The sequence below is a fragment of the Gambusia affinis genome, linkage group LG14 (assembly GCF_019740435.1).
Source record: "Gambusia affinis linkage group LG14, SWU_Gaff_1.0, whole genome shotgun sequence".
In the NCBI taxonomy this organism is placed as follows: Eukaryota; Metazoa; Chordata; class Actinopteri; order Cyprinodontiformes; family Poeciliidae; genus Gambusia; species Gambusia affinis.
In genome coordinates this window covers 13,500,054-13,622,574 of record NC_057881.1, presented here as the reverse complement: position 1 = coordinate 13,622,574, position 122,521 = coordinate 13,500,054, and the positions used below count along the sequence as shown (strand labels likewise).

Genomic DNA, 122,521 nt, shown 5'->3' with positions numbered 1-122,521 from the left:
CGGTTTTATTCCCAGACAATCAGTTGACAGTGGCATGACAGCAAAAGTAAGATAGCCAATCCAGGTGAAGATCCTAGTACACAAACTGGGAGAGCAACAAAAGCTGCACACACACTTCAAAGATGTGAATACTTGTTCTACAGTATTAGCTTCATTTCATTATGCTTAGATCTGCTTAACACGTTTTCCACCATCGTTGCAAGACAAGTAGCAGTGTGGCAGCATCTGTTTCTCCTTGAAAAGACAAAAACCCTTAGAATAAATCATTTACTGCATAAGCATTTTTTTCTAACACCACTAGGAAGACACTTACATTTGTTCCAATTGTTTAATTGTTACAACAAAATAAAGATGTTCTATTCTTTTGTGTTCTAAAAAGATCTTCATAGCTCACTGTGAAGAGATCTAGAACAACAAAGCATGACAGCTGACCAAATCTCCATAACAACCAATCAATGCTATTTGCATGTTACCTGGTTAATTGGAGCAGGGTGCAAGTAAAAGAGCCTGCAAGTTTAAATGTGGAGTCTGCTAAATGCTATTCATACTTTATAACTTTAACAGTGTGCTTTGTTCAGATAGGATGACGTTTTTTGCAACAAACACTCCAAGTGAGTCTAGTGTAAAATGTAAAAAAAATTTAAACAATACTTAAGTATAAAAATATACCTGTTTTGTGTAAAAGAAATGATCAGTTGTTTTTTTTCTACATTTTTAAGGTTGAATTTTGATTTTATTTACATTGATGTCTTCATAGTTTAGTGATATAAAAGGCTAAATAGATTTATTTGAATTCCAAAATATAGCCAAATGTATTGATTAAATAAACATCTAAGCCAATGAAAAGGAAGTCTATTATTATGACTATTACTAAGAGACAAAATATATGCAATCGTCTTTAGCAGATCACCAACAACTGAGGAGAAAAGAAAAAATGGACAGCGTTTTATTTATTTCTTCTGGACGAAACAGAAACTTCAGTCTTTTCTTTTAACACTTAACCTGATGTATTCAATGCTTTTTATATCTCTATGTACAAAACAAAGCAAAGAAAATTAAAATCCCATATTTCATCTAAATATATATATATATATATATATATATATATATATATATATATATATATATATATATATATATATATATATATATATATATATATATATATATATATATATATATATATATATATAGCCACATTTGTGATAACTAATCATAACCAGCAATCTATCATTATCAAGCATCAAGAAAACAGCAACTGCAGAGAAAGTGAGAATTGGCATTTCTAAAAAATGCTACATCTTACAATTATTTTTAACACGTCTTCAAGTGACACCTTCATCTGCAGGAATGGAGTTGTAACTTAGTAACAGGTGTCAGCGACAAAGTCCTCCAAAGCGCCACATGCTCTCAAGGCTGATCGTGCTGACAGCTCACTTTCTTCTGGCTATGTTATTTTATCTGCCGACATGAAACCCCAGATCTTTGTCATATGAGACTAAACAAACATGACAATAATTCATCCAGCTACCCTGTAAGCTGTTCAGAGTGCAGGGAATGGCTACATTTAAGACGTTACATTGAAATAAAGATTCATCTTTATTGGAAAATGTTCTATGGTCTACTATGCAACTAATATTTAAAATAAGAGAGTCAAAAATTGTTTGTTCTTAGAATTTAATTCACTTTAATTATATAATACAAATTCGCTTGCATTGTGTTGATGACTTCATTGCAATCTCTCACACCAAGAATGAATTTAGATTATCTTTGAAGTTAAAGTTTTTTTGCTTTTTTATATTTAAAAAATGCAATACCTTTCAAAATTATTTATGTTCCTCATCACGATACTCCTTTGTTATGTGAAATAAATTAATGTTTCATTCCAGAAGCAAATCTGACAAAGAAACAGGCCCACAGCATCACAGGCTCTCTACTTACTCAACAGTGCAGTGGGTTGCTTTTCCACATTTTTATAATGTGACTTATGCCAGACTTACCTGAAGTTACTGAAAAAATTAGACACATCTATATTCAAGTTGAGCTCCCAGTGGAGTTTATCAACCTCCACACCTTCATATTTGATTCCTTTGGAACGTCACTATCTATTAAAAAAAGTCATGGATTTTTGTTATGGCTATTAATTTTGGTGTGCCTTCCCGTATGGTTACTCCTAACAAAATTTAATGGACTGACTTAAAAATAACAAAAAATAATAATAATAATTAAGATTCTTGGTTTTACTTCTGCTTCAGCTCAAAGGAAAACATTTAATCAGAACTTGGTGAATGATGCCTCTAAATTGAAGTAGTAAAAAGAATAACCTTCATTTCAAGTTTAGCTTTACTTGCGTTTTTTGTGTACACAAATAACAAATTTAACTTTAGTTTCACTCACACAGCATTTAGACACACATTTGGACGTGTGTACAACTGGTTCTTACAGCTGTTTATCCTGATCAGTGCAGATCTATATTTGCCACCGTAGGGAACTACATGTATCAGAGAGGTGGAGGAGGAAAGGTTCAAACAACAGGTTGTCAGCTCAGGAACTCTTTAATTAAGCGTCATGCAGGCCGGGCATGCCTCATGATTGATTCAAGACCCTGGGATGACTGTCCCACTCCGGGTCCATTGTATTCACCGCCTCTGTTGGACCCCAACGGTGCCACACAACCCTGTGTCACATGAGAGGCCCGGTAGAGTCACGGTGTCCCACCATGCTATTCTTAGATGAAGGAATGTACACAGTGGCCTCATGGCACTCTCCACAGTGCCCAGCTGAAAAACTCTGTCATTTCTCTGTGTCATGGTCCCTTCCCGACACCTCTCTGGATTATATTTTAACTTTTTTTTTCTTTTTTTTCAATTCATATCAAACTGATGATATTCTGTGGATGTTATTGACTCTCTAAGGACAAGAGGTAAGGATCCATGGCATCATGAATTTAGCTGGACTGAATGATTACAGGCTTAGCCAACAGATATTAGTTTAGAAAGTCTTCAGCTTTAGATTCAAAGTGTGTTTTTATTATGTTTTAAACTTTATTCCCTGATTAGCTCAAAAAGCATCAACTGTGTCCTGCACTGGGGGGGGAGATAGCTTTAGAGGTGTAAGTGTCTTTTGGTCCAGCAGCTTCTTGCACCAGATCACTCTGATTCTTTCTCTTAACATGCATGATCTGGAAATCTTGGTAGCTGTAGGCTTGTAGACTTCTGATACAAAGTCTGCATGTCGTGGTGAACATCTTCTCACCATGAAGTCATTCCTCACGATCTTCTCAGTAAATCTCAAAAGTGTATTTAGGTTGGGTAGGACTAGACAGCCAATTATATATAAGACCCCATGAATATATATATATATATATATATATATATATATATATATATATATATATATATATATATATATATATATATATATATATATATATATATATATATATATATATATAGAGTCACGGTGTCCCATATATATGGGACACAGTATATATGGTGTCCCATATATTAAAAAAAGTCAATCATTTGAATTTTTCTCTTCATAACCCACTTCCTCCATTATTTTTTTAATTATTATTATTATTATTATTATTATTATTATTATTATTATTATAATAGTCACAGTTCTGATTACAGACGCTCTCAGTGAGTGCCAGCTGGAGACATCCTCGAAGGAAGCGGGTCCAAGTGGAAAACCATTTGGACCAACCCATCAATATAATCTGCATCACAGGAAGGCCGAGGTGTCCCATATATATATATATATATATATATATATATATATATATATATATATATATATATATATATATATATATATATATATATATATATTCATGGGTTCTTTCTACCACATTCTTTAAACTTGGAAAGAGATCTAGAATGTGGACAAACTATTTTTCAGTGAGAAAATTATTAATATTTTTGAAGACTCAGGACACCATCAGCATGTAATTTCATAGTGTTGTGGTTAAATCTAAGAGTCCATCAAAGATAGTTTGAAATTACTTGGGAATATGTAGTCTTTATGATTAAAAGATCATATCTGGTGTGTTTAAATAAATTCAATTAAGCTCAAATCCTTTCAGTTTAGACATATTGTATTATTTTCTATTCTATTTAGATTATTTATGCAGTGTTAATTTAAAACAACTGTTATGTAAAGACTCTTTCCCAATTTAGAACAGGAACAGAACATATATTAAAATGAAGACAATCATCTAGATTCTAGACAATTCAATTACATACATTCCAGTTCAGTCATGAAATTCAGCTAATTTTAGCTTTCACCAATTTCTAAAAAGTTGACAATGTAAGGAGAGTATTCATGAATAAAAGATATTAAACGCTATGTTTTGAACTAATAACTTCCATTTTCCAACATGAAAGTATTAAAAGTTGAAACGTATTTGCTTTAGGGAAACAAATTAAAGTAGAGAAGGGAAGCAACTGAAATATTTCAGTAAGTCTGTAAATGTTGATTCAAATGAAGTCTAATTTCTGACTCCCCACCAGTGGATCAAGGCAAATATGCTTGCTGTGAAATCTCACTCTCAGCCGCTGTCATCTAATAATACGCAATAATGATTAGGTGTCTAAATGTGTCAGGCAGCCAGGACACTGTCAATGATTTTTTAATTTTTAATTTTTTTTTTACCAAGAACTTGTTACTTATTGCTCAGAGAATTTTATCCTGGATCACCACAGAGACCACCACTGCGGAGGATCAGATTCTGGCACTTGAGACGAGAAATATTGTAGAAAAAACCCCATAACATGTTGAAAATAGCAGCAGAGTTTAGAGAGGGTGAAATGGGTCCTGAGGGAGAGATTCAGAATGACAGAGAGGCAAACACAGATGGTCTGTTGACACAGTCTGTTTAATGTTAGCAGTGATAGGAAGCCTGATGACAGATGTGGCCTAATGGTGGACGGGTGTATAAGGATGGGCTTTAAAATAGAAAATTAGAAAGTCAGTGATTCATAGTAAGGACAGCTGTTCTGAGTGAGTCATGAATGATCGGCTTTCCAATAAACCAAATCACCAAACATACTGTTTGCAGACTGAAGCCCATAAGATACGTATATTTGATCAGGAGGAATAGCTCAGAAATTGTGAAATTAAAACAGAATAGCAAAACAAAAGCACTTTTCAAAAAAAAAAATTTAAAAAAAGCTTTCCTTTTTTTTTTTTTTTTTGCTTTCAGACTAAAAGTTTTGTTTATTATTTTTAAATTTCTAGCATGAATGATGCCCTAGGTTAGCTTCTGCTGCCCCTTGCCCAAACTAATCAAAATTATTACATTTGTTGTATTGGCATGCATTGTACTGTATCTTCAATTGAAAAATTATGAACCTCTATTCCTCCTTCGCCAGCAACATGATGGCCGGGAGACGAGCGAGCATTTTCTCTTTCAAAGACTCCGAACTTCCCTGCCACTTGCTCATCCAGCTCAACATCCTGCGGCAGGAGCGCATCCTGACCGATGTGCTGCTCTGCACTGAGCACCAGGAGATCCCCTGCCACAGGAATGTCCTGGTCTCCAGCAGCCCGTACTTCCGTGCCATGTTCTGCAACAACTTTCTGGAGAGCAGCCAAGCCCGTGTGAACTTGAAGGGAATCTCTTCAAGCGTGCTCACTGGGATTGTGGACTATGTTTACACGGGCTGCGTCACTATCACCATGGAGAATGTGCTCCCCCTCATGCAGGCAGCGTCCATGCTTCACTATGGGGGTCTCTTTGAGGCCTGCTCCACGTTCCTGCAGGAGCAGCTGAGTCCTGAGAACTGCCTGAGCATGATCCGGTTGTCTGAGATCCTCCACTGCGAGAGTCTGAAGGAGAAGGCAAAGGAGATGGCCGTGAGGTGTTTCTCTGATGTTGCTGCCACTGAGGACTTCTGTGAGCTGTCTCTTCCAGAGCTCATGTGCTACTTGGAGGATGACCGCCTTTGTGCTGAGGAGGAGCAGGTGTTTGAGACTCTCCTGGCATGGATCCACCACGACCCGTTTTCACGACGCGGTGCCATTCACGATCTCTTCAAGAAGGTTCGTCTCCGCTACATTCATCCAACATACCTCTTCCAGTTCATCGCCAACGACCCACTGGTGCAGTCATCCACACTCTGCACTGAGATTATTGACTCTGTACGCCGTCTTATGCTCACAGCCAGCACCAAGTGTAGCCGTGAGTTGAAACCCCTCTGGACCACACCAAGACGTTACACCTGCAGAGAAACGCTGGTGGTAGTTGGAGGACGCAAAAACAATGAGCAGACTTCTCGAGAGGCACTTCTGTACGATGAAAGGACCCATCGCTGGCAGTGGTTGGCCAAGCTGCCTCTGCGCCTTTACAAAGCTGCATATGTGTGCATCCACAGCATCCTTTATGTGCTGGGAGGCCTCAGTCTCTGCATGGCTTCCGGGGATAGCTCAGTCAGCTCGACCGTTTACACACTTTCCCTCAAAACAAACCAGTGGAGGACAGCAGAGCCCATGCTGGAACCTCGATACGCCCACCAAAGTGTGTCTTATCTGCACTTCATCTTTGTGCTGGGAGGTATTGGGGTGGACAAGCGAATCTCTCAGTCAGTGGAGAGGTATAACAGCATGTTTAACCAATGGGAGGCCATGGCGTCAATGCCTACCGCTGTGCTTCATCCAGCTGTTGCAGCCAGTGATCAGAGGATCTACGTGTTTGGAGGGGAGGACGCCATGCAGAACCCGGTCCGGCTTATTCAAGTAAGGCACAACTCTCTGAGAAGTGTTTTCTGAAGACGCTGAATTACATTAATTGTTAACATTTTTATTGTGAAACAGGTGTATCACATCTCTCGCAACTTGTGGTCCAGATTGGAGACAAGGACTGTGAAAAATGTTTGTGCGCCAGCTGCTGTCATAGAGGAGAAGATCTATATCATAGGAGGTAAACGCTGATAGATGAAAAGCATCTACTTGGATTTAAAAATTAACTTCAAATTTGAATGTCTTTCATTGGGATTTTATGTGACAGGCCAACACAAAGTGAACATGAATTCACCCTGATCTTAATATCCTTATAAAAATTTATTATTATTATTATTGGACAACAAAACTTGTTTTCTGCATCCAGTGCAGGTTTTAGATTTTTCCTCTATATTAGGAAGAACTAGACACTTACACCCCAGGCTGAAAATTCTGCTTTGAGACCATTGCAATGTAAATATTTTAAAATACACATAATCAATTTTTCTATGGAGGAAACAAAGTATCGGTTACTACAGTGGCAGCAGCAAATACAATCTGCACCTATGGGTTTTCATTTTTCGATAGAATTTGCTGTTTCTCAAAAGTTGCTGGGTTAGAATAATCCAATTTACTCCAAGTTATTTTGCTAACAAGATTCCCAGTGGATCATGGACAGATCAAGCCCAGGTTAGTTTTTAACAGGACAAATCTGAGTTGTGGGTTTCAACAGAAAGAAGGTTAAAGAGACTAACAACAAATTCCCAAAGGTTGAACTTTAGATCTAAGTTATGATGAGTTGCTTAGCAACTAAAAGTCTAATATTATCTCGAGTCAACAGCCTCAAGTTATTGTCATTGTCTTTATCCAGTGACGTTAGCATTATTATTGGCCATTGTCTTGTCCTACTCTTTCTTCTTTCTGTTGAATACGGTTTAAAATATCACATAGTAAAGATTAAAATGTAATTCTATGATGAATAATGAGGTACCTTTGTAGTGTCTTCTTTAACTCAACAGCAATTTTGACCCAGTTTCTGTCCTAAAGAGATTAAATAACCCAGCAGATTTTTGTGTGTGATTATAAATAGTGTAAACTAGAGAAAAAGAAAGTTTCAAGAAAGTTTGGTTATGCACAAAAAGTCTTCTTTTTCAGGATATACCAGGAGAATGATTGCCTATGACACCAAAGCCAACAAATTTTTCAAGTGTGCAAATCTGAAGGAGCGAAGAATGCACCACAGCGCCACAGTGATCAACAACAAGCTCTACGTCACAGGCGGACGCATCCTCAATGGCCACGATGTCATTGAGGACTCTGATTGCTTTGAGTGCTACGACCCAAAAACGGATGTTTGGACCTCAAAAGGTTCTCTACCGTACAAGCTCTTTGACCATGGGTCTCTGCCGCTGGTCTGTGTTTCCAACCGACCCAACCCACCATGAGCAAAACCTCTCCTTCGGTTTGATATATTTTGGCCTCTACACTGAGAGCATTGCTTAATGGAGCCCATGCAAGTTAGCGTCCTGTTTAGCACCGCTGACAGTGATCTGAAACACAAAACCTGTGTGGAGGTGGTATTGCCGACGCACCTGTGATGGAACTGAAGAGTCCATGAGAAATCAACAAGCTCAAAGAAAATGATATTCTTTAGAAGCAATGGACTTGTAAAAAAATTATTTGCACTCACATTTGATGACTTGATGATTTATTGTCCATGACCTTAATACAAAGGAAACTTCCCCTATGTGGCAACTGTATTTTACATCGTTTTCCTGCCAGACCAGCAGAGATATGTTTAAAGATTCTGGTTCTACTGAATTCTGTTAACAATCTAGCAGTGGCACTATTTGCACTTTGTATAGTAAATAATACATTCCTCTTTAACTCACTTCTTATTGGATTGCACTTGTCAAAGAAAAGAGCTGTCAAAGAGCATGAAAAACCTTCTACAGAGATGAAGAAGAACCAGTCTTTTGTAATGTTTGATAAGTCAATGCAAAGAATGACAGATTTTGTCAAATAAAATAAAATGAGCCAACAGTTAACAATTCAAAAATGGGCTTACATTTTCGTTGAAAAATCCAACAAAGCTTTTAACATGCACAGTCTTTTCATCTATGAATGTTGATGTGAGAACATGTGACAAAGTTGCCTTCAAAGAGCCCCTGGGTGATGCAATGACCTGCTTTCTGCAGACAAGAGAGGAAGAGATGTCAGGGAGATATCCAGTGTTTGCAACATCGTTCTAAAACCCTCTTTGGTTTCATGAAGCTTGCAGTTCATTCACAGAAGGCCTTGCGCCTTTTTTTGTCAAAATAAAATGCATCAATTTGATTACCACTTAGTGGCAGTGGCCATTTTCCATATCTGTTTATGTTCGTGTTCTCATGTTGATTTGCTTTACTCACAAGAGTAGCATAGATTATACCCACAGGACTTTAAGAAATCTTAAATTCATGTGGATGAAATGGTTTAACCAATTGATCTTTTCGTTGCAAGCTTCTTTGTAGGTAATTATTATTTCACAGAAAAATATGTCTTGGTTACCAGTAGCGACCATACTAACTCTAATTGAAGCATCTGTGCAGTTCCCATGTTTCACATGCAAAACTATGTGCCAACTAAGGAGGATACAAAGTTCTCAGCAAATGATTAATTCAAATGATCATGCTTCAAAATCAATTTTATGTATCAGTTGAACTAAAATATTCTTTAACTATTTTTTTATTTTTAGATACTCCATTTTGCTGTTACGAAGGAAGACAGGAATAAATAAGAGAGCAACTGAATCTTTATTTGTGAATGCTAGCACTGAAGCTCAGTTCTTTGCCACAGTAAGTTAGAAAAGCATATTAAGAACTCAGATGTTTTACATACTGCACATACAGTGTTTATAGGAAAAAATTGCATCAATGCCTTTGCCCACCTGGAAAACTTCCTATGTTCCTGGCTGGCTTAGCCATAATCTCCCTGATATCTCTGAAGACTGTTCAGGCAGTCACATAAACTTTTCCATGAATATCAAGTGACACGTTTGCACTGCATACCTCATTAAAAACCAGCGCAACATCCGCCAGCCAACACGTAGCAGTATTTTGATCTTCAGATGTTAGGGGAATGTAGTGAATACACAACTTTATGATATAATGTGGCTGATATGTGACCTCTTGACCTGATGGCTGACATTCTTTTCATACCAAGCGTTTGGTATGAGAAGCTCCTCATATCCAGTTACCATCCTGACAGACTCTCTGTTTGTATGATGGATGTATACGCAGCACTGAGGATGAAGCGCAGACGATATTAAGTTTCAGTTTTGCATTTTTATCCATGATCATGAATGTCGGACTCCTAAAAGCAGAAAAAAAAATAAAACATTATTTGCTGTCACAATAACAAACACTGAGTGAAATGATCCCCGATATGTTTGCTCAATCCAAATGCCTCCCAAAAGTCTCCTTTCTGTGTCTGTACAAGCACATCCAAAGCAATTGTTAAACTTGATTAAGGAAACTATTCAGAAAGACACACACAATGACCTAAAACATCATAACAAGAGACATGACGGTCCGTCAGATGTCTTGTGCCTGACTCAGTCACCCAGAGCAGCGCTCAGGATCAGCACCACTGAGCTGCTGCTAAATACACAACCCATTTAGGCCGTTAATGACCGCTTGGCTGCCCACTGCCTTTCAATAGATATCAGCGTGTGAGGGTCACCCCTCTCAGAGGCTGTGGCCAGCCAGGTTATTTTCAGTGTCTGTTACTAGACCCTATTGAGGTAGTTTCATATTATGTGAGAAGGACCAGACAAAATTTATAATTATAAATGTAAATTGGATAATTGGACTTTTTCTGCAGTTAGCATGTAGCCTTGTACACCTTAATACATTTATTTTATATTTAAAATTCCTGAAGATAGTACTGATAGCAATTATTATAATGAAATATTGGATTAGGAAAATAATCAAATTATGCAGGGAAAGGTTCAGAAGTTATTTTCTTATTGTTCAGTTTTTATATGATGCTGTAATACATAATTCCAGAAACTTTACCTCAAAGCATTGTGAATATTCCTGATTATGTTGACAAAAAACTTTTTATTAGTTGTTTTGACTTCCACCTGAAGATCTGCCGTTTTGGTAACAGTTTCAGGTTCTCTTTTCTCTCTTTTTTTTCTTTCTTTCTCCCTCTCTCTCTCCTTTTATCTGCAAACAAATTCTAAAACAATTCTTTTTTTTTTAATTTTTATTAAAGTTATCCACTTCTTTGTGTTGGTCATACACATACAATTCCAGTAAATGCATTGAAACATATGGTTATATTGTGATAAGATGTGTAAGCGGTTGGACAGATGGTGTTTGTATTCAATAGGTTTAGATTAGCATGACTTGCTTTATTGTTTTATCTTGAAACAAGTTATTTTTCACTGCCTGCAATGTCGATCTACTACCACTAGATGTCCCCAAACACGCTTCAAAGATGTGAGCCAGCAGGTCAGGTTTTCAATGTGCCTCTATCGCCCTCTACTGTCTACACAGACATATTGACTGCGCTGGCAAATGGTGACAAATCCAAAAAAAAAAAAAAGGATTTAAACGTCTTAAAAATCTCAAAAATTGTGGAAATCATAAATTCAAAATTTAATTTATTGTCTTTGGAGTCATAAGTAGCAGTTTAAGTTATAATAGTTGCATAAACCAATCTTACCTGGCACTAGTCACAAAGCAGAGCCTGACATTTGATTGGTCACCAACTGGCACTAATCCTTCGAAGGATAATTAACCCAAATTAAATATAGATATAGTTAACCTGTCAATATTGGCATGGTTTCATAAATGTATACTGAAATAATTAAAACTGGAAGTAAACATGACTTTTTAAATGAACAATTATGTTGAAATTATTTATTTACAGAACATTTTAGAATAATTTCAATTTCAGTTATTTAATTACAAAAATACTAAAATAACTTAAGTAACTTATATAGTAGCATTTTTTTTAAATATTCCCATCAGTTTTCATGACTTAATCAGTTCTGGTTTAAGTTATCACAGTTCTGTTATCAAGTTGTGGCTTATTTAAATTTAGGCACTTTTAGCCTGCCATACTCAGAGTTTGAGGCCTTGACCATTTGTGAAATATCCACATAGCTGCACATACTGTACATTTCTGTTAGCCACTTATCTCTGTTCTGGGTCTTCCGTGGTCAGTTGGCACACAGCAGCAGACCATCAAAAGGCCATTTGTGAAACATTTGAGGAAATCTTACATCATATGACAGAGAGACCGATTCAAATTTAACAATCATGATGACTTTATTTTAATTTCTCTGATAAAAACAGACAGTTCTCACTACAGCATGCACGCATTCCTTATAGAGCTCCAAAATAAAACTGGATTTATGGATTGCTTTATTTGTTTTTTTAAATTGCATCGACATTTCTTAAACAGGCTGGTTAAGCTTTGTATCTATTTGGTGATGCAGGTGTGTGGGGGTGTGTGTGTGTGCAGGACTAAGAAAATCACTTAAAATGAAAATATGTTCTTAAAGTAAAATCTTAAAATGTCTACATTCAATTCTGTGTAGCATTCCTTATTACTTTGCTTTGAAACGCTTATTGAAACATTTACTGTATTCATAAGGGACCTTCTTAATGTGGCACAGATTTTTTTAAATTACAAAATTATTAGTTCAGATTAAAAACCAAACATAAGCAATAATTCGGTCCAAATAAAGTGCTTAATGTTTACACAGGATTTTTTAAACTCATTGCATAACATAATAAACTAAAAACTATAATTCTAATGGCCAGAAAATCTGGAAAATAATAAAATGACACCTTAATATGTTTATATTAAATTTGAATTTGGAACGATATGAATATACAAGCTGTACACTTTCTAAAATCCTTCATGTATGTCTGTGGCCCGCTTTGGAGCACAAGGAGTTGAGAAACTAAAGATACCGTCATTTAGTTTATGACACATTATGTACAATAGTTCTGCAGCTACAAAGGCATTCAGAGAAATTACATTTTGGCACCTTGCACAGAAATGAATATACATTTAGTTTAAATAACAAAAAAAAACAAAAAAAACACCCTGAAAAATACAGGCAATCTGAGCCCCTCAGTACTATGACATTACAGCAGTAACTCATTTGATCTGGCTGAGAAGGTCAAACTTTTGGCAAAAGAATTTGCAGCTGGAAGGATGAGAGGCGGAGATCTGCCCCAGCAGACCTTACAAGAAAGAGACTGTACTGTGCATTTCTGTCGGTTAATCTTCCTGAGTGCAAGAAGTAAACGGGAACTGGAAAGCTCGTCGACATTAGACATTGATTGGACCTCTGCAATATTTACATGATATCACTACATCTTTTGGCTTTCTGCATCATATCATCCCTGGTTTGAGTGAAGGACTCAGACAAGGTTCCTATTGGCTTTTGGAAGCAAAACAGGCCCACAGCATCATAGCTCCTCCACTGCACTTAACAGTGGTTATGAGGATCTTTGCCACATATTCACTAGTGTCACAGCTAATGTAATGCCTGCAGCTTTTCCTGAGAGGGATACTACTTCCAGATTTGCACAGCAACTTCTACATTTTTTGGTAGCAGTCCGTGTCAAATGTGGATTTTCTTTTAAATTTCAATAAAGTGCCCAAAACCTGGGAAGATACGCTGGCTCCGTCCTACATTTCACTAATGGGGCGCTCTGCGGGGTGGAAGCTGGTCGACTTAGACGATGGCATGTAGAACGATTGGGTTTTGCGGTTCAGACGGGCTCTTTTGGAAGCCACCGACAGGCTGCGCTTGCTGGAGCAGATGATCTCCGTGATGAACTTTTTACAGTCGACGCAGACCTCCATGGTGACCCAGTCCTCTGTCAGCTCTTTGGGCAGCTCCAGTTCGTCCTTCGACTGCCCGTCTCGGCTGCTGTGCCTGGACAACCTGCAAACAGCGAGAAATGTTACAATTCTGCACACCAGACTTTCTTTTGTCTTTGCCGTCGTTCAGCTACGACCTTCGGCGTAGACTGTGTCTGCCGTATCCCGGCGCATGTTTCTCTGGTTCTGCTTGTGCCGAAGCTACACGAGCTACACTGTTAGCGCCTGCACTGGGACCAAGAGAGTAGATGGGCAGAGTGGAATAGGGCTTGGATGGTAGCCGCATCTGGAGAGGAAAGAAGAAATAAACTAAATATTTAAGACGGATAAAAGGTCTTCATGCAGTTTATCAAGTACATGTTGAGGATTGGTTAAAAAGCATCAAAGGCCTACAGCCTCCTACCTTTTTTGAACACTGGGCGCACACTGGTCTGAAAAAGATGGAACATAACTATTAAGCTGGATATGACTGAACAGATGTTGAATGAAAGCGCAAAAGATGAGGCAGGAAAACCCCACCAGAATTAAATTTTGTTTAAACTTGTCAGTGCGTAGCTAAAAGAACATGTAAAAAGCTTCATGTTGTCTCAAGTTGAGCTAATTTTTCTGATTTTTATCAACTCTGGATTTTTCTCCTTTTTGCCCCTTTAAAAATATTCCTGAATAATATTTTTTGGATTTACTCTCGACACCTAGATACACTTGCAGAACAATAAAATGTTCCGCATTCTGCAGCTTTTTGTGCCGCCTTGGCCAACGTCGCTCGGCTCTATTTAAAAATCTATTGAGATTTAAACAGGATAAAGCTGAACATTTTGATAACAGTTTGTTGTCTGTAATTTTATTTCATTTTTAAAAATTAAAATAAACAATTCACAAGCGCCACTGCTTTATTTGGTATCTATACCCAATGTGAAGAACAAAAACTGCTCTGTTTGATTGCTGACCGAGCTTTTGATTCAATACTGATGTAGCAAATGAAAGACAAAATTTTTGATAGTAAAGGAATGAACATATAAATACTATATTTTTTCTTTACAATACTTATTCAGACTTAGAAAATAATGATATCGCAGAGAAGACTGTGTAAGAATCTCATTTATAAACTAATATACTTTCTTCTAGAAAGTATCAATGCAAAATTTCATGCATTTCCAGACTGAACAACTCCCCAAATTTGAAGAGTAGTCATGCTAAGTAAATGTAATTTGGTGAATTTTTTACTTAAGTTAAAACCTGCCGAACTGTTGATCAAGATGAATAGTACTGGTTTACCTTTTGCAGAACTGGCAGGTGTAGGACCAGGTGAAGAGGGAGAACTTTTTGGTTCGACATGCAAAGCAGAGCTAAAGAAAGGAAACATGGATGAGGACGAATCTTATACATTCAAATAATGAACATTTCAACTCAACAAGCGAACTCTACCTTTCCTTTCTTCAGAGCGTTATAGACGTCTTTGTACTGCTGGAACTTCTCCAGCTCCGCCTTGACCAGAACCTGTCTGATGTGCATCACCTCCTCCACCGTCAGAGTCAAACACTCCACAGGATAACAGAACTCCTCCTGCAGGAAAGAAAGAAAAAAAAAACAGAAAAAAAAAACCACATCAAAAACCATCACTTGCATTTATAGAAGAGGAGACAAACATTAGGAATGTAGCATTTTCATCCAGTGAGATAAATGCCACATGAATGGAGTAAAATATAAAACATCCAGCATCATCGGAAGACCAGAAATGCAGCGATATGGGAGTAATGGAAACACATACTGTTCACATGAATGATGACTCGAGGAAAATGTGACAAAGAGGATAAGTGCAGAATCTACAGGTGATGTTCTACAAACTTCCAGTAGGTTAATTTGGGTTTTCCAGAAATGCTATATTTACTCGTCATCCTAACTGATTTATTTGCACATGGGTTTATAACAAACAACACCTGCAGTTCTGCAAGAAAAACTCCGACAAATTTCTCCACAGAGGAATTTTCTCCCACCTTCTGTCTTGTTTCATAACCCAGCTTAAGCTAATTTCAGTCACTCCACAGACGGTACTCTCACCCAGACAGACCTTACACAACTCTTTAAGTAAAACCAATCATACAGTGAAGAAGATGGTTTTCCTAACACGGTGATGTGGATGGGATAATCTGATGATGTGCAGTTAACGGTGACATACCGTGACCTGAGTGCTGCCGGCTGCTTCCACCTGACCAGCGGGCGGGAGGAAAGGGAACAGGACATTGAGACTGAAACAGCAGCACCTTGTACTCCAACACGCTTAATCACATGCAGCATGTTTGGTAGAATTTAATAAGACAACTCCGTCATTCAAAGGATATTTTCAGAATCCGTTATGTAATAATTTACAGCAAACTTAACGGCTCTACATGTATGAAAAAAAGCGAAATCTGATTTTATAAGAAGCGAAACATGAAAGCTAGTCTGATGGCTAAACTACGGAAGAGGACTAGGGCCACCGAAAAAATATATAAATAAATAAAAAATAAAAAAGAATTCTGACTTTAAACTTAGAATTTTGAGATTAAAGTCAGAATTCTTTTTTTTTTTTCCGGTGGCCCTAATCCTCTTCCGTACTAAACCGACACCTGAGATTATAAATTTTTTCTCTCTCAATTGAAGACACAAAAAGAGCTCAGGTGTTGCCTTTGAGATGTGCAAAAAATAACTTCCAAGGACTTAGATGTCCCTGCTTGGCTTCCCTAAAACCCTGTTTATTATTTGTTCTTCGCATTTCATGTAAGAAAAAAATCGGATGGTGATGAACAAAGAGGACACAGACGAAGTCACCTTCCCAGTGGGACTCCCAGTCTGCTGCAGCATTATATTAAAAGAAACCTGACTGCAAGTACGTTTGTCAGACAGTTTGCCTAACCTGAGTAAATATGCTAATGAGGCACAGGAGGAAGCATCAGAAAATGAAAGTAACTGCAAAGATCTGACTGTTTTACTTTCATTACACTAGATAAAACTGACATGTAGATTCTACAAGGGTGACGTTCCATAGCACCATAAAAACAACCTATGGGATCTCTGCAGAGGTCAGGCAGGTCTTCTGGGGCTCAACAACAATCCAGTGCTTCCTCTATTACAGACAGTGGAGCCTTGACTGTTTTCCATGGTGATAAATTTGGTGGTTCATCATTATGATGGCAGCATGACTTTGTTGTGCGTGCTGAGAAGCCCGATGTGATCCTTTGGGAATCACATAATGCACACACAAAGATTTAAAGGGGCAGTATTGTGCATTTTCTAAGTGCCATTTTATACCACAATCAAGTAATTATGTTACCTTTAGTTGTTATAAAGACGCTGTATACACCAAATATGACTTAAAAGAAATTTAACGTTGCTATACAAGGCCTTGAAATTGGGCATCTGTCTCTTTAAAAACTTATTTTCTGGAACTCCGACATTAGGAAGTTATCACAACAGCATTCCTCTACCAACTCTTTAGCAACATTTTACCAACTTTGGAATGAGAAGTAGCTCTTATCTGCTCAGTCGATCTGCAATTCCACCAGGTGTTTGCTAATTGCTGCCGGCTAGCCTGAAGGAGCTCAGTGGAGGAATTGGGTAGGGGTGCTAGATCCACTCAAGCATTTTGGACAGCTGAATGGTGCCCATGGGGGATTAAAGGATTTCTTAAACATGCAAGAAAAGAATCAAGGCAACACTCCAGATATGCTTTTGAGGATAGAATAACATTATAACATAATATAGAGCTCAAAAAAGTTTATTTTACATAATACTGGTAGTGATTAAGCATAGGATTGTGATGCATTTGCTGCTAAACCTTATCACTCAGCGCTCTAAGTGACCAAGTTTATTGCCACAGGTCAGTTTTAAGGGCCATGATTTGCCATTGTCACGCATGTAACAGAAATGATCTCAAATAGCTGAAATACACAATAAAGACATTTAATTACCAGTTTTAGATGTCAATTTTCTCATATGTCAAACCTTTTATAGACATTAGAGACTCAGGTTTAGCTCTAAAGTCCTGAAAACAAGTAGTGAGAAGGAACATATTCCCCAAATGGCCCTCTTAGCGCAGCAGTCCTGTGGTTTCAATTACCTCCTGTCAGCCTCACTAGAATCATACGACTGAGCACAGAAAAGCTCAGCCGGTGACCTCATTGTAAACAAATAGGCAGTCACAGGACAGGAGGACATTAAGCTGACATTTTCAACTTCTACTGTTGCTGCTTAACGTAACCACAGTAGTAACAGAGGCTTATTTTATTATTAGACTAATAAAAATTGCAAAAAAAAAAAAAAGTATAGGTTGCTTTGATTAAAGGTTTTATTTTTTGACATATCATAAAAAAAGCTTATATTTTTAAGCTCCTAAGGTGAGTAGGCTGAGATTTTTGTACCAAATAAATGAAAAGCCGCTTCTAGTCTCAACATATTTGCTGTGATTTAGTCGACTGGACAGCAGGCAGGTCAGTTGACCACAAGAAAGTGACTGGAAATTTCCGTCCGACAGGTCTGACCAGTAATGGTTGCTTAAAACAACTGTTTGTTTTCATCTTGGACCACACCTTAACTAATCACACAAAAATGTATTTTTTTCTTTGCCTGTCAGTCATAAACCTTCTACTGAGTGCAAAGTCATGCTTTGTGCTACTAATAATATAAAAAAAATCATCAACAGCCAAAAGCCAATTTTGTAGAATGAAGGAAAATCAAAAGTCAGCCTAAAAAACTACAATTATACAATTTATTTATCATACAATTTAATTTTAGAGCATAGCAAAACTGCTGGGGTTTTTTTTTAATTGTTGTTGTTTGCATCAACTTAGATATATCTCTACAAACTAATTCAGTGTTTTCAAAGATCTGCCAAATAGGCATCCAGTAATAACTAGAAAAGCACAGATCAATCATTGGAAACAAACTGAATAAAAAGTCAACTGAGAAATCCGATTTTTTTTTCCTCATTCATTAAATGAGTCCAAGCCCGTCTCAATAAGCAGTTAATCAGTTAATCACAGAATCAATTAAATTGATCTTGACAATTTCCATTCTGATGATTAATATTTTATGAAGGGCAATTTTGTTGACAGACTTCATGATCCATGTCGTTTTAGGTTTCAATTATGTGCTTTTTATTTTTGTTTAATTGTTTTTTTGTTTTATTTATTGTGTCTTATTTTGGATATTTTAAATGTCTTCCAGTGTTCTTTACAAAATGTGCTGGTCTTTGAGAAGGTAAACCTGCATTATGTTGCCATTATCAAAATATTACTTGAAAATTGTCTAAAAACAATTTTAACATTTATCACAATCATTTCTTAGATAATTTCTTATTGTGGCAGGCCTAAACAACTCCCACCTTTATAAGTCTATAAAAATATTAACCAAAAGCATGTATTTGATTACTTTTCTTAGTTTATTAAAGCATCAAATAAAAGATTTGGGTCAACCAAAATGTTCATCTCTACCAAAAAGCCTGAAACTCAATTTTCTCTTGTGTGTGTTACATTACTAAAAGAAAAACAGCTTTAACCTCAATGAAACCTGGATAGGAAAAACGTGACTTGAACATCTCTAGTAGTAACATATAACTCCCTCGGTGAACTCACCAACGACTTGGAGCTCTGCTTGGACGGCGGTGCAAAAGACCGAACAAAAACAGGCGCTTCCCTCTCCACAGAGTGCCGCCTCTGAAGAGTCTGGTGCTTCTCTGGCTGAGGAGTGGCGGAAACGGGCAGAAACTTCGGAGGTGCTGTAGGAATTAAAACATTTAAATAGGAACGGATGAAGAGGTGGAGGGTGTAACTGATTTAATATTTCTACTAAAGACTCCTCTGTGTTAGATCACACCTTTCTTCTCCGCAACAATCTCAGGAGACGTGTCCTCCAGTAAAGACGTGGACCTACTGGAGCTGCTCTTAGTGGGCTCCTCCTGTCAGTCGGATAATAAAACACCGTTAAATAAAACTGTGTATTAAAAGCCCAAATAAAGCTCTCAAGATACTGGAACGTTAATAGAGTTCCTCAATTTCTTCTCCACAGATATGCAGATGATCATTCGGTGTGACCAGAAGACTCACATCAGATTCGGAGCTGTCCAGTTCAGCCAGTGTGGGAGCTTTGAGGAGCCTCTTCCTCTGGCTCAGCTGCTGTGCTCTTTGAGGGGTTCCTGTCGTCCCACTGGCCAGAGAGTGGGTGCTGCCAGCCAACTTCCTCTGCCCATCAGGAGACGCTGAGGGGTCAAAAATGCCTCATTCAGATTTTTGCAAGTCGCCACTAAGGCAAATAAAGCAGCTTATGTTTCCGAGCTGAAACAATTAATTGGATTGATCAAATATTGATATAATTGTCAACTAATTTAGTTATCGATTAATCTTATACAGACTCGAAAAAATAAGCTGTTTTGATGAAGGACAACACCGTGGGAGCAGTAATTAAGTCAAACCTGTATAAAATAAAATATACATTTTGCAATTAAGATAAAAAAAAAATACTTTGTAAATGTGTTCTACCCAAAACTCTTCAAGTGGCAGCTGGTTCAAATTCTGTAAAGAGATCTCCTATTAACCAACCTTTTCCATCCAATTATTTATTTGTTAATTTAAAAAATAACCAACACATTATTAATTTCATTTTAACAGGTTATAACAGTCTATTAACCATAATCTGCATTGTGAAAGATCAGCAGAAAGAACTGAGCTTCCACATGTTGATGTTAATTTTTGTTTATTTTTTTGCTGCAGGTACATCCTTAATGATTAAGCGTTCGCTGTGTTATTAAATTTTATCCAATAAAAATGTTCAGTTTCCTGTTGAAAAAATGAAATTCAATTATTCGTCGGCATCTTTTAATATATTTCTAATGTTAAATGTTAGGCTTAGATGAAAAACCTGCAAAATGTGACAGTATTTTGTATCTGATTAATCGTCTAATAATTGACTACTAAAATAAGGTTTAGTCGCAGCCCTATTTATGTTCCAGATCATCTCCATGATGATTAAATGAACCAGCGGTGCGTAATTTACCTGGACTGCGGAACAAGTCCTGAGGGGTGCTGATGCTCTTCCCTGCACCTGAAGGTAAATTCAGCAAACATCACATTCAGCTGGAGCGAAAACAGATACACATTTCTTGCTAATGCTGAACAAGAGGACAGGTCCAAGTGCGATGATACTAGAGACTGCTGTGGTGCTCCACAATCAGGCATAAACAGGCTGTGCATCAGAGCTAAAAGCACAAAGGGAAAGGTACATGAAGGGATGTGTCAAAAAACCAGAGGAAGACGATGAGTGCAGCCACAGTGCAAAGGTTTACCATCATCGTCCTGTGAGGATTAACGGCACATTAAAACTGTCATCTGCCTTTCACCTACATGTGAGCCAAACCACTGACAGCAGCGTTATGTAATTTCCACATATTTATCAGAGAGGGCAGATTAGAGTGACCAGGCTGCAGAGACAGAGGAGAGCGCTGGTTTGTAAAGTCACATCAGCAAATGTCTGAAAATGCCTGGCTTGACAGAAATTTACAAGCACTAATTAATGCATTGAATGTCATTTCTGGACTTTTTGCTACTTGCCAAGTTCTGGAAGAAAAGCTAAACTATACATTCAGAGGAAGGAAAATTGACTGTAATGTTCAGGAACACTTAATACATTTTCAAAAACACGAGCAGACATACATTTCTTCCTAACGTTGAACAGCAGGATAGGACCAGAGGCCGAGCTGTAGTCGCCTACATTTAGGCCTCGAAACTTAAGTTAAACTACTGGAACAAGAGCGTGTCAGTGAAGACAGTGAAGACAGTTTTCTGTCACCACAGAATGAGAGAGGGCTGACCAAGAAAGACACACAGAGATCTTAAAGCTTGACTGAAATTTGCCTGTGCTGACAAGCAAAATGCATTTCGGAGAAAAGCCCTGTGCTCAGATCAGACAAAAGTTGAGCTATTTGGTCACAATGGCAATAGGTACATCCATAGGAGTCAAGATAAGGCTTTCAAACCTAAAAAACACTGTACCAACTGTCAAGTTATACACCATCCTTAAAAGCAGTAACAATCAAGCAAACTTTACCAATTATACCAAAAGAGGGAAGCTTGTCGATGGGAACAAAATTAGTTGTTTCACAATGACTTCATAGTCAGCCCAAACTGGAAAACAAATCATTAAAAGCTCAAAGTGAAAGACATTCATGTCCCTGATGAGTGTATGTAAATTTCTAACCAGACTTGTATGTAATATATTTCTGCACTACTTCTAGTGTTACCTCCAAAACAAAAGAAAAACATTTAAATGCCAGACATACCCAGGTTAAGTTGCACTGTGTTGACTCAGCGTCCCCTGTGGTGCTTTTATCAAAATAACAAGTGTGTGACACGGGAGTGTGTTTTTTATACAACTGTACGAGACAACTCTCTTATAAAATTATGGAGAAGGAGAAGCTTGTTCTAAAAACAGCCTGGAATGACACACAAATGTTATATTAAGAACACAACGACCGCCATGAAATTTACCTGATGAGTCAAAACTGTAAGACATGCTCAGAGGTCGCATGACTAAAAGAAATACCCATGTTTGGAGGAAAAAAAGGAAATAGAAAATGTTAAAATGAACAGTGATGTCAAACAGTAAATTCGGAAAGTTAGAATTTTAAAAACGAGCTGAGCTCAGATTAACCCCAAGTGTTTCACAAAGATGAATAGTTTTGAAGCAACAGAGCCACGTTACCCTCCTACAGATACCAACAGAGAAACTGACCCGTAATTTGATGGCCCATTTTGAGATGTAAATAACATTATTTTAAGGCAAAACGCAGACTTACCAAGTAGCTTTTTGGGAGGTTTCATTTTATTCTGACCATCTGAGTACAAAACATTTACCTTGTTAGATTTTCTCAACTGCATATTGAATACAACAAAAAGGATTATTTCTAATCAGGCACTGCAGTAAAGGGCCATTTTTTTATTATTTATATTTTTATTTAGAAAGACAAATTTCCATCACATTCATTGATTACAGCTTTTCCCATTTAAGATCGTACATGAGTATACTACCGGAATGTTTAAATGAATTTTTCCATACTGTCTTTCTAGTATTTTTACAGACTATTTCTAATTTTAATTGTAAACAATAACAAAAAATGAACAAAATTGAACAATAATGGGGATTGCACCATCTCAAGCAATAAAAAAAACAACAACACAAGAATATACAAGGGTGGGGCACATACTTCTCAAGAACAGTCAAATGAAGTCAGATCTAGTCGGTTTTACATACTCGGTCCATTTGGTCCAGATCTTATAAAACTTTCCCTTTTCAACTTGGAGGGAAAAAGAAATCTTTTCCATAACATAAATCTGGTGAACAATTTCAATCCATTCATCGATAGTGGGTGGATCTGGTTTTAGCCATTTCCTTGTGATGGCTTTCTTACTGGCTGCCAGTAGTATTGCCAGGAGTTTTTTGTCTGCATTTGTCCATGTGTCCAAATGTAAGTTACCCAAGTACAACGTTTCACATTTGAATGGAATCTTTACATTAAATACATTTTCAATATGTTTGTGGAACTCTTCCCAGTATGGTGTTATTACTTGGCACTCCCAAAAAACATGGAAGTGGTTGGCTCCCTTAGACCCACAGAGCCTCCAGCAGGCGTCATCGTTGTTTTGATATCGTCTCTGAATGGGTGTAACAAAAAATCGTGCGACATTTTTCCAACAAAACTCCCGCCATGTGTTCGATCCAGTTGAGACCCACTGCAGTTGACATATTTCTTCCCAGCCTTCTTGTGAGATTTTAACCTTAATTTCCTTTTCCCATTTCCTCTTTATGTATTCTGTATTCTCATGTTTAGACAGCTGTATGGCATTATATAACTTAGAGATAATTCTACTGTCTGAACTGGGTTTAATTAGTGATAGAAATGTCTCCATGAAACTTGAATCACTCTTTCTCAGCCCCTCTTTAAAATTACTATTAAAATAATGTCTCACCTGCAGGTACCTAAAAAAATCATCTTTCTCCAGTCCATGATCCTTCTGTAGGGTTTCAAAACTCTGAAATATCCCTTTATGGACAAATGAATAATAGGTAGTTAATCCTTTTGAGATCCATAACTTAAATCTGTTATCAGTCCTATTAGGTGCAAAATCTGAATCATAGGCACACCACCTCATAATTTTAGATGTTTTTCCTATTCTGCAGATTTTAGCCAATTCCTGCCAGGACCTGAGAAAACTACCTGTAATGGAGTCTTCTGGAATCTGCTGTTCCTCTTGTAGTTTATAATCACCAAGTAGGGCTGTTATTGGGATTCCTCTTATTGTTGTGCCTTCTATTTCCTTCCATGCTGCGGTGTATGATGATGAGCACAGACAGACTAAAGATCTCAGCTGGGCTGCGTGGTAGTAATCCTGCAAACAGGGAAGGCCCATTCCACCCTTTTCTTTTTTTAGTTGTAAAGTTTTAAACTTAATTCTGGCCTTTTTACCCTGCCATAAATATCTCGCTATTAATCTATCCCATTCTGAGAACTGTTTAGGTGGAATTCTGACGGGTAGACTTTGAAATAAGTACAGTAGCTGTGGAAGGAGAGTCATTCTGATGGATTCTATCCGGGAGCTCAAACCCAAAAAGGGAATAACATTCCATCTATGTAAATCTGATTTTATTTTCAAATTTAGTGGGCCATAATTTATATCAAACAGTTTTGAGAAGTCCCTCGGTAGTGACACACCCAGATATTTGATAGACTCAGCCTCCCACTTCCAGTTGTACACAGTCTTAATTGAAGACGGTGGATCATAGTTAAATGTTAATACTTGAGTTTTATTTATGTTAATTTTGTAACCAGAAATTAAACTAAACTCTTCGAGTAACTTCATCAGTTTTGGGATTGTTTGTGTGGGCTGCGTTATATTTATCAATAAATCGTCAGCAAACAAGGAAAGTTTTTGCTCCCCAGATGTCGTTGAAACCCCTTTTATATCTGGACTCTGCCTGATAAGTTGACTCATGGGCTCAATATATAAGGCAAAGAGAAGCGGCGACACACAACACCCCTGTCTCGTTCCTCTCTCCAAAGTGAATGAATTGGTCAGATCTCCGTTAATTTTGATTCTAGCTGTTGGTTTATTGTATAAAGATTTAAATGTGTCAATTATCGTTGTATGAAACCCAAATTTTGAAAGCACTTTATATAAGAATGACCACCTCACCGAATCGAATGCTTTCTCTGCATCTAGACTTAATATCAGTGCCTCTAATTTTTGTTGAGTAAGTTCCTTCATGATGTGTAATGTTTTTCTAATGTTGTCTTGGGTCCGTCTCTGCCTGACAAAACCAGTCTGGTCTTTATGTATTAAATCTGGTAATATGTTTTCTATTCTTTTAGATAGTATGGAGGTGAAAAGTTTGTAGTCATTGTTTAGAAGACTTACAGGACGGTAGCTCCCACAATCCAATTTGTCTTTTCCTTCCTTGGGTATGACTGAAATCACGGCCTCTTTCCATGAGGGTGGAATAATTTTATTTTCCAAAACCCAGTTGAAGGTTTTCTCTAATGTTGGTATTAGTTGGTCTTGCATAATTTTATACCATTCTGTAGTGAATCCATCTGTCCCTGGAGATTTTCCCTTTTTAGTTCTCTTGATTGCTGATTGGATTTCCTCTTTTGTAATTTTAGATATTAATTTTTTATTTTGTTCATCAGTGACCGTTGGAAGATTGATCTTTTCCAGAAAGGCATCGGTCTGATTGTCGTTGCTTGTCTGTGTTTGAGAGTATAGTGTTTCATAATATCTTTGAAAGGAGTTTTTGATTTCTTCCGGATTAGTTTCTATTTTATTTGTTACACTATTTCTTATTTTATGTATAGTTCTGCAAGCTTGTTGTCTTCTTAACCTATATGATAAAAGTTTCAGGGATTTCCCACCTATCTCATAATATTGCTGTTTTATAAAAATAAGCTTCTTTTGGATTTCCTGGATGTTTATTTCTTCTATTTCTTTCTTAAGTTTTATAATCCTATGGTTGGTGTTTTCATCTTTGGGCGATTTTGCATGTTCTCTCTGTAATCTTTTCAACTCCTCTTCTAAATCCTGGAGTTTCTTTGCTCTGATTCTCTTCTCATATGAGGTTATGGATATAATTTTACCTCTAATCACTGCTTTTAATGCGTCCCAGATTATAGGAGGGGTCACTTCTTCATTATCATTATTTTCTAAATATAGATTAATTTCACGTTTTAGTTTGTCTCTAATATCCAATTTGTTCAAAATGTTAGAGTTCAGTCTCCACAGAGTGAACCTCCTCTTATTACTCAGACGGATTGAGATGTAGATGGGACCATGGTCTGAAAGAGTATTAGGTCCTATTTCACTGCTGTCTACCCTAAAAAGATCCCCCTTGAACATAAAGAAGTAATCTATGCGGGAGTAGACATTGTGAGCATGTGAGTAGTGTGAATAATCTCGACTCTTTGGGTTTCTTTCTCTCCAAACATCCACGACCCCCATCTCATTCATCCAGGTGTTTAATCTTCTGCTAATGTTTTTTGCGTCAGGTTTCCCGTTCAAGAGTCTATTTTCGGATTTAATCGAACATTGAAGTCTCCGCATATTAAAATCCCTTGACTTTTGGTTGTCATTATATCAACTACTTGTTTATAAAAAGACCAATGACTTCCGGGAGGAATATACACGTTAAGGAAAGTTATCACGCTTCCTTCTATTTTGCCTATGACCATAAGAAATCTACCTTCCTTGTCCTTATATTCTGAAATGTGCTCATAATTTACAGCCTTGGATATGAGGGTCGCCACTCCCCTTCGCCTCCCCGAATCATGTGAAGAGAAGTAAACATGTTTAAATCCTTGTTTATTTAATTTGGCGTGTTCTGAGTCGTTGAGGTGCGTCTCTTGCAAAAAAGCAATTTGGACTTTATCTTTCCTTAATTTTGATAAAATTCTTTCCCTCTTAACTGGATTGAGTACTCCATTTATATTAAATGATGCTATTTTTAAAGATCCGTTTTGCATCTATGTGATTCCCCCTCCATCTCACTCAAAACCTGGTGCATTTCCCCTTCCTGCGAGAACCGGCAGGGAACAAACAATTAGCATAATAAACAAAAAACTGAACATAATTTGTCCATGTAACTTCCTAGGTAGGGGTCTAATAACCTGACCCTGTTGAGACCCTCCAAGGGGTTCGAAGGAAAAAGTTCCCCTCCTCGATCCAGAGGGAGAGGTCCTTACCTGCAACAGTCGCATGTCGCGAAAAAAAAAGGAAAAACCGAGAAAGGTTTCCCAACTCCAAACGAAGAGAAAAAAGAAAAAGGAAGGTCCCGATTGAACCGGATTATTCAAAAGTTTGTTTCCACCACTAGTTACAGATTTGGTTGGAGATATTTCACAATTCCTCCCGCCGTCTTCGGCCTGGGGAAGATCCGCTAGGTCCCGGAGGGGGCCGCAGGTGTTCTCCTGAAGGCTCGCAGCTTATCCTTGTAGCTGGAGCCCCGGCCGGCTTTAAAGGTGCCCTTCATCGCTCGTCGATCCATTCTCGTCCAGGACAGTTGCTGCACCTGCTCCATGAGTGTTTCCGGAGGTTTGGTGGTTGGCACATTGAAGCCTCGTCTCAGCAGATCCTCTGATGCCTCCTCTACCGTATCGTAGGTTTTGGTTCCGTCTTCGTATCTAACACGCAGCTTCGCGGGGAAGAGGGTCTGGAAGTGGATGTTATTTTCCTTCAAGACTTTGCGGATTTCTTTATATTCCCTTCGTCTTTTAAGTATGAGAGGTGGATAATCGTGATCCAGGTTGATGTGATTTTCTTGCCATGTAAACCCCTTCCTCCGCCAGGCTTTGTGGAGTATCATCTCTTTGGTTCTGAAGCTTAAAAACTTAATTATGATGGAGCGCGGTGGGGCGTCGGCTGGCGGTAGCGGCCCCAGAGACCGGTGAGCTCTTTCAATGTGGAGATCAGGGATGTCTTCATTTAATTCAAGACATTGACGGAGTAGTACTTCGACAAATGAGATCATCGTCGAATCCTTCTCGGATCCTTCCGGTACCCCATATATCCTTATGTTCTCTCGTCTGGATCGACTCTCCAAATCCATCAATTTGTCTTCCAGCTTAGCGTGTAGCTTTAGCATAGCCGTGATAACCTCCTCCGTATTTAGGATCCTTTCCTCTGCCTTCTCCACACGTCCCTCCACTTCTTCCATCCTGGTGTTCACCTTCGCAAGTTCTTCTTTTATCGTCTCAAATTGTTCTTTATTTTCTTGGCGAAACCCTTTTAATTCTCCCAAAATCAGTTCAGTGTCGGTCATTTTCAGGCACTACTCCTCGTGGCTTGTTAGCTTCAACCCGTTAGCTGCTAGTTGTTGCTGCGTCCTTTCTTCCTCACCCACCTGACTTCAGTCGGCGTTTATTTCTCAAATTAGTGGTACAGTCTCGTCCCCCTTTTTAAGTTATTGTATTGGTATATTTATCTAGGTTTTAAGGGGAGAATTTCTCTAATTCCTCCGGTTCAACCAGGAGCGCTCTCACTATGCGACCATTATGATGGTGGTCCGTTCAGTAAAGGGCCATTTTAATGCCCTTTTGGGGGACATGGACCAACTTACATTCCCTCTTTCTCAAAACACTTAGACTTGTTAAATCCATATACATATATAAGGTATTTAAAGCAGAGTTTTTCATCCAAGATAAATTTATTTTGTTTGCAAATATCAAGAAATAGAAACCAAAACCAGTGTAAGAAGACCCACAGGTCCAGTGTTAAATAATGATCTCAGAAGATCCTCAGGCCAAAAAATTTACTGAAAAAATTCCAGATCTGGAATATAGCCTAAATTTGGTGTGGCAAATTTAAGATAAAAGATCTCTTCTGCACATAAATTAATACGACAAGCTTCTGGTTTGAAAAAGATACATATGGTAACAGTGTAAGCAAGAAAGCCATTTATCCAAACTTAATTTCCTTTTTTGTAGAATTGGGGGGAAAAAAATTTAACTTTCCTAGACTTTTGAGAACTTTGTAGAAACCCTGTGAACTGACAGAAAATTTAATCTGAAATAAACTTAATAATTATAACTGAATAATTATAACAATTAAAACTAATTTATGCAACTCTTTAAAATTAAAGGACCTTCCCTTACCAGGAATGTCAAATAAAATCAGGCTAAAAAACAAATGAAGGTTCAGTGCTTTTACTCTGTGTGAACCTTGTTGAAACACGTTGACATTTCTGGAAAAATTAGACGCTGCTCTAAGTTGATGTTTTTTCTATACCCAGAAAAAAATCAATAACAGCCATGCGCTAAGTTACCACTAAGAATGTCTTCCACTCAGTAGAGAATAAATAGCTAACCAATTCTGCTTGGATGCCAGGCTGTATGCAACATTTCCGTGCGCCTCACCTAGGCGGTGCCTTCGAATCATGTCGGGTGAAACCGGCCGGAGCTTCCTTTCAGCCTTGATGTCCTCCAGCAGTCGCTCGTGGAGACTCCGCGGACGTGGAGGATGGGGCTTGAGCTTACGGGCTGAAACCTGAAACAGCAGCACGAGTGAGGTCTTGGTAGAAAAGTAGAAAACCAGAATAACTTTTTGTTTATTACATAAAATCATCCTGTTACGCTAGAGTAACATGAAATGCAGGATTTCCCATAAGGTTCATTGTCAGCCACACTTTTTTTTTTTTTCTAAAAGGTTCATCTACATGTTTCCACAGAAATTTAAACAGATCCACTGACATCTTTAAAAAGATCCAGTAACCACCTACGTTAGATGCTATGACACGTATTTAAAAAAATGTATGACGCCACAAACTCTTGAAATGGTTGAATAAAAGTAAAACAGGCCCACAGCATCATGGATCCTCCACATTATAGTTAACAGTGATCATGTATTCTTTGACAGGATGAACAGTGTTCGTCAGGTGATTTTGAAATGCATTACTATATCTTATCTTGAAAATAGAAGTTCTTTCTGCTCCACTTACCTTTTAATCCATGTGAGCATATACTACAATAATATAAAATATATTTATTTTAACTAAGTGTAAAGGGTGCTGTGTCTCTTGCATTACAGTACATTTAGAGCTGCTTACAGGGTTAAGAGGAGGCCGTGACCTGATGAATTCAAGGATGATTTCATGTGCGCTCTTCTTTAGTCGTGGGGGAATGTCTCCATTCACCTGGAACAGCAAAATTCGATTTGATTAAAATGATCCAACGTTGTATGTATAGAAAAAATAAAAGCAGTGCCATAGGGGTAAATTCCTTACCATGACTTTTCTCAGCTTGTAGCGTTTGGAACGGATGTCGTCCATCAGCATTTCGTACGGCGTGAGCTGGTATTCAATGGGCAGCGGGTTGTACTGCCGTTCCTGAACCTTCTTTAACTTCACACCGTGTCGTAGATCGCGCATCACCTGCACCCAGAAGCGGGCCTGTGTGGAATATGTTCAATGTTAAGTTAGGTAACACAGCAGCTTTGTATTTACCACCACATGGTTATATTTGAAATCTACCAGTGTTTTCTCTCACCCAGTCAGCATTTTGCAGCTCATCGAGGTCTTTCTCGGGTTCCTCCTGCGTCTCACCTTCCATCCGCCGAAGGTTCTGGTCGACAAGAAACGAGGGGGAAACAACGTGCCTACATTCAGAGTGTGGCCAAGCATCAAGCTGAACTAGTCATGGACAAACTACCTATGTTATCGTAGTGAACGTGTTGTGTAATGAGTGAATCTCACATGATTCTGACGATAACATCTCATCCTGTGCCAACAGGGCGCCAGAGGACATGAAATAATCAAATAGCCTTTTACGACTCCGGTTAACGTGCCTCTAATCTGCTGTGCGAGCTACTCTCGGTTTTGTTTTACACACCTTTACATTCTGTCATTTTAAAGTAAAATATTGGTAGGCTATAACTTGATGTGCTTTTCTTTTTGCAAATTCTCAAGTTCACTTTGACTTACTAGAAAGATAAAACAACCTGACTAAGCTGAGCTGAAGTTTGAACAAATGTACATCCAGACATGTCCATCCTGACACCAGAGACAGGACGTCACATCACATCTGAGCAGAATGAAGTAACACCGGGCGCTGCAGTCGAGCGCTCAGCTGGACAAACACTTTCATTCATTCTGCCTCAGGAATGTGTTTTTCTTTTTTGGTTTGCTTTTTTATTTGGACTCCATTTATCTTTATCAACTGGTAAACTCCAGTTGGTAACTATAGTTCGGTTCTTACTCAAAAACTCTTATCTATTTACAGACATTTTCCTTTTGTTTTCACCGTTTGGCCATAGAATGACTGTTTTTAATTTTGGCAGGCAAAAGGGAACAATTCACACACACAACTAAACATAAGCAAAGGCTACTGAAGGTCTTTGAGGTCAGAAAGGAGCTCAGGCGTCCTTTCTGAGCTCTTAATTTTTACATCCGTAATGCAGAGATGTGACCACGTGGTAAAACAGGTCAAAATGTCAAGATTTTTCTCACCTCCTTGGCACATTTTATCTTCTCCAGAAACGTGTGAAGTTCCCTTGTCTCGGCATAAAGAGCTCGGCACACGGCCAGGTAATGGTTCGGAGCATCGGATGGGCTGGGCAGATGGGAAGAACATATCTACAGAAGTAAAAAGAGACAAAACAGCTTTTTGGAGTGCATGACGTTCGTAAATTGTGCATTTTAGCTCATTCCAAAGAATTAATCTCTTAGAAATACAAAATAATGTATTGTCATTGTTAAAATATAATACAACTGAGCATTTCATATCAAGTGTCTCATTTGTGTGTTTTTCTGTAGTCAGAAAGAATCAGTGACTAATTTTATTTTATTTTATTGTATTTTATTCTTTTGGTTCATTTCTGACCTGCAGATTCTGGCTTTTTGGCTAATGCAAATTTCTTTTCAAAGCACTGTAACATATACAGGTTCATTAACATTCACTAGGTTTAGGTAAATATGACCACAAATGAAAAAATAAAGTGATTCAGGATCCTTAATAGAATAGTTTACCAGAATGTTAGAAAAATTACAAAATCAACCCCATTATGCATCAAAGCAAATGTGCATAAAAGGTCAGAGCTAATCAAGAGGTAGCCGTCTGATTTCAATTGATTATTGGTCTGTCAACCAGCACCAGAGGGACAGCAACCTGAAAAAAGTTAAAGCCAGACAGGAAGACATTTTTATTCCTAACCCCACGCTGACAACATCACTGAAACAACAGTGGAAAAAAAAAGAGAACAAAAATATCCAAGGTGAACCTGATGATCCAGTTAGTGGACCAATGTCTGACTAGCTCTTCCTGCACACCATTTACGGCTGTCCCCTTTCACATATTCCAGTTATTAGCAGAACAAAAGCCAACTGCTAGAGAAAAAACATGTCACCAAATTATGTCCAAGTGAACAAAGACGAGGACCAGATGAATGACATTGTTCTGATGTTTGTCTGATGGGTGTGACCAGGATGACTCGGAAAATTGTTTCTCAGATAAAGGACTCCTGACAAGTGAAAGTACCAGCAGTCAAACACGGCTGCATCAAATATGCTGCTTGTACAAAAAACTATTATCAACTCATAGGTGCTTTTTTCTTACTGTTGATCCTTTTACTTTTTTGTAACCCTGGTCTTTCAATGAGATATTTTTTTAAATTTTATTTTAATCTTCATTTATCTCTAAAAAACAGGGTGCTTACGTAGCTTAACTGCCTTTTATATCCAGCAGCTACTTGTGGACCTCATGGTGTGACGACTCCCAACAGGGGGATTTATTTACACCTGGAGTGGTGATGATGTGTTGCTGCTCTGCTCTCTTCACAACTTTAACATAAAGTGCAAATACAAGACGGAGGACTCCCATGGCCAAAATGAACACAAAGAGTCTTTTATAGAAGCTGCATATTTACCTACTTTGGATTTCTAATAATAAGTAGGTGTGCCTTTTCACTCTTATGAATTGACAAACATCAATGGCACAAGCACAACAAAACATTTTTAGGCCAATTATAGAAGTGTGAGGATTCTCTTACCCACAGAAAATGGCAAACAACTTTCTCACGACTTAACATCAATACCTGCATGAGATCCGTCCACAAGCAAGAAGGTCAGCTGCTACATGTCAACAATAATCAACTAAAAGCTATTTCAATTTATCTTCAATAGCTCAATTGTACTTACTGTAGTGCAGCCAAAGGAGCACTGCCTTTTAAGGTCAAATGAAAACAAAAAGCTTCTGTGCCTTGAAAGAATTTAGAAAAAGTTCCTGGTTCTCCCATTTAGTATTTATATTATTATGGTGAACATTTAAGGGCTAGTTTCGCACAACCTGAAATTTTGCAGAGCTACTCCAAGGCTGATATTTAGGTTGGGTTATTTATCATATCAATAGGTCCAAACTGACTTAACAAGGGGTTAGCCGTGGAGTAGCAAACAGCATAACAGGCATTTAAAATTCACGTGTCGATACAATTTTTAGAAATTCTCAACTCACCAAGAGGATGTCTCTGTAATTCTTGACGCTGCTCACTTCGCTGGCAGAGGAAACAGAGTCCAGCTCTTCATCCGCGTCGGCTTCCTCACACTCGTCCTCTTCCTCGGTGGCCTCGTAGCCCTCGTCAGGACAAGGGTCGGCCTCAGTTTCCTGTATGTTGGTCATCATGTCGATCAGTCGCTCCAATGGCGGGCTGAGCTCTCGCTCTTCATTCTCTTTGAGGCCATAATCCAGAGCTTTGTAGATCATGACACCCAGGGAGTAAATAACCTACAAAAGGATGTTGGAAGAAATTATTTTACTGAAGATAATGTACATTTTTTTCCTGAATGTCAACTTTATTCACAAGACCACATCTCAGAGTAATTCAATAATTTCCCGTTTGTTTGCTGTGAAGTGCTCCACTACTACGATCTTTACAGCTGACAACAGAGTTTTACGTTTCGTCCTGTCTGCAAACCCACATGGAATAATCTCACTGCGTGTTTGAGAACAAGCAGAGCTCCACCACCAACAACAAACAGAGAGCATCTGCAGAGTTAAGGCCACAGATTATGTCCTCAAACCCAAATTTAAAATAAAAGGCACCCATGTCCCTCTAAATTCACTCATACCAGCACTGCTTCCTCTCATTAATGAGAGAGGAATGACCCGTCCATCTGCAGCATGTTTAAATTCTTCCTAATGTCTTAAACCACCGCCAGACAAAACTGTTCTTTTATTCCAGCAGCTCCAGCTGGCTCGCTGTGCCATGTCCTCTCCCGACGTCAACTTTAACCAAGTTATGTGGTAAATATTAATCAGCAATGACCTTGAAATAAGCTTGGGAAAAATCGGCTAATTTATTCTCCAAAATATTTTGGTCCGGGTTGTTTTTTATCTATTATAGGGATTGTTCATGGGCACATTTTTTTTTATTCCCTGGTGTTGAAATCTTATCAAAATTGTATCTATCACAGGGTGAAGATAAAGTTTCACGACTTGTCGACAACTTTATCTATTGATTATTATTATTGATAATAGTTATTGATGGCTCCAGGCTTGCATATTAACCCACCACCCAAAAGAAAAATAAAGTAAATTCAGCATGTATGGGAAAGGGTGTTGGGGTTGTGGGTGGGGTTTTTTTTATATCTGGCTTTTTAAATGTTTAAAATTTCTGAAAATCTGTGAATACTTATTATGTATGGTGTGAACTAGAATTGAAAACCACAAATTTTATTAATATAATATTTCCACAGTAATCTTTAAACAATAGATTATGTTGGAGACAGTGAAGCAATTATTTTATAAGAGACTTTACGCAAAAACAAACATGAATCAGAATCAGTGTTGCTGTCATTTTTAACACTCCCAAGTCTGGATGTCTAGACAAAAAAAAAACAACAAAAAAACGTCATCTTCATCAGTAAAATAGGCGTTTAAAGTGATAAAAATTGAAAGAATTTTAGATATTTACTATGGTGAGGACATTCTTAAATAGCAGTAATACCATTTGAGAAAAAAAACTAACGTATGGTGACACATAATATTTTGAATAATCTGTGAAAGATCCATTTCTGTCTCCAAGGGACCAAGGTGGAGCTCATACCCAACAGTTAAACGAGTTTCTTTCCATAGCCAGTTAATACAGCATTCTTACACGGCCTGTTTGCCAGAGACATACTGTTCAAAGGGGGAGGTACGAAAACAAAACGCAGTGCTGCATGTGGGCGAAGCTGCTTTTGCAGATATGGGAACAGTACAGCACCTGCCAGGAGTCTGGGAGTGTGCTGGTAAAGACAAGGGCGTTGACTGAGCCTGTGCAAAATAAATCATTAACTTCAACAACAGAGAAGGGTGTTTCTCATAACTCGTTCTGCAAACCACAAAACTTAAAAAGGAGTTCTGTCAAGTAGAACCCTTATCTGTGTTTGTTGGACTGATAAGGGTTCATATGTTATAAAACAAGCATGTTCTCTCAGTTATTTAATGAAATAGTTAATTCTTTATAATAATTATTGTATCAAAGTTACTAGCCATAATCCTAAATATCTCAACAAACATTGTAAAAGCAGCATAAACTGATTAAAATGTGTTTTCATTGATTGAATTACTATGTTATCCCTTTTTTTCAAAGATGTATGCTAATTTTGATTATGACTTTTATGTAAAAGAAAAAGATACCAATTGTAGTATCGTGCATTTATCTGTAAGTGTTTCAGTAGCTCAGGAACCTGAATACTGCTGGCTAAAATATTAAACTGAAGTTGGGATTTAGCAAATCAACAACAAAAGAATTCATTTAATGTAATTTAAGCACAAAAACAGAACTGATTTTATCTTTACAAAATATAATAAAGCAAAAAGTCAAAAACAAATTTTCCACATTCATTGTTTCCACAATACATATCCATTCTTAAAACAACCTGGAATAACAATTAAGCAAGTTCTATCTACAATATGACAATCTAACAAACCGTAATTATAACAAAAAATTTGTTTCCAAGGGAAAGAGGTAGAAATATTTCTGTAAAAGGTGACCTAAATATTTTTACTATTCAGATCTACATGTTATGTTTTTGTTACTTTGAACAATGTAGGCTAGCTGGTGTTTTCCTAAAGAAAAATGGCTGTGAACTCAGGAACAACTTTTATTTTTCGCGTTCACTTTTTTCAGTAAAAACTGAAACAAACAGGGGAACTGATCCAGGTGCATCAAGCATTTCTACATGTTTTAGGTGCAACATGTGTCAAATATAAAAGGTAAGAAAACAAATAAGAAAATAAGCAAATATTAGGAGAATTCAAAAACTTTTTTTGAGTCAAAAAAATTTTACTTTTTGCTGCTGCTCTTCCTGGGCAAAGATCATCTTCCCAGTGTTATACTGTTATTATTTATCCGCCGTCGCAGAGTACGGCTGATAATCCTGTTCCAAGCCCAAAACAAATATCCTATTCCTTACTGCCTTGTTATGTAACATCATAATCCATCTGCAGGACATCATGCGCCACAGCAGGCAGACAGGGGAGAGGAGGATGATAGAGTTACAGACAGCAGAGGGGGCTTTCATTTGACCCCAACAACAAGCCAAACAACTGAAGAAGTCTTACTTTCGTAATTCAAGAGACATGACTTGCAAAACTTCATTCACTCTGAACTTTTTCACATTTTGTCCCATCACAACCACAAACTCCAACTCCATTTTTGTGTTATTGTATTATTATATTTTTAGAGTGTATGATGAATAATTGTCCTGTCAGATTCTCTGGGGTTAATACTAGGGCTCGGTAATATTTTGAATATATGATTATCACAATATCAGTGACCGCATGGAGTGGCTAATATATTCTAATTGTTATGAAAGTGCAATTTACATGCTAATCTAATATTTAGCTAGTTATTCTTACAGCAGCAGATGTACAAAATAATAAAGTTCTGGAGGCACAAATGATTTACAGAGGAACGAAGAGAACTGGCATATTTCACAACTGATGTCGTCATAATATTTGTACATATTAACGCCACTACAAAATTCTCATATTTTCCAGCTCAAGAGCTATTTGTAGTTTCTTCACCGAAGTTGTTTCAGTACTTGACAAGGGCTGACGCTAGAGCTAGTTTTTATTTTATTTAGCGGTTTAAAGGTAAAGAGAAGTTCCTTTGAATGCAGTCCAAACTTTTCAGATTTTTATTTCTTACAAATAAAGATTTTAAAAAAAACCTAGAGGAATCATTCTCTTTCCATTTCATTTGTTCGCTACTTTGTATTGGCCTGTCACATAAAATCCTCAAAAATGTCTGCTAAAAAATTTGGAAAAGTTTAAGGGAGGCCAGTACTTTTCTAAGGCACTGTAAATTGCTTACAATAAAATAACACTAACATAATTCCTTCAACTAGTTCCTAATGGAACAACACTATGTCTGACTGAGTTCTTTGTGTGACATTAAATGTAAGAAGGAATGAAAAAGAATTATCTTCCCAGCACCCAATCTGAGTGAAGGATGGAGCAGGAAGGTTATTAAAGCATGTTTTAATCACTCGTCTCAATCTTATATAAAGACATCTGACTTATAGGAATGAGACAGGACGTGAAGGGAGAGGAGCAGAAGGAAGAAGGAAGAAGGAAGTGCAGAGGCGAGGCGAACAAATATGTATATGATGAAAGCCTGGGTTGTAAAAGGTATGTGGAGAATATTCTGTGAAAAACCACAATGTGAAACTACGACGCGTCGAGCTGAGGTTGATCCCTGCTGCTGATGATGAAGATGATGATGAATAACATTCATGTGGTGCTAGTCGACTGCAGGTAGCGCAGGACATCTCCCACTTTTTAAATGCTTCTTAGGTAATGCGGCAGGGTGAGTCATAGGAGCACCGAGACTGAAGGGGAGCACCAGTTTGCTGAACCCACAAAGTTCAGAAAAAGGTCAAGCATCATACAAAATGCAGTCAGAATGTCCAGCAGCTTCCCTCAAAGATGACTCGCCTCGCAGTCTAGCATTGGGGGTCACAGTTTTGGGAAGAAGGTAGTGATATGAAGCGAAAGCATTCTGGACATTCAACAATACGCTGCTTTGATTTAAAAATCCTCTTTGTCTGTGTATGGGATATTTCCTGGTGAAGCAATGATGAATAGTAGTGGAATGTTCTGCTTATGAAAGACTTTATTCTCCTCAAGAAAAAGATGAGCTTAAACGTGATCCATTGACCCATAAGCTCAATAATGATATGTTTTCATGAAAATGAACTATGAATGTGCTACAGCATTATATAAGTATGTTTTCATGTTTATTGATATTTGATTTAATATTTAATAATTATGTTGTTAATATAGTTTGTGTTCATTAAACATTTTTTTAAGATTAACTGTTGATCTTAAAAAATTTATTGATAGTTATCAGTTTGAATTTCTTCTTTACTCCCACAGTGAAGTCAAACTTATCTTTTGGTTTAATTATTAACTTTGCTTATAGTTTGCAATGTTACCACAGATTATGTAGGTAAATTCAGAATATCTTACTAGGGTAAATATACATCTGGATGTACTTCATAAATGATCTCCAGACGTTTGCTCAGGATTTCCTTCTTGTAAACTATTGATTAATTGACTTTAGAGCTGTAACTGCTGAGCCTGTCAGGTATTATAAAGTAACAACACATCTTCAATGTTCCAATTTTATATTGAAAACCATTAAACTATATCAATTAAACACTACAGATATATCTGCCAGCCCTCTCTCACCACCAGATTAGGTCCTAGTCTGGTTGATGCCCTGGCAAACAATCCCGCTGCCACCTTCTGATGAGATACCGCCCTGGATGGTTGCCCATGTCGCCCATACCAGAAACAGTCACTGCTCAACTCAGGATCTGATTTTCAGACATTTGCAGCAGTAGATAAGCTTGGTTGGTAAGATCTGCAATGGAACATTTTATAAGGTGCTCCTCTTCTGCTTTAGGTTATCTGCATAGTCTCATCATGAGATTGGTCAAGCTACTACCCTATAGACTTCTACAGTGCTGTGTAACAGCAGGAGCTCCTTGATCCTAGAGACCATCTGTTACTTATCTGCCCTCTTTAGGATCAGAGAACAACCTCCTTTCCTTAACAATAGAGAAATGGCCAGACCATCTGTGTTGGGCTCCACAGATTTGTTGGTACATAACAATCAGGGATTCACACCTATTGTCCAATCAAGTCTCTTTTCTCTGACCAGAATCTATAAAAGGAAGCCAGAGCCACTGTTGGTCAGAGCAGACTTGACAGAATCCTTTGACTCTCTTTCCATTCTCACCTTGCAAGGTTTTAATAAATTTCTTATTTTCTTCTCATCCAGACTATTGCTGAAGTAATTTTTTCCACGACAGATCAAATTCACTTGTTAGTGTCAGCTGAGTCCAAATCACCCAAAATTAAGAAAATTGATGCCAATCAATCAGTGCATCTCTAAATTTTACTCCTATTTGTCAGGAACCATCCACCTATGGGTACCAACTATGTAAAGAACAGCTCTTCACAGAAATCCATACCAGTGAGAGGTCTGTAAACCAGTAAAACTACGTTTTCCGTATGAGAACAAGCTTTTAAACATCAGCAAATCCTAACGCTAACACAACCTAGAAATTAGAACAGCAACCAGCTTGCATACCAGCCTTTGAACATCCAGTGTTCAAAGGCTGACACCACATTGTTGGTGTCAACTGTGGTGCATCTAAACGCCAGCACACCTTTTCATTTGAATGCCTCTCTTTGACATTTTAATATGCACAAGCACAAAGGCTCTCGTTCCATGAAAGTTATTTAGCACAAAACATGCTTTGTTCACAACTTATTCATGAAATATTTTGAGTTATCTAAAAGCAGACTCATTTTATGGTTCAAAAAAAAAAAAAAAAAAAAAACTTCAGCAGAAGTACAATTTCTAGAAACGGGATAACATCCCCACAAGTTGCTACCGTTTGAGTTCACGAAGCTGCCAGATGAGCAGCCTCCAGTATTCGCTGCAGCAGTAGAGCAAAGCCATCACAACACAGACAGTTACATAACGGCAGCTGAGAGGGCGTCTACTGCGGGAGCGGATGCTCTGTCTCCCTTCCTCTGCGATAGTTCTTGGCGGGACAGAACGCGGTGCGGCTCTTTCATATCTGCCGGTCAGAAACCGTTGACCTTGCAGACATCTATGAAGTCAAGTGGAAACTGCTGAGGCCTGGGAACGCGTCTCCCAGCGTCAAACAGTCCGTTCTGATGTTTCAGGGAGTAGTTTCTGTACGTCACCACGGCACTGCTGACAGAGTAAAAGCGGATCCTCTGATCAGAGCGTCAGAGAAACTGTTAATCGAGCAGTTTGAGACTAAATACAAAGACCCACTTATTTACTGGTATTTCTACTAAAGATATGTAAGCAACCATAAAATCATTTTATTGTTCTAGGACATTTTCTCTTAGCAACTTTTCAAAACAGGACAAGCAGCAGAATATGCCATTTCAAAAAGGCCAGTTTGTTGATTTTTATAAATCAAAATTAGCTACAAGAAAAAAGCCATTTGTGTCAACTAGGCCATATTTATAGTCATATTTATGACATTTGTTAAAAATTTAGAATAAATGGAACTATGAGAACCAAGGCTGGAAGATGACCCAAGTGTACCTCATAGTGAGATGATGAGAGATTGAAAAAAATCTCCAAAGTTCACAGTTAGAGAATCACAATGTGTGGCATCTTGGGATCACACGTTTTATATAATAGCTGCTTATTTTAGGGCTTCTGCACACATCTTTTACCAGAGGTGCAAATGCTTGCAGAAAGTGATGTATGCAATCAATTTACACTCCTGAGGAGGAAACTGAAATCATCTCTCTGCTCTGGCAGCGTCAGGAGAAAGAAAGATGAAAAGATCTCTTCAGTCCAGGATGAAGCCGTAGATAAAGAGTTACAAAAAATCCATTATAGGCTCCCTGTCAGAGTGTGCTTTCTGTGAATGTTTATGTGTAGGCAGAAATATCACTCCCGGGACAGTTAAGGGAGCCAGCTTTTAAGCAAAGCCATCAGTGTCACGAAAATCAATTGATTGATTTGGTTAAAAAGTAGAGTGTAACCGAATGAGGTTACTGGTTCATGTCAGGCAGAGAGACATATATAGAGAAACAGACAAGTTTATCTATCGCGTAAAAAAGGGAAAAATTATTAGCCTTTAGCAAGACATGAAAGTGCACAGCAACAGGTGAGGGAGGGGCAGCCCTGCCCCAGGGAATATCCTCTGGCCTCTGTTTAAATTTACTTTAAGAACAATATGAAGGAAATCCTAACTGTTTTTATTAGTAAGTTTTATAGCTTTGGTATACCTTCATACCAGTAGCTGCCTCATGTCTAGGAGAGAAAAACAAGAAGAAAAAAAAATCTGTTTCTTCTTCTTTTTAGAAAACAGCGCAGTCTGACATCACAGCTGACGAGCATGACAGACAGTCTTTGTGGCGACGGAGGTCACAGCTGGCAGCGGGAGCCGTCCAGAAACCTCACATGCAGTCACTGCTCCACCAGCTGCAGTTCTGGCTCACTTAGTCTCCACTCACCAGTGAAATATGTCGTCTTTAATATGATTTCTAAACATTCTCCTGCTTTAATCTGGAAGATATGAGCCACTTAATGTAAAACTGAGACGTTTAGCATTCGTTTCTGATTCTTTGGATTCACCTCAAATGTGTTGGTGAAAAACTAACAGTGTTTGCCTCAAAGTAAATTTCAGGGACCTCAGCATTTCCGGTAAACTGAAGTGGCAGTAATAGGATGCTAAAGCTAATCACACCTTAATCTTCAACTGAGAACAAACTAGGTTAAGCTTGTTTTGTCTGAGCCTGAGAAGAAGGTGCACAGTACATCATAAACACCCCTTTGCCTCAAAAAAAGCCTCAAGACTTCCTTTAGTGTCTGTAAAAGCTATGCAGTAATTTAGAAATACTATTGAGTAAATCCACTCTATACAGCTAAAGGAAAGCTGAGGAATCAGAAAGAAAACCGCCGGCTGACCCACCCTCACCAGAGTCCAAAAACATAACAAGCAAGACCAAACATAAGGGGCACGGGATGGCAGTTCTGCCCCAGTAAACGAGGAAATGCCATGAGAATGGCTGGAGGTTACTAATTTTCCCTAACTGATCATGAAGTAGTGTCAGTCAGGAAAAGGTACAAGGGAAGATTTCCAGTTTCAGTTATTCAGCAAACACTTTAGGGGAGAAACACACACACACACACACACTTGACAAAAATATAAACATTGAACCAATCTGAAGAACTCAAGTTTGCACAAAGTGCAAAGTTGTGCAAACTTGTGTTATACCAAAATAAAATTGTCAGTGCCAGCGACCTAAAATGAAAAGTTAAAGTAACACTCCACAAACAAATCCAGTTAGCTATAATCAGTATAAAAATAAGGAGGTTTCCAAAAAAGCATTTAAAAAGATGATAGACAAAGTGTTTGAGTGACTAATTTTGTCCAGCACAGTCTCTATACAACCTGCTCTATACATCACTGCACACTGCCAGTCATCTGGCTGAAAGAATGCTATCTATCTTCTTTTTTTTTTACAAATTGGACAAAGACATATTTACTTTGGGCTACCTCTAGTAAGTAAAAACATGAAGAGTCATTGAGTTAAAACCAAAGGAACACCACCCATTATTACACTACAAAGGTAACACTGTTTCAAATCTACAGCTGGCAAGAGACAAGCTGATATGCTAACACCAATAAGATCACATTTCTTACAAATGGTACTGCTATTATACTTTTTCCCTTAAATTTGTATGTTGTTACCCTAATAAGTTTCTTATATTCCAGGAATCTCATACCAGCCCATGTCTCGCTTTGGCTTATTTGTGCGAGTATTTGCAGATGTTTCCAAATACATTTTATTCTGTTTCTTTTGTTTTTCCATCTTCACAATCAATTACAGTGTTTACTCCCACCATCTTTCTACACTTTTTGTGAACTCCACCTGTGCTTAAGCTGTGGCACTAAAAATAAAAATACATTTTTGCAGACAGACAGGTCGTGTACTGAGGTTTCAGCCGCATTATTGACTTTGTGCGACTGTCACGGTTTCCTACGGCTTAAACCTGCCTTTGTGCAAGGTGTTATTTCCAAGTAAGAAAAGACAAAACAAACACGCCCTGTCACTGAGACACGGTGTAAGCAAAACCAAACATGCAAGGATGCAAGGACCAGATCCTTGTCTCGACCAGCTGAGACATTACTTCAAACCAACTAAAGCGAGGCCTGCAAGCGGATGACAGCCATGTTAGGTATTTTTAACCAAAGTGCTTAAAATAAAAAAAAATAAAAAAAAAAAAACACAACACCGAGCAAACCCAAACGAGCTGTAAAATTTTATGCTGATTGGCCATCAGCTGAGGTAGCAACAATTATAGCCTGAGCATAATTGGACAAGAAAAAAAAAAAAAAAAAACATCATCAACTAGAATGCAAACAGGAAGGACAGTGAAAACAGTCCAGGTTGAGAGATGGCTGTGTAATTAATCTGTGTGAACAGCATGAAGCGCTGAAAGACTTCATCCTCCAATGAAACTGAACTTCATTTGCACTCAAGAAAAAAAGAAAATACGCATGACTTTTTTTGAGATACAAGTCGTTTTTTTAAATACAAAAATAGAAACAAGGTAATTATTCTTTCAAAAGATGAAAGAATTTGAAAGATGGTACATCTTCTTTTGAAAGAAGATGTATCATCTTCTTTCAAAAGATGATACATCTTTTGAGGGGGTTTTCTTGTATAGAATAATAGAGGGGAAAAAAAACGGAAAGTTTTTGGAATGTGTAACTGTTGACAGGTACATATTCCAAAAACAATAGCAGTCTGCAGACCAGATAATTTGGGGGTTTTTTTCCAGCACCAATGATCACGAGGAATTCAGCATCGCCTCACTTTGAGTTGGCAGAGGGTTTCATGTTTTTCTTTACACCCGGTGTGGGTAATATAATAACGCAGGGCACATACCAGCTTATTTCTTGCATAACTTCTCAGTAAAGATGCTTTGTATATTTGAAGCAAAAACAGGCGGTAACAAAACAGCAACAGTGGAGCTAATTGACGGAAACCTGCACAATGCTCCAACCTGCATGGATGAAGAGACTGATGTTAACTCACCTCTAATGACGTGCACGCTGACTGGTACTCATCTGTAATGAAAAAGCAGAAAAGGAGGATTATTCACATTCAGTCAATGAAGCGGGTTATTTATTGTGCATGTGGCTGCTTGTAACCCACCGCAAGGCAGATACACCATCTGAATTATTCATGCAGAAGTACTGGACAGTTATGAAATGCATTTTTAGCCACACAAATGTTAGAATGCATTAAATATCTAATAAATGTGTAATTATAGGAGAGTGGAAACTTGACAGAGAAACACAGAAGGACCTGATATACATAACCACTACAGAGCAGAAAAGCAACGAGTGAATAAATTATTAAGTTTTAGCTGCAGATAAAGCAGAAAACAGAAATCCAATCTTGCTAATGGAAAAACATTCTCAAAATGTAAATCCAAATTTAAGAAAAACAATAGGCTAGCCTCTGACTGAAACAAGAGAGCGGGTTGATCATTACGTATGCGCTAATTTAAGGTACATTCAGATGAACCAGCTTTTCACCAGAGATAGAGATCTGACCAAAGTGCAGATGACATGAAGTCACAGCGCACACAATAAATCAGTGAATATAAATGACACATTTTGTAAAGATATAAGATGCCCATTTTATTGGAAACAATCATCCACTATAACTGACCAAGGAGAAATTACATTCCTGGTTCATCTAAAACACAAAAAAAAAGGTTACGATTTTGACTTTCGCTGGTGCATAAATTTGACATAACAGAATCTTGTTATTCTGTTAACTGTGATGCAAAATGGGAAAGACAAGAGAAATTAATTCAAATAAGGCAGATCTGAGCTAAAAGATTGTAGAAAATTGTAGAAAAGAAAACAAAAAGTTTGAAACAACTGAAACCATCTACATGCCAACAGATTAGAAACACACAGAAATTGTTCAACCATCACGTATATAAATGTGTGGAGCTTTCGAAATGTTTCAGAAACTTTAACTGAAAGATTAGGATTGTAGTCCAGCTGTGTGCATGAACAAAGAATGAAAATGTGGAAAAGCACTTTATACTCATTAAGTATGGAACTGTAATGATGTGGGCAGGATCTTACTGGTCCTATGGTTTTAACATTGATATTAACAGATGATGAAGTTCTGTTGGTATCTTCAAACCTTCTCATTAAAATAAACCAATTAATTCTCAATTATTTATGTGGATGTTGTCGTTAAGTCAGAAACAAATAGACACACAAGTAGAGTCTTTCATTTCCAGTTTGTGGACAAATTTTCTCACATTCTCCATGTGTATTGATCCATTTTCAAACGTAGCACCTCTCATCCGTTCAGCAAAAAAATATGACCTAGTTTTTAAAACTGTAGCCCTTTGTCCTGTCGGCTATTTTATTGCCCAGGCAGGTCTGTGTTGGCTGTGATCAGAGCACCATGAACAGGGTTTTCAATTCTCTTAGAAAGTTTTCACATTTCGCCACATTGTGTCCACATATTTCAATGCATTTTTAGGAGATTTTATGCTACGAATTAAAAACACAAGGTAGGGCATATTCATGTCTTTTCCATTAACTATGCAGAGGACACGACAAAGACGTTAAAGACGAAAACTGAACTGGCAATTTTTGTCTTGTGGCGAAAATTAGCATTAATATGATTTCTCTTAAGTGAGAGATGGGGGTGGTAGCATCATCATGCAGAGGAGATGCTTTTATTTTTCAGCAAAAAGGTTTTTCTACAAATAATTTCTACAAGGCCACACTTTTCAAATACCATTTCATATTGATCCACTGCATGAAATAACAATTATATACATTCAAGTTTGTGGTTATACCATGTGGAAATGTGAAAAAGTTGAAGGGATGTTTTTGAATAAGCACTCTGCGGGACATCTTAATACAAGATAATATCGGCAGAAACCATCAGGCTTAGGGTTGGTTTTCTGGGAGCTTTGCCAAATCCAACCACCTTGTCACTGACTCATGCGTAGGTTGCAAAAACATTGAGTTTCGGATGAATTGCAAGCTTCTTCTTCTTGCTAGTAGAGACTTAATAGGTCTCACATCCCTCTCATCACCAGGCCTAATAAGAGTCAGAACAGAGCCCAAGCTGCCCTGAAATACCCAAGCCACAAGCCAGAGGAGTCAAAACGGCTCCCCACAAAATCTCCAAATTTAATGTACTAAGAGCTCTAAAGCTTGTGCTTCCAGTCATCGCTTTCAGTTCTATTTTTGGTAGAGCAAAGATGCTCAAATGCACACGCTGAATCTGTTTATTCAGTGGGAATCAGCACCAAACAGGGCAGTACAAGAAGCCGGACTAAGAGGCTGGAATGAAGGAGGGATGTGAGGAAGCGGGGAGGGGAAAATCAGAAGGCATGTGGCAAATATGTTCCCAAGAGGGATGAGACCGAAGCCGGGAGCCTAAAGCTGTCATAACAAGCCTCCACCTCCTTCCACACCCAGCTTTATCGCTCACATATTTGTGGAATGCAGTTACAATGCCACAAGGCTTTGACGCATTGAGCACACCTGCTAACACACCTGAGCTGCTTCAGTACCAAACCCAGTAGATGAAAGAAAATGACATCAGACCATCCGTGATACTTTTCCCACTTCCAGGTCTAATACCAAAGGGATTTGCTAATTAAAATGCTCTGAGATCAGCCTAACTATCATTACTTTCTCAAACTGTAATGCTTAGATTCTTAAAAAAAATAAAATAAAAAATAAAAAAAAGCAAAAGTGTGTTTTCAACAATGTGACAGTTAATACATTGCAAGTAAATTGATATTCTAACTAATGGGACTGGGTCTGGGAGATGTTCTCTTCCACATGTGTCAAACAAGGGAGTCAGTTTTTCACATATTCACTTTGAAAAAGTAAAATGCGGTTTAAAGCTTTAAAGACAGTTGACGGAAAAAAAGAGATAAGACTAATCTTTTAAACTGTCAAAGTGATACTTAGCTTTTAGTCAGCTTTCAGTAATTAAAGAATGTTTATTTTATTTCTCCTTGTTTCAATCAGTACTATTTTTTCACTTTTAGTTTTGGCAGTGTATTGATTTAAAATAATGGTATGACTACACTGTCCGAAAATTGGAAGTAATCTGAAAATTTTTGTCTATCCGTAATATCTGCTCATCAACATGTCTCATCTGTGTAGTTTTTTTTCCTTCCTCCCCTCAGCTCTTTATAACTTTTGTTTTGTTTTTGTTGCTGCTTGTCCTCATCTCATTTTTGTATTCTATATGGTATCCATTTTTGCCTTTGTGTTACATGAGAAGTGCTCTATAAATAAGTGCCAAATGACGAATTAAATGATTATTTACAACAGATTCAAATGTAAATTAAATTAGGCATTTTTTATTTTTTTTAATTTTTTTGCGTAATCAAATCAATAGTTTTTGATCACCAAGCTTTAAAACTACAATATTTTATTAACTTACTTCATTTGCCCCATGTTTTAAAGTTTCTTCAGGGATGTTTAAATCCCATTCTCCAGCTCAAATCTGTGTCAACATTAATAATAACCCTGGTGGCAGCTATATGACTAATCTGTCCCCGGCTTCCAGCCAGTTTCTCTCATGATGCAGGCTAAATTGCAGGGATATGGCGTTGAAACAAGGCGCTCTAACATTTTTGAATATATCACGTGGTTTAGTGTTTACAGGAGCTAACTGACCACTTTGGGCTTCATCTGCAGCCTGCATGATTAAGCTGCCATATTCTCTAAGATTGTAGTGAAAATATAACATTATGTTGTGAGAACTAAAGCTGAGTGTAAACATTTCAGAAAGCACACATCTTTGCCTTAGATTTACCAGCAGTTATCGGTGGTCTATGGTTTATTATTAACAGCCGTATTAAGCGCATCTAAACACATTCACCACATGGCTGGAAGCAGACAACCACAACAATATGGCCTCTTGTGGGGATGCTCCGTTCATTCGTTATGCTGGGATGGATGTGGAGATTTGTTGAAATTCGGCCCTTGCAGTTTACCTTTTTATCAGAGTAAAATAATCCCGACAACTCGTCTGGTCGGGCCTGCTTTAGTTACCTGTGCTGCCTTCAAAGTGCAGCTTGACAGCCCCGTCTCTTCCGATCCTCACATTCCCAGGTCCATCGATTTTCCTCGGGTAGTCCACCGCCGAGGAGCCCGCTGCCTTGGATGAGCCTCTCCGTCTGTGTTTCTGCGCTAAAGTCCGACAGCACTGGTAGCACACTGCCCATGCCTGTTCCTCGTTTATCGGCTGACTGTACAGAGTCAGAATTTCATCCAGGGACAAGTCCTCGGATCCGTCTCCGCTGTCCATGCTCACGTCTCCGCGGTTCAAATTCCGAAGAATGGTCGGCGAAGAAGAAGACAGCGTCCCTTCCGTACTCCCGGGTCGCTTAGCCATTTTCACACCATCCCTAACTTCCTAATACTAAGAAAGAATTACCAAAGAGTGAATGTTGGTAAATGTTTCTGTGTTACATAGTCAGTTTCTCTGAATCAGCTGGTGACTATCCAGTGTCTCGGTGATGTGCGTTGACTGAAGTGACGGAGGATCGCCAACCGTTCTGTGAAAGACAGCAGCCCTGCTGTCGGCCAGCGCCGCATGGTCCCTGCGCACGCCATGTTCCAGTTAACTGTAACGCTACAAAGCAATAACTAAATATTTACATCCATTCATCATATATATATATATATATATATATATATATATATATATATATATATATATATATATATATATATATATATATATATATGTGTGTGTGTGTGTGTGTGTGTGTGTGTGTGTGTGTGTGTGTGAGTGTGTGTGTGTGTGCGTGTGTGTGTGTGTGCGTGTGTAGGTGTGTGTGTGCGTGTGTAAAAAACATCAGTGTCGACAAAACTTAAGAGACTTTTGATTTATTAAATATTTAAATCATATTGATGGAATTATTTACTGAATTATTCATCGTTGCCTGGGCTAAACTAAAAGTCAAAATGATACAATTAATTTGTTTAATAATTAAATGCGAAATAATGATTTAATAAATTAATAATGATAAATATTTTAGCTTTCACTTAATAATGTTAAAGTTCCTGCGACAGACTGGCGACCTGTCCAGGGTGAACCCCGCCTCTCGCCCGGAACGTTAGCTGGGGATAGACACCAGCAACCCTCCCGACCCCATTAGGGACAAGGGTGATTAGAAAATGGATGTCCATCCATCCATTTTCTAATCACCCTTGTCAATAACAATGGCTTATTATTTACAGTCTGTCGCAGGGATGTTAAAGTTCCTTTGGTAAATTTAAATACTGAAGTAATAAAGGTTTTTTGTAAACATTTGGACATTTTTCATGCATATTATGTGTTTGCGTTAAACAAATTATTTATGAAGTTATTTCTATTTGTTGTTTCAAAACTTTTTATATATGAACAACCTACTTGTTTTGAAATTTTGTTTATTTATTTATTTATCAACTTTCCTTGTTTAAGACGGCTGTGTGATTTATGAGGAGAAAGAAATCGTCACTGTCAGAAATGTTGCCCAGTGATACTGAAACAAAATAATTGCCTTTATTTTATTTTTATATTTTCTCTGATGCTCCATTCAGTTGGTAGCATCAACATGTAAAATTGTTCTTATGTTATTTTTCTAACATACATAGTTTTAGTTTTGTGACCAATGAACTTCAGATATGTTACTGTTTTTGGAACTCTCTGTTTTCTTGTTAGACTGTTTCAAATTTTTGTTTTGAAACATAAGTAGAGTATGACTGAGTTAATAATTAAAACTCTTGGGAAGAACCAGGCGTACCTTGTCAAGTCTGGCTGAAGACATAAACATTAGATTGTCTTTTATTTACATTCAAGCCCAGCTGAGCATCACAGCTTCCACTTGATTCTTGTAAGCCTTCTGAAGTATCAAGTGTTCAACATCGCCATCTGCTGGTCAGTAGTTTGGTTACCGCTCTACATCATCACCTCCGACCTCCTGAGTTTATTTCATGAGTTCTTGTTATCTAAAATACTTTGAAGTCCAATGGCTTACCAGTATAATACAGATGTACACATGCAGATCAGTGTGAGCCCCAACAATGTTATACTTTGCATTGTTGTAAATAATACCATTTTCCACTAAACACAAAATAGAGACTAAAACAGAACCGTACAGCACATTATACAGAACAAATACTGAAAAAAATCAACAGTTCTGTTCAAATTAAGAGGAATTGTAGGCACATGCAGGTGTAGTTTTTTTGTTTTTTTTTTATCTTGCAAAGGCTGAAGAAGAACGTCTTAGCATTCAAGCTTCCAACACCCCAATCTCAGCACTTAAACAGCACTTTAAGGTTGTTTTTCTTAATGAAAATTACTCACTGCACTGACTGGGCTTAAACAGCACACTCCAACAACAAAATATGTGCACAAAGAACAAAAGCAAATTCTTCAGGAAGCCCCGACACAGAGCACATCTGATGTGCAGATTGAGATTATTGTGTGCATATGGGGCAATCTCTCCTTTTCAAATGTTGTTGTTTTTTTCTTCTTAGAATTGTCTTAACACAGTGACATATTCCCTGACTGGTACTATATGAGCATGGAGGAAAAAGCATAGTGTTTGGTTCCCACTCTCTTCCTCACACATGCAACAGCAATGCAGCATCTCAAGGTCTTTGGGTGGAGACGTAAGCAGGCGCCCTGTTAGGTGGATCGCTGCCTTCAGGAGCCAGAGCGGCACAAAGTCACAAGCAAAGATCATCCGGACACGTCTGCAAGTCCTTGCCCTGCTGTGTGATTAAATATTCTTGCAGCCCAGCTAATTTGCCTCCTCACAGTGTTGCAGCTCTTCTTTCATCTCTCGTCGCAGGCAGTCTCCGGTTCAGGAGTGGCAGGGCTGTTGACACCGACAGGCTGGCCATCCTTGGACAAAGTGCTGGCCTCCTTCGATGCTCCTCTTTTGGAGTCGCGAGTACTTTGCTGTGAAAAAATTTTTTAAATATCACTTTGAACCACACTGGGCAGCGAGAAGACAACTATGACCAGAGTTAATCAATCCTGCTGCAGTGGTATGAGCTGAATTGGTATTAACTGATTGAATATCCACCATTCAATTGGTACTCTAGGTAAAGATGCATAGAGAGCTTGAATATTTTGTTGAAGCAGCATAGAAAAAATAATAAATTAGAAACCTAGTTTGAATTTATTACTAGTTCTAATTTATTACTTTTACTTAGATTATAAGCAACAGAATAACACAAAGTAGTGCATACTTGGAAAGTGGAAGGAAAATGGCACATGGTTTTCCACATTTTGCTAAATCTGAACATATATGACATGCACATGTATTTAGTCCCTTTTTGCACTGATGATAAAATCCAGTGCACATAACAGGCCTCATCTACTTGTGTTACAGCTGCCCTATGCAAATCTCAGAGGCCAATGAGAAAACAATAGTGAACAAATAGTACCTGAAAAATCTGCAGGAATCCTGAACTCTACAGTTAATCCAAAAATCCAGTGAGAAGATGTCACCAGTGTGAGACATAATTGGATTTGATGCTGTTTTGTGATGTTAAGCAGACAATTTATGCTTGAATGAAACTGAACTGAAACATGTCTGCAACGGAACGTGAGCCAAAATCCATGCACGGAGAAGAAAGAGACCTGTTATCAGTTCCAAATGATTGATGGCCAAGGGTGACGCACCTTGCTTTTTCACATGAGACCAGCTTGGTTTAGACAGCTTTCCCACACTAATTGAAATTATTATTGGTAAACTACATTTTAATCTACTCAGCATGTCTTTCCCAGAAATTAAAATTTGTTTGCTGATCTGAAACACTGAACTGCGACAGAAAAGCAAATACAGAAGAAACATGTAAGGGAGAAAAGTACTTTTTCACAGCATTGTCCATCAGTCAAGGAGCGCCTTGGTCTCCTCTGGTGGTTGGAGCCATTGGTGGTGATGGCCTGCTTCCCACACTGGGTTCCCGTTGTCACCATCCTCTTCTCCTTCAGACCGGCCTCCACAGCTTTACCTTTAACAGAATAACAATAAAATAAAAAAATGAATAAAACATATGGCCCTGTGTCTGCTGGGAATAGTTGTGATTTGCATTTTGCACTTGAGTGTAATTTTCCAGTCCACATGAAGTGGCTTTCAAGAGGCAATTGGCCTGCAGCGAGAGATCCTAGAATCCAACTTACTGTTCGGGACCGAGACGGGGGGTTCTACGTCCGTGTTTGTAAGCCATGTCGACTCTGTTTCTCTGGTCCAGCTCTCATGGTACCTCGGCTCGATTATCGCGTCCGCCCGACTCCCCCCACAACCCATCGAGAAAACCATCCACGGCAGGTGTAGCTGACGCTGACACGGATAAAAGCGGGGGTGTGGAAACACGGTTCGGTTTGTCTCACAGCAGCAGCAGCGTCCTTCACATCGGTTCAGTCCCCGTTTCTCCTTCCATCATCCTCATCAGCTGCTGCTGCTGCTGGTAGTTGATGTTTCTCTCCACAGGCTGTCAGCAGCTGACCAGCATCAACACACACAGAGGTGTTGTGCGTCATCAGGAGAGGAGGGAGTTCACACTGCGCAGACTCAGAGCGTTGATTGGCTCAGCTCAAGATGTTGCGAGCATCATCAATACGACGAGCATCGTCATTATCATCACGCAAACAAATACTACTCCGAATCCAAATTATTTAGTAGCGTTGAGCAAAAATATTTGGAAAGGTTCGCGACAAGTTCATGAAACTACCACGCTTCCCTCTTTGCTCTTTTATTAGTTTATCGTTAATCATCTTCAGACTGATATGTCATATTTATGGGGTTAATACATGTAAAATGTTTTAAATTAAATTACATTCATATTTTATTGCTAAAGTGTGGTTAAATGTTGTTCATTCCAGCATTTAATTTCACCGTAATTATTCGGTAGGGGGTAAAAAAAAAAAAAAAAAAATCCCATTTAAGAATGTTTCTTAAATCAAATCCCTGCTGTCACACTTATTTACACCTTCAACAATTTCTATGAAATTTATATACTGCAAGCATTTTGTTATTATTTTATATTTTATGGTGCTTGGATTGTACAACCATGAAGTGCAAATGTACAAAATGTTTTTTGGTCACTCCTCAAAATGGGAAAGCTAAGAAAACATGCCATTTGGATAAGGCATGTTTGGTGTTGATCTCAATAACTCAGTAAGTTCTACTAAGAAAACATCCACTCACCTAAACCTGAGTTAATTAAGAGCGCTAATTAAAAAATGTTTTTAAAAAAATTAAAAAACTAAAAATAAACAGGAAATGTGGCAAACCCAGTTGGACAAGGAGTCAAGCACAATCAGGAGGATGTTAAAAGAGGTACACACCAAAGGCTATTTCATAATTATTGCTGAGACTGGTCATCTTGTCTGTGTAAAATCTTGCAGTACAGCACAATTCTTTAATTTTGCTTTTGTTGCAGGTTTTGTAAATACTTTGACCCTCTTGGGCTCCTGTATTTTACCCTCTTGAGTAACAGTGCATCAGAAACTTGTACGGAGTGCATACAGTTTTTAGTATTAAGTGTACTAACAGCTTGAAAAGAACCAAACCATCTTCACAGCAGCCATAGTCACAAATTTATTGTAAAATAAATCTTCAAAACACCCTGATCTCCCAAAGATCGGTTTGATTTTAGATTTAGCTTCATGGACCAATTTACAATGGCTTATTATTTATAAAATTGTATTTACTGACAAGAACTATTCTAGACCAAGCATTTATTTTCCCATTTTGATTAGAGAAACTGAAATTCAGTTAATCCCAATAAAGTTTGTAATGTTATTTGACTATTTAATCCTTTGTGATGGTTTTATTTACATCACAGCAGGTTTGTTAGCCTAACAGAGGACAATAAAAACTGGATATATTACATATTGAATTTATTTTCACATTAATTTTTGAACATGTGGTTTATTTTCCTTCACACTAACAACACAGCATTAGCACACATACCAGTGTTGATATTCTTCAAGGAAATCATGAAGTAAACAATGCCCTTTTGTAAAATTATCAATTTAGGGTATCACAGATCACATCAAGAGAAGGAATGCAGTGTTTCAATTGTACATATAAACGGGTACCTGTTTTTGATAAATAAACACAACACATTTGAAAAAAGCAAAATAAAAAAATAAAAAACACGGCTGCTTATTCTGAGGCATAAATTATAACGGTGTTTAGCCGTACTCTCAGATCTCCCACATGTTTATTTCTCCAATGCACTTTTGTAAGGTAATTAGGGAATGTCACCAGTGCTCCTGAGAGTCACCAGAGAGACTATGGATATACAACAAGGAGCAAAAAGCAAACAACAAAAATCTGTAGAGTTGAGCACTTTTGCATTCTTACAAGAAAGTCATACTTGATGTGTTGACTTAGAAATGTACAAGAAAATATTGGAATGGAAACCAAAAAAGGGAAACAAGAGGGAAAAATCGGATGAAAGGACAAAATAAATTAAAGCTTGTAAAGTAAGCATGTCACATCAAAACATTACAGCATATTAAGGTAACAACCAGGTTTTCAGACTTTGAAATCCAGAAGATTGCAGTCGATCTTGTAGTAAACATATGGGTAGTACTCCTGTTGGCTCAGATTCAAACCTGGGATGTCCATGGAAGCCTGGAGGCCAAAACCAAAGTTCAGCTCACAAGTCAAATTACACTTATATCCAATATTAGCTTATATAAAGTACATTTAGTCAATGTATCAAAACCTAATGTATCAATTAGTTGATGGGTGCATTAAAAAACGATGGGCTCTATCTAAGTAATCACAATCATTTCATCAGATACTCCATAGCCATGGCTGAAACTCACGTCAATGACGGCAGCACTGCTGTCCAGGTGTTTGTACAGGTCATTCAGCACCTCTCTAAGTTTCTTCATGTTCTTCTTGGTGGGCTGAAGCAGCATGGCCTGGAAGTTAACGGGCAACCCGTATCTACAAAAACAAGCATAGATGTAGGTCACCAAGTTAATGCCAAGTCATTTTTTTAACATTCGAGTACTAATATAAAAAATGAAATTACAGCAGATATTCAGGCCTTTTTACATTTAAGCTGCATATGCCATATGACACCATCAGGGAGCAACACTTCCACACACAAAAAAAAGTTTATTGGAGAAGAAAATGAAAAGGATCCAGCTTTGATCGAAGTATGAGACTTTTATATATTAAAAATAAAGTCTCAAAACCCAAGATCATTTGTCAGTCTTCTTTTTTAATCTACTTATTCAGATCTAAAAAAATTACCAAACTAAAAATAATACAATTCCATATTTCTCCAATATTTTTAACCCAGATACCATCAATCTTACTATTTGACATTATGTTCGACGCAACATGTTAACTACCTCTCACCTCAGTACTGACTCAACAAACACACGCAGCGCTTTTATGTGAATCCACGCGATGAAGGCCTCACTGAAATTCACCTTCAGCCAACGCACCAAAGGACCCTAGATTGATAATAAATTAATTAATTACAAAAACATAGCTTAACATTGAGAAAAGTCATTTTACATGTGTCAGAACATTATGTCAGAAACAACTTAGAGTTGCATCCATGCTTTCTGTCGTTGCCCCCATTAACATCCTGTACTTTGTCACGTTGTATGTGAATGAAAGGCAGTCTTACAAACTGTTTCTTCTTGTCTGTGGACAGGCGGGTCATCTCCTCTTTATCTGCTTTCATCTCCTCCTCATTGTACTGGAAGTCGCGCACTGCAAACCTGAATCAGGATACACAGTAGGAAGCTGGTAAGGAAAATAAACAAATGTGCAGGAGTCTGCTTGGCCATTAGCCACTAAAATAACAGAAAAAGAAAATAAAGGCAAAGTTCGCAATTAGAACCCTTTGGGGAGCTTGACAATAAAGGAAAATAAAGGATCTTAATAATAATAATAATAATAATAATAATAATAAAACATATTTCAGTCGTCAATATTAATGTGACTGTTTAGAATGAACAGGTTTATGATGGATGTATGAACATGTTTCACTACAAAAACAAGTAAACTCGTGCAGGATGCTGCCAATCAATATATGAAGAACAGCAGTTAGAATATTCTTTCAGAAAAGCTCTAAAAATATTTATAAAGAAGTAACAGGTGTAGACAACTTTGTTGACACACATTTACAGATGCAACAAACATACCGTTTTGTGCTTTTTTATGGTTTTGTGGCAAAAGTGGCTTTTATTCAACAGCCCAACTCACAGGCAATAAATGTGCAAGGAGAGGAGAGGAAAGACACGGAGCACTATTATTTTTTTTTAACAACAGCTACAACTGGTTAGTGTCTGTAAAAATACGCTGTTATTGGCCTACAAGACAATGACTGAGTTATCACGTATAACATCCCTAGCTGGTCTAGTTTGGACAAATGTCCAAATCTGCTGAAGATTTGGACATTTGAGTCATTGTCTATACTTGATTAAACCCTGGATTTTCTTTCTGCCAGGCAACAATTCTACCAACCTCAAATAAAATAAAGGACTGGATGCTTCAATATCTGTAACAGGACATTTAAAATACTGCAATATAAGCAGGTGCCAACAAATGTGTCCATGTCTGTGTTTATCAGATGAATCAGGAGAAGTTACTTGTTTTCTCTGGCTTTGAGTCTGAAGTCATCTACAGCCTTCCTGAAGAGCGTCACACTGAAAAGACCGCTGTCGTTGTCCTCGAACAGCTGCCTGCGAGAAAGAGCAGAGAATACGTTCCAGTGAGAAAATGCAGAGCACGTTTGGCATTTTACAGCAAGTAATCAAGTAAATAATTTCATTAACGTTAGACTCAACTGCAATGCATGTTATTGTTAGCATGAGACAATAATGTCTTATAATGACTGCTTGTGAACTTTATTCACACACAGTACTGACACAGAATTGTTTGCTCATCAAAACTATAAATCCTGTATGTGGCTCAGCGCTGTGGGAATTTTATGACGAGTGCTAGTAATTTAGAGAGAGAAATGGTCTGTGCTGACAAATGCAAACCAAATATTACGTTAGGTACAAAATGATAAAAATTTGTGAAATGCCCGGCACACTCAGTGACAGCAGCTGCAGCAGTGTCCAGCGAACAAAAATGCTGCTGGTTAACGTGGGTGGGACTCGAGAAGACTCAAATAAATACATTTTTTAAAAAGCATGTTGTGTAAGTTGCGCTTCTGCAACACAGCAAATCTGCTTCACTACCTGCGTGCCGCTGCCAGTCTTTTCCAGGATTCTCTTGCAATAGAGATTTTTCATTTCAATGGGATTTTTCTGATGAAATAGAGGTTAATTTAAAGAACATAAAAAAATAAATGTCCTGTAATTTGTTACCAACCAATATAAAACATGACTTAAACTTATTGAATATTGCTAAAAGTTGAGAAAAAGTGTGGAACCTTTTGTTTGCTACACTAAAATATGAGCAAACATGTTCAGTAGAAAAAATTTATTAGTGACAAATATTAATTTTCTTTTAAAATCATTTATAATGTATTTTTGTTTTTTGAAATTTCTTTTTATATATATTTGAATACATTTATTTAGCTACATACAGTTCATATTGTTCTAGTTGTTTGAAGAAACTAAATTACTTATTGTTAATGTTTGTTTTATGTAAAATCAAGGGGACGTACTTAGTGGAACGAGGTACGACCATTTCTGCCAGCGTCTCATACGTCTTCTGCCAGTCAACGTAGTTTATCCTAGGTGGAAGAAACAAATAAATAAAATAACATAATGTTGTTTTACAATTAAAAAATTACATTAAATAAAAAAAAAACAGAACTTAAAACACAAACAACACCTTAATGCAACATACACGCATTAAAAATAATAGTTTATGGGAATAGAGTTATTAACGATGATATAAAAAAAACAACGCATCTTCACATTTCACAAAGTTGTAGCTGCAGAAATTCAGCCAATTGCTCTCATATTGATCACACAGATAATTTTGCAAATTATCCTACTTGGGGACGACCACCAGCATGGTAACCAGGTACTCTGAGTCCAGCACAAAGTCATCTTTCTTCACTATGTCAGCCAGACTCCTGGTCAGCAAACTCCCTCTGGAAGAACACACAAAGTCACTTCTCACTGCTAGCAGACAGGCGATTGTTACGGCGTGTTCTCCAGCTAAAGATCAGAACCATCTGAGCATTTTTGCTTGTTTTCTTTCAATATGTGCAGCTAAGAAGAAAATAATAATGGAAACCCAACTTCAACATTACTCACGCATTCTTCCTCTCCAGATTCTGCAGGTTTCCCTTCAGATTGTTGTAAGCTGAAGCTCTGGCCTTCAGGTCGTTGTCTATCTGAGTCACTTGCTAGAAGCAAGTACATACCCTAATTTAGTGCACCAAACTTGTTCTTCCAGGTATAATTCACAAAAGCACTTCAGTAAAAAGGTAACTTGAAGAGGAGAAGGTTTACCTTTGAGACAATCTCAGAGATGTTTTTCAGGGATTGTTTGATTGGATATTTAGCCATGTCCCACTGAAATCTGGTGATATAGGTGACCAGGTCGACTGCAACCCATAGAAAAGTTGTCAGCTTTCAAATTTTTGCTTTCACTGTTTTTACTTGCAGATTTTTAAATATATGAAGGAAAAGCTATGCTTTATTACTGTTTATTCACACTAACTTGAATAAGTGATGATAAATAATATTATAAATAAAATAATATTTCAAACTGTGAAATATTGTGTCTGCACAGCTTTCTCCCTGACTGCTCTGATGTGTTTCTTGATCTTCAAGAGGCTCTTTCACTCATCTTTACCTTTGAGGCCTGAACAGAAGACCTGAATTTACACTCAGACCAAATTACACAGAGATAAACTTTATTTTCTAATTAGGTGACTTGGTGCAAATATTTGCCATGAATTTTAAGAGTGAAAGAGGCTGAATTCAGCATTTTTAGATTTTTATCTATTAAAATGCATGTGTCCTCTCACTTTTAGCTTCATAAAGCCTTAGCTTAATCTAACACTTCATTGTGATAGATTAAGCTAAAATGGATGTTTGTGGCCAAAATGTGAAAAGGTCACAAGGCTATGAATACTTTTGCAGGTATGCGGATGATGTTTACCTCCGTTAGCTAGAAGGTTCTCCTGGACTTTGTCTCTGCTGTCCTCCAGAACATCAGCCATGTACTGAGCAACTTTCTTCACCACACTGAACATGCCGATAAAACCATCACGTAAAAGAAGTGGAAATAAATGTAGTCTGAACTGAGATAAAAATACGTTTCCTACTACACAACAATACCATACAAGCTCATAGTGGCGTGGTTTACCTTTCCACAAAAGTGTCTAGCTTTGAAAGCTCATCCGACAGGCCCACTAACACATCAAGAGTCCCAACCTGTTTGATGTAAACAAACACTAAAATTCAATAAAGAAAAACAACAATGTAGATAATTCATAGGGTGAGCGTACTGCGTTACCTTAAGGTCTGGGATGTTGAATTTGTGGTTGGTGGACAGGTTGTTGGTCCGTGTAGTGGCCACCATGAGCTTGTCCCATGTCTGCTGGCAGGTCTTCTCCCCCGGTGCGGAGATCAACCAGAATTCTGTCATGGCTGCTTTCAGGAAGTTTGTACACCTAGCTACCAGTGTAGAGAAGTCACTGATGGTAGTAAAGAGGGAAGAAAAGAATTGTTAGTTTAGACGTACACTGATTAGGTTCACAAGTGTAAGTCGGTTAGTTGGTCTTCTGCACAGAAAATAATACAAAGAATCTTGGAAATTGGACAAATGTATGATGATTTAAGACCAAACTTACAAATTATACATATAAGTTCTCCCATTATAGAAATAGGAAAACAGTGACAGTTGTTTTTGTTTCTCCCTATTTGGCCCTTTAACTGTTCATACAGTCTGTCTCATCTTTAATTTTCTATGTCAAACCACGGTGTGTTCACAGTATTAAATCCAAGCCACAACTTGCTCGGGACTTGTTCATCAATAGATTGAAAACACTTCTGAGAATTTATGGCACAAAACAAGAGTGTGTGAGTCTAATATTGAACTAACCAGCAAAAGCCAACACAGCGGGATTATCCAACATGATAATGGTTTTAATGTTTTCTATGATCATAATTTTCATTAACATAAAAAAAAGAAAAAAACTTTGCGTTGGCCGGGAATCGAACCCGGGTCAACTGCTTGGAAGGCAGCTATGCTAACCACTATACCACCAACGCTTACACATAGTGAAAGAGACATCTGTGCAGAACAGAAATCAGCTGATTAATATTTCGTTTCCTTGTTTCCATTGTTCACTTCTCATATGACATTATGGCTACAAAGTGTCCTCGAAACCACATAGTGCGGAAAAAAGACAGACCTGGTGATTTATGGTCACATGATCAGTCTAAGCAGTGAAGCGTTGCTAAACAGTGATCATCTCCTTAATTAAAGGGGATGAATATCACATGATCCACGGATCGCTCCTCTTCAAGTTGCGGATAACTTTTAGTGCAAGAAAAGAAATCTATGAAAAGCAGCTGAATAAGCCTGCTCCATGTAATGATTGCTACTGCTGCTGCTGACACGGTCTTGTTTATAGCTGCGGCGTCACGCCGTCACGACACTAATAAATAGAGGATTTCTGCACTTACCGATGAGACTGGCGGTCTCAACGCGATGGTTTCGGGATTTAACTCAATGAAACAGACACAGCTTTCCATATATAAAGCGGAAAATTTACGGTTTAACATTCACAGGTCCTTCAAATGGGCATCTCACTCACAGTCAGCTGATCAAGGAAGAAGTTCTGCGTTTGCGCAACCGCTCCCTCACACTGCTGCCCTCCCGTGGTGGCAAAAAATAAAGCTTCTTTTGGGTGATAATGTAGAGTTTTCTTTCTTTCTTTCTTTCTTTCTTTCTTTCTTTCTTTCTTTCTTTCTTTCTTTCTTTCTTTCTTTCTTTCTTGCTTTCTTTCTTTCTTTCTTTCTTTCTTTCTTTCTATCTATCTATCTATCTATCTATCTATCTATCTATCTATCTATCTATCTATCTATCTATCTATCTATCTATCTATCTATCTGTTTGTACAGACAACGTTGCAGAAAAGTTCAGCTTTTCTGAAACATTGCCTCCTTGTGGTGAGATAAAGGTACTGTACTGTGTACCTCATTGCCATTAGGGGGCAGTAGATCTCTAGAAATCAGCAGCTTTGTTTTCCAACGATGAGCAAAGCTATTTTGTAGAAACTCTTGAATAGTTAAATTTTCACGTTTATAATCCAACTGTGTGTTTAAATGCTTACACTGGGGTTCTCGCATTTCTTGTGATATATATTTTTACTTGGCTTAAGTTTTATTAGGCCCGAGCAGCAAAGCGCTGCGAAGGCCTATTGTATCTGTACTGTTTCTTATTATTATTCTTTATTATTCTTCCACCCAAATGAATTGCCTTTTTGGAGGCTTTATCATATTCAAAAACTCACCAAATTTGGCGGACGCATAGAGACTGTTTAAAATTTACGTATTTTAAGGTCGTTGCAAAAATCGCAATAAAAATGGCTCAACAGCGCCACCTAGAAATTTTCAAAAGACCCTTTTCTATTCACTTACTTTGTCGTAGAGACTTGAAATTTGGTACAGTTGTAGAGCTCCCCAAGACGCTCAGAATTTACAATTATTGTCATAGTCCAAGTATCACAGGAAGTCGGCCATTTTGGATCGAAGGTCACATTTTGACCCGATTTTTGCCGTTTACACCCTTCGTATTTGATCGAACTCCTCCTAGGGATTTCGATTGATCGGCTTCAAACTCGGTCAGTCTGATCATAAGGCATGGCCGATTAAAAGTTATCAAAACGGTGAGTTTTTGAGTATGTTGAAGGGGGGTTAGCAGGGGTCAAAGTTCACCTACTTGCCATGAAATTCAAAACAGTTATAACTCCTACACTAAAACTCTCAGAGGAACCAAACTTTCAGTGATTGAGCATCATGGGTTGACCTAAAATACCCTGTGGTCAAATGATGACATCACTAAGGCCACGCCCCCTGAGAACAGGAAGTGTCATATTTTACTGGGAACGGTCCCTATATTACACCTTTGAACTAATCAACATGAAACTGTGTTAACAGACAGGAAACATGTGGCTGTATAAGGGATTCCAGCCCCGACCGGCTTTGATGGAGCAGGTGGGCGTGGCGTGGCGGTGACCTCTAACGCCGCTGTCATTCGCTTTGGCTCTGAAGTCCACAATTTTGGGGCGAGCTGCTCCAAACTCATTAGGATGGATCTTTATCCACCCCAAGACAGGAATCCATAATAAAATTTGGTGGGCGTGGCCTAATTTCTCTATAGCGCCCCCTAGAAAATTTTAAATGATCAGCCCCAAGCTATGGTTTAACCTAGAATTATGAAACTTGGCACACATTTGTATCTTGTCAGGACGTACAAAAAAGTCTCTTGGAGCCATGGTCTCAACCCAACAGGAAGTCGACCATTTTGGAATAAAGTTCCAAAATTGACCCCATTTTTGATGTTTACAGCCTTCGTATTTGATCGAACTCCTCCTACAGTTTTTCAGATACAGACTTCAAAATCGCTCAGCACACACTTGAGGCATCAAAGGTGAAAAGTTATCAAAGGAATTGTCGTACTTCAAAGTATGTGGGCGTGGCTATGTGTCAAACTTTGACTATTCGCCATGAAACATAAAACTCTTATAACTCCTACACTAAAACTCTCAGAGGAACCAACCTTTCAGTGATTGATCATCATAGTTTGACATAAAAGACCCTGTGGTCAAATGATGACATCACTCAGGCCACGCCCCCTGAGAACAGGAAGTGTCATGTTTTACTGGGAACGGTCGCTATCTTACACCTTTGACCTAATCAACTTGAAAGTTTTTCCAGAAACAGAAGACATGCTGGTGTATTTTGGATTCCAGCCCCGACCGGCTTTGATGGAGCAGGTGGGCGTGGGCGGCGTGTAAGTGACCTCTAACGCCGCTGTCATTCGTTTGGCTCTGAATTCCACAGTTTTGGGCAAAACTTCTCCAAACTCTCTAGGATGGATCTTTATCCACCTCCTGAAAGAAATCCATAATAAAATTTGGTGGGCGTGGCCTAATGTATTTATGGCGCTGGCTAGAAAATTTTAAATGATCAGCCCCAAGTCATGCTTTAACCTAGAATTACCAAACTTGGTACATATGTGTATCTTTTCAGGACGAACAAAAATGTCTCTTGGAGCCATATTCTAAATTCAACGGATTTTCTGTAATTTTAGATTTTTTAGAAAAAAATATGTTATTCCCATTAAGTCCTCTTGGTGTCACTGTTACTCCACATGAATAAGGCGAGAATTACACAGTATGAGAGAGGTGCTGTAATGGCGATATTAACCACTTGGTGTCACTATCACGCCATACATGACTATGTGTACATTTTTACCACTGCAATTCCCAAAGATGCATCTGTGTATTTTGTAGTTCCACAGTTACGTTGTTTTCGATACTTCTGCTGGCTCGTTGGGATAAAAATAGCCTCCACGGATAACATTAACGATCAATCCTTCCTTAATCCCGTCTGCATGTGCGTTTTATTATGTAAGTATACATTTCCATCTCCTATATTTGCGTTATATCACTTATTAGCACTAGAGAACAGAATATGAATATGACGGTTCACAGTCAAGCTAACGCAGCTAAGCTATCTACGTGCACAGAAGCATGCAGGATTTTATCGGAGAGAGCAGCGCCTGCAGCTGCACTCTGCTTATTAATTTTCCCTGAAGTAAGAAAAGAAGAATTTCTGATATTTTTATTATTGAATCATCTTTATAATTAACAAAATTGTGGAGAAAAAAAAAAGATTCTCTGTCAAAACATGTTGTACGTAGCGCACGCCAAAGCTTAAATCTTATTTCTCAGTTCGCTTTTTTATTTGAACCTCCGGTACTTCTAAGAGCGGTTTGCATCCCAGCGAAAACATCTTGTATGCGTAAGCATGCGCCAAAGCTTAAATCTTATTTCTCAGTTCGGTTTTGTTTATTTGGTGCTTTTTCTGTAAGCTAAAAATGAATAAGCAGAATTTGAACCTCCGGTAGTTCTAAGAGCGGTTTGGATCCCAGCAGAGATTTTTACTGTGTGCGGTTCTGGCTCGATCTTTAGCACGCACGCACGCACGCACGCACGCACGCACGCACGCACGCACGCACGCACGCACGCACGCACGCCCTCGAAGGGTTGAATATGACGGTTGACAGTCAAGCTAACGCAGCTCCCTTGTTTTGACTTATGATGTTTTTTTCAAAAATTGCATAGAAACGAATGAAGAATTGCCTTAATTTTCATGCTAATAATGTTGTAAAACTGTTGTTTGCAATATTTTTACATCAGTTTAAGAAATTTACAGTATATATTGTAATTCTAAATTATAAAAAATATTTTTGTAAATATTTGACATTTTCACAGTGAATTTTTTATTTATTTTTTCAAATCGGATTTTGTTTGAAATCAAAACAAAATTTGTTTTGATTTTGATCAAATCAAATAAAAATCAATGATTTGAATGAACTTTAAACTCATTCTTAGAGTTTAAATTAGAGTTTAAATTAATTTTAATTTTAATGCCATGGCTCTTCAGTATTTATGTGAGCTTTAAGGGATTAATTTTTGCTTTGAGATCTGTTTACTTTCTTCCTAGTTAAAGAAAGCACATTTCAGCAGCAAGGCATTTAAAAGTGCTTTACACCAAATCAAAGACAAAAACACAATGCAACATAGAATCAACAATCAAAACAAAACATCAAGTCAGATTTTGTCAATACATTTGCAATTTATTACATTTCAAATACAACTCTAAACAAGTGGGTTTTTAATTTAGATTTAAAGGAAGTCAGTGTTTCAGCTCTTTTACAATTTTCTGGAAGTTTGTTCCAGATTTGTGGTGCATAGATGCTAAATGCTGCTTCTCCTCATTTGGTTCTGGGGATGTAGAGCAGACCAGAACCAGAAGACCTGAGAGGTCTGGAAGGTTGATACAACAGCAGCAAATCTTTAATGTATTGTGGTGCTAAACCATTCAGTGATTTATAAACTAACAACAGTATTTTAAAGTCTATTGTTTGAGCTACAGGGAGCCAGTGGAGGGACTTTAAAACTGGTGTTATGTGCTCTATCTTCCTGGTTTTAGTGAGAACACGAGCAGCAGCATTATGGATCAGCTGCAGCTGTTTGATTGGTTGGACAGACCTGTGAAGACGCAGTTGTAATAATCAATGTGGCTGAAGATAAACGCATGGATGAGTTTCTCTAGATCTGGCTGAGACATTAGTCCTTTAATCCTGGAAATGTTCTTCAGGTTATAGTAGGCCATCTTTGTGACTGTCTTTATGTGGCTATGAAGGTTCAGGTCAGTGTCCATCACTACTCCCAGGATTCGGGCCTGATTGCTGATTTTAGTTGTAATAACTGAAGCTTTGCACTGACTCTAGATTGTTCCTCTTTAGGTCCAAAGATAATAACTTCAGTTTTGTTTCTGTTCAGCTGGAGAAAGTTTGGCACATTATCTGTTCTAAGCATCTGTTCTGTGTTTGGATGGGTTCTGAGTAACCTGGTGACTTTAGATGTGCCGCTGCTGCACCACCTGGATAGAATGATTAGTTCATTAGCCCCACCCACTACCCACAGAAAGTCACCATTTTTTCCTGCAGTATGTCTAACTTTTCTCTGTTTTTATATGGATTTAATCCAGTGCAAACCCACTTAAAATGATAAGGTGATGACATCTGTCAATGCTGGCTGAACAGTGTGGGCGTGGCCAGATGGCGAATGTCAGACCCTCGCCATATTCATACGATTGTCTTTAAATCACACATGGATGATCCGATTGGAACCAAACTTGAAATGTAAGACCTGTGGTAACCTTTAAAGAGCTCAAATGTTTTGAAATGTAATTTGACTCCACTGCGCCCCCTAGGTCAATCCATCCGCTATATCTCCGCCGTAAATGGACCGATCTGCGCCAGATTTTTTGTGAGTCGTCGGGAAGCGCTGCCGAACGCATTCGCGTGTGTCGTGTGGCGGGCGATCGGCGGGAAGGTTCGACGGCTCCCTGTGGCGAGCGCCGGCTCTGGAAACGGTGCGAGAGCTTCCGCGGCTGCTGTAACTCCGCGGTGGCCGGCGAGCCGGAGCAGCGCTTGCTGCGAGGGCCGCACGAGGCTGCTTGCAGCTTTAATTTGTGAATACTTTGTTATAATGACGGAAAGAAAACACAGTGTGTGTTTGCTAAGGAGAACGTAGCTAAAAATAATAAACTAATTGTTGTGGGTTGAATCGCGGGTTGTAAAATGGAATAGTTGGATTTTTTTCTATTTGACGATTGACTCCTTTATGATTTTTGCAATAAAATGTTGCATTAAATTTGTCATCAGACATTTTGCTGTTTAGAATAAGCACACATCTTATCTCATATCTCAGGCATTGAAAAAAATTGTCTTTGGGTTATTTATAACCCAAAGACATAGGTTGTTTAGAGGATGGATTTCTAGAGGATATGAAACTGATTATTCATGCTAATTTTGGTTTCTATCTGTTACTTCTGGCTCAAAATTAAATTTCCTTTCTCAGAACAGTGACTTCATTTTAATGAGACTCAGTGGAACCGGAGCAAAAAATTGGATTTCTTCCCCATCCTAGTGAATATAAAAGTACATTCTTTACTTTTCCTTTAAAAGTTGCAAAAACAAACTTTTGTCTGGATTAAGAATATGCAAAATATTAAGTGCTTGAGAATTAAACCATTTTCCTGAAAATTATTGAACTCATTATTCTTGTCAGACTGTACATAATGCCTCAAAACATCTAGATTAAGTTTAAACAAGTAGATAAAAAACTTTTGAAAAAATTTTATATCGGACTTTCCTCTTCGCAATCTTTAGTGCCTGTATGAGTCAGTGTTTTTTGAGTTCATTGGAGTGCTATAAAAAAGATAAGGGTGTTTGGACCACCGCACTAAGTTCCTCCATAGCACAAAAAACACAAGTCATATGACCGTGACAGAAGCAGGCCAAACTTTCCTGCTTGTCTTAACGGTGTGTGGTCTACAGAATTTTATATAATACATCATGCTGCATTAGAAAATTCTTGCATCACTCTGTATTATCTAAAAAGGTTCAGCTAAATGATCACGAACCAAAAGTAAGACAGGGCGACAAAGAAAAAATACAGAGTTAATAATTAAAAATTTGACATATTTTAATCCCTCACATTCCATGATACACAAGCAGACAGACTTTAAACTGAAATGAGGTTATTTATATAAAACTTATAATCAGCTGGATTTGCCTGATCCTATTGCAATAAGGGGACTTTTGGCTCACTGACTTTCAAAACTTTCCCACGAGCAAGCCTCAAACCTCATAAAAAAATCACATGGAAACCAATATTTTGCTGGGTGCAGTGCATTATTATTATTATTATTATTATTATTATTATTATTATTATTATTATTATTATTATTATTATTATTATTATTATTATTATTATTATTATTATTATTATTATTATTATTATTATTATTATTACAGTGTAGAAAGCCGTTTGCTCCTTTATACATAAGAACAAGCTCTAGCTTAACTGGAAAAATGCCTTAAGCTATTCAAAAGCAGTCTGAGCAGGTTTGCACTGTCAACCTCATTTTCATATATTATATGTTGCTTAACCCTCTTGCATTGTCACAACTGCCACATTCTTTCCTGTTTTAAAAAGTCTTCATGATCCTTAAACTTTTTCACGTTTTGTCGTGTTACAATCAGCATAACTTAATTGAAGATTGAATGCTGCAAGTCAATGCCTCATTCGAATCTGCTGGGCTTTCTTAGATAGAAAATCTCTTAAACAAATTTTAATAGTAAACTGAACTTTAATGGGTTGTTTGATAACTAGAATAAACTGAAATTTATGCATGATTGAAATTATTTATTTTTTGTAATGTGTCTTGAGATGATATTGTGAACTGGTGCAATACAAATGAATTGAATTCACTTTTGCTACAAATTCAATTTCATTATTTTATTGTAAGTCCTTAGCATCTTTAAAGGTGCAAAGATTAAACTTCCCCTCATTCTTCTTTGCAAAACAGTATTTAACTGCTACCTGTGCAAGTTGAGGGTATATATGAAAAGTATTTTTTCTAATCCTCTTACCTGGTTAAATTAAAAGAAAAAAGAAAAACAACAGCTAAAGCTCAATCAGATTGAATGGAGATCAACGGTACATTATTTTTTTACGCCTAGTCGAAGATTCTGTTTTATTTGGATCTGAACTTTGACTACACCAATTTACTTGTGACTGTAGTTCATCTCCAGGACACAACTTGTATTTTGTTTCAACAGATAGACATTGTACCCACAGGCTTCTGGTAGTTATATATTATTTAACTGTAGTTCTCGCTACAGTTATCCTGAAATGTGATTCTGCTCCTGTCTCAAGTGCAGTCCTCAAAGAAGTTTTCTTCTGATTTTTTTTTTATTTTATTTTATTTTTTTTTAAGAAAAGATTTTGAAAACTGTTTTGTTCCTTTCACTTCATGATGTATTACTTTTTGTTTTTGGTATTTGTGGTCTATCAAAAAAATGTAAAGAAATATATTAGAAATTGTGGTTGAAATTTAATAAGTTTAACAGTTTTTTCAAGTCTTTTTTTATGGGAATACTTCATTTTACTAATACCCAGAATATGTGTTCTTACACATCTATTATTCTATTCTCATTTAACAAATAAACATGCCAAACATTTCTTTAAAGTGCAATGTTTTGCTATCTTGTTTACATTTATTCACGTTATTGTTTTTGAAATTCAGAAACAACAAAATGAACAAAGGACATCAAGGATATCAGCTGTGAAACTGGTTTTTGTGGGGTAAATACCTTCAAAAGTGGATAACACTTTAAGCTCTGATGTGAATCATCTACTATATTAAAGATTTGTCTTGTCATGCTTTTCCAGCGTTTAAAAAACATTGACTTCTAGTTTACAATTACATTTAAATTATAAGTCCTCCTTAAAAGTAGGTGTTCTTCTACATTTGATTTATTGCGGCATTTGATTTATTGTTTATTAAAATCAGAACAAGAGTAGCATTGGGCTTGTTTATTGTGCGGCCATGTACGGAAAGTTTATGGTTATGTAACCTAAATGAACAACCCGGGGATACTGCGGACCTTACAATATACGGAAATACATATTTGGTATGCCCTCAAAAATGCAGAGCGTTCATTGGTGGAACTGAAACGGCTGGCGCCGCCCACTGGGCCGTTGATCACCTTTTCTACTTCCCCTGCTCTCTTCCAGTAGTTCTCCACCCACCAGCCGACAGAGAGGACGCAGCGAGTCAACGCGGGTTTCCGACCTAAACATATGGCAAAAATAGCCTTCTTTCTTTCTTTTAACGTTGGGCCCACTACTCTTTAAAAATTCCGCCGAAAAAGAGAAGACGATTTTCCAAATCCTTTCGGCCGTTATCTCACGTAAGTACAGCGAAGCGTTCCCCGGCTGTTGCTACAAGGAGGATTCATTAAGCGGACGTTAACATGGCGGGCTGCTCTTTCTGCTGTCTTGCTACACATGACAGACCCGTTCACTGCGCTCTGTGATTTCGACATGTCTTCCGTTTTAATTTGAACATGTAAATATTTCTTTGGCGAGTCGGGTTTAGTGTGTTTTTCGTGTAGTGGATTTGTGTTAAGGTTTGTTCTAGGATTATTACGAAAATACGGCGTTAACACAGCCATCTCCGATCGAAGGGCAGCCGACAGCCACTCTAACGTTAGCGGCTTTTCTGCCTTGACTATTTACCCAGGGTGTTTATGTTTTCCCCGTCCGTATTGCCAAAATAACCACGTTTATTTGTGACATTTGTAACGGTACTGGTTTTCCGTGGTTTATTTTATCATCTTTGGTGACGCATTGAATTAATATTCAATTTGTCAAGTTGTCAGTCAGTGTTTTCACTTACAACGCATGCGCGAGATTTGGGGAGACGCATTAAATGCCTGACAAACCGGCCATGTTATCTTTTGTGGAAGTAAGATAAATACTTGTGTTTTTTTGTTTTTATTATTAAATGAACATAACCAAGCTATTTAAATGGTTGCAGAATAAGTACTATCCCATATTGTATTGTTGTTACTAAAGTTTAGTGGCATTAAAGATGAGTTTCACCAACACATTACACTAAGGAGGCTTAGATCTTATTTAAGCTTCATGACTATTTCCTCCTCTGTGGTTCTGAAACTTTTTAAGTCAAGTCTCATCAACACAAAGGAGGAAAGGGTATATTTTAGGCAAAGACATTGAATAAAAGTAAAAAAAAAAAAAAAAAAAGATTTTCTGTATTACCTTTCTGTTTAGTTTTTTTTAAAGTTGTGGATCAGTATTGATACTATTTGAGTCATGTTTGTTTGAAATTAGCACAGTGGGATAGTTTTAAAAGCTGCAAATTTGGACTGATTTATGTTTTCATTCAGACTGAAATCTATGAGAAATTGTGACCTAAATCCACAAAAAAAAAAAAAAATCTTTCAAAAAGTATACATATACTGCACTTGAATATAACAGCGGGATTTCAATTTAAGCTACCGGTACTGACTATATCGAATTGCAGTTGTCATCACAATATCACAAGCTCAGTGGACTGCTTGGGCACATTATTTTTATTGTGTGTATAGACGAATTTTCATGCATTTACACTTTACATATCACTGGTGTTTCCTTTACGGCAGTGGAAATTCATATTACTGAAATAGCAAATACGAAGCTGTTTTTGAGGGCTCAGTGCAGCCTGCAGTATAAAGTTTGAACATGTCAGATGCTGACTGTAACATTGCAAGAGGCCCTTTTTATTGCCTCTTGTGCATGCATTCATGTCTAACATTGTGTTTTTGTTTTTTTCCAGGGCTCCCCTGTCTCTGTACAGGTGTATGAGCGCTACCCAGAGGGCCTAGGGGCGGCCCTTTACAGGGAGCACTTTGACTTCAACGCTGAGCCACCTTGGGATCCTAGCTGATAGCGGGACAGGTCCATCTCCTGACTTGTCCATGTTAGTGTTTCTTTTATCTGCATGAAAATAAAACAAGTCTAACAGAATGTTACACTTTAAAAAAAAAAAAAAAAAAAAAAAAAAACACACAAAACAAATGAAGAATTTCTAAGTCGCGTCATGTTGATTCTGTTTGTGTCCGTCGTTCCAGTTTGTTGCATACCGGCAGGACCCCATTGGCTCAGTCGTGACCCCCGGACTCGTTTACTACTTCTTTATGATCGTCGGCTTATTGGAACACGGTTAAGATGAAAGGATTCCCTGACAAACCAAGCTATATCATTCAACTCCTGGATGGAGGAGTTACTCTGGAAGACGTTATTGATGGACACATCTGTGAACAGGATAAGGTCAGTCTTGGTTAGAACAAGCTGAGGTTGTGTGGAAACTGAATGTTTGCAAGAGCTGCGCCGTTTAACTGCTACTGTGTTGACAGGTGGAGAAAAGTGCGTTTGTGGTGGGCGACCTCGGTGCCCTGATGCGCCAGCATACGTGCTGGCAGAGCATGGTGCCGCAGGTGCAGCCTTACTACCCGGTCAAGTGCAACAGCAGCCCTGCAGTCATCGAGGTGCTGGCGTCCTTGGGCCTGGGCTTCGTTTGTGCTAACAAGGTGAGGATATCTTTTTAATCAACACGGCGATTCATCCTCTTATGAAAGCATTTTGTGTTTTGGGGCAGTTGCATCACAAGCCCTCAGTTGATTACTTGTCAGCTGATAAGTGTTGCCCATTAAACTTACGTAATGCTCTAGTTATTTTTTTTTAGGATTTTCATGGGGGATTTTCTTCTGGAATCTGTGAATTTCTCCCAACTTGTGTGTTTTCCTCCCTCCAGGCTGAGGTGAGCCTGGTTCTGGAGCACGGCGTTCCCCCAGAAAACATCATTCTGTCGAGCGCTTTCAAGCAGCTGGCACACATCAAGTATGCCGCCAAGAACAGTGTACACCACCTCGTCTGTGAGAATGAGGCGGAGCTCTCCAAGATTGCTCGCCTGCACCCAGAGGCAAAGTAAATGAGAAAATACTGGTCATCAACAGTTTATTAGAAATATGTTTCTTTGAGCTTGCAACACACTTCAAAGCGTAAACGTCTAGTTGCATGTGATTCAGTTGGGGGATTCTTTTCTTTCGTTCAGGCTGCTGTTGCAGTTAACCACCGAGGCTCATGCAGCAGAGACCAGCATGCCTTTTGGTTTTTCACTGAAGAGCTGCAGACATCTGCTGGAGATGGCCAAAGAGCTGGGGGTCCAGGTGGTGGGAGCGGCCTTCCACATCCCCAGCTCCTGTCAGGACCCGCAGCAGGCCTATACCCGTGCTCTGTCAGACGCTCGCTGTGTATTTGACATGGGGGTAAGCACCAGCTTTAAAAAAAAATAAAAATGTTTGGACGTAAATGGAGTTTTATTGGGATCAGCTAACTTGTTTTCTCTTGTCAGCTGGATCTGGGCTTTAACATGCAGATCCTGGATATCGGTGGAGGATTTACTGGCTCTGAGTTTCAGCTCAAACAGGTCAGTTTCAATAGTCATGATGAGATTTTTTTTTTAAAAATCAAAATTTTGCTAATCTATATTTTGTTTTGCATTGAAATTAAAGTAGCTCAAAATTTGTACACTTTACTCTGGGCAGGCAGGTTATGTTTTAGTTGCCACTTTCCAGCAGCACTTTGGAAGATAGAAATGTACGCTAAATAAGAAGCCGGCAATTGAGTCAAATATTTGTGTTTTTAGTTTGAATCTGCTTGAATAATTTATTTTTTTTCCTCTTTTCCTGTAGGTTGAGTCTGCAGTGCGACCTCTCCTGGACGCCTACTTCCCCCAGCGATCAGGTGTGCAGGTTCTGGCGCAGCCTGGCTGCTTCTATGTGGCCTCTGCTTTCACCCTGGCCGCCAGTGTTATTGGCAAAGAGGTGGTGGCTCGCTGCTGGGACAGCTTGTCTCAAGGTGAGATGTTTGAATTGTTCTTCGCTCCTTTTCTTGTTTGAATGTACTCAATTGGAGCAAAAGGTGTTGAGATAAACGTTGACTCTTAAATTCGTAGCTCAGAAATGCTACTGTATTTCTAACATGTTTAAATGTATTACAACAGGTGAGAAGAATGAGGACACAGAGTTCTTGTACTACATGAACGAAGGCGTTTATGGCTCATTCAGCCACAAGCTACTGGGGAACATCATCACCACTCCATTAGTGCACAAGGTTAGTAAGGCCAACACACTGACAGCAGATCTGGTTAAATACAGAAACATGTTTTAGCTTTATGAAAATTTGGCATGCAGCACATGATTGTTTTGCTATTCAAATGAAACGTTCCATATAGCGACATTTGTGATCCATAGTGTGATGCAGCCTCACTTGATTGCTGTTTTCCAGTGATTGTCCAAAGCCAAGACGGTAATAAATGTTGCAGAAAGACATTAAAGTATTCCATGTTTCCGAATGTGTCGCACACGCATGAATCTTACATGTTTGTTTAATAAATGTTGTGACCAGAAGTAGACTTCGTAATGCTCAGTTTGTGTCAGACACACAATATGGTGTTAGTTTTTCAAACATGGTAGAAGTCCATGCAGCCAAATTTGTCCTCCTTGTAATCAAAGGAAAAACCTTTCAGCCAAATGACCAGCAATATGTGGGGAAGGGACATGTTTTTGTTGCTAATTTCTGAAAGCTTTAGTTGGTTTGAAACCATAACTTTTTAAAAACATTGTCAACTCCTGATGCTGGTAGTCGGCTCATGCAGACTTGGCGTGATAATCACCTCTTCACCAGAAAGCCATTTTGAATTGGTGCATCTTAAATCTTTGTTCACCTCTACGCAATGTTTACTTTGGTCCTCAATTGACTTGAGGAAACGCTAGTCAGATATAGCTTGTTGGGAGTTGGCTGATAACCATTCAAGAAAACAACTACATGATTCATGACTTGATATTTGCTGCTTTGTCATCTATTGTGACCTTTAACAATGAGCTAACGGAACAGTCTCAGAAATTAAAGATTGTTTTTTGTATGCTTTCACACTTGAGATCATCTCTAAATTTTCTTCTTTTTTTTTCTTTTTGTCTTCATTTCTGCAGCATGCATTGTGTGTTGATGAAGCAGTGTATCCCAGCAGTCTGTGGGGCCCGTCACTGGACCAGCTGGACCAGGTAGTGGAGCGCTGCCCTCTACCAGAGCTCCTGGTGGGAGACTGGCTCCTCTTCTCCAACATGGGCACTTGCTGTCTGGAGGAGTTCAGCTGTGTCTCCACCTGCAGCCAGCTGCCTGTCTATTACACCATCTCCACCCCAGACTGGTAAGATTAGAGACAAGTGGCAGTTTAAAAAAAGAAAAAGTGTGCTACGCTTGGAGAAGCAAAGAAAATGAGTTAAAATCCGTACTTGCTCTTCTCCACAGGTATGAAATGCAGGAGGCGGGCGTGGCGCTGGATAGTGCCATGAAGAACGTCTTCGTGCTCCAGTACAGCATGTAGCAGCATTCTGCCCCTGTCCCATTTTGCATTGCACAGATGTTCCTTCCTCTGCTTTCACCATGTGAGAAGAGAGGTCGGCGTGGTATTTCGGACAAGGGGCTAAATGTGCTCAACATTCCAGCCACCTTGGGGAGAAAAAAAAAAGTGTCCCATCAATAATTTCCTTCCAGAGTTTGACTTGTTTGTTTTTTTATTTTATTTTTTTTTTTTTTCTTTGCTTGTAGAAATGGGAAACAGTTAGTTGTGCGATACCTCAATTTAATCCTAAATTCACCTGGTTGATAATCGGAGTCCTGCTCCTCTCTGAAGGACTGAATCTGTCGGCTAAACGAGCGTTAGTCTAAGCTCAAATGATATTATGCAACAAAATGGATGACTCGTTGGAGATGGGAGCCCAACAGGTTTGGGAAGGTTTATTTTTGAATCAAAGTCAGTTTACAAATTGTATAATTTAATCAGTTTAGTCAAATTTTCTATTAATAATCTGACAGTCTTGTAAACTCCAACACATTGTGTCTGTACATGATTTATTTTTTCTTCTTCTTGGATTCAGTACTTTGTGTCGAATCTGTTTGTCGGACCCCTTACTTTGTATAGAAACGATAATTATCTAACCTTTCGCTCAGCTGCAGCTCAACTCAGTGTTTTATTTATTGGAATCAAATATTACCGTGACATATTTCAAACTCCATCTTTGGATGTGTTTAGTCCAGGTAATATGCTGTGGCCCGTCTATCAGTGTTTTCCTGATAACATATTTATGTGGTGTTTATTTATTTACTTTTTTAAACGCTACAGGATTAGGATTAGATGTGCTGTGACCTCAGTGGCGTCCCTTCATTCAAAGGGAGCAGCAGAATTTTTCTCATTGCACATCCTTTTGCTAATGCAGAGAAACCACACAGTAACATCTCCTTGTCTCTAATGGAGAAGTGGGGTCAGTCTGGTTAAAGATGCACAAATTTATTTGGATTAAAAGAACCTGAAGCAACCAGCTTTCAGATCTACACATCGGTGTTGCTCTTGGTCCTTCACAAAGGACACCAAAAGCTAGCTATCTTAGTCACATAAGATATTAAAAACTGATACCAAAAGTACATAAATGTCAAATCTTTGAAATGAAAGGCATTGATAGTTAAACACAGGCCTCTGATAAATGACATGTTCGATCTTTCATTGTGCCTCTTGAAAGACATGAGGGGCACAACGCAGAGTCTCTTGTACAGCTTCATGTTTGATAACTTGATAGGTAACGTGACTCCGCAATTTGTAAGAATCCTGCCCTTGTGTTTTACAAGTGACTAATGTATTAATTGTCTAAGGCACTAATGGACCATAGCCTGTTTTGACTGTAAATTGTGCTTGTTAAAGTAATGAAAGTGATTAATTTAATACATTTCTGACTGAAAACTCTTACTTGTGCAAGTGTTTTGCTTTTTGGAGGTCGATAAAATAAGAACAGTGGTCGACTTGGCAGATTATGATGTAATAAAAGAACCTGTAGGCCTGAATGCCTGTTAAGTTTAGTGTTCATGATTCAACAAGAGTTCAGAGGCAAAAACAAAAAATAGGCCCGTCTCATGTTTGTCAAAGTATATCTGGCTTTGTGGGGAAGGAGTCTGTGGCCTGGTGAAGGAAAAGTGGAACATTGCTGTTGGTGTGACTCTGGGCTGCTGCAGAACCTGGAATACTGTTTTAATTGAGAAGAATATCCTGTTAACAGTTTGTGACCTTAAGCTCAAGCATGCAGGACAAGGTTCTGATCTCACACTCCATTGCATTTCTGAGTGAAAGGAAAAAGAACATGTGGTTGGTGGCCTAGTGAAAGTCTGGACATAAAAATGATTGAGGTGCTTTGGCGTGAACCTTAAAGGCTTGAAAACCACAACCCGATTCACAAGGATCAGTGGGACAAAGATCACTGCCATTTATTAAAAAATGCTTGAGGGTAGTTTTGCTAAGGGCGGCACAACCAGTTGAGTTTATGGAGAAATCCCTTTTCCGCAGAGAACCAGGTTGGTTGGAATTTTATTTACTCTGATTTGTCTCCTATTAAAATTTGTTCAATCTGAATCATTTAGGTGTGGCGTAAAAAAAAAAGCAATCAGTTATCCAGATTTAAGGCTGTTCTGCTCAGCAGCCAGGAATGATCTAATCACCAAATCAAGGTTCACCAAGGCTTATCAAATTACATAATCAAATTTATACCAGGGATTCATAGAAGAAAACCACACCTAGCAATAGAAAAAGAAAATAAAGGACGACCCACATTTTGTGGCAAATACTTTGTCCTCTTCTTATCAGTATTACAACAGTACAAGTCTACAGACTTGTTTTGAAGCCTGTTGGATCAAAGTACAGCAAACATTATCAACTGTAAAAATATAAGGGTCAATTTAGGATTTAATTTTTCTGGAAGAACTCGCTCTGAAATGAAAAATTAAACGTCCCATTTTATTGGATCTTTGTAATATTCAGATGGTCAGAGAAACCATATTTTTGGTTTTTATGAACTCTTAAGCCATAAATACAAAATAAATAAATAAACCTTTTGATAGTCTACGTTGTTAAATGTACCAGTACTATGTTGAAAAAAAATATTTAATAAAAGTCAAAAAAATAATGTGGAATGTTGCTTTTTTGTTGGAAACTACTGAAACTAAGTGTTTGCTCTTTTTAGCCTTTTGCTGGCAGCTGTTGAATTGACAGTTGTGCAGCAGACAGGCAATGGGACACTGAAATAGGCACCACACACAGATGTATCTAGGTCATGGACTACAGCTGTCACTCCATCTCCTTCAACAAAAATACATCTACCTGGTTTGATGATCATTGTGTCACTGTATTTGATCAACCAGCAAACTGGCTTCACCTAATCCTCATAGAAACTCAATAATGCAGCTGGTAAAGTAACTTCAGGACTTTGACAGGCTGATCACTTCCATGTCATGCCGCATGGGTGCAGTAATTCATGTAAACAGCCCCTAACAAGTTCTGCGCGCATAAACTGTACAGGACGTGTATATACGTTTCAGAAGGCAAACGTCTATTGTTATTTATTTATTTGTTTGTGGTTTCAAGACAATGATTTTAAGTTTTCACCAGCTTATGCCATATCTATCAAATATGAATTATTAAACTCTGAAACAGACAAAGTTTCACTCTTTGAATTGCATTGAAGAAATAAATTCTCTGTTCGAAGGTTTTCAAGAGCTGAACAGTGGAACAATTATCTTTCAGCAGGAAGGCGCTGGGTTCAATTCCCAACTCGGGATTCTCTGTAGTTGTGCATGAAGTTTGAATGTTCTTGACAACCATGACTAAGTTCCCTATGGGTTCCTAAATATGCATATTAGGTTAACTGGGCTTTCTAAAATTGCCCCTGGGTGAGACTGTATTGCTGTGTGTCTACTCTGTGATCTACTGGGTGTGCACCACTTCTTGTCCAATGATAACTGGAGATACAGGTAGCACACATAAGTACACAGGTATATATGATTTATAAAGATACATGTATTTATCGGATCCACAGGAGTTTGAACGACTTTTGGTTTCACTTGTAGGAATGAAATCACTGCTCTAACCTCCTATTAGGCTTCAAAGGCGCTGCTGATGCCTATCTCCTGCAGTCAATTGGTGAGTGACGGCCTTGAACAAGTTGCTAGTCCATAAAAGGGCAGCGAAGAAAGACATGCAGGGTAGACAAACATACACACTCACACCTGCTTTCGGTAAGCGAGAAGCCAGAGTCCCTAGAGAAACCACACACATGTAGGAGGAGAATATGCAAACTCTCCCAGCAAATCCAGGAGCGTTATCTTCTGGAAACATGTATGCTGTGAGGCGAGGAGACTTTGAAAACTAAATGACTGGTGCAATCAGATTGTATTTAAGCTATTTAATTTTTTTTTGTTATATTGCCATATTGCCATTCAATATTTTCATCAGCGATGCTAAAGACAATGCACAGTGCTACGTTGTTTAAAACTCACACCTACTGTGTGGCTGATTATGTTTTTTCTCTGTTATTTCTTCTTGTTTGTGGATTTTATCCTGACGGTTTTACTTCTCGAAGTGCACAGGCATGATTTAAGGCTCTTCAAACTGACACTATACAGACAATGTAAAAAAAATAGGACACCCTACAAGAGCCTTTGTGTTTTTATAACATATTCTGGCTGATTGACACTCATAAGCTATTTGAATAATACAAAGTAATGGAAGTATAATTAGAAAACTAACAAAAGCTGAAGAAAAGACTTCAGAACATTTTCAGACAGATTAGTAAAATTACATAATTTTAACATCAGAATAGGATATGTTTTGCACGTTTGGAATTACCATGTAAAAATGACTTTTTTGAGCTTTACATGTTATAATGCTATTTCCTGATGGAAACATACCTGGAGTGTTGCTTTGATTCTTTCGCGCATGTTTGAGAAATCCTTTAATCACCCGAGGCAGCATTTTTATAAGAGGTGAGTCCAACTTGATTGTGCTATAAAATAGCACTGCATACATGAAAAATTTATTATACTGGACCTTTGCGGAACATGCAACATTGTAATAAGAACCAAGAGGAAGCAGAATTGGACCCTGCAAGATGACAGTGACCCAACATATACCAGTAAATCTAGAAATGACTGGCTGAGAACTAGGAAATATGGAAGAAGTCCTGGACTGGGTTTAAACCCCGATGTTGCTCCTATTGAGATGTATTGGGGTGACTGTAAATGAAACTTAAACATCTCACAGCTGAAAGTAAGGAGAAGCATAAATCTTCCAAAGACAGACGTCAGAGAATGGTACATGACTACAAGAAGCATCTCAATTAAGTTTTACCAGGAATAACTCTCAGTGGATAGGATATAAGATTTTGATATTTACCTGTAATAAACTTAGTCCATTTTACCGAATAAAGGATATTAAGATTACACATTGGTGCTTGAATATTTCTTTCAAAACAATTTCACATTTAGAATAGAAGAAAGTAGAATGAAATAGACTTTATTGCTCCCCAAGGAGGAATTGCTTGAATGGGACATCCTAAATCTTTCACATGACTATATGGGTATTAGTCCCAAAATATACCCAGGCCTCTATCCTCATCCGTCACCCAGCTTTTGTGACACCAGAATTTGTTCCTTTTTTCCATCCTGGGATCCCTTGTCTCAGTTAGATTCCCCTTATTCATAGCTTAGGTCATTGAATCGCTCTTATTCTGGTCCCTCCCTCAAGGCCAAGAACCCATGGGAGATCCTACCAGAAGCTTAAGCCATGGATAATACAATGCCAGTCCAGTGCCATAGCGGTGCTGAACTGGATAAAGCTGACTTAGATAAAGTGAAGATAGCATAGCAAAACATTAACACCCTTCTCTCACTGATCTCCATATGATGACTGAAATGTCCAAACCTGAGCACTTAACTGTGATTTTATTAAGGTCTTATTAATCTTTAAGCTTCTGAAACTAAACCAGCATGGGGTATTGAACCATCCTTGTTATATTAGCAATGAACTCCTTCTCATACCAAGCTTGACATGCATTGTATTTTTTATTTCTTTTCAGCTATTAAGAAAAAGAACAGTCATACAAGGCATGGCACAAAAATGAAAGAGCTAATTACATGGGCGGTAAAGAAATGCTCTCTGTTGCATATTTCTAAGAAATTAGCTGTTATTTCTAAGTCAGAGATAATCAGGGAGTGGTTCAACCTTCTGGTTTAGGCCAGTGCATTGTGTAACCTGATACTGTAGGTACTGAATCAGTCAGCGACATCTAATGGAGTAATGCTGTCACATTGTTTAACGCTATTATCAGTGGTTGTGAACGGACTATTAGTTTGATTTTTTTTAACTGTGACAGTGCAACATGACACTTGAGTGAATTAAAAATTTTATTAATTTCCATTTTCATGTGGAAACTTCATCAAATGTACGTCATATGATCCACAGACAGCTATAATGCAGATTAACTCTAGTTGCAAATATTGCATTCTGAAGTTGTGGTAATGAGCATACTCATAAGGATGCTAGAAATATTATGAAGATATGTATTTAATAGTATCTGAGATGAAGCCACCCAGAGATGAGATCATTGGTTAAGTGAACAAGTGAGTGAGTTCAGGAGTACAATGCAATAAATGGTCATAACAGGTAAATATTGCTTGCACCAAATTTGTAAGTACTTTTTTCACATCTTTCAACATTTAAGGCATAAACATATTTTACCGTTATCACTTTTCATTTAGATTAATGTTCTAAAGCTGACCTCAAGATGGAGAAAGTAAGGAATTGCTTGTTTTGTTTTGTCTAAATCAGCGGTGTCAAACTCCAGTCCTCCAGGGCCGCTGTCCTGAAACTTTTAGATGTGCCTCTGCTGCACCACAGCTGAATAAAATAATTAGGTCATTAGCAAGCCTCTGGAGGACTTATTTACACAAGGAGGAGGTAATTAAGCTATTTCATTCCAGTGTTTTGTACCTGTGGCACATCTAAAAACTGCAGGACACTGGCCCTTGAGGACTGGACTTTGACACCTGTGGTCTGAATGCAATAAGCTGGTATGACAAGACTTGAACTAAAAAATGGATTTTCCTGGTACTTTTCTTGAAAAATGGCATTATATAAATCTTATTGTTAAGAATTTGCAGTTCAGCAAATCATCTGTTCAGTTTGTTTCATTATATGATCTTCTCTTTGTAGAACCCAACAAGAAACATGATTTCGCTTTTCAAATTCTTAATTTCGTTGGTATAATTTTAACAACCGTTTAACAGGAATCTACATATGACAAATTAAAACTGTCACCATTCAGCATCAATTGATGTGGACATACAGTACAGACCAAAAGTATGGACACACTTTCTAATTGAATTCAATGAGAAGGTGTGTCCAAACCTTTGGTCTGTCATGGCTAATCTGCATTAAGTGATCTGAAACAGAATAGTAGATTGCTAACAAAAATGTCCCAGTGGTTGCTCGTCATGTCAGTTCGAGGAGCTTCACTTCAACAACAGCGATGTAGCAATGTCCTTAAAAACCAATACGACCTCTGGATGTGGAGGTCAAGTGATGGGCCTCAATCGGATGACTAACGTGCCCCTTAACTTATCTAATAAGATTTTTAGGAGCTAACGTCAAAATTTAACTTGTTCATGTGAAAAATAATTGGATTGTCTTTTACGAAACCATACAGCAGTGCATGAAAACTAAATCGCAGTTGACATAAAAATAACAACATTTTTGAAAATGGTAGTTTTTATACTTTGTGCAATGCTAGCCAAAACCCATGTAACTTATGAGTCTCTTAGTAGAATGGATGCTCAATGTGATTGGCCACAAAAAGTTGCATGATATGACATCACAAGCAAAGGACCGCCCATTTAGCTCATTTTCTCGACAACCTATTGGTTAACTGGTGGTCTAGTACCACGTGACTCCCAGTGAGGGTGCAGGTGGCCACGCCCCCTAGCTAGCTATTTCTCATAGAATGAAAAAGTCCACTTTGCAGATTTAATGTGACAACAAAATCTGAAACTAGACTATGAAACACACCATGTGCACTGTTTGGGGCCATGCTGGCTGCAAAGGCGGCAGAGTAAAAAGTTATACAGTTTTGCAGAATGTAAAGTCTCCTATTGGTCAGGTTGTGCTGTATGCAAATGAAGTCGTACGTCAGATCCTGAACTTGAGCGCCATTTTTTTTTCCTCAACAGGAGGAAGAAAGGGGACAAAAGCTAGACCAAAAATAACTTATCTTCGGATTCCTTGCGCCGTTATCACCGTTCACATTCAACTTTAGCCCCTTAGCGCGGCGTGCGTGGGGAGGGGATGCTGCTCCGGTGAGCGCGGGTGAACAGCGCTGGGAGCAGACGCAGTTCACCGACACACATCTGCGGGCCGGTGGAAGTGGAGCACCGTGGCTCCGCCAGAGGAGACACAGCGACGACTAACGTTAATCTGCGTCGAAAATATCACCGAGGTAAATATGTGCGAGGAGAGGCTGTGTGTTGCTGGAGTGGGAAGACGCGCTGTGACCGGCTCTGTGACCTGGCGTGTTATCTGTCAGCATGCTGCCACTGCCAGCCTCTGGTTCCTGACTCCAATGTGGCTGATAGACAGTCTGAATGTATGCAGAGGGGAAGAGATTGGATTTAGGTAGCCATGAATAGCAAAAAAAACTAACTATTTAGGTGTGTTCAGATACTAACAAAACAGCTGTGGGACGCCAATTATGTTTTTCTAATCATATTAACCATGACGTGCTTTAAAAAAACAAACAAACACATCTTTGTGCAACAGTTTAACTACGTTATTATTACTATATTCGTGATTTATATATAACTTTTTAAATGCTGTTTTTAGCAATTTGATATATTTTATATGCATGTCTGCATTTGCATTTTTACAGATTTTCATACTGCACCATATTATTCAATTTAAAGGAACATTTTAAAGTGAAAAACAACATCTCAGTTTATTGTTTGTCTTGTAATTGGCAGAATCCTGGCATCACAATGATTCATTAAGTGTGATACAACAAAATGAGAAGTACAGTGCCCAGGTGGGACTCACAAAGAGATGGGGATAGGATGAGATCCATACCAGTGATACAAGCCTTTAAAACCTTGTGTGGGAGACACTAAAATGCATTCAGGTAGTTCTGATACCTCTTTGAACCTATTTCAACACAAAATATATTTGTTTATAAAAATCTAAATATGCTTTTTTAAATCATTAAATCAGCACGATTGAACAAGTCAACAGTCACAACAGTGCATGGTGGAGTAATTCAAGGTATCTTGGTATACATACACACATATATACAAACTTGGTAAACATAACATCCGGTTGGACCACACCAGAGATGCAACAATGCAAGAATCCCTCAAAATAAAAAAGATGCTATCTTTATTGCTGTATGTGTCAGATAAACTGTTCCAATCCAGTGGACAGGTCATTATTATTTGGTGTACAAAAACAAAAAAACATATAACTTATTGTCTCATATAACTGTTATATGTTATAATAGAAATGTAACCAACCATAAAAGACATATTTTCATTTACCGTTTCACATTTTATTTATTAATTTAATCTTCTTGATTATTCCAAAGACTTAATAATGACGCAGTAGTAGGATATTTTAATTGTGGGAAATATTAAAATTAATTAGGTTTAAATGGACTGTACCCTGATTTTTAAAAGTTTTCTCAGAAAACTTGAATATTATTATAAGACCAGCTATTAATACGTTGTTATTATTAATCCCTCTGGTTTAGGGTGCTGGGCTATTTACTTTTGGCCAGTTTTTATTAGCGTTGCATCAATATAGAAATTTGGTCTAGTTTTGATATCCATCATTAATACAGCTGTTCTGATCAATAACTGATATTTACCGATTAATAAGTATGTATTTATTTCTCTGCATTCTTGAACCTCTGTAAAAAAAATTAATAAAATGGCTACATCTCTGCATTGCTTCTCTTAGATAGTTAAACAACCCACAATCCTTTGCTGCATCACTATCTCTGTCACATGACTGATCAAATGACACATGGGCAACACCTTCCCCTCCCCCACCTGAAACACATTCACAAAAGGCAACAAGATGAAATAAACATCAGTCGTTGAATTCAGCTCAGTTCTACTTCACGGACTGATGCCAATATGTTAAGAAATTACTTGACATCGGCTTTTACGGATGTCAATCCCGCCATATTGTGGATCCGTAGGTTTTACGATGGGTAACCATAGAAACAATGTAGGGGTTTTGTTGTTAGCCACCTAGAGCAGCTGATTAACATCTCAAACGAAGTGAATTAGAAAGAGAGAACGAGGAAGTTCTCCTTCAATAATAATGGAGCTTTGTGAGATCTTATGCAAACGACAAATTTGATGAACTTTAAGCACTTCCAGGCACCCAGGCTGAGTTTTGAGAATTCAGTATTTTTCTGTATGTTTCACTGAGATGTGGCTGCAGGATCAAATCCCCGACTGTCTGTCTGTGCACGGCTTTCAAACCATAAGAGCAGACTGAGATTTTGAGTGGAGTAGCAAGAGTAAAGGACGTGGAGTAGCAGGGCTGTTGAACTGTAGATGGGATAATCCAGGACGTATTACTGTGAAAGTATTAGCATTAGGTTTTGGTCCATATTATTTACCAAGAAGGTTTTACAAGTTTTATTTTGGCGAAGATGTAAACTTTGCAATATCTTGTTCTCGACACTACATGTAGCGTCATCAGGTTAATTATCCCAAAATAACTGCCTACTACGCTTCCGATATTTACCAGTTTTCAGCTGGTCTACCAGAACGTGATAAAATAAATGCTGAATTTGTTTTATGCGCATGTCTTGGATGCATACATCTTCAAAGATATTCTTTTGGCAAGTCAAATCATATACTTGTTTTCTTTACTTGGTGTACAAACCAGTTGTTCAAAGGCAACCTGTAATAAAAAAAAAAAGTCTGTGGCTTTGAAGAGAGTATTCTGTACAGAGAAAACCACAATAGGCAAACTTTCTATTCATAGCCATAACCATTTGCCTTTTTTTTTGAAGAAAATTGAATTATATAATTCATATAGTCAGACATCCTACATGTGGAACATAATCCACCAAAGGTCATTGCTGAAGAATCATACTAGTCCAACTCTTTCCTTTTTCTTAAATAAAACGTAGAACAACTGAACCCAGAACCACAACTGCAAACTCACCAAATAAATTAAGGAGTCCTAACAATAAACATCTGAAATATCTTACTGTGTCCAATTACTCTATAGCATTTTTGAGATGAATTACTGAGATGCACCTGTTATCAAATTTACTTTACAAAAGCAAAGCAGCTATAAGGGATGTTCTGGTTTAGACTTGATTGGATACGCATGCAGATAAATTAACAGGTTTGTAAATAGTTTGTTGGGCAATAAACTGGCACATCTGGAATAGTACCAGAGGGTTTAATTGTTGACATAAAGAGTGAAGTGAGCATCCAACAATTACTTAAATGAATGAGTGAATTTTGTAGGGCATGTCGTCACATTAGACACCTTTAACAGAACATTACATACTCAAATACTGTGTGGTTAAATCGTACATTTATTGCTATCTGGGGTGTGTGAACACGGCAGTGGTGAAATGCTGGAGTCAGTCTGCACACACATCATTTCTCACTTTGTTGTAGAGTGTCCACCTCACAAGCCTTGCATTTGTGCAGTGTGACCACTTTGGGCTTTTTTTTTTTATGTGCAATTTGTTTACTTTGGTCCAAATTAGTTGATTAGTGTAACTGGTAAGTTTTTCGGGTGGTTAGGGAAACTCTTAACCAAACCAAAACTTGTCACTATAGAAAACTGTACCGGGACCGTTTGGTGGAAGTGGACTTGGCACGGTTGTTTTGAAAAACACCCTAGTTTGATTGCTGCCTTCACTTCTACACAAGCAGACTAAGAGGGGAAATTAAATGGAGTTTGTTTTAAATGGACTAAACACCTCAGGTCTAGAACACTGTTTGTCTTAGAGCTTTACATACCCTGGCCTGTCTGGACGTTGTCTAATATGTCTACTGACTCTACAGGAGTGACTCTACAGTCCTGAGGACTGGAATTGAGAAGCACTGCTCTACACTGTTGTAATAGTAGGAGAAGTAGTTGCCTTTCTATCCAAAATTGTTGGGTTTGATTGCAGCCTCCTCTTGCTACATGTGTATATGCTCCTGGCCAAGACACTTAACCCCGAGTTGGTGAATGTGGCTAATATATTGTGTTTTAAATGGGCTTTATGATTAGAACACATTAATCCTAAATTCAGTCAATTTAGGATTAATGTATGATGACCTTCTTTCAGATGTTCACTCCCTGCACCACCACAAATGAGGCCACAATTTATGTCCTCTGAGACTACTTTGGCGGTGCCAACACTTTTTTAATCAAATCCTATATATCCCCACCGTTGGTCTGCATGTGCACAAAATCAGGCCAGTCAATCTGGGTGTTTTAACTTGTTTTACATTGTCTTAACTGTGCCACTGTTTTCTGTTTTTGTTTTTCTTTAAGGTTTGCGGTAAATCATGTATCAGCTTCCAGTAGGAAGTGTAGAAAAGATTCGAAAGGCTCGTAAAGCAGTGAAAAGCATCCTAAGTGAGATCGGCCTCGAAGACTGTCAGAACTGGCTGAAGGTATGTTTCATTGTTATTGTTCAAAAACTTACAAAAGGTTTTATATATCAGGAGGCTGTAAATGTCATTTCTAATTGTGATTTTTCTTCAATTGTGATTTTCCTCCTCTGCTTCCTGCATAACTTGTAACTACTTACTGTGCTACAAAGTGCATGCTACTAACAGTGAAAATTATTAAAAGATAATGAAATTTCTCCCTTAAGGTCTTTTTCAATTTAGTTATCAATATCATCCAAACAGAATTATCTTTTAATGAATGAGAGAAGTCCTGAAATCATCCTTAGTGAGCCAGCATTAGTTTATTATTTTAACATCTTTTCTACATTCTTGAAATTTGTGTTTTTTTATATCTATATATTAATACTAAACTTCTGATTGACATCATCTTTGAAACTGTACAACTTCTTTCTCATATGAGTAACAGCAACCAGCATCTAAGATGTGAGAACAGACTTTCTGCTGTTGAGTTTTGAATATTTCGCAGGATTTGATTATGCTTAAAGGAAGGACATATACAGCCATATTCATCCACTCCCATGAGTTGTGAAGTTCTGCTGAAGAATTACGTCCAGTTTTGACACGTTCTGACAACGTGGCTCTCCGTTGGTGAGAAAAAGTCCAGTAAACATCGTTACGCATGAGGGCGCACAGAGCCTGACTTTGACGCAGCAAAGGTGCACACATTACGCATGGTTACGCATGCAGCTGGGGGACTAATGTCAAAACAAACCCCAAAATGCCTTATGTCCTTATGACAGGACGCTTGTTGGCCACGCATTGGTGGCTTTAGATTTAGTTTCCGAGTTGACCAGTCAGAAATATTCCAGAAAGAATACAGGCATGTCAAAATGAACTCAAGTCGCTCTCTGGATAGTATTGGCTTGGAAAAAAGCCATTTCATAACATTATTGGTCGAATGCGGTGTCAATCAAAAGGGGTACGCTCTAGGCTGCCATACAAAAGCATCATAATGCTCATTAGCAAATAACTTAAAGCGATTCAACAGAACTTGGCAACCCCTTCAGCAATATATTAATAACCCTATTTGAAGATGATTTGTTTTGATTATCGGTGTGATCAGATGTAAATCCCAGGAAAAGGGGAGGAGGGTGGGTTGGGGGAGGTGATTGGGTCTTGAGAATGTCCTTATTTATGTCACTTTTGTTTTGTTTTAATTTTGTATTGTCTTTATGTTTTATGTTCACATAAAAAAAGAGAACAAACATGTATTGTTGAGGTTGTAATTCTCATGTCTGATTTCTCAATAAAACAGTTTGACAACAAAAGCATCATAATGGACTCCAGCAGAGTTTAAGCCCTTATCACTCACCCCGTAAAATACAATGGAAAAACGGCACGTGGGCGTTCCGGTGCGGGTTAAGGGGTTAAAAGTGAACTTTATTGGCTTGGGTTTTATTTTTTTACAAGCTGAGAAGTGCTCTTATTACTAATTACCTATTTTTTCTACTGTTGTGTCATGAATACTTGCCTTAACTCAGAAAGTGAGACCTGAAGGGATATTGATGATGTGCTGGTTCTTTGTGACTACTTGCATACATTTTCTATTTACTCTTTAAGTAACTTGGTTGGGTTGCAGTACCAGTGAAGCTCATTTTCTGGATTTGTAGATCAAGACTCTCGCTGTGGTTCTCCTGGGTACCAGAACTTCAGATATAAGTGATGGATGACTGCAGCTTCTCTTCTGATTCTATTTTTTTTTTTTTTTTAGATCAGGACATCTGTAATCAGACCTGATTATGCCCAGAAAAAAAAAAAATCACATTGAAGTGTGACCAAAATATTAGCAAAACCAGAAAAAAAAAGTACTATAAGGAGGCAAATACTTTTTATATGAGCCGTACACTTTAGATCAGTCTGGTCAAACACAAAGGAAAATGTTCTTATTTCATTGAGGTCCACACAGTGTCTATTATTGATAACTTGCAGCATCATTTATAATTAAATGCGGGGTTTTTTTTCATCTGCAATGACTTGATTTCTATGCAGTTTGATGAAATTGGGTCATTCATTACCAGGGTTGGGCAGTATGTAATAACTGTCAGTAAAACATGGCAAGGCATTTGTGCCGAGCAACTTATTAACATCTGTTCTTGCCATATTAGCTACCCGTGTCCAGTAAAATGTACCTTTTATCACAAATGATTCAAGAACAGCCAAATAAAAAAAAAATGAGGAAAAATACCATCACCACTCAGATAAGCTGTTGCTATGCAAGTTGGATTATGAAACCAAGGAAAGAGAAAAATAAAACTGAGTGTTTCTATAGGCAGTCCCCTGATTTCTTTGCTTTGCAGACTGTCTTGTTAATACTAATAATGTCACACTGACTCCAACTTATTAGTGTCCTTTTAAAAGACGTGAAAAAATGTTTTCTTTTTGTGAACAGATAAAACTAAACCTTAATTATCTGTTTTAACCACTGTTTAAGTTTTAATAAGTATGGAAAAATAAAAATGAAACATTTTTGACCATCCAGTCATCTGTCGATCCATTCATCCACTAATCTTTCCAGCCATCCTTTGTTTCCTCCTTCACAGCCTGTTTTACAGGTTATTCATTTAAATGCTGCCCACTATAGCCAGAAATTTGGCTGATAAATCTGGAAATATAAGCAGGTTATGTGCGAATCTTGTCTGTGGGTGGAGCTGTTTCATGGGTAAGTTGGAGAAACAGAATTATTTAATCAGTGCAGCAACTTATCTTGACTTACCACCACGTACCACCGGGAGAAGTCAGAACAGAGCTGATCTAACTAGGAAAGCAACCTTTTATTCTGTAGATTTGGCTCAGAGGTTGTGAGAACTCTTGGGAAAGTTATGATCTTCAGGATAAAAAGGATGTAGTTTTAACATTCCCTGAAGGGATGTTTTCTATTATGATTTTGTTTGTTATGTGCAGGATCTGAATGAAAAGCCAGATGAGAAAAATCCCGATGAAGAAGAGGAGAGAGAAGAAGCCTTTCAGGAAACAGAATGGGTTGATATCACAGAGGGATTCAGTGTCCGACAGCAGAAGAAGGTGAACTTTCTTCAAAATCCAAAATAATAAAATCTTGTTTTACTATAGTGCTTTTGTTTTATTTTCATCTTACTTTTTTTTTCTCCTAAATGTGTTTGTCGTGTATCGCTGCTCTGTAGGCACAATTTAGGTCTGGATTGAACAACAAAAAGTATAATGTACAAATCTAAAACTAAAATCTAAAATTATCTAATTGCTTTGTTCAAAACGAATTTTAAACATACTTGAAACTTGTCATATTAAATTAGGATGTCATCAAAAAGTTCTTTCAGTCATTCTATTGAGGTTCATTTCAGCAAATGTTATCCTTTCAACTTTCAAATATACTTGTATATAACACTAAATAAACAACCTTCTTCTTATTCACACAATAAGACTTTACTTTATCCTCCTTGTCTGCTCAAATGCATACAAATCAGAATATAAGGATATTTTAGGCCTGCTAATTTAACAAATTTAGCATTTGGAAGAAAATTATTTTAAATCTTTACCTTTACCTTTTCATTTGTTTCCCTCCTCTGTCCAGTGGCCGTATCGGTCTCGATCTCTGTGCTGCACCCTCTGCAAGTACTCTTCACAAAACCTCTACAACTTCAGAAGCCACGTCTCTCGCTGCCATGCATACGTTCAGTCGTACTGCGCACTGGCACCCTGCTCTCAATGCCTCTTTATCGCTCACCCCAAGATCGTCAAGAAGCACATGCTCTTCTTCCACGCCAAACTGCCCGTCCCAAACATCCAGCCGCAGAAGGAGAGTGGGTTCACCCATCGCTCTGCTGAGAGGTATCAATGTCGAAGGTGTGGATTCCCAACCTCTTCTATCTTCGCAATAAAGAAGCACATCATTCTCAAGCACCTGGATCACCTGGCAGATCAATACATTGGTTACAGATTGCACCAGCAGGGGACTACAGCAGTAAAGATCTACTGCTGCAAGGTGTGCAAGGTAAACACTGGAACTCTAGACCAAATGTTGCACCATATGCTGGTGGAACCAGCACACTATACAGTCACCATACAGGTGCAGAGTGTCATTACGGAAAACAAGAACTACACTGTTAAACCAACTTCTAATGGAAATGGTTTGTTGGTCACATTCCCAAATATTGCTCCCAAACCACAGGCGCCTCAGATATTTCCCAGTAACCAGCTGGTTTTACCCAGTAATGGCCAACCTGCTGGGACTGTTGTAGCGGTGCAGCAGCTGCAAGGCAACACGAACAGTGCAACTCTGATCTGTACTCCTGGAACCAACCAAGCTTTTCTCCCTCCACAAGCATCGGCACTAGTGCAGCTTGCTAGCGCAGAAGCTAAAGGTTTGCTCCAGCCTGGTGCGACGATAGCCCTCCGTAGCGCTCTGCCCCAAGGGTCGTCCGTAGTCCAGTTTCCCACAGTGTCCAATGTGTCCCTGAAGCAGACACCCGTAACCTTACCTTCTCCTATAGCTCAACCACAACAGGTTCAACCCCAAGGGCAGCAAGTGGTTCTTCCACCAGGACCTCAAACCAATCTGGCTGCTGGAGTTGCTCCTAAGCCTGTTGTGGCTGCACAAACCTCACAAGCAAACCACACTCCCCTACAAGGAACCATGCTCACTTCACAGTCCCTGCTGAGTCACCTTATCCCCACCGGCAACAGGGTGAATGGCATGCCCACGTATACGTTCGCGCCACTCGTCTCTCAGAAAACATCCACGCCTCTCAAGCCTGTTGAACAATTGAGTAACTCCACGCCACAGACCAAGAGGTGGATCACCTGCCCCCTCTGCAATGAACTTTTCCCTTCAAACGTCTTCGATATGCACATGGAGGCCGCCCACCAGACCAAATCTACCGCTTCCAAGTCAGAAAGCGTTGCCGCCCGAGCAGCATTCCTGAAGAAAATGCCCGACAAGACCGTCAAATGTCTCACATGCAAAATTTTGCTAACGGAGCGGGTCGTCTTCCAACACTTGTTGCATGGGCTCAATTGTTTGTACTGCTCAGCTTTGTTCTTTTCAGTCAAACAGCTTGTAGACCATGTAAAGCTGCACAGTCCAGCCAGCAAGGTGTATTGTGACTTTCTTAGGCAGAAGTACAGGATCTACTCCAAAGGTAACGGTGCCATTATCTTCCCTCATTTCGACGTGAACACCACCGCACCAAAAGACATCCTGGGAGAAGCAGAGGTCAACCTCGCTCTAGTCACAAGTTCTCTTGACCTAATTTACTTCAAGTTGCAGGCCAGCAGCCCACAAGACGTTTGCCCCGCACCCATGAAAATCCATAGCGCCTACTGTCCCTTCTGTAACGAGAGGTTTCAGAATCAGTCTGATCATGTCCTGCACTTGAAACAGAAGCACTTTGTGGCGCCAACCATTCATGCCATCTTGAAAACTGAGGCGTTCAAGTGCATATACTGCAATGGTGTGTACACAGGAAAAGTCACTCAGCAGGCTGTGATGCTCCATATCCAGCGGTGTCGCTGTTCTCCAAAACCACCTCCACTGCCGCCACCACCACCGATTCCTAAGCCCACGGCTCCCACAGCTGTGCTGCAGCATCAACCACAACTAAAGCCAGCTCCGCAGGTCAGTCAGCAGTCTGGACTTTACTTCCTCCAAGTGCCGCAGGGAATGACGATGACACGGGCCATAGCCCCAGCTCGTGTGATCCGAGCTCCAGCCCCTGCGGATCCCCCAGAAACTGAGGCAGAGCGGCAGCTGAAGAGGAAGCTTGAGGCAGCTTTGAAGGAGGCCATGGAGGCCAACAGGCGAGAGCGAGAAGAGAAGGCCGCCGTGCGCAAGAGGAAAGAGCAGGAGAAACGGCAGCGGGAGAAGGAGTTGCAGGAGAAGCAGGAATCCCCACCAGAGCCAGAGACCCTGAGCGACCCTGCGGTCAAGCTCGTGTTGGAGCCAACCGCCGTGGAGCGACGCTGCAGTGACGAACGCAGAGAGTTTATCTCAAAGTACTTCAACACGAACCCCTACGCCACCAAACCGGAGACAGAGGAGTTGTGCAGAAGGCTGTCTATAACCAAAGCAGAGCTGGCGGGCCACTTCAGCAAGAAGCGCAGCAAGTGCATGAAAAGCCTCAAGAGGAACACGGCCGCCATCTTACTCGGCTTTAACATGAGCGAGCTGAGTAAAGTGAAGCACAAGCTACTGATCCCAGAGCCAGAGGCGCCGGCCGACATCGTGGAGTCGGACCAGGAATCTGAAGAACCGGAAACGACTGAAAAAGCGGCGGAGCAGGAACCGACGACGACTGTAGAAGGGGCGAAGGCTGTGGAGGAGGAACTAGAACCGATGGATGTAGGCGACGCAGAGACGGAGCAGGAGCCGATGGAATGAGCCGAGATATTTGAGATATGGACCAAAAATAAGCAAATCAAGTAACGGTTTAAATTCAAAACAGAAACAGCTAATTCCCAATGACGTTTCTGTTGAGTCATAATCTAATTTCATAATATCTAAGTTATCCTGAAACAGAGGGCGGTTTGTTGATGTAGCCCTCACTAATAGTGCTTTGGTCCACCTCGGTATGTCATCAGTGCTCCTCCTTCTGATTTCCACTCAGATCCAGTGACAGGTTGAGGCCTTTCTAAAACACGATACTGAGATAATGAACAACATCTCCCTGGATTCAACATTTACCACAAACCCAAGTTCTCAGCTGCCTTTTATATCCTTTATTTAAGACCACTCACTCAAATATTTCTAACTTACTTTGGTTCAGTTTATGTATTTTTTTTAATTATATTAGACCTTGCCTTCTGAGTTTGACCTTTTATGTTGTGTGACCACCGCTGCTTTTGTACTTTCATCGTTTTTCACAGACCAAATTCTCCTCAGAATGTTCCTCTCTTCCCTCCAAAATTCACAGTTGACTTTTGTTTTAGCCTTAAGTTGGATTCTCGTATTCTGTCAGAATAACTTAAATTTGTGCCATTGTGAGGTCCACACGTCGGCATGGACTGGAGCAAAGACTAAACTAAACTCACACACATTGCTGAATAATCCTGTGCATTGGTTTTGTTTCCCTGGCTGCTTCTTTTTGTATTAGTATTTTCTATAACTACTAGAGTATGAAAAGTGTTGGGTTAGATATAAAAGTAAAACATTCTGTCCAAGGCCACTGTGGTGTAAAAAAAAAAAAAAACAACAGCAAAAAGAAATAAGAAAAATAAAGTGGTTTCTTTTTAAACAAATGATTCACTTTTGTTTATTTAATAAAATATGTTCATGTTAGAGTATTTGCAGAAGTCATGTGTTATTGGCAGTGTAATAAGACTCTTGTCAATTAAATGTGTTTAACTTTACTATTCATCAGGCTGTATGCTGGGCCACACCAACTATCTTGTGATTGGATGCTTACAATATTATGACAGCAGGAGGTAAATCTAATCAACTATTAAAACACAGATTAACCTTCAGGTCTAGATGTAACTACTATTCCACCTAACACAATAAAAGGAATACAGTAGCCAGTTGAAAGCCTAAATGGATGATGAGGCTTAAATGTTCTAAAAACCTCATTAATGTGTTTTTGTTCACTGAATTCCAGGTAGCTGCGTAACGGCTCTAATTTGATCCAGGATTGAGGGGCCAGAGTAGTTGTTGGTCTGAATGGCCTCCAGCCTCTTCAGGTATTCCTTTGGAAGTCCGTTCTGCTCTGCTCCCAGGCACACCACCTTCAATGTGGAGAAACCAACAACATTTACGCACAAACCAAAACGAGAAACTTGGAAAAATAATGAACGAATTATCACAGTTTTAGGAATGATTTCTCAAAAGAACGTGTTTTCTTTCCCCCCCCCCCCCCCCACCCACCCCCCCCACCAGGGGGTCTTTTGTGGGCTCTAGTGTCCCTTATTTGAAAGTAGGCTGATAGGAAATGGGGGAAGACATGCGGTAAATGTCGCCGGGTCCAGGAATCGAACCCGCGACGGCCGCGTTGAGGACTCAAGGCCTCCAAACGCACCATCCCCTACGTCACCACCGCACGCCCAGAACAACGTATTTTCACGGTTTTGACATATTACACATCCAAACTTCTAGGTTTTACTGATATATTTTGGGATGTTCTAAATCGGGGGTGGGCAACTCCTGTTTTTAGGTGTTTCTCACTTGAAAACTCTTGATTAAATAAAAAACAAAAAAAAAGTTAAGTTCTCAGGACACCTGTTTGTACTGCGGAGACGGAGGACTGGCGTGAAAATTGTTCATCTGGTACGTCCTGCATTGGATCACGCCCTCATCCGTCTCAACAGAGACCTCCAGCGGGGAGTACTCTCCATGGCTCACACCTTCCTGTCTTCAAAGGCGCATGAATAGAAAAAAAAAAAAACATATTTCTCTTTAAACGGAACCAATTTATTGATCAACTTTTAACCAGATGTGCATTTGTGCCTCTCACTTGTCCAAGGTTGGGAGGTTTTCGTTGCTCAAAGTCCAGACTACACCCCACACCTCATCGCCCTGACAGGACTCGATGGTGGCCACTCCGCCGTGCCACGAGTTTTCCACATGCTCCTCCCACAGGCCAAAGTTCAGCTTGTAGTCCTGTGGAAATACACAACCAAAAGATGCAAAACTGGTTTGACTTTTCAAAAATTAAAAAACTGTTTTCTAGAATGTTTCATATAATTATTTTCGTACAGGTCTCCCCTGTCTGACAGGAAATTTAATTTGAATCCCAGCCTGGGATTTACACTAGAATGTAGAAAGTAGTATGGTCAGACCCCACAAATAAAACTTTAAAATTGTTTTTTTTTTTTTTTTAGTTTTGGGCAATTAATGAAGGCTTTACAAACCACAAAATATGTTTCATGCAATCTGTGATTAGAGTTAAATACTTCTGTTCAGACTTGAGATCTCTGGGTAATTTTCCAAGCAGGGCCTTGAGTAAGATAGCTTTAGTCAAAAAATATATTTTTTAAAGAAATTATTTGTGTTTTTTAACACTCATAAACCAGCGTTTTGTCAAATGAGTAATTTATACAAAAATCTCAGTTAAGTTTTACCATTTCAAGTGTTTTATTCCACTTGAAATGGTCAAGTGAATTAAAACACTTGACCAATGCAGTTCAGAGTCAAAAATGCTGCGAAATGAGCCTTTAATAAAGTGCTGAAACTGAAGTTGGTTCCCGACTGAGGCTTCTATTCAGGAAATGTCTTCAGGGCGATTCCACATCGGTTTTCCACTGCTTTCGGCATCTTTTATCTACTCTAGTAGATCACCTACAACACCTTGACTCTTCAAACCTGGACTAGATTATTCTCATCTAATAGCGGAGAATTTAAAAACAACTGTGTGATTTATGAAACTTCAATAAAAGGCGATCGCAGCCCTTTTTATGCATCTAGAACCCACTAGAACTGCTCCAGCTGTTCCACTACAACCTGTTCCACAAGAACATGTTTATTTGGATCTTTAATTTCGTTGTGCGAAATAGAGACATACTATAAGGTCTATTTCTAATCAAAAGTGCTGAAGTTAGTGAAAAATTAGGTGGAATAGCCATTTTGCTATTAGGGAGCTGCAATCGGAAACCAACTTCAGCTCCATGCGTTCACGCTGGTTCCGATTCCACTACTGACTTCAGCTACTTTTATGAAAAGCAGATGAAGAGCAGCGGTTCGTCTTAGTTTATCTTCGCTGCCTGATGTGTTCCGAAATTAAATGCGTCAACCAGATTTTAGTATGTCTATTAGATGGGGAAGCAAGTGTAAAAACTAGTAGCCAGACAGGGCTAGCTGTCATGTCACCCAAAACAAAAAATGCTGCGGTCATGTTCAACTTGGGACAGAGGTACCATATTTTCAGTTAGCATGACACTAGCCACAATAGGACAATAAAATGACATAAATAATGGTTTACTGTATAAATCATATATGAAATCCTACATAATTGTAGTCTGTCGTAAATGCAACACGAAGAGCAAAAGATTGACGCTGTAAAATTGACTAATTTCAATGTACAAACCTTTAGTCGACCTGTAGAGACGAAAGTAGCCGATGGATTCTTTAGCTGCAGTCTTTCCTTCAATAAGTTGCTTCCAAACGCAAAGTACATAAAATTACCGTCGCTGGTACCGGACATTTCTAGAAAACATATAGCAATTAGTAAAAATAGGTGGAAACTATACGACACACACATCGTAATGAGTTTCCTATCGGCTTCCGGTAACTCGGGCTGTCTTCTTCTTCTTCTTTATATAGCGGTTGGCAAACAACTTTTAGGTGCATTACCGCCACCTTCTATTTTGTGGTTTTGCATCTACATGATTTCATGAAACTGACCTCATACATTTAACAATCATTTACCTCAGTGCAGGTGTAAATTTTTAAAATATCCAGACATTTAGAAAATATATTTTAATATTTGAGGTTAACTGATGCTCTGACTTTATTCAATTAGACCAGTTAGAGAATGTAGAAAATGTTTACTAATTTTTTTTTTTTTTTACCACTGAGCATGTCTTAAATATACTTAAAAGAATACTTAGTTTATTAGTAAAACATTAAGTGTATTAATGACTTGCTTAATCACATTTAATTTTACAATTTTAATAAGTCTCTCCTAATTGTCAGTGCAAGCAAAAGAAGGAGCTAATTCTTGTTTAGTGCAAAAACACTTTATTAAACATTGTTTTGAAAAAGAAAAACAGAAGCTTTGACTTTTTTTATGGTCTTAATGTACAAAAAAAAGAAAGAGAAGCACACTGAAATTCACAAATCGTTTCCTCTAAACGAAAGGAAGAGAAAAAACATCCTGTACAAACAGTGAGGTGATGAGAATAAACTGGAAGACCAAAGAATCATCTCCTTGGTCCACCTCGCCCTCGTCCCCGTCCTCTGCCACGTCCACGTCCTCTGCCTCGTCCGCGTCCCGCCACTGAGGAGACACATGAACACATTTAAACATTACCAGAAGGAAATGGAGCGAGAATGGAGTAAAGAAATTATTTACAATCAGTCCAAAACATAATCATAGCAACATTTAAACCCAATAACACATTGAAGATTAGGCCAAAACGTAGCAAAATCTAAAATAAATCATGAAATAACCGATATATATATATATATATATATATATATATATATATATATATATATAAAATTGCTACTACTGTCAAAAAATTATTTGACAGGCTGGAAAACATTTCACAATAGGCTGCATGAAAGGAACCAAACAGTAATAAATATTGAAACAAAGCTGAACATAAGGGATGTCTGCATTGAATTATTTAATCACAAACACTTAAACTATTTTAAGTTCATCCGTTCAAACACATATTTAATATTTTAAAATATGTTGCATATAAATGGTTTTTTTTTTTTGTGTGTGGCACTTTTGGTGCTTGAAATTACAAAGCAGACTTTAGAAAATGTTCCAACTCTCTTTACTACGACTCACATGCAGAAACAGGAGGTATATAAGATATATAAAAAAATTCAAAGATTGAGAGAACAAAACAAATAATACACAAACACAATTATTTAAAGTTCTGAGGGATCTGTTTAACGCCCTCTATTGATGCTAAAAAGTGTTTCAGAACAATACTTACACAAAAATCAGACACCATTTACAATTTTACACACACCATGCATCAGAAATATTGTGGTTAATAGATTTAAAATTCATTTAATGTGGAAAAAAAAATTGAAGTTAAAGTTGATCAGGAGGAAAAATTAAGCGTTATTGCAAGCTTTCTTCTTGATCTTATTGCATTTAAAATACAAATAACAGCTTAAAATGTTATTAAGCTAATTAAAAGCTTCACTTTTCAAATGACCAAGTTTGTTCTGAATCTCACTAATACTGTAGTTTTCTGCTGGAGGGGTGGTTGTGAAAACTGTAAACATTCCTGTCTTTGTTATCGCCTCAGGAAAGTTCCTCTTAACCAGAAACTAAAAACTCAAAGAAGAAGCTGCTTTGGACTTAGCAGCAACGGTCTTTAAATTTTCCTTGACATTCAGAAAACGGTAACATTAAAACTTAAAAGAGCTTCTTTGAAGAAGCTTTTAACCAAAGGCTCAGAGCAGACATTGTGTCGGTCGTTTTAACGTTCTCACCTGCTTCTCTCTTCTTGGATTTGATCTTGGGCTCGATGTCCACCAGCAAGGTGTCCAGAGGCAGGCTGTCCGGCAGGATGAAGTAGCGGATGTTGTTGCCTCGGATGCTCAGCGACTCCAGCTGGGTGGGCTCCCTGTTCTTCAGGGTCATCTTCACCGCCTTCAGGTGGGTGTTCATGCTCACATCAACGCCTAAAGACAGAACAACAATCACTCATTCACCACCTGAAACGCAAAGAGCTTCACTGGAAATGCTTCCTAATAATAAAAGTCAGGACAAAACTGCTTTTAACAATCTGACTTAAAAGGAAACAAAGCAGTTCTGTGCACCCGTCTGAAAAAGCACTAATTTCAGAGGCACTCAATTCAGAGGTTATTGTATTTGAAACATTTCATATTCAGCAAAACCTAACCAGATCTGCAGAAAAGCCCTGGAGCAATAAATAAATAAATAAATAATTTTTTCAAGAATTAGCTATTACCAGAAAAAAGGGGCATGCTTTTGAATTACTAAAGTTTAGTGTTTATGGCTTGCAGAGAGAATTCATAAAGGCTTAGGGTTTTAAACCGAATTATATCTCAACACCTGTATCTGCAATCATGATTCTACGACTTTATCAGAATAATAGTAATATTTAAAAATCCAGACAGAGTAAAGCTGATACCTCAGGCCAATGGACCTTACCAGAGGGGCCGCTTTTCATTGGCTGATGCCCATTCTACGTGGTCACGTGGGTGGCCGTCTCACAAACACACGCTTCTCGTTAGCTAAGTACAGCATAATAGCAGTACTGATACAACTTCTACACCTTGAAGCCTGTCTGCTACACAGTCTTGCGTTAGCTAAACAGATCAATATGCAATGTGTACTGTATCTGATATACACTAAAGATTTTATTTTAGCAGAAAAGGCTTTGGACTAAACTGTTACTCGTGTTAGCCACTCTAGCACCAAGTACAGCTGGTCAATCAACCATCGCTGTGTTCAGGGAAGCGCTGATTAATAATCCAGAAATAAATATCAAGCCTGGAAACTTGATATCGTAACGGAGTGAATGTTTTGTTTTTAACGTAATCTTTGCTCGTCCTGCGGGGCACAGGCGGTTGCCACGGTAACAGGTGTACTTAAACTACAAAGAGAGAGAGAGAGAGAGTAAAAAGGTAGTAGTGGTTTTGAGTTGATCACCTATTCAGGTTATTTTACATTTGTTTACCTTTGCTGTGGCTCATTACAGCCGCTGTAGTTTCTAAACGTTGGACTAATTACCCTGTTCGTTTGTGACTATACATCATTCACAACAAACATCAAATAGAACAAATATAATTCATAAAATGTTAACAAACAAATGGCTTCTTTACCTTAACAGAGCTCTTTGGTTCCTCTTATCAGTCTGTAGCTTCTCATATTGAGGTCATCAAACCAAGTTTCATATCTACCATAACTGACTGACTGACACCTGCTGGCCTCAGGTTTGCAACCAGCTTGTGACTGAGAAACCAGTAACCTCCTCCCAGATGATGACATGGACTTGTTAGTTCCTCTGTCCATTGCAATAGCTGATATATCGTGAAAATCCGGTAGAAATTATGCACTAATGGAGTCATGTTTACATAGAAACAATGCGCTGCGAGGCTTTGCTTGTGAGACTTGCGGTCACGTGGGTCGGTTGTGGGCGGAGCTTGGTAAGGTCCATTAATTTCAATAGGCTGAAACCCCCCCCAACAAATTTCAGTACAAAACCCTGATTTGTGACAGATTTCATAGACCAAATCTGTCACTGATTTGGTCTATGAAGACAAGTAAATTGGCTCAAAGTAACTTTTAATCACAGTGGTCTTTCTTGATCCAGACTGAAAAAACATTTCCCTGTGATGAAAGTTGCAGAAGTCTTCATCTAAATATTAGTACGGCTGGTGCTGTTAGAAGCTGTTTAAAAGCAGACCTGAAAACATTATCTTCTAGAAGTTTTTAGTGTTTGCCCTCAATCATGTTTGATAAAAATAAATTAAAAAAACCCTTCTGTCACTGACAGAAGGGTGCTCTACTCACACTTGCCTCTCATTTGCAAGTTTCTCTGAATCCGAGTATGCCATTTTAAAAAACTTCAGTTTTTATGCTGCAAATTTGCACTAACTGTATCGTGTGTTATTCTTGGTTCTGCTTTTATATTTTTAACTTTTTTTAATACATCTTCATGCTGGTAAACTGAAGGACATTACAGATTACTTCTATTCTCTTACCTGTGATGGTGCCGTGAACCTGGGTGCCATTTTTTAGTTCGATGGTGACGGTCTCATGGCTGAGCTTCATCAAAAACCTGTGGACAGCGTTGTAGGTGGATTAAAACGATATCTGGGCACAACGTGTTAATACATCTGCGATACTTGGACTGTTGTTATTGAGCCTAGCATTAGCTCGTTAGCCTGTATTATTAGTTTCTGCATGTTGAGTTTTTAGCATCACAAAACTCGAAATAAACACCGACAAGCAATTTATTTAACATCTAAACAAAGAAAAACCCGAAATAAACTACAGTATTTATTCAAAAGCAATAAATCACGGGAAATGGAAAGACAACTTTATTTAGCAGGTCAATGCTAACGTACACTGAGACTAGGGTAAAGCATTAAAACCAGCGTACAACCAATTTTCGGGTATTATAACGGCAGCACAACTAGTAGACCGTGCATAGTCATTGGAACATTTCATTTGAAACAACGCTCAGCCTCCATTCATTAGGAAGTTCTTCCCGCCTCTTCGCGATCAATTCGCTTCTAATCTTCACCCATCCGTCTCCATCGGCTCGACTTTCTCATCTCATATCCCCGCACGCGTTAAACGGCAACCCCTTGTCGCCCCTTACCTGACTAGTTTCATCGTGGTGGCAACCAGTAGAGAGAAATCCTCCACTGAAGAGAAAAATTATAGCGATCGAGTGAAAACACAGGCCGCCGTTGTGTGTAGGAGAAACGTTCAGGGATGTGACGTCATCAAGTAGCGGCCGAGAACAGAAGAGATCCTGCGCTGCTGCCGCCTAGTGGCAGAAGGCTGTACACAAAAAGTTCAAATTCACAAGTTTTTACTACAATTTGTTGAATAGTTTTTTTACATTTAACCCGCGAATTGACAGGGACATATAAATACTAAAGGTAAATAAAAACGCATGACCTGACACTTTCGTATTTTTTTAAGGACGTTTGTCAAGTCAGTTACATTCATACCCAATGAATATTTTCCATCTTATTACATTAAAGCAACCATGTTCAGAATATTTTGTTGGAATCTTATTTAATATTACACAAATTTGGCACACTGCTGTGGAGATGCATGAAAATAAAAATGGGGGCAGGGGGACGGAAAAATACAAAGGGGTGATTAAAATACCTCTCATCAACTTCCTGTTTTGATGTCGGACAAATGTTCATTTGAAAGCTTGTTTTGGTAGTTTCCAACTTCACGATTGTTTTTCAGTAACAAACATTTATGTGTGTAGGCAACATTAAAGCTAATCTGAGAACTGAAAATCTATGTAGTAGCTTTTAAAAAGTGGCTTCATGACAGCCACACTTTACTAACTTACTTTTCTAAAGCTAAAAGTGCAACACATTGGTTTTTAAGTAATAGTTAAAATAAAGCTGTGGAGGTAAAATCTAACATCTGCCAATTAATTACAGTTGATTTACTATCATCTCAGAACCAGTCCTACAGAGGTATTGGCTCCTTTCGCACCCCTCACCCCCTTTAGAGCCGCCATAATCAACACATTTCTAATTAAGATCACGTTTGACCTGATTACATTCTTGTCGTTGGAGAACTCCAGAAAGACACAAAAACACATTTTCAGTTCTTTTTATTGAGTAAACTCTGCACTGACACTTTCACTTGTATATTTGGCCACACATCAAACCTTTCTTGAGACCACGCGGGAATGTATCAAGTAAAATCAATGAAGAGTGCAGTTTCTTTCTTCTTTTTCCCTTAATTTATGAAGTTGTTGGTTTAGCGCAATAAATCTAGAATACAGTGAGAGGGGCACCAAATGGCACTGGACAATTATTCAACACAAACAGCCCTATTCTAATTTAGAAAAAAAAAAAAAAAAAAGACAAAACAAAAGTAATAATCATTCTATTCCACCTGCCAGCTATGCTGGTGTAAAATGAAGACTTCAGGTTCAGTGCTTCCACTAAGAGAAAACCGACCTGTAATCTGAAACGTCACGGCTCGCACCGGTCCCTCTAACATCGCGATAATCGACGTTAGCCGTTTCATTTGGGGTCATCATGTCAGCTGCATGCATCAGATCTTGAGCCATGAAAGTTTGATTAAAGCACCAAAGCATCTCTCACCACAGCAGGCAGTGTTTGAATCTCCTGTAAACATTACAGCAGGGAATGAATGACGTAATGTTCTAGCCTGAGTGAATGAAACAAACTGAACATTCAGATAAACCGGCTGCTCACTGTAGTGTGAAAACCTCCTAAAAATCAACCTCGTCACTGTGGGGCTCATTTAGGACAAATGAGTATTTAAAGCGGCGCCTCCTCCGTTTTCTTTAAATAAAATCTTTGCTCTGCAGGTTTAAAAAGTGAAAACTATAATAAATATCAACAAGTACAAGAAAAAAGGCACACAGACCAATAAAACTCTGGCCTTAACTTGAAAGAAGACCATCTCTGTCTTAATTAATAAAGGATAAATTACAGTAAATTCCCATCCCACATTTGATCAATTACAGCAAACTGTACCAGTCAACAGCAGTGGAGTAGATATGATCGGCTTTCACTTACAGTACATTAACTATTACTTTGTCTCAGATATTATGTGCAAAACACTTAAATCAAGCAGAACATAATAAATTAAGTCGCTTGAGGTGTTTTTTCTCTTAAATGTCAGAAGAAAATAATGCATTTAATGACTTTTGCTGTAGTGTGAATTTCTTTTTTACGAGCCTCAACATCAAAGTTAAAATAATGAGCTTAATTAAGTTAGATATCAGCTAATAAAGCAATGTGTGTTATTCTGCTATCAGAATTACATGGCAGCAAAAAAACGCTCTACTCAAATAACTTCTTTAACCATTTCACATTATATTGTTTTACATTTTGACTTGTTGGAAATTTGCCTTTCCAAAAATAACTCGCCTGAATGCGTTAGCTGAGATTTACTTTGAAATTATGCAAATTTTAGAGTTTTGCAGACAAAAATTACGAGCCAAAGTGAGTTAAATGCAGCTTTGATCAGAGGTTTACAGAGACACACCATGATTTTATGACTGTCATATTAATTTGGGGATTCAACAATTAATCTTCCCAGTTTTGAAAATCATAAGATAGCACGCAAATTCAGTTTTAAAAACAAAAACCAGGTGGAAACATCTTTCCTTCTGCTCAAATATGAACATATATTTACACATATTTAGCTGCATATGGATCAGACGGCTGCACTTCATCTGTATGCTTTTTTGAGCCATCGACAAGCTGCTATTATTCCAGCTGTAGCTAGCTAAACCACTTAGCTGACTAAATCATTTAGCTAGCTAAACCATTATCTAAACCACTTACCCTCGGGCGCTTAACTAAATATTGGGGTGTATGAACATATTTGAGCCTGGATGTATAATTCTAACTATGTGTGCTGTTGAGAAAATCTCTAACTTATTCAACTACTTCTCAGTCCAACGCTCCTAAAAACGGCCTTAAATGGTATAAGGAGGAGCATTGTTGTGATGACGTGCTGAAGGCGGAGTGTCGGAAAATGGTGGAGCTTCTTAAACGGACAGAGGCCCAATTTCAAGGCGCCAAATTGCAAAGTTAAAATTTTATGTTTGATATATGCAGGATTTTGATATCAACTGAAAGTAACAGTTACTTTGACTGGGTTATAAAATGGCATTAAAATACACACTATTCCAAAGTGTGAAATAAACTGAATAAATAAATCAATTAAAACCCCAAATAAATATGACCGGGCCTCCATGATGAGTATATGTAAACTCCACTATTCTTCAGATGCGCTGAAATAATCTTTCGTCTGAGACGTGCCTTTGAGCAAATCGGTCCACTGTGAGGAGGGATTCGACTTTAAACGTCCCTGGAGCAGAAACACAACAGTACAACGTAAGAGCGATGCAGGAGCGATCAGTGTGTTGGCACCACCAACAGGCACGGGAATCTGAAGTAAGCCCCTCTGATTGTCCAGCGCACCCATCGGGCTCCGGGTTTACAGCAATCCATCTATAATCAATCAGTCAGTCAAGTGTTAAAACATGAGGCATGTTTGGATTGGAGCACCAACACTTCATCCTTAGACTTAGGAAATAAATATGAGAAGCAGGAGGATAAATAATTGTAATAATAAAAATAAAAACAATGGTTTATGTGTTCTGATAAACAGATTTTCTTTCACGTAATCTGAAACTTTTTTTTTGTTGTCGTCATGAATAATTGGTTGTCTGTTTCTGGAGCAACAGACAGAAAGCACTTAAACTGTCCAACCTGTGTGTGACATCATCTTTAAATACAGTCTGGTACAACCAGTAAACACTCTGATCGGTTTCCTCGCTGCTCGCCGTCACACCAAGTGTTCCTGCTCCTCCCACTCCTCCGGCGACCCGCCCCCCTCCAGCTGCAGCACAGTGTCTGCTTCGCTCTCCGGGTCAGCTTGGCCGTGTGACCGCGGGTGTGTGTCCTCTTCGTCCAGCGACAGGTCCGACACACACCCTGCGCTCACACCCTCCTCTCTGACGTCTCTGTTTTCCAGCTCCAGAGAGGCGGGCCTCTTCGGGGCCTCGCGGCCGCCGCTGGCTGATGCTCTGGGCGCGCCCTCCAGGGGCTGCCAGACCAGTGCGGCGGTCCCGTCCTTCTCGGCACTGGCGTGCGTGTCGGGGGAGGAGTCAGTTTCTGTAGTGGGCGGGGACGGGATGAGAGCCAGGTTCTGGGGGTTGTTCTGGGGGTTGATGTTGTTGTTGAACCAGGCCATGATGTTGTCCAGCAGCTGAGCGCTGGCTGTGGGGTCCAGGGCCTGCAGGCTCTGGGGGTCGCTGGGGGTGAAAGGGCCCCCTGCTGGAATCACCGGTGAAAGCAGCATCTCCGGCTCCAGCTCCGGCGATGGGAGGCACAGCTGGACAGGAGGCTGGGGCTCGGACCGGGGCGGGTCCAGAGCGTAGGTGGAGGGATGTTCGGTGGTGTAGGAGCTTCCTGGCTGGTAGGAGAGCTCTGCTTCGTCCAGATCCCGGCTGTAAGCGCCGGGATGGGGGGGGTTATGAGTACAATCCAGCGCACAGGGGGCAGTGTGTTCACTCTCAGCTGAATAGGAGCCGCAGTAGCTCGGCTCTTTGCTGTCATGATGGGGGTCTGTGACGGCGATCTGATCCAGAACGGCGTGTGGACTCGATGTGTTCTGGTCCGGCCTGTGGCTGCAGTCGCTGTAAGGAGCGGCGATCGCGCCGCGGCTGCACGCCGGCTCCGGGTCCATGTAAGGAGTGGTGATGTTCCCCAGCTTCATAAGGCTGTCGCCCAGCTCCAGCAGCTCGGCGCTGAGGGTGGGAGGAGGGGGCGGGAGGGGGAGGGAGCTGAGCACGGATGGCTGCATCGTGGTGGAGTCTGTCCTGTTGGGGGGCCGAGGAGGATCCAGCAGGGAAGCGGGGAAGGAGGGGCCTCGGGCCCCCGGAGGATCCTCCATGTTGAGGGAGTGCAAAGCGACGTCAGCCAGATCGCCCGCCGTCCCCGGCCTCCTCTCCGCGCCGCCGTCCAGGCCCTGCTCTCGCCGGGACTCCTGGAGCGACAGCTGGATGGCGAGGAGGATGTTGGGGTCGTCTTCGTCGAGGGAGCCCAGGGCTCTCCGGCGCCCTTCTGTCCTCTCTGCTGGCTCTGAAACAGACAAGAAGAAAATCTCTCAGTGAAACAAGGCCTGATGCGTTCCACTGGATTATAAATCGATCTGAGTGATCACGGCATGTGTGCGCTTCGATCGGACCAGATTGATGGAGCAATAAAGTAAAATCCCATTTGCTGCCTGTCTGCTGCTCTGACAAACCAGTTATATATAGAGGCAAGAACAGAAGTTGCATGAGTTTTTGTCAAAAATCAGAGAACTGCCCCCTTATAGTAAACAACAGAGAAACCTGCACAAGATTTAAGCTTTTGGTGGTAAAATGTACAGTGGCCAACAATATTCATGCTTCTTTTACCTTTCTTACATTAAAGTTGATCTATTCAGCTTCCTTGAAGAGGTTATCGTAGGTCTATTGCTAAACAAAACATGTTCATGACGTTTTTTTAACCACATCATTGTTAGGTAATGGGATTTTAGTCTGATCAGTTCTGCGTTTGAGCTGTTTTAGGGTCTCTTCGCACTTTAAATCCAAATATTCTGCTGCTGGCCACGCCCCCCCAACTCTACATGTACACGACCACGTGAAACTGGCTGCAAACAGGTACACAGCTGACCAAACGTTCTGGTGCTCGGCTTGGGTTGCTAGGTGATGCCCAGAGCTCCTCTGGGGATGCTAGGTAACAACACAGTGCCCATTGATTGTAATTTAACAATCGGAAGGTTTTTGAAACGGTTGATTGTCCAGACCCCCAAAAACTTGTCTGGGTTGTTCTCAAGCACTTAGACCGTTTATAGAAATAGTTGAGACACAAACGGCTGCAGAAGACGTGAGACGGGGGGAGGTTCACCGTAGCAGTACCACAATCCTCAGCATACAGCCAGAGCTAAATCCAACTAACATTTTGTTGCTAGACCTGAAAATTAATGTTCATAAATGTTCTTCATCCAACCTGACTGAGCTTGAGTGGTTTTACAAAGTATATTTATGAGCAAAGCTTCAAAAGATCATTACAAGTGTTCACTCTGCTTTACAATTATGCACTACTTTCACATCAAATTTCCATCAAGTACATCTTGTGGTTCTACACTTACTAAATGTGACGAATTCAGGCGGATAAAATGGCAGAGAGTGTGTTAAAGCTGCTGCGGCTGCTGGACCTGTGTTATCGCTCCTCCTGCTGGTCTCCGGCGTGTTGCTGCTGCTTCTGAGGTTGTGCAGACTCAGCATGTCTCCTCTGCGTCGTGGTCTGTGTCTGCGCCGGTACTGGATGTCAGCATAATCCTGCAAAGAGCCGTCGCGTTACCCCGTTACAAACCAACGCAGAGCAGGTGCCTCGTGAAGTAGTTCATAATGAGCAGGTGTGCAGCCGCAGGGGGACAAAATATAGGCCATGCATTTGCACTTTGTGCCAGGGAATTATGGTATGTTACCTGCGACTGTCTCTCTCTGTGATCTCCTGCTCCCAGCACAGAGTGACGGCTTCCCATCTTAACACACATAAGCACACTACGTCAGCTGCAGTCATGCTGTAGCAGGACCTCATGCAAGGGCAGGTCAGTAACGGTAGGTTTAGGAAGCTTAGCTGATGAAAAATGTGACAATGTGTGTTTTTATTTATTTTTTTGGCAACTACCTCAGGTGATGCAAAGCCAAGGTACTCCCACTCCCATGATCCTCCAGGGTAACTGCAATACAGATTCATCCAAAAGGTTCCCACATATTTTACACAGTTTCAAAATTAAAATAGAAATAGAAACGGTTGATATGAATTTTGGCAGACATTTCTAGGAGACAAGCTTTAAATATGCAGAAAAAAACCCGAACAATCCCCTCCCCCCGTCAAAAAACCCAACAAGGACAAGAAAGGAAGGGAAATAGGACACATGGGAGAGAATGCACAACAGACGAAAATATCTAAGGAAGGACAAAACAAAAAACAAAAAAGGAAGGAAAGCAAGACATCAGGTTGGGAGGAATGAGAAAGCAAAGAAAAGAAGGAAGGAAGAGATGAATAACAGAAAGAAATGACACAGAAAAGGATGTGATGTAGGACACAAAGGGAGAAGGAAGAAAAAGGACAAGAGAATAAGGGAAACGGGACATAGAGGGGGAAAGACAAAGAAGAAAAGAAAGGAGTAACAGAACAAAGAACAGAGAGAGGGAGGGCACAAGAATGAGAAGAAAGACAGAAGACCACTAGGAAAGTAAGAGAGGAATAAAACAAGTAAGAAAGGATAACCCAGAAAAGAAAGGAAGGGAGAACAAAAAAAAATATGAAGGAAAGGAAGGAATTGAGGACACAAGGAGGAAGGACACCAAAACTAGGGGAGAAGAACAGAAGGACAGATGAAAGACAAGGATAAAAGGAGCATAGGAGGAAGGATCAGAAAGACAACGATGGATGGACAGGAAGAAAAACACAGAGAAAGGGAATAAAGAAATCCAAATATTTTGCCACGCTCCCAATTTCCTTACCCATATTTATGCAGGCCTGTGTAGCAGCTCCATGTTCAGTGAATTTCAGATTAAGGCAACAAGAACGACACTGTTAATAAGCAGATTTGTTTCTTACTTCCTGCGGGGCGGGTCAGGAGAGTCGTTGGGAGCGACGCCGCGGGCCACAGATGCCAGAAACTCCTGCCGCTTCTGCTGCACCAGCCGCGCTGCGCTGATTATTTTGTGCCGTGGCGTCCTGAGGTACGGCCGATTGACCTTCTGAGCCAGATCCTCCACGACCATCTCCAGGTCCGTCTGGTGAAAACAAGGGGACAGGATGAAGACGGCCTGATCCCAAAAAAAAAAAAACATTTTTTTAAAAATCTCTGAAAGAGTACCTGCATGAGTTCAAATATCTCCTTCTGCGTGCTGCCCTGCTGCAGAAAGAAGCCGTATGGGTAAGAGCACTTCAGCACGCGGCGCGTCTTCAGCAGCTCAGTCACGCCGTCCTCAATAAAACGGGTGTCTGGAGGAGTGCCCTCACCTGGAGCCGGACAAGAACATTCATCCAGCTGGTTCCGCTGCACAGGCAGGATCCAAACAGGCAAAGTTCAAAGACTCACGGCTAATAAAGGCTCTGCTCAGCTGCTCCATCTTCTCTTTTGCCGTTTTCAGCAGCTTCTGCTCCAACTGACCCACAGAAAGGGAAAGGGTTTTATGTTTATATGCTCCCGGAGAGCATATAAACATAAAACGCACAGCACATATCTCATCGTTAAAGCATGCGCTCAGCACCTTGTAACTGTGTTCATGGTTCTTGAAGCGAGTGTAGTAGTGCATGAAACGGTCCAGCTCCTGGAAACTTTTGTGCTTCTTTTCTGCCTGGAAAAGCATGGAAATAAATAAGTAAAAGTGCTCAGACTCATTAGAAAATGTGTGGTAGTGTATAGCACATTAAATTATGTGAGGCATTCGGACATCAAGTCCCATCAACGTTGGATATGAGCCAGGATCTCAGATCGTTTGAATGTTGCTGGGTGGTGGGAAACTTTAAGAACTCTTATTAGAGTAAAAGCGAGCATGACATTACTTCACACTTTGAATCGGCACTTAGGCTTAATTTGCCATTTTCCTGATTTATCTACGCACCGTGCTACCTCTGCTGGCATAAACAAAACTAGCTTACAAGTACTTTGTCAGGCTCGTATAGCTTGCTGAAAAGTTACGCGTCAGTTAGCTTCATCTTAATTCAACTATACTAAGATATTTGCACTGGAAACTAGACCAAAAATAAATATCTTTGATCTAATTTTGTGTTTTTGCAGTGTGCACTCTTACTCTGGTTTGAAAGAAGCCTAAACAAATGTTTTTTTTTAATAGCTTTGTTATCCATTAACAAATCTATTAATAGATAACAAACATGTGTTTTGCTAACATATGGATGTAAATATGAGAAAGGGAAGAAGAGCCCTGTTTTAAGCTGAGAAGAAAAGCGTTTTTTTTTCTCTTCTACCTCCACAGTCATTTCTTTGGACTGCTCTTCTAGCTGCTGAATGACCTCATAGCGAGTGCAACGATAGTAGCCTCCCGTGGACGAGCTGTGCTTCTTCCACTCCTCTAGGCAGATCCAGCAGAAATCATATTTACACTGCATGGAGAGCGAGAGAGAGAAAGGCAGCAGCGTTTGTTGTATACAGAAATACAGAGTTAGGGTCTCCAGACAAAAATGTACAAAATTCTAGACTTCTGAGTTCATTTTATAAAATGAAAAACGAGAGTTTGCTATGACATGATGGCAGATATCTCTAAAGTGACCTGGAGAAGACTTTTCCAGACTCTGTATTGAATCCTGTCAATAACCCACACAAACATCACACAATTAATTATAATGTGTCAACAAATGACAAGGCAGATCAGAGACTGTGCAGCTTACTTTGGCACATTGCATGTGGTTGCAGCCCTCATTCTTCTGAATGGGCGACTTGCAGTTGGCACAAGGTTTGGAGTTGGTCAACAACCACAGGCAGTTAGCGGCATCTTCGTACGCCTCGCTCACTCCTGCCACTGCGACAAAATCACACGTTAGCAACATTTCTCCTGTCCAGCACCAGCATTCAGGCAAACAGTCGGCAAATGCCAGAGACCTTAACACCTGTCAGGCTGTTAGGGAGATATATTGCAGACTTCCTGGTGGAAAGATCTGACAGCTGCAGTAAACTGGCTTGTTGTGGTTCAGCTAGAAAGATTCCTGGTGACTGAAAGTTCCTGGAAAAAGAGGTTGGGCTTACATTCCTCAGGCTTCATCTCTGTGACTTTCTGGAGCCAGTTCCTCCACATCTGACAATCACATGGCTCGTGGGCCTCGCCGAGGCATTCCCTGTGGACACGAGGGGTAATAAACAGAGCTGAACACAGAGAAACCAACACAAAACCGGCTTGTTAATTTAAAATACAACTGAAAGAGGGGATAAAATTTCTGCTTTTAGCTCTTCTAACAGCGTTAATACAAATTCTGTGGACTCTGTGTGTTTATCCATGCCTGTACAATAATAAATCATGGTGTTTACCAGCAGAACAGGTGACCCTTGCCGCAGTCGACAGCTGGGGATGGCAGCAGGGGGAAGCTGTGGGGGTCGCTGTCTCCAGGGCCCGGTCTGGTGAGCCTCACCGCTCGCTCACAGCGAGCCGCGGGACACCAGCGGATGGATGGGTTGTTTTCCACGAAGGCCTGCAATACAGCATGCGTAAGAGGTTAAAAAAAAAACACAGAGATGAATGTTGGAAAGCAGAGAGAAAAAGGATACACAACACTTTAAAAACAAAGACAAACTGGACATAAAAAAAAATCTTTCCTTTGATTCTGTGATTCCAATAAGCCGAACATGATGTTTCTACCTTGATATCAAACTGCAGGTATCGCTGATCCATCTCTCTAGAAACCACGCTCTCTATCACATGTACAGGAACCAGCTGGTAACACTCGTAGGCAGGGCAGAAGATATTGTGAGCATCACCTTCCTGGATCTTTATGTTCAGAAACCTGAAAACAACAAAAGAGAACAATCAATACGGCAAAAAGTAAGAACACATACAGGTACACACTGGAATTAAAGGCCTCACCCCTCCCAGCAGGATCTGCAAAACTCATGACCACAGGACATGTCAATCGGGTCTTCAAAGACTGAGATGGAGCAGAGACAGATGCCACACTGCAGGGAGAACACAGAGAGAAGCCACAATCATGAGCTGCTTTACCTACAAAGCATGTGATAAAACTGTCTTTAAAACAATACTGTTCGATTGTAATGAACTGCATTTTTATCTCTAAGCTACAGTCCTTGGGTGCAATACCTAGCAAAAGTATTCACATTTTTCATTTTGTCATGTTGTTACCAAACGCTACCAAGTATTTTATAGAGAATTAATGTGAAGGAACAACATGAAGCGGTAAATAACTGAAGTGGAGTAGCTTAGAAAGTTTTCTAAACAAAAATATAAAAAAACAGAATACTTGGCTCCTCTGATTTGACACGTCGATCAATCATTTATTTACTCTGTTGCAATTCGACCTGAAAATCGTTGGGGGCAACTCTCTACCAGCTTTGCAAAATTATATCTGTGAACCTTGATCTTCAAGTCTCGCCTCTCCCATCTTTAGGTCGAGTAGCTCAATTGAAGATATTAATATGCTTTGATGTAAAAAGCATTGAAGCTCTGGCTGTGTGTTTTGGGTCACTGCCCTGCTGCAAGGTGAACCCCTGCCTCAGTCTAAAGTCTTTTATAGCCTCTAACAAGGTTTCTTCCAGGATTTAGCTCAATTTTCCGTTACATGTTTTTATGAAAGTAAAAAACACAGAGAGAAGAGAATAGCAGGAGGTCTTTAACCTGCTGCTACCAAACCCCAAATTTAACTCTTCATAACAGGATGCAAAGGATGCTTTCCATGGCATCTTGCTGAACTCTTTCCTTATTTCTCACCGTTGCCAGGCCTTCCTCTCCTGGTGTCAGGCAGCTGTCGGTGGGGGAGGTGAGTGTGAGCGTTAGGGGTGAGCGCGGCGTCCTCGGAGTGCGGGGAGACGGCAGGGTGTCCCAGGCATTGTAGCCGCTGGGTGGTGGGGTGGGCATGGTGACGCCAGAGCGCTGGCAGCAGCCTTCAGCATCCGACATCCAGGCTTCCAGAAGCTTTTCTCTGTCCCAATCTGAAAGAATGACACACACAAAAAAAAAAAGACTTTACACCACCATTAAGGAAATATCATGTTTCACAAAGTTAGGAACACACCATGTGCTCGAAGTAGGGCTTCAGCTGTGAAAAGTGGAGCTTGCAGCATGTCCGCAGTCTCTACGATCAGCATGTCCTTCAGTCGGCGCAGATCCTGAATCTTCAGTCCCTCATAAGGCTGGAAAGAGAAACATTCAGGTGGAAAAAAAAAAGAGGTCAGCTTTTGTCAAAAACAAGAAAATAACTGTGTTGTGATAAAACTGGGAAAGTGAAAAAGATCGTGAGAAACAAACAGATATGTGGGGAAGAGCAGGAGGGGGTAGCTGTAGTGGTGGGATGGAGAGATTAGGTATTAGCATGGATTTGGCTGCAGGAATAAAGATCAAGCTGGTATCTGTTGGCAGCAGCTGCAGCTATACAACTGTGCTGGTCCCCTAAATGCAAGGAGGCTGAGAAACAGGACGAGAGGTCTGGCATGTGCATGCACCAAGAACCACTAAGCTGTGACCTTCATTAAAGAAAAACCGTTGCAAAGACACAATTCTGTTGATGAAGTCAAAAAATCGACGTTAACATTGTGAAAGCTGCGATCTATTTGGTACAAATCTACAGTTTGTTCTTAGGCATCTTGTTTACTTTGACGTTGGTGTCTTCACTGGTTATAGCGTTTAGCCTGAGAGTCCAAAAATTATGATACTGATCACTTTTGGTGCATCTTCTTTACTCTCAAAACAAATTTTTTCTAGAACTGCAATAACTTTGCCTTTAGAAAGCTTTACCAAGTCATTTTGTTGCCAAAACAAACATATATCTGAAAGGCAACGATTAAAGTAAGACAAACAAACACAGTCTATGCTGCTAGGTGACATTAGCAAAAAAAAAAAAAAAACAAGAAGGAAAATAGTCTGATTGTCATTACATAATCATTTCAGCCATGTGTGTAGTACTGAAGCAAAATGTGACAAAAAATAAATAAATAAATAAAAAATCGATTCAAAGATACGACGCAGGTTTAAAAATAACTTGAGCCAGCAGGAAACCCCCAGATCTCGTGACGGTGTTCTCACCTCCTTGTATTGCGGCAGGCGGTTTTCACCGTGTGCGTCTCCATTTGACTGCTGAGCCGAGGCGCAGGAGAAAACCATCTGCGACTCCAAGCTGAGTGCCAAGTCGGTGTGGTGGTGTCGCTCGGCGTGGTCGCAAGGCGTCAGCTTGTCCTCGTCCTCCACAAAGAGATCAGCCTCGCTCTGGATCAGCAGCTACACACCGCGGGAAGAGCACGAGAATGAATTTACGTCAGAGGAAACAAGGTGACAAAGTTAAGACAACCTAGAGCAGAGCTTTCCCCAGAAAACCTGCTGAGCCCGGTGGTTGTGGCGCTCAGCAGTTACTCATCCAGCAGCCCGCCGTGTTTTTGAGTTTAAAAATGTTTAAAGGTTACAGAAAATGTAAAAATATCACTTGATAATTATGTGTTGCCAAGATTGACTCAGTTTTACACACTTTCCAGATTTTCCATCCATTTTCTAACACCCTTGTCCCTAGTGGGGTCAGGAGAGATGCTGGTGCCCATCTCCAGCTAATGTTCTGGGAGAGAGGCGCCAGTCTAAAAACATTCCAGATTTTTAGATGTTGAAAAACTTTAGAAAACAAAACATCATTTTCCTTTCACACCAAAGTTGCACAATCTAAAATCTAGATAAAATACACTGGGCTTTGCTGCTTTACTTTTAGGAAATGTAAAAAAACGCTTAAAGCCTGTGAAAAAAGGAGAAAAGATATAAATATACCGTCTCAACAGGGTTGGTCTCACCTCCACGCAGCTCTTCATGCCTGCAGCAGCGGCGTAGTGCAGGCAGGTGCTGTGGTGGTTGTCAGTGGCGTTCACGTTGGCCTTCTCGTACTGGCCTCCCTCCAGTCTGGCGCCGGTCCAGCTCAGGATCATCTGTCCTCAGGAGGAAACTCATTATTATATCTAAAATTTGCGTAAAGGGCATGTTGTTGTTGACGCGTTCGTACCTGGAGGCAGTCTGCGCGGCGCTGCTCGTCCCTCTGCGGTCGGGCAAGCCGTGGCGAGAGCGCTCCCTCTGGCAGCAGCAGGATCTGTGGGCCTTGGCACAGAACGTGGAGGCATGTCTCGTTGTGCACATTACGCTTGTTTGGGTTTCCCTCTTTGCTGAACAGGAACGACCTAGCCAAGACAGAAAACAGCAGGTGAAACTTAAATATATGTATATAAAAAAAACAGAAGTTAGAAAACAGAGTGTTGAAGGAATCGAAATAGAATAATATGGAAAGTAAACAGATGAAAGAAAAGTCAGGATGTGTGAAAAAGTCAGGACGCTCAAGATGAATAGCAGAAAGCGGTAGGAGAGGCAGTATGGTAGAATATCGACCATTTCTGTTCAGCATCTCGGAGATAATCGTCATGCTGGTTGACACATGGGGATTAAATGAATGTGCCTGTTGCAGGAGTCAGGATGTTGCTGCAGTTCTGTTTAGCAAACAGTTTTCCTTCTGCCATTTGTCTGTCAAAACCCCCATTTACTGATTAGAGCCTTTCAGTTGGCACCATGCTTTATATTCGACTAAACGGTACGGCCATAGAAAACTTGATTATTTTAGACCCAAGTCTTTCTAATCAGAATTTAACAAAAGAAGAAAACAGGATGAGATGGTAAAAAAGTAAAAGGTCTATTTCATTGAAAATGACTTAATCTGGGTTGTTTTCCCCATAGACTATTCAGATTTAAATAGAAAAAAAAAGCAGATCAGCTAGCTTGATGGACCATTGATGGAACTAATGTAACTCTTAGTGACCTCTGACTGGACGGTAATATTCAATGAACTCACATAATCATAGTTCCTTACAGTAGACTGAGTGCATTACAGAAAGTAAAATTAAACCACTGATTACTAAAGCAACTATGAGACATTCCCGAAGTTGGAATGACTTGATGCATGGATGCTGTGAAACATCATAGAATAAGAGGCTCGTTTGTTGACCAAAACCTGAGAAATAGTCCTTTGATTTCCCCATAACTCTCCAAAGAATGTTTTTTTAAACCAGAAAACCTCCAGGACTTTGCTGCTAGTAAAGGTTGCATTCGGACTTCCTAACGGATGCAGAATCAAGTGCTCCAGATAGTCCTAAAATCCTTTTGAGTGCATTCGCTCCTGTGTTTTCTGCTGCCTAGATGTAATCAGATCACCCAGGACGGCTCTTAGTGTCAAGTCTGAACGTTCTCAAAGTTTTAAATGTTTTCCGAAAGCGCAGCCCAGCATTTTCCCCTTTCGACCCACTTATCCTGTCAGCCACGAGCCCCTGCAGCTTTGCTCTAATCACAGCACACAGCCATTTCACTCACACAGTAATAATCGCTAATTATTCCCTCTCAGCTCCAAACCAATACCCCCCACCTCAACACATTTACACGCACAAAAGCCCTCCGTAAAGGTTGTATGGAGTCGAGTCCAACAGGGACGGCGGCTGGCGGAGGTCACCTTTTAGACTTCGAAAGGCAAGTGGTAAATCTGAGCTCCGAGACTAAATGCTTCCCACTTTGTCTCTTAACAATAGAGGTTAAACATTCTCAATGAGTCGGGGAGGCTATTTACATGTTTTCTAAGACTTCCTACTCACTTCTTGTGGAGGAAGGGTCACACTTCCTGAACTGCAGCCTTTTTTCCCCGAAATAGTTGTGTTTGTTTCTCCCAGTTTCACCATCTCAGAGGATTACATGTCAAGCCGACCCACAGGGCCGACTGCGGGAGCACGAATGAGCATGGAGCAGATATGTTAAAAATAATCTGAAAAAGGAAAACCACTGAACCCACGCATGTATTCTTATATTAGTCTTTATTTTGTCTGAGATTTATCCACTTGTCTCCATCCATGCGAGGCTGCTGGAACAAAGGAGCTTTTCCTCCGATGCTTATCAGAAGCAGAGCTCAACATTCAGCACGCCTCTCTGCCCTATTATAGGTTAGCGGAAAGGAACACAAATAGCACACCAATTGATTTGTCATGTGCAGTGTTCTCAGACACAGACACATTGAGTAACTGTGGTTTTCTCCAACACCCCACCCCCCATCCCTCCCAAATCCTAAATGCTCCTGCACACATGGAGATGCACAGATAATTGACTGGCCTTTTCAAACAAGCTTCCTGTTCTAATCGTGGAAAACAAGCCTAAGAAATATAAGGAGGAGATAAAGGCAAACGAGGGAAAGATCCAGCTGTCATGGTCACAGCCAGCAGTTTAATAATCTCTACAGGAGGTACAAAAAGCTACAATGATCTCTCACTCCACATGTGTTCCTTTAGTTTGACCCTGGCATTTTGGCTTAAGACTTAGCAGATCTGCTTTATGTTTCCTGCCTTGACAAATGCTGCTGTCACTCCAGTTGTTGCTGTGCCGGTGCTTGTGCCTGTGTGCAGCTACTTTAATCGAATGTGAAGAAACTGAGACTCCCAACTGCACAATGCAGTGGATTAAAATCTAATAATACTCTTACAGGGGAGCTGTGGAGATTCAGCGTCGCACTTTCATTAAGTAGAGGGGACTCTCAAGAGTTAGCTCGTAAAATATAAGTAAAATTTTTTCCAAGAGGCAAATATATTATATTAAAGAAAGAGAAACTGCACTTTTTTTCCCTGAATGCATGTTCTGAGGTCGGTTCTGTCCCTGTCTTCAGTTTGTAACCCAAAACCCATGACCCAATTTATTTAAATACCACAACAGAGCATTTCTATCCTCTTATGTTCATCTTAAACCCATTTTTCTAGAACTGGTTGATGCTCAACCTGAGAAACTTTTTTGTCTGTGGTTTCAAAACTTTGGTCAAGGTTCTAATATGGGCTGTAAAAAGGGAAGCGTGATGTCTTAGCAAACCATCCAGAAATCTCCTAGAAACAAGTTCATTTTATAGGTGACTGTTAACATAGCAAGCAGAATAATGAAGACAGAGGAACACTGTAAAATAATTTGCTGAATATTACAATATTCAGCAAATTATACAATTCGCTATGATTCGATACATTTTTAAGATTTTCTGAAAGAATTTAGAAGGACTTTGATTTTGGTGACATTTTGTGACTCTTCCAAAGACTTGGATTGAATTAATTGGTGTAATACTGGTATAATAAATGCTTTTGTTATACATGTGCTTTGTTTAAATGTTCATTGGATGGCTTTGTGTATTTGGTTATGCAGAAAAGGAACCTTTGTTGTCTCATTCCCTTATATTAGATGATGTCATTTATCTATTTCATTTCATAAATTAATTAACTGTAACTGGTTGTTTCATTACAGGTCATTTTTAATGTACATGTGCAACTGGGTAAAAAAATGTCATGTGTGATAGCTGTCGTTTAATTAATGTGGATTTGACATAAAACTCAAAGTAGGATTTAATATATCGATTCATTGATACTATCTGAGGAAAATAAATATTGATAAATACTGTAGAATCGATAAAATTACACAGCCCTACATTATGTACTGTGACACTGCGATAACCACAAAATTGCGATATATATTATGCAGTTTAATATGTCACAAGTTACTGCAATGGAAGAGTGTCTATTGTTGAAAGAAAGATTCATTCGTAGTTCACACAAGCCATTTAGGCGACAACTAACTTTAGCTTAACAAGTTCAAATTTTATGAAAGCACAATTAGAAAACCACTGGACAAGAATGGCTTGTTTGAAATGGTTTAAGAAAGACCTCGTTCTCGTTTAAAGGAAATGCAGCAGTACAGCCTGGCTTCCCAAAGCCACATCCGAATGAACCAAAAATCTTTTAAAATGACCGCCATTGGAAAGATGAAAGTGGACACATATGGCTGTAAAGCAGTACACCGTTTTTGGTGAAAAGATAAAGACCACATATTAGCACGTACAACTCATACCAACTGATAAGTGCGGCGGCGGAGGGGTAATGATTGGGGTTTACCACAGGGCTGTCCTGTAGTCGGTAGTTTTGAGCTGAATGTGAGGTCATCTTTGTCATGGCGAGAGCTTGACTGAAACTGTAAGTTACCGGACAATTATCTCAAAGACTCTAGAAAAATGAAGTGCAGAGTGGCTGGAAAAAAGAAAGAGTGGAGATTTTGCAACAGCCCAGTCAAAGACTAAAACTCAGAGGAGGCTGGGAAGGATTTAAAGCGACTGAAAATGGCAGTTTCAAGATTTTGCTCTCAGAGAAGGTTTTGAACCAAAGGGTACACTCAGAGAATATATTGATAGTTGTGGAAACTTGCTTTCTCCCATGAGAAAGTATGAGTGTATTATCAGGTACGTGGAGAAATTGCTACTGATCAGTGTTGCCAACAAACTTAGCAGTGCACTGAAATTTCAAGAGCTGTTTTTTGAGATTAGACTCAGACTCCAAATTATCCCTGGAACAAAATTTTATCACAAGTGCTCCCTGATGTCACTGATTATGTTTGAGGCTTTAGTTGGCAGCTTCATATATATCAGACTAAATAAGATTAGATATTCCCTTGTACTCAAGGCTGATGCATTTCCTTGTGGACTGCAGTGTCATTTAGAAACTCTGTATGGAAGATAATCTTTTCTATCTAACGTTGCAATAAATTCACTGATGACTCATTGCCTTTTACTCTGCCTTAAAAATGTGAAAAGAAGAAGAAGAAAAAAAAAAAAGATCTAAATAACAAACCTGAGCAGCCGCGTCATGGCATGGCGGCATACGTAGTGCAGAGGTGTGTTGTGTTGGTACTGCTCTCCGTATGACGCGTTCGGGTCCAGGCTGTCCCTGAACTGAGGGTTGCCCTCATACAGCTGCCAGGCCAGCACCTCGTCGCCGCTCACCAACGCCTTGCGGAACTTGGTGGCCGTGTTGCCCATTGCGTCGCGCTTGCGGTGGGCCGCCAACTGGGAGCTGTGGCAGATCACTCAATGCTTGCCTACGCCTCAGTCCTCCTCCTCCTGTTCTGCCTCCCCCGTTCACCGCAGGTCACAATTTAAAGCAACATGGTTCTGCGTCCTCCTTCCCTGCACATAAGAGAGAGACAGGCAGGAGATTGACTGGAGGGAACTGCGTGACACAAGAGGAGGACCAGATTTGAGTTGAGTGGAAAGAAATAGGTTGCGAAGGTCAGGAAAAGAAGAGGGAGAAGGGGGGGGGGAAAAGGACGGAAAGTTTGGGAGTAGAGATAAAGCGAGAAAGATAGAAGGAGAAAGCCCCAACCAATCACTGCATCGATTGATCAGCTGATGTTCTGCAGCGAGGACATTATCTGATCAGACATAAAAGAAAACAGAGAAGGAGCTAGAAAGGAAGGAAGATAAGAGAGAGGCCAAACTAGAAGAGCCAGTTAATGATACCCAAGTTATTGATCAGTAAGACAGATGATGAAAAGCACTGTCAATATTTCCACAGCTGGCCACTATGAGTCTAGGGGCAAGTAGCTGCATATATTACACAGTTGATACGCTTTCCAGCCACTGAAGGCCTGAGAGCGAGTTAAGCCATGCAGCACTAAAGTACCAAGCCAAACCAGTTTTACTTTCTCTCGCAGGCGCTAAACCCAAAAATCACAACTGTGGCTGCTCCCACAGAGGAGGCTTTACACGGTACAGTGATCTGAAAAAGTATCTCCCGCTTGTAGGTTTCTTTAAAGCTTTAATTTAAGGTCGGGAAATTATTGGCTAACATTCTCCAACAGGATTTTGTGTTTGAGAGACGTGAGTGCATGATTCCTTCAGATTCATCAAGTCACTCAGGACACAAAGCAAGAAAGTATTTGGGAATATCAAAATGCTTGCCTTTCACATTAATGTTGATTCATGAACATTGACCTCAACTAAAGCAGTTGATGCATGCAGTCCTCAAATATTTTTGATTCTCTTGGGATTATCTGGATGAGTCTATGTTGTTTTGGACTAGGCCTCTGGAGAAGGTTCCATATTTACTCCATATCTGGATAATGTGATTTGGTGGAGTACCAAAGCCTCAGGAATGACTTTGTAAACCATTTCACACCAACAAATGTCAATTACTTTTTTGCTCATTTGAATTTCTTTTGAAATAATTAGCACCATGTACTGCTTTTTGAGATCTTTTAGCCTTCTCCATGTTTTTACCCAGATTCAATCTACTTACCAGCTTTGAATGTACCCACAAAATGTGGTCATCCCAATCATTAGTAAGGGTGAAATTACGGTTTCCACACATTGTGAGGTGGCATTAGCTTCCTTTCCCTTAATAAAAGAATAGATTGTTATTTAAAGACAGCTTCTTTTTAGTCAGTCAGGTTATCTTTGTTTGATATGGAAATTTGTTTGATGATCTGAAACATTTAAATGTGACAAAAGCAAAAAGGAAATTAAATCTGTAAGGAGGGTAAATACTTTTTCACAACGCTGCAAATCCTCCCATCTCTTCCCGACAACAGGAGAAACTTTTTTTAATATATTGCAAAAACAATAACAATGGAGCGATGCAGGGGGAAAAAAACAAAAAACAAAAAAAACAAACAAGCAGCATCTTTCTCTGCTCACATGTTGCACCGTCTTTATCAACGTGTTCTGCTTCGTTTCCTTCCTGATCCTCCCCACCTCTCCCTTTTCCTCACAAACAGCTAAGCCTGTCTTGAACGCACACATCGACGTCCTGTAATGAGCGGAGTGTGTGACGAGTGCATGAGTCTGCGTGTGTGCTGGGCTGCTGAGGGTATCATTACAGTCTTCATTCTATGGCCATCTGTCTGGCCTTCACAAAGAGCCCCCTTTTTTAGGCTGGCTACAATTGGCCGCTGACTGCCCGGACTTGGGAACATCTGAATAACGTGTATGAGTGCCTTTCCTCCTCCGCTACGCTGATGGACAGCAAAAATGTACGCTGACAGACGAGACACAAGGGTCAAACAGAAGCTGCCAAGACTGAGAATAATCCCAAAACACTTCTGGATTCTGTGTTTTTGTGTAAAACCAAGTAGTGAAGTGGGCTGCAACAGTTAATGGGTCAGTCTGTCTGCTTCCCTCCTTTTTGTGCGCACTAGATTAATTCCAGTTCACTTCACCTCTGTGCACATCTTGCCTCCCTCTTTTACTAAATAAGGACAGGAAGTCTGGTCAAGAAGGAATCCTGGAATTCAAAGGATTACGTCTTGAACTTGGCAGTCTTCCTGTAAGTTATCTGATCGTTTAGTGGTCAGCTGGAGCTGAAACATTTGACTAATTTCCTGTTAACTAGACGTTCGTCTTTTCAGTTTTAAATCCAATTGAGAACGGAGGTCTGACCGATGTCGGAAAAATCCGCAGTAATGAGTTTAATTTATTCCACAGGGCTGCACAGGCCTCATGCAACAGAACAACTGAAACACTTAATATTGCTTAGGAATAGTAAGAGATTCCAGACCTAGAGAAAAAAACAAACAATTACCGTACTCAGTTTATTAGTAAGGC

At 39.2% G+C, this 122,521-nt stretch overlaps 9 protein-coding genes and 1 non-coding gene across 15 annotated transcripts in view; 3 read left to right on the top strand and 7 right to left on the bottom strand.

Annotated features, from left to right (window-relative positions):
- The first annotated feature begins 2,748 nt into the window (after positions 1-2,748).
- klhl38a (kelch-like family member 38a) lies at positions 2,749-9,441 on the top strand. The gene is made up of 4 exons (XM_044138048.1): positions 2,749-2,923; positions 5,376-6,738; positions 6,817-6,922; positions 7,876-9,441. Exons 2-4 carry the CDS (start codon positions 5,380-5,382, stop codon positions 8,163-8,165), a joined length of 1,755 nt encoding a protein of 584 aa, XP_043993983.1. The 5' UTR covers positions 2,749-2,923; positions 5,376-5,379; the 3' UTR covers positions 8,166-9,441.
- Positions 9,442-12,016: 2,575 nt separating this feature from the next.
- Positions 12,017-48,307, bottom strand: spire1a (spire-type actin nucleation factor 1a). 4 transcript variants are annotated; one of them, XM_044138132.1, is made up of 19 exons: positions 47,803-48,307; positions 43,775-43,806; positions 33,128-33,397; positions 31,129-31,254; positions 30,170-30,244; positions 29,908-30,072; positions 29,731-29,817; positions 29,042-29,171; positions 22,439-22,477; positions 20,641-20,688; positions 19,695-19,846; positions 19,465-19,546; positions 19,224-19,366; positions 15,791-15,820; positions 15,040-15,177; positions 14,890-14,960; positions 14,018-14,045; positions 13,752-13,900; positions 12,017-13,678 (listed from the first exon to the last, which is right to left on the bottom strand). In XM_044138132.1, the coding sequence occupies exons 1-19, from the start codon at positions 48,143-48,145 to the stop codon at positions 13,420-13,422; spliced, it is 2,367 nt and encodes a 788-aa protein (XP_043994067.1). In that variant the 5' UTR covers positions 48,146-48,307; the 3' UTR covers positions 12,017-13,419. The 4 variants fall into 4 exon arrangements, with proteins under 4 accessions (XP_043994067.1, XP_043994068.1, XP_043994069.1 ...); XM_044138133.1 differs by lacking the exon at positions 15,791-15,820; XM_044138134.1 differs by lacking the exon at positions 22,439-22,477.
- A 963-nt stretch (positions 48,308-49,270) lies between these two features.
- Positions 49,271-52,405, bottom strand: si:ch211-215i13.3 (brain and acute leukemia cytoplasmic protein). Its single transcript, XM_044138355.1, has 3 exons — positions 51,935-52,405; positions 51,623-51,765; positions 49,271-50,704 (listed from the first exon to the last, which is right to left on the bottom strand). The coding sequence occupies exons 1-3, from the start codon at positions 52,071-52,073 to the stop codon at positions 50,579-50,581; spliced, it is 408 nt and encodes a 135-aa protein (XP_043994290.1). The 5' UTR covers positions 52,074-52,405; the 3' UTR covers positions 49,271-50,578.
- Positions 52,406-53,639: 1,234 nt separating this feature from the next.
- Positions 53,640-60,638, bottom strand: atp6v1c1b (ATPase H+ transporting V1 subunit C1b). 2 transcript variants are annotated; one of them, XM_044138270.1, is made up of 13 exons: positions 60,529-60,638; positions 59,223-59,403; positions 59,073-59,140; positions 58,866-58,951; positions 58,211-58,305; positions 58,013-58,104; positions 57,748-57,846; positions 57,412-57,480; positions 56,384-56,476; positions 55,417-55,510; positions 55,140-55,237; positions 54,596-54,719; positions 53,640-54,398 (listed from the first exon to the last, which is right to left on the bottom strand). In XM_044138270.1, exons 2-13 carry the CDS (start codon positions 59,352-59,354, stop codon positions 54,300-54,302), a joined length of 1,149 nt encoding a protein of 382 aa, XP_043994205.1. In that variant the 5' UTR covers positions 59,355-59,403; positions 60,529-60,638; the 3' UTR covers positions 53,640-54,299. The 2 variants fall into 2 exon arrangements, with proteins under 2 accessions (XP_043994205.1, XP_043994206.1); XM_044138271.1 differs by having other exon boundaries at positions 60,398-60,556.
- On the bottom strand, positions 59,909-59,980 carry trnag-ucc. Its single transcript has one exon. It is a non-coding gene; the product is annotated as a tRNA-Gly (tRNA).
- An 8,430-nt stretch (positions 60,639-69,068) lies between the features above and the next one.
- On the top strand, positions 69,069-75,724 carry azin1b (antizyme inhibitor 1b). The gene is made up of 11 exons (XM_044138136.1): positions 69,069-69,272; positions 70,700-70,843; positions 70,995-71,193; positions 71,280-71,453; positions 71,678-71,850; positions 71,978-72,191; positions 72,278-72,352; positions 72,618-72,783; positions 72,929-73,038; positions 73,917-74,134; positions 74,236-75,724. The coding sequence occupies exons 3-11, from the start codon at positions 71,092-71,094 to the stop codon at positions 74,309-74,311; spliced, it is 1,308 nt and encodes a 435-aa protein (XP_043994071.1). The 5' UTR covers positions 69,069-69,272; positions 70,700-70,843; positions 70,995-71,091; the 3' UTR covers positions 74,312-75,724.
- A 6,245-nt stretch (positions 75,725-81,969) lies between these two features.
- Positions 81,970-93,717, top strand: adnp2b (ADNP homeobox 2b). The gene is made up of 4 exons (XM_044138489.1): positions 81,970-82,295; positions 86,369-86,490; positions 89,410-89,529; positions 90,056-93,717. Exons 2-4 carry the CDS (start codon positions 86,383-86,385, stop codon positions 92,858-92,860), a joined length of 3,033 nt encoding a protein of 1,010 aa, XP_043994424.1. The 5' UTR covers positions 81,970-82,295; positions 86,369-86,382; the 3' UTR covers positions 92,861-93,717.
- On the bottom strand, positions 93,685-96,739 carry ggcta (gamma-glutamylcyclotransferase a). Its single transcript, XM_044138490.1, has 4 exons — positions 96,495-96,739; positions 94,926-95,071; positions 94,691-94,823; positions 93,685-94,200 (listed from the first exon to the last, which is right to left on the bottom strand). Exons 1-4 carry the CDS (start codon positions 96,666-96,668, stop codon positions 94,060-94,062), a joined length of 594 nt encoding a protein of 197 aa, XP_043994425.1. The 5' UTR covers positions 96,669-96,739; the 3' UTR covers positions 93,685-94,059.
- Positions 96,740-97,139: 400 nt separating this feature from the next.
- snrpd1 (small nuclear ribonucleoprotein D1 polypeptide) lies at positions 97,140-101,602 on the bottom strand. Its single transcript, XM_044138493.1, has 4 exons — positions 101,452-101,602; positions 100,829-100,905; positions 98,588-98,779; positions 97,140-97,406 (listed from the first exon to the last, which is right to left on the bottom strand). The coding sequence occupies exons 1-4, from the start codon at positions 101,463-101,465 to the stop codon at positions 97,330-97,332; spliced, it is 360 nt and encodes a 119-aa protein (XP_043994428.1). The 5' UTR covers positions 101,466-101,602; the 3' UTR covers positions 97,140-97,329.
- An 819-nt stretch (positions 101,603-102,421) lies between these two features.
- LOC122843618 (ankyrin repeat and IBR domain-containing protein 1-like) overlaps positions 102,422-122,521 on the bottom strand; it is a 22,615-nt gene continuing 2,515 nt past the window's right edge. Inside the window, exons 2-21 of one of the 2 annotated variants that reach the window (XM_044138485.1) lie at positions 119,772-120,106; positions 115,103-115,274; positions 114,897-115,028; positions 114,151-114,342; positions 113,144-113,261; positions 112,840-113,060; positions 111,982-112,070; positions 111,757-111,901; positions 111,429-111,589; positions 111,150-111,238; positions 110,795-110,925; positions 110,375-110,509; positions 109,657-109,743; positions 109,485-109,551; positions 109,260-109,405; positions 108,998-109,176; positions 108,059-108,110; positions 107,856-107,912; positions 107,583-107,706; positions 102,422-106,459 (exon numbers count right to left, since the gene is read on the bottom strand). In XM_044138485.1, the coding sequence (XP_043994420.1) occupies positions 105,162-106,459; positions 107,583-107,706; positions 107,856-107,912; positions 108,059-108,110; positions 108,998-109,176; positions 109,260-109,405; positions 109,485-109,551; positions 109,657-109,743; positions 110,375-110,509; positions 110,795-110,925; positions 111,150-111,238; positions 111,429-111,589; positions 111,757-111,901; positions 111,982-112,070; positions 112,840-113,060; positions 113,144-113,261; positions 114,151-114,342; positions 114,897-115,028; positions 115,103-115,274; positions 119,772-119,959 (3,783 nt within the window). In that variant the 5' untranslated portion in view covers positions 119,960-120,106 and the 3' untranslated portion in view covers positions 102,422-105,161. The remainder of the gene's footprint in view (positions 106,460-107,582; positions 107,707-107,855; positions 107,913-108,058; positions 108,111-108,997; positions 109,177-109,259; positions 109,406-109,484; positions 109,552-109,656; positions 109,744-110,374; positions 110,510-110,794; positions 110,926-111,149; positions 111,239-111,428; positions 111,590-111,756; positions 111,902-111,981; positions 112,071-112,839; positions 113,061-113,143; positions 113,262-114,150; positions 114,343-114,896; positions 115,029-115,102; positions 115,275-119,771; positions 120,107-122,521) is intronic. The other variant, XM_044138486.1, reaches the window with a different exon arrangement.

What these genes read in the sequence shown, in the direction of transcription:
- ggcta (XM_044138490.1), bottom strand. Translation starts at nt 96,668, where the DNA reads ATGTGTGTGTCGTATAGTTTCCACCTATTTTTACTAATTGCTATATGT. An exon ending in TCTCTACAGGTCGACTAAAG is followed by an intron (nt 95,072 to 96,494) that starts GTTTGTACATTG and finishes GTATTTCCACAG; the next exon opens with GACTACAAGCTGAACTTTGG. An exon ending in CGTCTCCGCAGTACAAACAG is followed by an intron (nt 94,201 to 94,690) that starts GTGTCCTGAGAA and finishes TCCACATTGAAG; the next exon opens with GTGGTGTGCCTGGGAGCAGA.
- adnp2b (XM_044138489.1), top strand. Translation starts at nt 86,383, where the DNA reads ATGTATCAGCTTCCAGTAGGAAGTGTAGAAAAGATTCGAAAGGCTCGT. An exon ending in ACTGTCAGAACTGGCTGAAG is followed by an intron (nt 86,491 to 89,409) that starts GTATGTTTCATT and finishes TGTTATGTGCAG; the next exon opens with GATCTGAATGAAAAGCCAGA. An exon ending in GTGTCCGACAGCAGAAGAAG is followed by an intron (nt 89,530 to 90,055) that starts GTGAACTTTCTT and finishes TCCTCTGTCCAG; the next exon opens with TGGCCGTATCGGTCTCGATC.
- si:ch211-215i13.3 (XM_044138355.1), bottom strand. Translation starts at nt 52,073, where the DNA reads ATGGTTTTCTCGATGGGTTGTGGGGGGAGTCGGGCGGACGCGATAATC. An exon ending in CCCCGTCTCGGTCCCGAACA is followed by an intron (nt 51,766 to 51,934) that starts GTAAGTTGGATT and finishes ATTCTGTTAAAG; the next exon opens with GTAAAGCTGTGGAGGCCGGT. An exon ending in ATGGACAATGCTGTGAAAAA is followed by an intron (nt 50,705 to 51,622) that starts GTACTTTTCTCC and finishes ATTTTTTCACAG; the next exon opens with CAAAGTACTCGCGACTCCAA.
- spire1a (XM_044138132.1), bottom strand. Translation starts at nt 48,145, where the DNA reads ATGGCTAAGCGACCCGGGAGTACGGAAGGGACGCTGTCTTCTTCTTCG. An exon ending in AGATAAAATGTGCCAAGGAG is followed by an intron (nt 30,245 to 31,128) that starts GTGAGAAAAATC and finishes CTTGTCGACCAG; the next exon opens with AACCTTCGGCGGATGGAAGG. An exon ending in GGACTTGTTCCGCAGTCCAG is followed by an intron (nt 19,847 to 20,640) that starts GTAAATTACGCA and finishes TTGACCCCTCAG; the next exon opens with CGTCTCCTGATGGGCAGAGG.
- snrpd1 (XM_044138493.1), bottom strand. An exon ending in GGTTCACGGCACCATCACAG is followed by an intron (nt 98,780 to 100,828) that starts GTAAGAGAATAG and finishes TTCTGTCTTTAG; the next exon opens with GCGTTGATGTGAGCATGAAC. An exon ending in ATCCAAGAAGAGAGAAGCAG is followed by an intron (nt 97,407 to 98,587) that starts GTGAGAACGTTA and finishes GTGTCTCCTCAG; the next exon opens with TGGCGGGACGCGGACGAGGC.
- azin1b (XM_044138136.1), top strand. Translation starts at nt 71,092, where the DNA reads ATGAAAGGATTCCCTGACAAACCAAGCTATATCATTCAACTCCTGGAT. An exon ending in CTGAGTTTCAGCTCAAACAG is followed by an intron (nt 72,353 to 72,617) that starts GTCAGTTTCAAT and finishes CTTTTCCTGTAG; the next exon opens with GTTGAGTCTGCAGTGCGACC. An exon ending in CTGGGACAGCTTGTCTCAAG is followed by an intron (nt 72,784 to 72,928) that starts GTGAGATGTTTG and finishes GTATTACAACAG; the next exon opens with GTGAGAAGAATGAGGACACA.
- klhl38a (XM_044138048.1), top strand. Translation starts at nt 5,380, where the DNA reads ATGATGGCCGGGAGACGAGCGAGCATTTTCTCTTTCAAAGACTCCGAA. An exon ending in ACCCGGTCCGGCTTATTCAA is followed by an intron (nt 6,739 to 6,816) that starts GTAAGGCACAAC and finishes ATTGTGAAACAG; the next exon opens with GTGTATCACATCTCTCGCAA. An exon ending in GAAGATCTATATCATAGGAG is followed by an intron (nt 6,923 to 7,875) that starts GTAAACGCTGAT and finishes CTTCTTTTTCAG; the next exon opens with GATATACCAGGAGAATGATT.
- atp6v1c1b (XM_044138270.1), bottom strand. Translation starts at nt 59,354, where the DNA reads ATGACAGAATTCTGGTTGATCTCCGCACCGGGGGAGAAGACCTGCCAG. An exon ending in GTCGTACCTCGTTCCACTAA is followed by an intron (nt 56,477 to 57,411) that starts GTACGTCCCCTT and finishes TCTTTCTCGCAG; the next exon opens with GCAGCTGTTCGAGGACAACG. An exon ending in CTCAAAGCCAGAGAAAACAA is followed by an intron (nt 55,511 to 56,383) that starts GTAACTTCTCCT and finishes ATCCTGATTCAG; the next exon opens with GTTTGCAGTGCGCGACTTCC.